Raw genomic sequence first — 115,288 nt, 5'->3', positions numbered from 1 at the left:
GATAAATACGGAGTATGTTATTTAATTTTTTTTTATTAAACGTCATTGGGAAGCGAGTGAACAAACGTTTAAGTAAGTGAATTTGCTATGATATGGTCTTTTGTGTGTGTGTGCGAATGAGCTATAAGGGCAATACAAATTACAAATGTTGGCGGGGAGATTCGAGTTTGAGGCCTATCGTAAACAAGATCCCAATCTTAACCACAAGGCTAATCACACATCATTGGTAATATTTGCTATGATATGGTGATTGCAGAAAATGTATTTTAAGCCGAAGGTTGAAAATGTCGTTCAATCACTTTTCGCCCTCTCCTGATATATTCCGTGTATACTCCCTCTGTTCCTTAATACTCACATCGTTTTGAATTTTTGCACTATTCGCATACTCCATTCGTCCCTTAATACTCGACCCGTTTTGACTTTTTGCACTATTCACATAATTCACTTTGACCCTATTTTATTTCTAGTATATAAAAACAAATGTTAGTATATAATACATGGTTGGCTTCATCTTAATATATATTTCTAAATTATTAATATTTTTATAAGTTTTTTTAATATGTAGTTAAAGATATTGGTGGTCAAAGTTGTGCATTGACAAGCATGCACAGTCAAAACAAAGCGAGTATTAAAGGACGGAGGGAGTAATAAATAAGTTCCTCTCAATAATATTGTGTTTTGAGTAAATTATTTCACATAAATTATACTCCCTCCGTATTTATTTAAGGGATACACTTGTCTTTTCCGGTCGTATTTATTTAAGAGATACACTTGTCATTTTTAGTAACTTATCAACCCCACCATCTAATTAAATAATATATCTACACCCTATCACACCCCTCAATCCCTAAAATGACATGGTACTCACTTGTTTTTCTTATTAAAATATCTACTCAACCCCACTTGTTTTATTACTTTATTTCATTTAATTTTTCTTTTTAATACACGTGCCTGGCCAAGTGTATCTCTTAACTAAATACGGAGGGAGTATTTCGTATGAAAATAATAATAATAATAAAAAAATTCACATCAACGAAATGTGGTCGATTAAAGTGGTACGATGATAGGGAACGTTACTGTGTCAAACAATATGGTGAAAGAGACCACGATGATAGAATATTTCACCCGAAACGGCAAGAAAATACCGCAAATAACGACTTACTAGCTAATTACTGCCTTAATACAGTTACACTACTACTGCTTACTCACTTACGTACTCATTTTGGCAGTAATATAAATTAAAAAATATAATTAAAGCGAAACCGAAAAAGCCAGGTTTTGCATAATTTCCAGAAAACTCCGTCCCTCTCTTTTGATCATCCCCAATTTCCAGCGAAATTCACAAACCTTCTCCTTCCTCTTACTCTGGTATGTCGAATTCACGATTTCGCTCCTTTTTTTTTTCTTTTTTCTTTCGTGTTTTCTGTTTTCAATTATTGGAATTTGAATCGTGTATGTGCTGCTTTTTGAGCTGCTGAGTAATTTGAATTTCGGAATAGTTTTCTGTTTCGAAAATTCGAGGTTTTTTTTCTGAATTTTGTTATTTTTTGATGAACTTTGTTGTTGTAGTTTGAATTCGGTGTTATTTTTTTGATGTGATGTTGAAGTCATCCTTCAATGTTATAAACTTATAATTATGCTGAATTACATGCATGCGTTTGTTGCTTTGTTGGTAACAGTTTGATTTTGAATTATTTTTATGAATTTTAGGGTTTTTATTCTATCAATTTGAATGTTTTGAGTGAAATTATGTTCGCATTCAGGTTTATTTGTCCATAGATGGTGTTTGGGACCTGAGGAGTGACTGGAATTCTACACTCGAGGTTTCTGTACATTTGAGTGGGAAATTTTTTAGAATTTATTGCATTTCTATGGATGTCAGGTTATGTAACTCCTCAATTGCTTGGCTGATGAACAATTTTTGGCAGTGTTATTATTTGATTGACGGGCGAGGTTAACTAAGAATATTTTTTTTGGGACTAATGACCTATATTGACGCCGAGCTCGGTCTGGAGAGTAGGACTATTATTAGTTGTTGAGTAAGATCAAGGTATTATTCATTTGATAGTAACTAGGTAGTGTTACCATGATTAGTAAGTGCATCTACATTAACCCGACTTCTGTATTGAGCTTGGGACTTTTTTTATTATTAATTATTGTAAGTGAATGTGTAAATTAGTCGGTGGATTAAATGTTATTAGAAGGGAGTTGTTAGTGAAACTTTCTACATTACTCAAAAACTCGCTATTTCATCTCGTGATCATATTCACATTCGACGGAGCCAGATACACCCTGGAAGATGGAGGAGAGTTCTGATCCTTTAGATATGGTATCTTAGAACCAAACTCTTTCACTTTTTATCGAGTCATAATTCAAACTTCTAATCATCACTTTGTGCGTTATATGTTATGCATTGCTAATTTTTAGCTTATCTGCTTATCCCAGGGTATCCGCGGAAGAAAAATGGGTTTGAGTGCTATTGTCTATTTATGCGATTAAGTTAATCTTATAGAAAGACCCTTGAAATGTATTTTAAGGGAAGTCTAAGTTCCTCACCATGTGAAACTTAAATGTCTCGGTTTTACAACTATAGCATTGCTTGGTGCATCTTAAGATATTACCTTCTTTTGTCAAGTCTTAAATCTACTTTAGGGTCTCTGGTGTACTTGGCTATTTTGTTGCGTAAGATACTTGTTTGCTTCTATGGTTGTTTAATACGATAATGTGAACATTGTGACAAGATCGGTGGAAACTTCTTATACACTACTTTTTAATTTAACCTGAAGGCATTTTTCTGAGTTTTAAGAGGCATTCCTAGGATTAATATCTCCAAGAACAACTTATTCCTTTGATCTTATGTAATTGTTTAAAATTAAGGGTGTGAAAGCAACCCTTTCAAAAACCAAATATACTTTCTCCTGGTGAATCTGTTGCTTTCAGTTCTCAGTGATGTCTCAAATACAGTTTCTGCTTGTATGCAGGAGATTCCAATAGCATTCTTCACAGTGGATGCGGATGCCTCCTCTGTTTTCTCATTGGTATGTCTGTTGCTGTCTTCTCTCCACACAGCTTCTGTTTTTGACTTTTAGTGGTGTTTGTGGCTGGTATACGGAGAGGGGAAATGATCTTGTATTTTCGTTAGGCAATAGTTCTGCGCTGATACCGAGTGACAGTTCGGAAGACAGAATTCATGGATTTGGAGAAACTTCAGAAGTGTTGTCTTTATCAGTTGATTTGGTTTCTTGTGAGGACCTTGAAGGTGTTGGGTCCTTCAATACTACTTGTTTGCTTAATTCAAATGTACATTTGAATTCAAGTATATATGCTTTTGGTATCGGAAACCTGGAGATACTACCTCAGGTTTTAATTGTATGCCCCATAGAAGGATGTTCCATAAGCTTTAATTTATTTGGGAACGTGAAAGTGGGACCTAATGCTGCTATTATTGCTGGCTCAGTTATTATCTCTTCCCATAGCTTGACCATTGGTCATAATTCTTCTGTAAATACTACATCACTTGGAGGAAAACCACCCCCACAAACTAGTGGCACCCCTTTTGGCTATGAAGGAGCTGGGGGAGGGCATGGAGGCCGGGGAGCTTCTTGCTTGAATGAGCAATTAGATGCTTGGGGTGGAGATGTTTACTCATGGTCCAATGTATCTAAGCCTTGGAGCTATGGGAGTAAGGGAAGTGGTCGATCTGCCCAAAATCCTTTTGGCGGGAATGGTGGAGGACGTGTAAAACTAATAGTAAAAGATGAGTTGTACTTGAACGGGTCTGTAACTGCTGAAGGTGGTGATGGGGGAGTGAGTGGGGGTGGAGGTTCTGGTGGGAGCATCAACATAACTGCTTTTAAATTGTGAGTACTTTCTTGTTCATATGATCTGATTTTTTTATTCTTATATGGCATAATTAATCTTCAACCTAGTGTCCAATGTGTTCAGAGCTATGCAACTTATGTAGACTTGAAAAATAGATGCTACTTCTCTGACACTGTTTCAGCTTTCTTGTTTGCTACTAATGGATTTGTTCTTTTGTTTATGGTTCATATAGAAGATAAAAACTACAAAATCCCCTTCCTAGTTTCTGACCTTCCTTTAATGTTAAGGTTGGAGGCTTTTAGGCATTGACTGTACCGTGAAAGGCTTTGAAATCTTCGACCTCTTCATGGCCAATCCAGATATCCAATGCCGCAGAAGGCTGCCTCATTTGTTTTACCTATTTTTTAATAAATCTAGAGGGGCACAACTTCATTTATAAGCGCACTGAAATGTCCTCGACTTGCTTCTACTCCCTTGGTCCATAGTTGGATGCAAAAGGTTCTGGCTTATATTATTAGCTGTAACTACAACGATCGAAGATATGTTACCGCCAATGTGCATTCACTGCTGGTGGAGTATGATGAAGTCAAGCTTTCCCCAAGTTTATCTGTAAATATAACTAAAAATACTCCGTAACTCCGGATATCTTGCCAGATATTTTTAAAAGGAATTTTGGCAGGTTCTTGTGGACAGATGTTGTTTTAGGAATTAAAAGGCAATAGACTCTTTCACTCTTATATTATGTATACACTATTCTACAGCTTTAGTGTTTTTTCCCCTAAAAAAATACTTATTATACTACTTTTTTGATGAATTGCTATAGTGTCTACAAAGTACTTTATAATTATACACAACCCCTTTTAGTTGTGTGGTGGTATTTTTTAAGTATCTAAACTGTTTGCGTTTAGGAAAGGTCTTGGTACTATCAGTGCTGCAGGTGGAAGAGGATGGGGAGGAGGAGGAGGCGGAAGAATATCACTTCATTGCTACAGCGTACAAGATGTCAAAGTTACCGTGCATGGTGTGTATTCTTCACTAATCTTTTTACTTGCAGAAACTGAGAGATACTTGTTAAGTGACAAATGTTTTCTTGTGTCAACTCTGTTTATGGCACACTCTAGCAGTCTAGCTGCATTAATCTTGTACCAAAAGTGTGCATTAATTACATAACTGTTTTTTTTTTAGTATATGCTTATAACCACTTTCCGTTTTGAGGTTGATTGTTTTTGTTCTACAAACTTCTACTTTATTCTGTTATTGGCAAACACCTTTAACTATCTTACATTCTTACCCCCCTTTCTATGTACTCTTTTCCACTCACTCCCTCTTACTTTATCCACCTTTTTCGTACACTTCTCCACTTTTTTACTTTATATCTCTAACTTTATCCACCTTCTTTTACACCAGCTCACCTTTCCTAAAAACAAGGGTCTACAATAAATGGGTATAACAAAAAATTGTTGGGAGTATAAGTTATCACACAGACACCTCAACTAGAAGACCGGCTCCTAAAAACCAGTCATTTCTAATGTTTAATATGAAATGCTTACTAATATGTACTGAGTATCATACATGCAATATGGATGTTTGAACGGAAACTTTGATTGAGAAGTTAGAAAATAAGTTAATTGACCTCTGCTGTGGCAGGTGGTTTAAGTATTGGTTGTCCAGAGAATGCTGGAGCAGCAGGAACTTATTTTGATGCTACTCTTCTCAGTTTAAGAGTTAGCAATGACAATCTCAGCACAGAAACTGAAACTCCTCTTCTGGATTTTTCTACCACCCCATTATGGTCTAAAGTCTTCATAGAAAACAGCGCAAAGGTATTGGTCCCACTCTTGTGGACCAGAGTTCAGGTATTACCTTTTTTTCACCCTATATACTGTTAATCAATAAGTTGGCACTAAGCATGGTATTACATTATGCATGTAGTGGCCCTCGTTCAAGTGTAATTTGCTTATGAAGGTCCAGGAAGAGAAGTATGGCTTCAAAAAAAATAAAAATACATCATCTTCTGGAAATATGTCCTCTAAAGCAAACTAATTTAATGATGCGTAAATTAGATGGGAGCCTCATTAAACTAAAATAGTTAGTCTCTCTGCAGAATTGTGCTCTTTTGGTTTCCACTTTGTCGTCATAATCGACAGTGCACATTTGCACCTTATGCTGCATATCAAAAATTCATTTCTCTCATCGAATATCCATTCCTAATAGCTATACTGTTTTTCGTGATAAACTTCAATGGGTCAAACACAAGTCCACACTGGAGGAGAGTCTTGACCACATACAAGTGCGACAGGGTTCTATCCTAAAACCAATTAGCCCACCAATCTTATATATTAGTTAATCTCCCTCTATTTCTTCAATGTGGGACAACTAGTCCAAACACTCACATGTGGATTATACTCTAACAGTTTGTAAGCTCATCGGAGGGAAAAAGGCTTAGTATTGACTATGCCTTTAACAAATGTTCCACTAGGCCCCACCGCCCCACTACTAGATGGAAATTCATAATGAATTAAACATTTCTTTGTTAAGTGGAATTTCATGCTCCCATTGATAATAAATCACTTATTTCTTATTATCTTAATTTTTTTGCTAATATCGTATAGTAAATATCTTGTTTGCATTTCGGATTTCAATACTCGATCCAACACTCAATTCCTTAATTCTTCACCCTTCCTTTATTTTTTTCTTATGCTCTTTCGGAATAGCCTCTCCATTAGTCTAAACTACTTAAGGTTACTGATACATGCATTTCATCCCCTCTAACTTCTAAGCCTCTTCAATATTGATATCTATATTAAGATTTCTTCTGGTTAAACCTTACCTTTAATCTTGTCTAATTGCCTTTGATAAGTGATGTCCTTTAAAATTCCCATGCAAATATCCGGCTTCATGGCTTCTCCTTTGAGAGAAAGGTGCATCATGACTTTGTAAAACAATTTGAGTTTGGTGATGTTATTTTAATTACAAGGTGATTTTGTAGGTTTTAAGCATTGATCGTTGCTCAATTAGTAGTTCCAATATATTGTTGTCTACTTGTGCAATTACTGAAGGCTATTTAATCTTCTTTGTTAAGCTGAGAGGACAAATAAGTGTGCTTAGTAGAAGTCGTATCAACTTTGGGTTGATGGAGCACCCTATCTCAGAGTTTGAGCTTGTTGCAGAAGAATTACTCATGAGTGACTCCCAAATACAGGTAAGGCATATTATTTCAAATTAATTCTTGTGGTGTTAAGTGTATTATATCTTAAAGGATTGTACAGAATAGTTTTCTGAGCACCTGTTGAATGAGCTGAATGCAAGGTTGCTGTTTTTTTAGAATGAGTGGGTTTGATTGCACCTTTCCTTCTTTATTGTTTGGGCTTAGTGACACATTTACTGTTTGGGAAGAGTCTAACTGATCAATTGCAAGGTGGGTAATTACAAGCTGTGCCTCATAGGCTCGTATACTCCAATCCATCTTTAAAAATTTTGAATACCAATATTGTTTTTAATGTGGTTGCCTTGACAACAAGGCCTGGCTATTTTTATAAATAATTCTCCAGCTAAATTCGATATAACAATCATATAAATGTTTCTGCTGGAAAAAACTTACACTCCTTCACCCCATTTTAATCGTCACACTTTCAATTTATGTCCGTCCCAATTAAATTGACAAACTTCTTTTTGTGGCATTAACCTAGTAATATTTTATTACCTCTTTCTTTCCACTTGCCAAAAGTTATGGCCCCATATCCTCACATTCAATTAAAAAATTATTCCAGTATCTCTCACGGTCCCGCCACACCTATTTTTCTATTTAACAATAATACATAGGCCTACAATAACTTATCGCATGAAAACCCGCGAAAAGTTTAATGCGACGATTGGGACGAAAAGAGTAGTTCTTTTTAATAAATCACCCTTTCATCATAACTTACATAATGCAAATAAAATCCAGGTCCGAGTCAGCCTGGTACTGGGCCCAAGTATTGTTTTTAACTTGACCCTGTTATATTTCAATAAAAGCAATTTCTGTATAGAGTATACTCGTATAGTGTATTACAAATGCATTTTCCTTATTGGCCAGTGACTGTATATTATTGCATGCGGTTCCATGCAAGCTTACGACACATGTCACACTCTCTTCTTTGTACGCCTTCATTTCCTTTTTCCTTGATTCGTATGTTTATTTCATCCTATATTTTCCGTAGTTCGTACAGTAGGTGCAATCTACATTCAACATAGAACATATACATCTTGTTTGATGGCTTTTTAAAAGACTATGTTGGTGGCTTTTTGGCATATATATGTTGCTTAGAATAAATGTTTTTTTTTGGCCTTTAGTTGTTATGGTAAGAGGATAATTTTTCAATGTCATAGAAAAAAGATGTTAAAAGGATTTATTTCAATGTATAGTTCATTATTTTTCTTTTATACATGAGCGAATAGGTAATTCAGTTTTTTCTCTATATCAAAAGATTCTTGTATTTGTACTTGATTTTTTTAAATAATAAGCATTGACCGCATATGTTTAAAATCCTGGTTTTACCCCTGTTGGAATTAACTTTTTAAAAAAGTATATACTTCGTATATGTCATCCAAAGCCCTGTAACATGAACCTTAGTTGTGGTTCATTGATTCTATACATAAGACCATGAATGATTCTTTAGATTGAGGGCTTGAGTTTTTACTAACTTTTTCTTCGTGGTTTAGGCAACTTAAAAATTTATAAGTGATTTGGGGGTTTATTTATTTGTCTGACTTCCTTTTTGTGTAAGGCCAACACCCTTTTTTTAGAATAACTAATAGTGATATGACGAGTATAATAGAAAGCTACCAAAGGGGTATCACACTATCACCCACTCACCCGGTCAAATAAACGAATTCCCTCGAGTTGTCATGAAGCTATGTATCTACAAAAATCTAGAAACATCAAGTACTACCCGAAGCCTAAAACTTGACTCCAGCTATCACCCCCTTGGTTTACTTTTGTTTATAATGTTTTATATAACCTACGAGTGAGGGGTGGGGGGAAAGAAGCATTACTGAAGGCTCTGAAGCACTATAATTGTTCTATTATATTTTTTCAGCTGGTCCACTTTCTTGGTACTAATTTTTTTTCAGTTGATAATATATGATATTTTCAGTCGAGTATATATTTTGTTCTATTTGGATGCTGGAGATTATGAATATCACATGTTGGCTCATTTAAGTCAATGTATCTGTACTCTAGGTGGTTGCTTACAATCTCTTAGGTTATAAGATAAGATGGCTTATTATAAGGAAAATTTTGGTCAGGTGCTTTCTTTGTCTTGAAGAAAATGTTTTTGAAAAATTAGTTTAGTACTTTAGGCTCTTATGGGAAAACTATTTATCTTAAAATCTAGATGTCAGTTGAAACAGTGCTAGCTGAACGTTGAAAGCTGTGAAGCTAGTTGAATGCGTTTAAGTGTTGAAAGCCGTTTTTCTTCTAGAGTTTTCGCTTAAATTAACTTGATAGTTTTCATTCCCATTTTTTTTCCAGAAGTGTAGGTATAAGGACTGTTTCTCCTGCCTTCATTTGATGCTTTTAGGGGATAAAGTTATTTGGCACATTATATTGGTCGGTAAATTGGTGGTGGAGTTGGGGAAGCTCTGTATCCTTATTTCTTTTATTTGTGAGAGGGAGGGGTTAATAGTTGTTCACCTTTGTTTGTGGTCCATTGTCTCCTGCTTATGGGGCTCTTTTTGCTATTTGGGTCTTCTGGGACATTTTTTTCCTTTTTAAATCTATAGTTATATTTCTTTCCGCTTTCTCCAATTCCCCTTCTACAGGTGTTACATTCGCACAGTCTAGTTCCTTGAACAGTTTTATCTTATTTCACCAATGTCTTCCATTGAAACTTCTATAGGCACTCATGTTAGACGTCACTATAGATCTAGTGCTTATTTGCAAAGAGGAGTTCGTTGTTTTATTTTTTAGCACCTTAAAACCAGGCTTGAGAAATTTTGTAATCATGTTTTAAGACTTGTCAAGACTTATTGCTGTCTTCATTTTGGCTGATTCCGAGTTTTCCTCCTGTGAGTGAAGGTCTATGGTGCTTTGCGAGTGAATGTCAAAATGTTACTAATGTGGAACTCTGAGATCCAAATTGATGGAGGCGAAGCTGTTGTCACAACTTCTGTCCTTGAAGTTAGAAATCTTGCTGTTTTGAGGGTATGCATCTGTTTATTTCTCTAATCCTATGGTTTTTGTGTTTCATTTCATCACTAGTCAGGCTAATTGCTGACTATTCCATGCAGGAACATTCTGTTATAAGTTCAAACACAAATTTGGCATTATATGGCCAAGGTCTGCTGAAGTTGACTGGTGACGGTGACTGTATCAAGAGCCAGCGGTTGTTGCTTTCGCAATTTTATAATATTACTGTAAGGGTTTATTTTTTCAGCATAGTTCGCACAAGGTTTCTCTTGTGTTGTAGACAACTTTTTCATTTCAAAATTAGTGGTGAATTCCCTATCAATCTCGTTAAGCTGATGACTTCTCTTATAGAGTATAGGGATATGTTAATATGTACAATGTCCTTAATGGCTCGCTTAGTTTATAGTCTCTGGTTGTCCTTAGCAATAGATTTGAATACGGAAAATTATATACCTTCCTCTCTTGATTTAATTTCCCATCTTACCATCTATAATTATTCTTTTTCTTTTTTCCTCAACTGCTCCACATTTGACCTCCTTATGTCAGAATACTATGTCAAAGTTGGACTAAATGGGGGTGGGGCCCTGGCCTCTCCAAAATCCCCCTTCATTGAATATATTATTTCTGGTGCTTTGTTAACACATTTAAGTATTTAACTCTGTTGATGACTTGATTCAAGCTCTTACTTCTACTTTTCTTATGTATCCCATGTAACAGCCTAAAGAAACACTTTTGGAACTGCCTTTTTTGCAAATGACTTCAGGATTTCATTTTCTGTCCTCTATTACCAGATCGAGCATAATGTTCCAATTATTATGTTAGCCTTTATATTTCTCCCTTTATTGTGCATTATCTTCTAGAAATGCATATCTCATCCCTCCTTCCTCCTTTCCGTAAAGAAATCTTTAGATTTCCTCCTGGACCTTCTATCTCATAGAATGATAAGTGTCAAAAGTAATTCAATCTGTGGCAACACAATTTCAAAATACGATAGCTGCATTAATAACCGCGATGTTGGACTTTGCAAATTTGCTGGTTTATGCATGTAACTGGGATCTTAAATATAATATATACAGGAACTTCATTTCAGTGTATTAGACTGTTGATACAATTGCCTCCAGATGAAACTCTTATATTGCATGCACGAGATTGATTGGGCCTAGTTGAAGGAAACTTTCATCTTTGTCTTCAGTTTAGTTTGTACGGCTTACTTCTGGTGTATGCCATAATCAATTCATTTGACACTAAGTCATGTTTCAAGGTTAATTATCTCGACTGCTATCATTTCTATACATATTTCACACTCTCAGTCACATTTGTATATGCTCACAATTGTATGCCATGAACACACGCAGACAAACACACACACAGTATCAAGATGTTCTTGACAATGGATGCTTCTGTTATCAAGATCTTTGTATCTTTAATTTACAGCAGTCGCTGAAAAGATAATTTTTTTGCATTACTGTCGCTATGCATTTGGCTGCATAGTGAGGACTGAAGAGGGCTATTAAGTTAGATATTGACTTGAGAAGACGTTTAGCTTTAACAGAGAATTTTTTCTTTTGGGGGTTAAAGTTAAAAGGCTGGCGATACTTCTACAAAATTCAGCTTAGTAGCACAAAAGAAATTGCAGAACCTTTTCACATTCCGAGTTTCCTTCTGTTTCAATGTTGGATGGTACCGTGTCCGTTAATTTTCCTGTGTTCAATGTTAAATCTTAAGGAAACGGATAGTTTAACCACCATACTGAACAAGAGTTTCTCTTTATCTAAAAAGAATGTGTAGACTTCTCTGGCATTGTACGATTTGTACTGTTGTTGCAATTTGATTTATTTGGTTTGAGAAAGTGCTAGAATCTTTTAGCAAGGAGCCTCTGTTTACTCTGGTTTCAGCAGATTTCTTTTCTTCCACCCTTTCCCATTATGATGTCCTTCTTTGTGTATCATGGTAGTTTAGTCACTTAGTGCAATTAAAAATTTCTACTTTATGCAACTAAAAATTAAAGAGGATCTATTAGTACCCCTATTATTATAATTGTGTTTCATTTATGATGAAGTTGTCAGTTTCAGTGTTCTATTGCTGGTGAAGGTTCATGCTGATTACTAGTTTACTAGAATACTAGTACTACAGAGATCTTACTATCATTATTACTTTCTAGCCACTAGTCTTTGCATGGTTGCATCTCATCACCAACACCTTGTAATCTTGCATGTAACTATCTGTGGGATTTGTGTACTTGCAAACTCACTGATATTTTACAAACATTTCATTTGCAGCTTGGACGCGGTTCATTACTTCAGGCACCATTGGACGATGATGCTAGTAAAACCATGTGATTGCCTAATTATTTACTTGTCTCCTATGTTACTTGGACTCTTCATATCGCCTCAAGTACCCGTGTCGGATCCTAGACACTCGGACATGGGTACGGACACTGGACACTTCATTTTGGACCAAAATCATGAACTTTTTTACAAAATAGCGGAGTCAGACACTTGTACACGTACCCGTGTCCGACATGGGTATCCGAGTCCGAGTAACATAGCTTGTCTCTGATGATTTACTACAAACTGGCAGTTAATCTAGCTCCATGGTATAGTTCTGATTGCCAATATCTGATGCAGGGTAACAAAATCTCTTTGTGAGAATCAGACATGCCCAATGGACTTGATAAATCCACCAGATGATTGCCATATTAACAGTACCACTTCCTTCTCACTCCAAGTAAGAGGAATTATACATCTGTTTCTTAGTCGTATGAGAACATCAATATGACCCGTTTTTCAATTTTGTCATGGGGAACTTGGCATTAAAAGCATCATAAGTCTTTAGATCCCTCTAGCGATCGTTTTTTCTTCTTTTTAACAATGTCAAGAAACTAGTAAATTTTACATATACTATTCGCTCCCACTTTTTTCTTCTTCCTCGTTTTCCTCTTTATAGTAACCAGGGATACTTAGGTAAATCTCCTTTTAAGTGGCTATACATTTTGTTTCCATTGTAGGTAGGGTTTGACATGTTATTTTAATATTGTACAATAAGTGATGACTATTTGACGGCTGAAAATATGGCCTCAACATGCTATCTTTTCCGGCTCTTCTTCTCTCAAATTTTTTTCCAGTTCCCCTCTAAAACTTATAAACACTCCTGCTCTTTTTTCCCGTCTCCTGTGATTCATTGGCTAACCAGAGTGCTTTTGGAGCAGAGGACGTTTTTTTTCTGCCACTGTAAATGTTACTTTTTCTTCTTCTTTGAACCTGTCTTCTGGTTTTATCAAGTAAAATTAATCGGAGTCCAAGATGAGCTGAAGTGGCTTGGTATGAGTAATGTTGGTAAGGGATTGAGAAGTTAACTGGACAGTCTAGATTTGTGCTGCTGATGTACTACTTGGAGAATTACCAAATACTAATAATGGTCCTTCTCAACAGATAGCATGTGCTAATATGTTACTTTTTAATTCAGTACAATTGACTTCTACAGTCTCTTGGAGCTGGTGATATGGGCAGGCAACATTTATCTACTACGTATTTCAATGTGTCAGATATGCCGCGTTGAAGATATTCTCGTTGATGGGCATGTAAAAGGAAGTATAATTCACTTTCATAGGGCGAGGACTATTGTTGTGAGTGCTGATGGGATGATTACTGCATCAGAGCTGGGTATTAAAGGACTTTCATCATTTTCAGTTTAGAGATCATAGTTGCTGTAATTTTTTTGAATTATTCTTGATGGAATTGCTTATAAACATCATTAAGATATCTAATTACTGATAGTTGGTGCTATTGCATGAACTTTTAGATGAATAAGGGCGGGATTTTTCGTTTATGTTCATGTGAATTGGGGAAGGATTTTTTAATTTATATACACGTTTTTCTTTGTAGCTAGACTACTACCATTCCACATTTTGTTTCTAAAAAGTGCTAGGAATGTCCTAGTAGAAAATGCATTTATTTATGAGGCGGTAAAATCAGAAATCTATTGCATCTAGCTTATCTTTAGGAACAATAAAACATGCATTTGGATATATTTTGACAAATTTCATGTTAAAGGAGTTTAAGTGTGTAACACTCTGTAAAATCTTTCGGAATCTGTTTGCCCTGGCCTCATGAACTCATTGCGTTTTGCAGGTTGTCGAAAAGGTAATGGCATGGGAAGATTCTTAAAAGGGGCTGGCAGTGGTGCCGGGCATGGAGGCAAGGGAGGTTCAGGGATGTTCAATGGAACAATAAGTGAAGGTGGGAGTAGATATGGCAACGCTAATCTTCCTTGTGAGCTAGGGAGTGGATCTGAGGGTCCAAATGAGTCGTATGGACATGTGGCTGGGGGTGGAATGATAGGTAAGCGTATTTCTTGTTACCCAGTTAGAACTTACCAATGATTTTCCTGTATTTTTTCCTATATCTACAAGAATACAGCTCATTGCTTGTTATATCCCCCTTTTCTATATTTACAGTGATTGGGGCAACCCAATGGCCATTGTTCAGGCTTGACTTGTATGGATCGTTGAGAGCTGATGGTCAAAGTCACAGTCAAAAAATAAAAAATAGAGATGGGACTTTAATTGGCGGTCTTGGTGGGGGCTCTGGTGGCACAATTCTTCTTTTTCTGCAAAAACTTGCACTTGCTGAGAAATCCAGCTTATCTGCTGCCGGAGGAAAAGGAGGTCCCCTTGGTGGTGGCGGTGGTGGTGGTGGAAGAATTCATTTTCATTGGTCTAACATAAATACTGGAGATGAATATATTCCGATTGCCGTAGTAAATGGCACCATCTACAGTGGGTATGTATAAGCTTTACATTCGATGCTACTGATTGTTTTTATTTTATTTATTTTTAGAGGAGCGAAGAATAGATAATAATGGAACTGTCAACGTCTCAATTGTAGAACACCACTCCTAGAGACTGGAGCATCTTTTGATACTCGATCCTACTATCCTAGTTAAAATGTCACTCTAACTAACAATGAATTTGAGGTCATGGGTCTCATAGGCATGCGTGCTTACTGTTTTTCTTGTTTACTCAATGCCAGTCTCTTTCTTCTACTCACTGCCCAAATTCATTCATTTTTGCACTGACATTATGAATTTATTTATCTTCATATCTATAAGTCTGTAGGATTTAGGATAGTTAATGTCGGAACTCCATTGTTGTTGATGCCTCGAGTGTTTTTGAAGATGCTGACACAGAATATCAGTCAAAGACTAACAACAATCTAAGCCTCAATCCCAATTACAGGGTCAGCTACACGAAGAATTTCCTGCCATGTCAACCACGATCTTCTCCTTCCATTCCCTTCTATCAAGTGTAAACCCCATTTCTTCATATCATTCTAGACTCATCCAAGTCATCGTCGGTCTCCCTCAGCTTCTTTTAAGATCCCCATGATCCCAGTTCTCTATTTTTCTTATCAACATGTCTCCTGATCTCCGTCTCATCACATGCCAAAACCATCTTAATTGGTTCTCTCTTATTTTTTCCTCAATATCCACAACTCCAACTTCCCTCCTAATATCTTATTTTCTAATTGTTTAAGGTACTCCCACCGATCATCTCAACATACTATCATCGCTACTCCCATCTGCCTATTATGGTATTTTAGTCCTTTTTAGTCATAGAAAAGCTTTAAAATTGTTTTCTTCTTTTACCCTTTTTTTGTTAGTATAAAATATCTATACTAATATATTAAAAAGCTTCTGTAATAAAGTATGCGTGTCACGTGTCACCCTGTTTTAGCACTAGAACCGTGCCACGTCAAAGATTTAACAAGTATCGTGACAACAAAAGTTTGTTACGGAGTAATACAAGGATTCGAACTTGTGACCAACAAGTATTGAATTGTAAATTTTACCAACTTGGCTAAATAATTTTTCTGCTTTATTACTCTATAAATATTCTTAATTTAAAAGATGAGTGATTAATTTTACTAATGTTATCACGGTGCAATAAAGAAATAACTTAGCTAATTTAATTTTGTGGTTTTTAATTCTGTTTTTTCCCATTTGCGACAATTCTCTTATACGCAATTTTTTAAAAGCCGAACATATTTATATTACTCAAAGTAGCAACCCGATGCATAGCTCGGGCAACACACTAGTTATAGACTAAATCAAGACGGCTCATCAAACTACCTACACTCTCAATTTTGTTTAAGTAGTTCACCGACTGTTGCTTTTCCAAGTTGAAACCTATGAAAACCTCTTTGCTTCAGCAGTTTTGAGGCTCAATACATTCAATCCCCTTCCCCATCACCGCCCTATGTGGAAGCCTCCCTTAGAAAACTATTTGGGTCTTTAAAATTGTTGACTGTAAATTGATTAAATTCGATTACTACGAAAGAATATGGGAATATCAGTTAATCCGACTATTGAGGAACACAAAATAGATTTCTCAAATCATATAGCAACCATTCTGGCCATATCATCATACATTTGTAAGTGTCAATGCTCTAATGAACTGGATTATGAATTATCATAAAAGCGAACTGATTGTTTTAAGATTTGTGCTCAGCAACTCCTGAAGTTTTTGTATTTTTAATCAGCATGAAGCTAATAGTTTTTACAAGTGTAAAATTAGTTATCACCAACAATACTTTAGCAACTTGTATGATGCACTTCTTTGTCGTTGAATAACTTGTCAGATTATGGTAGCAGATCCTTGATCGGTGATAGACTAAGGAAGAATATGGGTCATCATCAAGTGCAAGTATGCAACTGGCGAACTGTGTTAAAAAGTTCTATTTTCTTCATTGATTTCTGATTTTATTTCCTTTCCAGTTTGTTGTGGAGATGCATCTGGAGTTTGTTTCCATCAATAACTGAGAATCGCTCTTTTTTGGTTGAGCCATAATCTAAATTTTTTCTGTAGAACGGCAACATATGTTTTTCGTTTCAAGAGAAATAACATTTCTGTGTGGCATCCTCCATTGAAGGCTTTTGTTGGTTTGTTTAGTTCACTTGCATTTGTTCTTAAAATTTTTGAGCTTTGAAGTTAGAATAAACATTTGCTAATTTAAAATTTAGCAAAAGCTATTGATACCTTAAGTTTGCTGAATAACAACTTTCATCCCTGTTAACAGAGGAGGTGCTGGGGATAGCTCAGGTTACTATGGAGAAGAGGGTACAATCACTGGGAAAGAGTGCCCTAAGGGACTTTATGGTACATTTTGCAGTGTAAGATAGTTTTCTACCTTAAATAATTTATGCTTAGATTTAAGTCATTTAATTATTGAACCAACGCATATTTGCAGGATGAGGAAGTTGTTTATCTATAATACACAATTAGTGTGTTTGGCTGGTGATATATGGCCAAGTTCTGCTTGTGCAAAAAGTGGCTATATATCTTCTAAGGTTGAATAGTTAGTTTCACACCTTATCAGTGCATGTTTTTGGGGTTTCCTTTGGAGTCCAATGAAAAGTGGCTGGTGGATAACATGAAATTGAACCTTTTTGTGTTTTCTTGACGAGGATGATCTTGCTCTTCGTTATTACTGGTCCAAATTGCAAAGCCCTCCTTCTCAAACCCCACAATGCTCTCTTTCATACTTTTTTTCTTACATAAAACCACATGCAACACTCTCTGTCCTACTTTTTTTTACACATTCCCCACCCAGTCTTCTACCCTCCTGAATTTGTGTGTCTAGAGTTAGTGTACTAACAATAAGGATTTAAAGAATAGCAGTAATAGTAAAATATTTACAAACACACTAGATCATGAGAGTTGTATAAATGTGATTGTTTATGCTAGGCTATATGTTAACGTTTTTCTTGAAATGTGCTAGAGGCACCCTGTTGAGCAACTTTTATGTCTCTGACTCTCTGATATTATAGGAATGCCCTATTGGAACTTTTAAGGATGTTGATGGCTCTGATGAACAATTTTGTGCTCCTTGTCCTCAAGAATTACTTCCCCACCGAGCAGAATTCATCTATGTACGAGGTAGATAAATTCTTTGCAATTTCTTCTAAACTTCAGAGCCATATATTCTCTTCTTCTTTTTTCTTCCTTTTTTGGCTTTTGATTAATTTTGAAGCAACACTGCAGGTGGGGTAAATGAAGCATCATGTCCGTTCAAATGTATATCTGACAAATATAGGATGCCCCACTGCTTTACACCGCTCGAGGAGCTTATGTATCCAGTTGGTGGGCCTTGGACATTTTCTCTTCTCCTCCTAGGTTGTTTTGTAATCCTAGGTTTATTGTTAAACTTGTTGCGAATCAAAATGGTTGGATCAAGCTCTGTTTGTCATGTTACATACTCATTTGAGCAGCACAATTTTGATTACCAGTATCCCTATCTTCTCTCTCTATCAGAGGTATGTTCTTGATGTTAAAACAAATTTCATCATCAGAAGATCGAATACTTTTAATAATATTTTCATATTATCCACACTTTAACCCAGGTTAAGGGACCCAACAAAGCTGAAGATACTCAAAGTCATGTCTACAGGATGTACTTTGCGGGTCCAAACACCTTCAGGGAGCCCTGGCACCTTCCATATTCTCCTCCAGATGAAATTGTGGAGATAGTGTAAGATATTTATTTAGATTTTTTTCATATTTACCACCTTTTAAGTTTCAGGTTTTTGTATTTACCACCTTATAAAATGTAATTTCATATTTATCCCCTTAATTTTATGAAACGTTTGTATTCATCACCACTTTTTAACGGATTCCATCAAATTTTCCGTCCATGTCGGCTCCCTTAACCATTTTTATTTTTATTTCTCTCCTCTTTCATTTGGTTTTCAATTAATAAAGTTAGGTAAATAGGACCCACATTGGCGGTAAGGGGGTAAATATAAAATTACATTTTATAAGGTAGTGAATACCTGAAACTTAAAAGGTGGTTAATATCAAAATATCCATTTATTTATTATTCGGATATTTCATGAGATACCCCCGAGGTTTAAGTTTATTCACCAGGTACCCTCGTTGTTTCAGTAATCCACCAGGTACCCCTCAGGTTTCATTTTCTCGCATGACTTAACCTTGCCGTTAAGTGGCCGTTAAGTGGCCGTTAGAAACTTTTTTTCACCAGGTACCCTTGTAATTTATTTCACCAGGTACCCCTAAGGTTTCATAGATTTTCACCAGGTACCCTTATGTTTTTATGGTAATTGCACCAGATACCCCTGCTCACCAACGGCTAAAAAAACTAGCCGTTGGTGAGCCTTCTCTATTTAAAGGGGGAGCATCAGCAACTCTTCACTACAACTTTCTGTTCTTCCCATTCACCAACTCATATTTTCCCTATTTCCCAACTCACTTTCAAATGAGCTCATATTCTCAATCTCAATCTTCCTCTACAACGTATGAATCCTCATACGTTGTAGTTCCAAACAAAACATGCAACATATGTGGGAAAAAATTTGCAATAAGAAGTTCTGAAACAATGAAAAATCCTCAAAAACTATATTACAAGTGTGACTTATGTGACAACTTCAAGTGGTGCAAGGGAAGCATTGAGCAACCACTGCCAATGAGAAACAACAAAGGTAGCACAAAGGAAGGAGAAATTGAAGAGAATAGAAGCTTGAATGAAGAAATTCACCAAATGAAGAAGAAACTCAAGCAACAAAAGAAATTAATGCATGGAGCTATAAAAAATGGCATTCTAATGTTTTTTATTCTAGTATCATGTTTACCTCTTTTTCTCAGTTTAGGGGGTCTACCTGATGCTCTCTTCATGGGTGGTGGGAGGATAATAGGAAGGTCAAAAGAAGGCCATTGGGTTGGGTCAGGCATGGGGTGCATGTGCTCTGAGTAAGTTAACTTGTATGCTTGCCCTTTGAAGTAGTGAGACACAAAATCAGTAGCCTCAAGTCTTTGGTGGTAAATAACCTTAAGGCCATGTCTGCAAGGTATGCCAGATATTTGCCATACTCCACAGCCACAAGTCCTTGCACCTAACTTAATAGGGTATTTGACAGCCCCCTCTTTCACTTCATATTCCCCTCCCACAGCAGTTGTTACAGAACAAAACCTAGATTGTTGACTCCTCTCTTCTAATACCCCAGCAGCATATTCAGTCAATTGGTTTGGTCCCATTTCTATAGCCTTGCCAAATCTAGACCCAATCTTCTTCATACACCAACTCCCAGCCTCTATTAGATCCAAGCATCCAAGCAAAAACAAAATAAAGCAGCAAAACAGAAAATGTATTAATAAAAAGGACAGGGGTGGTGTAAAACATATGCAACCACAGTGTAAAAAGCAGTAAAGATAGAACATTTACCTTCCATCAGAGTGTACACTGGCATATCTCTAAAAGGCTTGGTACAAGCGTTGAAAGATTCAACAAAATTGGTGGTGTTGTGATCACAAACCACTTGTGGTTCAAACTTGTGCCTTGACCACTGCTTTGGCACTTGGGACAGATAATCAACAACCTTTGGATCAATTTTGGCAATCTTCTCCATTGCCTTGTTGTACACATATGGGTTGTATGCATTTGCAGCAACCCAGAAGGACTTATGGACTTATGGAATGCAGTTCCATACCAGCCAGTTTTTTTTAAAAAATGTAGCCGTTGGTGAGCAGGGGTATCTGGTGAAATTACCATAAAACATAAGGGTACCTGGTGAAAAACTAAGAAACCTCAGGGGTACCTGGTGAAATAAATTACGAGGGTACCTGGTGAAAAAAAGTTTCTAACGGCCACTTAACGGCAGGGTTAAGTCATGCGAGAAAATGAAACCTGAGGGGTACCTGGTGGATTACTGAAACAACGAGGGTACCTGGTGAATAAACTTAAACCTCGGGGGTATCTCATGAAAAACCCGTTTTTTATTTCTTGGTGAAATTATCACATGCATTGACCTCTGATGGCAGTTGACATGCCCAAGTGCAAACCTGTTAATAACTTAATGTGATACAGAACCTAAACTGAATGTCCTTAAGCCAGGTGGAAAGAGAAAAGTTTCCAAAACAGGGAGTTGACAATGTTATTTATTTGGTGTCTCTTTTACCGGATGATGTTTCAATACATGAGTGCTTAATTAGACAGCAATTGGTCCAAACCCACTTTTTTTTATTATTTTAATTTGGTGTTCGATTAGAGGGCTTAAGGGCATTGGAAAAGGATTGTAGGGATCAGGGAAAGATGTTTGCATGCTCATGTAACCTTACTAAATTTTTTACTTTGGGTCCCTTGTAGACCTGGTTATCGGGCGGGGCGGGTCAGGGTCGGTGCGGGTCAAAAGAGGGTCGGGTATTGAAAGGGTCATTTTTAGCGGGTCGATAATGGGCGGGTCAAAACGGGTCGCGGGTCAATAGCGGGTCATTAGTGGGCGGGTCAATAAACGAGCAATGAAAAATGAAAAACAAAAGAGCCATGTGCAAGTACAAGTAAATACGAAACTATACACGTAACTTTTTGTATCATTACTATTTTAATTTTCAAAATAATTGTAGTATAAGTTTGACCCTATAATGACCCTGTCCAATAAAGGCCCTGTCCAATAGGAGCCCTGCCCAATAAAAGCCCTATTAACTTGACCCTAACCCTATATCCATTGGACTACCCTGTCCAATAACCAGGTCTAGTCCCTTGGCATTTCATCTTCATCCTGAGTTAGTACTAATTTCTTGCATAATTAGGCTAAACTGTTAACTATTCCAAATTTTTGATGTTGTCCTCCACAGTGCAACCAAGTTTTCTCTACCATATCTTGTTTGTCAATCATCCTTCATTGCTTCTTTTGACATGTATTGATGTCATGTTTTCTATGAATTTAATTGTTATCTTGGCAGCAGTAATTTTTGTTTGTGGCAACACCTCAACAGGTTCCAGAAAGAACCTCTCTCTTATTGGCGGCAAATATTTTGTCCTCCCTAGATCCACCTGGTTGTTTAAATTAGCTTATAAGGGGAGAAAAGGAAAAGGGAACCGGGGAATTGCCCGACCTTCATAACTCTTTTTATGTTTTGTATGAAGAAATTAGAAATACACGAAGAGTGAAAGTTGTTTGAAACTAATTCGTTTATCAGATATCTGTGGGACAATTGATTGCAGCTCTCTTTCATGCTTCAAGGGGCAAAGAGTCTTCAAGTTGTTTTCCACCTGAGCAATATATTGATATAGTTCCTTAGCAAGGAAGATTTTTCAATGCACTATAAGAGGAGGCTTGGAACTTAGAAGAGCCGGAATGTTGATTGATGACTTGATGATCCTTCTGTTCTAAAAAAATTGATAAAATTGGATTGTGGTTAATTTTTCTTGCCCAAACTACTTCATCTGATAAATATCTAAACATTTACATAATCGGTGAGCTTTTTCTAATTTATGTCCAGGTACGAAGATGCCTTTAATAGATTCATTGATGAGATCAATTCTATTGCTGCGTATGATTGGTGGGAAGGCTCTGTTCACAGTATTCTTTTAGTGCTTGCTTATCCTTGTGCTTGGTCATGGAAGCAATGGCGTCGTAGGATTAAAATCCAGCGTCTTCAGGAATATGTCAAGTCTGAATATGATCACTCGTGTCTACGTTCTTGCCGAGCACGTGCATTGTACAAAGGGATGAAGGTATTCATTTTTGTTAATTTTGGAATAAATATGCTTTTCTGCAGCAATAACTTGCCTATGCCAAAATTTTCGGTTCACCATGAAGTTTCAATTTTTCATGATTTTCATAAAATGTGTATGAGAAGGTAAACAGCGAAAGGCTTCCCTATGGGTATAAATGTCTTTTGTGATTAAAATTGCTCTCTTTCTGTCTACGCCTTTCCTCATAGGGTTTGAATGTGATGCAATTATATTTGTATCATTGTAGGTTGGAGGAACACCTGATTTAATGGTTGCATATATTGATTTCTTTCTTGGTGGTGATGAAAAGCGTGTAGACATGGTGTCAACCATACAAAAGAGGTTTCCCTTGTGCATAATTTTTGGTGGGGATGGCAGTTATATGTCTCCTCATAGTCTACATAGTGATGAACTGTTGACCAATCTGATCGCCCAGGTGTGTCTCATCCTTCCGAACCCGTAAATTACATGAGATGCATCTCATAACCTTCACTGTTATTATGTATTTGTTTCAGCATGTCCCGACTTCTGTCTGGAGTCATTTGGTGGCTGGTTTAAATGCTCAGTTGAGAACAGTACGGCATGGATTCATGCGCTCAACACTTGCTCCTGTCATTTGTTGGATTAATAGCCACGCAAATCCCCAGTTGGAGTTTCATGGAGTGAGGGTTGATCTTGGTTGGTTTCATGCCACTGCTTCTGGCTATAATCAACTGGGTATTTGGGTAGTGGTTGGTGATTGTACAATCCACAACACGCCTCAATCTGTTTCGATGAAAATTAATGTTGACGAGTCTTCAAAGTAAGCTCCTTATTGCTATTTATTGAATTTGGTTAATGAATGATGATCTTTAGTGGCTAATAGTCTGATACATTCTCATGATGATTCATATACTATCCTTTTTTAATTTTCATCTTTGCTATAGTTTTGAATGGTTCTGATGTATTTGTCATGAAAACAAAAGTGTGAAGCATTGAAGCTATTTTTACTATGTATGTCTTTGAATATTCCGCTAAAACCTTCTTTCTACAAATCAATAGACCAAATCAACGAGAACTTGTTGTTTCTAGATCTCACTGAAGATATGGCCATTGACTTGTTGACTCCAGAGTACGGATTGGTGGTCCCCTTATGTAACTTTCTTAGTCATCTTTTGTTTGTGCACCTGTTCTCTGCTTTTTATGCCTTTCTATCCACGTCTTTTATCATGCATTTATCCTCCCTGAACTAATGTTTATTTTCACTATTTTTGTGCCTTCTGTGTTATTATCGTTCTCACTTTTTATCACTATTTCAACTATCTTTAATATCTCTCTTTCTTCCATATTAGTGCTACTATCTGAATTTTTTTTACTTTATACTTCCTTTACTACTCTATTAGTTTTTAGCTCAGCAAAATATTCAGTCTTTTTCTGAAACAACCTTCCCACTTTGGAAACAGCAGTTGCATTAACCAAATTCCTTCTTCCTTTCCTCCCGTTTTGTTCCCTTCAGGAGAAATGAAAGATCAGTGGAAAAGCGGTACAGGCAGCTACAACATACGCAAAGTCACCCAAGCCAGGTGTTAGCTCGAAGGAGGACTAGTGGACAAATCAATGGTACTCTTATTAATGACGACACATTGAGATCACTTGAATTCAAAAGGGACATTTTCTTTCTGTTTTCTTTGTTCCTGCGCAACACGAGGCCAGTTGGTTTCCAGGTTTGTTCATAATATATCAGTAATGTCACCATGTTGATGTTGTGTATTGGTAAAATTCTTTAACGGATCTGTAGATTCCCCCCCCCCCCCCTCTAATAATGGGGTTTCTGATATCATATCTTGTTTTTTATGTGATACAGGATACTGTGCAGCTGCTCATCTTGATCATCATTTTGGCTGATCTTTCTGTCACTTGTCTTGTGCTCGTTCACTTTTACTGGATATCTCTCGGAAATTTTCTTGCTATCTTGCTTATTCTTCCTTTATCTCTTCTATCCCCCTTTCCTGCGGGTTTGAATGCGCTATTCAGCAAAGGGTTTAGAAGGGCTTCACTAGCTCGGATGTATGCATTGTGGAATGCCACATCTCTTTCAAGCATTGTACGTAAGGGCTTAGGCCTACCTTTATTGGAACTATTGAGTATTGATTAAGGCTCCGTTCTATTGGACTTATTTAGACTGAACTTATATTATCTGAACTTATTTCATCTGCAAAAAACTTATTTTGTCTGAAATAAACTTATTTGTGTGTGATAATGTCTGAAAAAACTTAGTTTTGTCACTAGTAGAAAAAACCCCTGTTGCAGCCCCCTTGTTGCAGCGTACATGTATAAATACGCTTCAACAACCAGTCGGTCAACGCGGGTCAAACCCTTTAAAGGGTTATCGCAGCGTACATTTTAGTTGTTCGCAGCAAATGTGTTTGTTGCAGCGTACAAAATAAAAGCCCGCAGCAACAACCCGACTTTATTGCAGCGTACATGTTATTGCCCGCTGCAACAAGTCCGCGTTTCAAAATTTTTTACTTTCCTAGGTTGCAACAAACCGCGCTCAAACGAGCGGGCTCAAACGTACGTTGTTCCTTCTCTTATAGCTCCAAGCTTTTTCCCTTAAACAAATATCCAAGAAGCCGTCGAACTCAGCCCTGCGTCGCCGTCGAACTCAGCCCTGCGTCGCCGTCGAACCCAAGCGTTGCTCAGCCCTGCGTCGCTGTCTTCGCCGGTGTGTGGTGTTCTCGCCTCATCTCCCCCATCCCGTTCAATTCTCGCGCAGCCTGTCACTGAAAGATATATTCTTGGTCGGCCGGGGTTTCAGCATCTCCCCGTCGCGTCGTGGTTCCGGTGGTTGCTCGGCGTCGTGGTTCCGGTGGTTTCTGTATGGTGTGTTCAATTTCTATTTTCGTTTTTTATTTTCGTTTTCAGATTAGGGTTCAATTTTAGTTTTTGATTTTCGTTTTCAGATTAGGGTTCAATTTTAGGTTTATGATTGACAAAATCACATAGTTTTGAGTTCGATGATTTATGGGTTTCTTAGGGTTTGTTCAAATGATGTTTATGGGGATAAAGTCATAGCAACCAGTGCAGTGTTTGGCACAGAAATCTGGCCGGCTGCTGAGTATGGTAGAACCATGTATACCATCCGTCAGAGGATTGGTCCTCTCTTCATGAAAATGCAGAAGCGCTTTGGAAACCTTGATTATGCTGGTGAGTTGTCTGAGAAGGATATTATTCGCGCTGAAAGGAATTCTGGTTTTATCAGTGACCGTGTCAGAGAGATTCAAGTAAGCCAACCCAACCTCTCACCACACTACTTAGTACCTATATCATCTATTCATCTGTAAACTTATATTACAGTTTTTATTTCTTTGCAGCGCCAAAATTACCAGAGAAAGATGGAGACTAAAGAAAGTAGGGAAAAGGACCTCCGGGAAGGCCTCCAACTTTACAAGTATTTATCAATCCATTCTTCTGTTTGCTGTTACTCAGCTGTTTAATTATGTTATTTCATCTTCTTTAATTTTCTTGTTTTTTATAACATCAAAGGAGCGGAAAATACGAGGAAGCACGAGAAAAGTTTGAATCTGTTCTAGGTTCTAGGCCTACTCCAAATGAAGCTTCAGTGGCTAGTTACAATGTTTCTTGTTGCTATTCTAAGCTTAATCAGGTATTACTCGTCTCCCTCAATCCTCTTCTTCCTCAGTTATTTTCTACTTTGGTTATTATGGGATATCCAATTATGAGTACCCTGGTTGATGTGCTGACAATTATTTTTGTAACACAATCGAGCCTGAAATAATTAATACCCTGTATTCCGTGGGTTTAGTCGAGATAACAATGTAATTTGATTAGCAACTGCATTGTGTCCTGAAGATTTAGGGTTGTGAGTCACGATTAAAGAAATTAAGTTAAGATGTATGTTTGCATTAAAGGTTGTTGTTGACTTCTTAATTTATATGTAGAGAATAAGTCAATCAGACATGTATGGCATGATTAATTTTCTAAAGTTAATGTAAACTTGTTTTCTTGCAGGCTATCACTTCTACTGGGACAAAGAAGGGCGAGTTGTTTTTGGCTGATGTCAGCACTAAGTTGACAAACAAGAATATTACCACCGATGTGAAAGTTGATACCAACTCCAATGTGAGTTTGTTTATTTGTATTACTACGAATTGATTCTATGATACATTACGGTTTCATTGGTTTATAGGTTTTTATAATTGGTAATTGTGTAAAATTTGGTGACAGATAGCATTGCTTTCTATGAACATCTTGTTTTACATAATTGGAATCTATTGTAATCTGATTCCAACTTCTTTGCTGTTTCCGTCTTCCGCTCCTAGCTTTTCACCACCATTACGTTGATGAACCTGCCCCTGGCTTGAAGGCTATTTTTAGTTTCCGTGTTCCTGATCAGAGATCTGGCAAGGTACCATACAATTATCTTTCTAGTATTTTCTTACCTAAAGAGGCATGGTTCAAAATACTACGGGATAATGGTTCTAATTTGTGGAGTATAAATTATGTTAACAGGTTGAGCTTCAGTATTTGCATGAGTATGCTGGCATCAGCACAAGCCTTGGTTTGACAGCAAACCCCATTGTCAACTTTTCTGGTGTTTTTGGAAACAGTACTCTTGCTTTGGGTACTGACCTCTCATTTGACACTGCTTCTGGAAACTTCACCAAATGCAATGCTGGGCTGAGCTTTACTAATGATGATCTCATTGCATCTGTGAATGTGTAAGTAGTTTTTGTTATACTAATCAGCAGATTATCACTTTGGTATATCCATGTGCAACATTTAATTGCTGTTCAGAAATTAAAGAAAGAGAATCACTCCTATTCTCATTTAACAATTTTCATATTGGTAATTCATATTATCTCTATATGCGTGTATCCTAGAAATAAATTTGGATTCTGCTTGTCGAAAACTACTTAATAATGTTCTAATCTTTCACCTTTGGCTGTTGTTGAGTGTATCATTTGAAAGCTGGATACTGGATATACATTTCTGATACACTTGTGATTTTGTTTACTTTTGGGTACTGCAGGAACGACAAACTGGACATCTTTATACTCATTTCAATCTATTTATTCACATTTAAGGCTTATTGGGTCGTTATAGGTCATATTAAGGCTAAAATGAAGCATTTTCCCTCCCAACTTTGAACTAAAGAACCTAAGGACTCATTTTATACTTATTACATGTTTAATATGAATAGTTTTAACTTTCTAACACTCATTCCAATCTACTTATGCAAATTTAAGGCTTGTTTGGTCGTTATAGGTCATATTAGGCTAAAATGAGGCTTTTTTGCTCCCAAATATAAAATAAAGAACCTTAGGACTCATTTTAAACATATTAAATGTTTTATATGATTAGTTTTAACTTTACAAGACTTAATCCAATCTATTTATGCACATTCATGACTTCTTTGGCCGTTATAGGTCATATTTAGGCTAAAATGACATTTTCGCTCCCAACTTTGATCTAACGAACTTAAAAACTAATTTCAAACTTATTACATGATTCATATGATTATTTTTAACTTTCTAGGACTCATTCCAATCCATTTATGCACATTTAAGGCTCATTGTGTCGTTATAGGTCATATTTAGGCTAAAATGACATTTTCGCTCCCAACTTTGAACTTAAGAACCTAATGACTCATTTTAAACTTATTATATGATAAATATGCTTAGTTTTAAGTTTCTAAGACTTATTATAATCTATTTATGCACATTTAATGCTTGTTTTATCGTTATAGGTCATATTTAGGATAAAATAAGGCATTTTCGATCCCAACTTTAAAATAAAGAACCTAAGGACTTATTTTAAACATATTACATGATTAATATGCTTAGTTTTAAGTTTCTAAGACTTAATCTAACTACTTATACACATTTAAGGCTTGTTTGGTCGTTATAGGACATATTTAGGCTAAAATGACATTTTCGCTCCCAACTATGAACCAAAGAACCTAAGGACTCATTTTAAACTTACTAAATGTTTTATATGCTTATTTTTAACTTTCTAGGACTCATTCCAATCCATTTATGCACATTTAAGGCTCATTGTGTCGTTATAGGTCATATTTAGGCTAAAATGACATTTTCGCTCCCAACTATGAACCAAAGAACCTAAGGACTCATTTTAAACTTACTAAATGTTTTATATGCTTATTTTTAACTTTCTAGGACTCATTCCAATCCATTTATGCACATTTAAGGCTCATTGTGTCGTTATAGGTCATATTTAGGCTAAAATGACATTTTCGCTCCCAACTTTGAACTTAAGAACCTAATGACTCATTTTAAACTTATTATATGATAAATATGCTTAGTTTTAAGTTTCTAAGACTTATTCTAATCTACTTATACCCATTTAATGCTTGTTTGATAGTTATAGGTCATATTTAGGCTAAAATGAGGCATTTTCGCTCCTAACTTTAAAATAAAGAACCTAAGCACTCATTTTAAACTTAATACATGTTTAATATGCATAATTTTAACTTTATAAGACTCGTTCCAATCTATTTATGCACCTTTAAGGCTCATTAGGTCGTTGTAGGTCATATTTAGGCTAAAATGACATTTTCGCTCCCAACTATGAACTAAAGAACCTAAGGACTCATTTTAAACCTACTAAATGTTTTATATTCTAGTTTTAACTTTCTAGGACTTATTCCAATCCATTTATGCACATTTAAGGCTCATTGTGTCGTTATAGGTCATATTTAGGCTAAAATGACATTTTCGCTCCCAACTTTGAACTTAAGAACCTAATGACTCATTTTAAACTTATTATATGATAAATATGCTTAGTTTAAGTTTCTAAGACTTATTCTAATCTGTTTATGCACATTTAATGCTTGTTTGATAGTTATAGGTCATATTTAGGCTAAAATGAGGCATTTTCGCTCCTAACTTTAAAATAAAGAACCTAAGCACGCATTTTAAACTTAATACATGTTTAATATGCATAATTTTAACTTTATACGACAAGTTCCAATCCATTTATGCATATTTAAGGCTTATTGTGTCGTTTTAGGTCATATTTAGGCTAAAATGACATTTTCGCTCCCAACTTTGAACTTAAGAACCTAAGGACTCATTTTTAAATTATTATATGATTAATAAGCTTAGTTTTGAGTTTCTAGGACTTATTCTAATCTACTTATACCCATTTAATGCTTGTTTGATCGTTATAGGTCATATCTAGGCTAAAATAAGGCATTTTCGCTCCCAACTTTAAAATAAAGAACCTAAGGACTCATTTAAAACTTATTACATGTTTAATATGCATAATTTTAACGATCTAAGACTCGTTCCAATCTATTTATGCACCTATAGGCTCATTGGGTCGTTATAGGTCATATTTAGGCTAAAATGACATTTTCGCTCCTAACTTTGAACTAAAGAACCTAAGGACTCATTTTAGACTATTAGGACATTGTCATTAGTTTCTTGAATGTTAAAATGTGATATTTAATTTGTATTTAATCTAATGTTTAATTTAAATTTCTGTTTTTGTAAAGGTCTACACTCCGAGGATTGCGCCTTATGCGAGGAATTTGATGTGGTTCGTGAGCAATGGGCTAAGTTTTTTACCAACAAGTATTTATTATTGGCTTTAGCGCGCTTGATCGAGTTGGTTTAGTTGTTATAGAATAAATTTTATATTAAAATGTATGTTTATGTTGAAATTGGAACATATATTTAAATGTAATATGTGCACTTTGGTTTTGGGATATATAGTATACAAAACTCCAGTTGTTGTTTTTATATTTGTTTTACAGGTTGCGTTATTCTATTATTGTTTTGACAGGTTTCTATATTTGGTGCAAGGCACTCTACGTATCCCTAAACAAAATTAGAATTTTCCCCCCAAAAGTGCTTTTTTGCAGCGTACATATATGTTGTACGCTGCAACAAGGGAAAAAAATTTCGCAAAAATTCAGACTTGTTGCAGCGTACAAATAAATGTACGCTGCAAAAAGTTGAGTCTGTTGCAGCGGGCTTTTATATGTACGCTGCAACAAGTCCAAAATTTTGCCAATTTTTTGGCACTTGTTGCAGCGTACATATAAAAGCCCGCTGCAACAAATCACTTTTTGCAGCGAACTTGTACGCTGCAACAAGTTCAGACTTGTTGCAGGCCCCCCAGTTGCAGCATACGATGTACGCTGCAACAGGGGTCTAAAAGCCCGCTGCAATAAGGGTTTTTTCTACTAGTGTGTATATCTGAACTTAACTGAACTTATCAGTCTGAAATAAGTCAAAATAAGTCGAACAGAACAGAGCCTAAGTCAGGGGTTTTGTTTCTTTCAAGCTGCTGTTGACCTACCCATGTTGGTGGTTGGTCTCTGCAACTCCCGCTTATCTATAAAAGAAATGAAATCTGTGTCAGTAACCCAGTCATTTAATAGCTTACCTTGTCTCATTGATTTTACTACCCTTGTTTAATAACTTTAACATCTTCACTATTTGCAGGCTGTGGCTTTTGTATCAGGCGTCTCTTACTACACAATTCTTTCTGTCCAAGCATCGGAAGAGGAAAGTGCTGGGAATGCTAAAAGGTTGAGTTATCCAACTTTTCCTTTTTCTTTTCTGTCCATTTAACCAGCTGATTTTGCAGCATATATATTTGTCTCTCCATTCTATTTACTTCACCATTTGTTGTACTTTAGTTTCATCATTTTATATTCCGAATTTGTCTCCTTTTTGCTATTAGGGATGATGATGCATGGTGGATTTTGCCTTCAATCCTGCTGCTTTTAAAGAGCATTCAGGCTCGGTTTGTGGATTGGCACTTGGCAAACTTGGAAATTCCCGATTCTTGTTTATTTACCCCAGATCCAGACGATTTTTGGTCCCACGAGTCGTAGTTTTCGATATTACCAACTTAGAGTGAGACCTCCATGCAAGAATGCATCCAGCTTTTGTCTTGTGAATATGTCCGAGCTGTACAGTAGATCTGCAGATTTGTGCAGTTTTCCATCTGCAGCTAAAATGAAAGAAATACAAATGATTGATTCACAACATTATTCAAGGAAAATCAGTAAGTTTCAGCAGACCAAAAGTGTTACATTCTCTACCAAAAAAAAAAAAAAAGTGTTACATTCATGAGTTTCGGTATATAGCATTGCCATCTTTGCCGAGGACTTCTGAATAACGATGCTGTGAATATGGGAGAGCAGCTGGCTAGCACCGCACCACGTACCTTATCCTGATTTTTAGTCAGGTACATGTTTTTTTGTAGCAGGATTTGGGCAATCATAAATGCAGTAGCATGCAAATTGTTCAATTAGTATGTTGTAAAACTAGCTAAATGCTAGTAAATTTTCATCAATGATTTTTTTTCTCAAGTGTGCATGCAAGAAAGTTCCTTATTGAGTTATAGGCAAACCTTTGCGTATAATCTAAGCTCTATTTACATTTTTGTATGAACTAGAATGTTACAAGTCAGTGTATGAATAGTATTGATGGCATTAGTATCAGTAACTATTACGACTCTTGCAATTTTCAGCAAGCTCAAGCACCAAGAACTATCTCAGAGCCAGCTATTCCTACGTGTTTATGGAACCATTTCATTCTAGGCATTTGATGTTCAACAAAATTCAATATTGATGATTTCTAACATAGATTCATAAACTAGTCTTGTTCTGTTAAGCAATCTTTGGATGTGTTGGGGTTCTTTAGGTTTCCAGACTCGTCGGATGGAAAACTTGAGATAATGGTGCTTTAGGACTTGGAACATGAGTCACTAGCTTCATTGCTCGGGCTATGGGCCTTGCATGACTTGAGCCGTGGGTTGCGTGCCGGTGCACACCAAATGCAGTCTCATTTTGGGTACAACTTTATCCGTTGATGATGAAATAACAGTCTCTAAAACAACCCTCTTCCTTTCCTTTTCTCACTCAATTTGATCTTTATTTAGTGTAATAATAAGGAGCGATTTCCCTAGAAATAGCTCAATCAAAAACTAATTCCCAATTTGCATTGGTTTAAAAACTAATTCCCATGGTACCGTCCACGTAAGATCAGGAAAAACTTCGTATAATTTTGTAAAAAAAATCAACATAAAACCGCTAAAGGTATTAGCGGTTCATATATTAGAACCGCTAACACCAGCAACGGTTTATACTAAAGAACCGCTACCATTGTTAGCGGTTCTTTATGTTAAACCGATACCACTGTTAGCGGTTCATATTATTATGTCGTGAATTGCGTGAATAACTTGCGCTGGAAAAACATAATAATATGAACCGTTGTATTGTGATGTTTTACGTGTTTGAATTCATGAGGATGATTTTAATTAAAAGAGTTATTATTTTCAGATTTAATAAATTAATAAAGTGTCGATTTTTGATGTCCTAAAGTGATTTTTACGACTATTTATTACTAGGGTTTTAATCCTACTTTAATGAATGATTTTACGTAATTCAATGATGATTTAAATTAAGGAAATCAAACTTGATTTTCATATTTAATCTAAAGCTTTAAAATATTGATTTTAATGATTTTAAAGGCCAAAAATCAATGTTATTATACTAGGACCTTAATCGGCCAATTGAGACTATTATTAAAGTGTCAATTTTTATTATCAAAACATGGTTTTTATGATGGTTTATTGCTAGGGTTTTAATCTCAACTTAATAGGAAATTGATTTACATAATTTAATGATGATTTAAATTATGGGAATTAAACTTAATTTTTAAATTTAATACAAAGCCTTAAAGTGTTGATTTTTAATGATTTTAAAGGCTAAAAGTCAATGTTTTTGTACTAGGATTTTAATTGACCAATTGAGACTATTAATTTATTAAAGAACGATGAATTTCTAATCAAAATAAAGGTTTTAGAATATATGATAGTTGCTGGAAATTTAGTAAACATGGATAATAATTAAATTTCTTTATTTTTATTATAGGAGGTGATTTCTAGCTTTGAGTCGTGATTCGAAAAGTGACCCCCGTACTTAGGTATTCGAGGTACGTACATGACTAGGGTGACCACCTTTTCCATGAGGATTATGTGATGTTTATTAATTGTGAATCATGTGAACTTAAAGTGTTGAGAATTCATGTTTGATGTGTGAACAAGCATGTTGTGAATTATTATTGAATCTATGAATTCTATGTGGACAATCATGTTGTGATCTTTTATAATCGTTGAATTATGTCAAACATGTTGTTCAAGTTTATATGCATGTATGAGTTTTTCACATGCAAGTTTTTATGGTTATGCTATTGTACGGGATGTCTAGCATACATTGAGCCTAGTGGATATGCCGCAGTGCATTATTTATTCTACTGCCGAGTAGAATGTGTTGGAAACTTTATGTGAATTGAACTAAGGACTATTCGTGCCTTGTGCACACCCCACTTGTTAACTGAAAATGTCGGGTTATCTCAATAGCATATTGAGAAGAAACAATGGGAGTAATATCACTTGAGTCCTATGTTTGATCACAAATCCTAAAGGATTAAAATGAAGTATCATTGTTTGGTTGCTTATATTTTATGTCTTGTTGTTGTGTCTTGAGTTCACCTTGTGCATAATATATTAATTAACGTGAAATGCAACCCGAATGAGCTTCAAAACTCTTGGAACGTATATACCTTGAGTATGAACAATGGGGGAGTCTTTCCGAAAAAGACGTTGTACTCCTTGAATTATACAAGACGTTGTTTCATTCTTTCTTTTATGCTTTTATGCACTGGAAATCCGTCGGTATGGCCCGACTGTTGATAGGAGCCCGACCTTTACTTATTTTGGTGTATGGTTGGCTTCCATCACCTTTTTCTTTCCTTTTATGGATATTTTCTTTTGCCCGTTCGAAGCTAATTCTTATTAATCTATGAGTCAAGAGTCGTGTCAAGTGTCGAGTCTTATCTCCATGATTATTTGTTATTAAATGACTTTTGCATGTGGGTTATTATATTATTGAGTGAAGCATGTTAGACTAGGATTTCATTCTAGCTTGTTCGTACTCAGCTTTCGCTGACTTTGTGCTTCATGTTTCTTTCGGTCATGGTCTTTGCCTTAATGACCCTATGATGATCCATCATTGCATTTGCGTTGTTGGGGAGTAGATTTTAATAAACAGGTTTGTAGAGATAACTTGCGGGAGAAGTTATCATGGGATTGAGTTTGAGAGATTATTTTCTCTTCCTTATTATAAACTCTACATTTATTTTCTAGTCATGACTACAGTATTTATTTAAACTTTAGTTAATGGATTTTAAACTATTTAATGTTTGGTTTTTGGGCTTTAAATTTAGTGGTTCCAAGTTGTTAAACGGCAATTAACTATTTATTGTGTTTGAAAGTTAGTTAAATTCCACTGCGTAATTCTGGTAAATAGCTTTAGCCGTTATCATGGTGGCGGTAATATCTTGGTAATTCCTTTGTTTTAGGTTGGAAAATGTTTTATAAAAAGCAAGGAATTATTAGGGTGTTACAGAACACGGATCCTCCCTACCAAGTTCAGCCTCAATCACCATTGAACCAACAAGCAATTGGTTTAAAAAATACTCAATATCAACTACTACCTCCTTTCCATAATGTTCCTCACTTTTCTATTACGCGAGGTCTCCAATGAACTACTTTTGCCATTAATAATTTTAATTTGGCATTAGTAAAAAATATAAAAAATTGATATTTAGAAAATTTATATTGAAAAGAATCCAATGAGAGCCCACAAGATAATATTTTTCTCTTAATTATACTACTATTATACTACTAATTGTGGTCAAAGTTTTTAAACTTTGACCGGCCATATACATAGTAAACATGAGAAACATTATGGAACAGCGGGAGTATCACTTAATTAAATAATAAGTCAATTAAATTATCTTGAATTATGTGCCAGTCAAACCGATGCGATTATTCCGGGACGTGAGGAGAAATAAATAATAAGATCATACATAATAAGTAATACTAGTAAGTAACACGTAGTAAATAATAACTAATAAGTAATAATTAATCAATAATAATAATAATTATTATTACTAGATAATAAGTGATAAATAATACAATAAATAGTAAATAATAATACATTAATAATTAAGACGTACGGAGTACTCCGTATTGTAGTACTAATAAATATTACTTAATAATTAATAAATACTCCGTACTTCCTTTGTCCCTTTTGTTCTTTACGTAATTCATTTCGTGTGTCCCATTTTGTTCTTTACATTTCCTTTTATATTATCACAAATGAATCATTTACAGAGTATGAATTTACAAGAAATAAGTTACATGAAATCATTTACGGGGTATTAAAATAAATAGTTGATTGCATGAAACTATTTACAATTAAAAAATACTTTGTAACCTGAAACCATATATGAAGTAAAAAACAAAAAAAATTAAAATGATTATATGAAGACCCGAAACTTGAAGTAAAAACTAAAAATTATTAAATGAAGCCAAATGAGAACTAATCTATAATTATCTAAATTTATCACCAAAGTTGTAACATAAATATCTTACTAAAGTATTTACCATATACAAACAAGTACACAACTAAAAAGGTATATCCATAAATTTTGAATTACATGAAAATATACATAATTGTTGTATTTGTTTTTAGGTTGTCCGGTAATTATTTTACCGCGGATAAAGAATTACATGAAAATTTATGTAATTGTTGTATTTGTTTTTAGGTTGTCCGGTAATTATTTTATCGCGGATAACAATTTTGAGGGAAAAAGGTAATACCGGAGGTTCGCCTCTTAGGCACATGATGTGCAACAATAGGATTTTCTTTATTGTTTCTTATAAGCCTAAGAAGAGCAAAAATAACAGCTAGTTTATTGTTTATTCGGACAATAAGAAAGACACTGCAAAAGACAATATTTTTTGGCTCTAGTGTGTCGTTTAGTTTCCAATGTTTCTTTCAAATGATCAGATAATGAATAATGAATGATGAGTAATAAATAATACTTCGTAAGTAATAATTAATTAATAATAATAATAAATAAACAATAATAACTACTCCCTCTTTTCCTTAATATAATGTTCCTCAATTTTCCATTATGTGCGGTCTCCAATGCACTACTTTGACCATAAATAGTTTTAACTTCGAATTAGTAAAAAAATAAAAAATAAAATGATATTCAGAAAATTTATATTGAAACAAATCCAATGATATCCCACAAGTTAATATTTTTTCTCTTAATTATACTATTACTTACGGTAAAAGCTTGTAAAATTTACTATTACTTACGGTAAAAGTTTGTAAAATTTGACCATATGAATAATAAACATGAGAAATATTTAGGAACAAAGTGAGTAATAAGTAATAAGTAATAAGTAATAAATAATACAATAAATAATAAATAATAATAGTAAATACAGAGTAATAAATTATAAGTAATCGGAGTACCAGTAAGTAATAAGTAGTAAATAATTATACTTCGTAAGTGATAAGCAATCAATAAATTATAAATTATAATAATATTTCGTAAATAATAAGTAACAAATAATAAATAATAAGTAATAAATAATAAATAATACAATAAATAGTAGATGATGATAATAATAATAATAATAATAATAATAATAATAATAATAACCATAGCTAGAGGAGTGGGGGCCCAGATTGTCTCTCGGCTCCCCTCCAACTTCTTGTAGTTCATTTGATCTTTGTAGCTTGTTAAGCTTGTAACGTTTTATAATAATAATAATAATAATAATAATAATAATAATAATAATAATAATAATAATAATAATAATAATAATAATAATAATTAATAATTAATAATTAATAATAATTAATAATTAAATACGTAGTAATTATTAATTAATACTCCCTCCGTTCTTAAATATTAGTCCTGTTTTGACTTTTCAACTCGTTTCAACTCAATATTTAAACGTAAATATTTCAAAATACGTATATGTTAAAAAAATATAAAAATTTGATTTTGTTAAACTACACATTAAGGCGAACAAAATAAAATCTCACATTAATATGTTTTGAAGTACATATTGGAAAGAAATTAGAAAATTCTCTTCAATTGTGAATAGTGTCAAGATTCCAAATGTGACTAATATTCAAGAACAAAGGGCCTAACTAATAATAATTAATAAATACTCCCACCGTCCCTTTTTTTCTTTTCGTATTACATTTCGGGTGTCCCATTTTGTTCTTTACATTTCCTTTTATATTATTACATAAATGCCTTAATATTCTATCAGAATTTGTGCCCTAAGATTATTTTAACCAATTAAATTCATCGGGGCATTTATCTCTCATACTTTTCCATTAGTGAATTAAAAATTTTCCCATTTTTCCATGGTCATATTTTTGAAAAATTGAGAAACATTATAAATAAGCGTAATTTGCCTTGTTTAAATATAAAAATAGAGGAATCTCAATGCACAATAAATAATTGTTAAATCGCGTGCATAATACCAAACTTGCAGAACAAAAAGGGGTAGAAGGAGTAAATAATAATAATAAATAATAATAAAAATAATAATAATAATAATAATAATAATAATAAATACATAACGATGAATATTGGAATATAATAATACGGAGTGGTAACTTTTAACATTACACTAAAAAAAATAGTTATTAAAAATCCGTTGAAAACTCAGATAATATGTAGTAAAAACGTAGTTGCTACGAAAATTGAAATGGAAATAGTTACGCCGTATAATCATAAATAAAATCATAAAATAAGATTATTAAAGACGGAGATGAACACAACGTCGTTCTTTTAATTGAACTGAACTGAATGGAACTGAATAGAGTTGAACTGGACTGAATTGAACTGAATGGAGCTAAATTGAATAGAGTTGAACTGAACTGAATGGAACTGAAATTAAGTCCAAAAGAAAAGGGCCTAAAACTCCTCACGCTACAAGACGCTCCTTGGTTGGTTCAAACGCAAAACTTCAAATATTTTTATTTATATTAAGTTGGTATCACCTAAAATGTCCATTATCCCTAACAAAATAATGAACGATTTCCCTAGAAATAGCTAAAATCAAAACTAATTCCCAATTTGCATTGGTTTAAAAACTATTTTCCGTGGTACCATCTCTCTGAGTTCTCATTGCATACCTTACAAAGCGTAGCAAGTTCTTCCTCATCATCTACTACCTCTTCTATTTATAGTCATGCACATAGCTCCCCCACCTCAACGTAATTTCAGAGTACCTCGTATAATACATATGTCCGCTCCTCGCCCGCCACTACCTCCTCCTTCCGCTCCTCCTCCTCCTCGCCCACCACTACCTCCTCCTCGCCCGCCACCACCTTAACGCCTCCACCTTCTCCTCCTCCTGATCAATCTCTTCCTAGTACACTACCTCCTCCTGATCAATCTCTTCCTACTACACCACCTCCTTCTGATCAAAATACCTCCTCCTGATCAATCTCTTTCTTCTACTACTACTACTACTACTACTACTACTACTACTACTACTACTACTACTACTCATTATCATTCTCCTTTAGTTTCTCCTCCTATGTCACCATTTTTTCTCCTAGCAATTTATCACCATTTAGTTCTCCACCATAAGCATCTCCCCCAGGGGCGGATCTTCTGTCTGGCGGGCAAGGGCTTGCCCCCCCCCCCCCCCCCTCAAATCTTGGCCCAAACCAAACAGTAACAAGTAAATGAGTAAATTAGGCCCAACACATGGTATTTGGCCTCCCTGAAAACTTGACAACTGTAGCGCGTTCCAACAATACGGAGTATTTACGTCTGATTCTTTAATAAAAAGTGCTAAATTTTGGTGGGTCCCAGGCATAAAGGTGCCAGTAAAAGGGGGAGAAAGAGACAGGAACTGAGGAAAAAGAGAAGGAGCAGTAAAACTGTGAAACTAATGACTAATGAGAGTAGAAGAGAGAGAAAGAGAGTAATATATAGAGAGAGAAAGAAAAAATACTGAGTAGCCAGAACTAAATTGTGAATTTGTGCCCTTTCAAAATTTTTTTTTTTGTGAATTTGTGATATGAGTACTTCCGTAACACGAAGTGTTTCATTTAATAATATTTTACTTTAACCTACATTAACAATAATGTGTTACATGTTCATAATAGAGTTAAAATATGGTATTTGTATCGACTTGAATTTAAAAAATAGAGTTTTATTTTCCGATTCGGCCCCCCCTAAGAAAAGTGGTCAAGATCCGCCACTGATCTCCCCCAATGCAAGTCACATATCACAGACGTCCATGCACTTCTATTTTGGATTCGATTAAAGAGGTAGATGAGTCTGAGTTGAGATCGACACAACATTTGAAGAAACAACGTATTCTTAGTTGTTATATAGACACTTAGAAGTAAATTAAATGTGAACATAAATTACTTTGATGTAATTATGTGCACTTAAGTCATGTTGGAGAAAGCGCATATGGTGGCCTTTTTTTTTTTTTTGGAGTAATTACACCTGGTGTACTCTTTTGGAGAATTGTGTGGAATATCTAAAATGTGCTTCTTTTTTTTTTTTCTTTCTTACAAGTTTACAGGAATATTATTTGTGTGTATAAGAGTAATAGAATGTGCAGGACATGTAATAAGATGAACCGCTAATAGTGGTAGTGGTGTAACATATATAACCGTGACTAGTGCTGGTGGTTCTTTATGTTAAACCGCAACTGATGTTAGCGGTTCATCTTATTAAGCCGCTAACATTGTTGACGGTTTTATGCTGGATAAAAAATAAATAAAAACAAAGCGCATATCCGATCTTACGAGGACGGTACTACGGGAAGTAGTTTCTAAACCGATGCAAATTGGTCATTAGTTTTCATTTTAGCTATTTCTAGGAAAATCGTTCGAAAATAATAATATTTCATAAAAAAATGTTAGGATTATGAATCATTGCTTAACTCAAAATGTCACGCAGACATCACTTGCATTAACACTAGTATATACTCCCTCCGTCCCGGAATATACGCACCGATTTGACTTTTTGCACTATTCACATAATTCACTTTGACCCTATTTTATTTCTAGTATATGAAAACAAAAGTTAGCATATAATATATTGTTGGCTTCATCTTAACAAATATTTTCAAAATATTAATATTTAATAAATTTTTATAATATGTAGTTAAAGATATTGGTGGTCAAAATTGTGCATTGGCAAGTGTGTCGACTCGAACCGGTGCATGTATTCCGGGACGGAGGGAGTAGTACTTTGTAAAGAAATAATTTGGCAAATACTTGTACAAAAAAATACTTCAATGATCTATTTCACTTACACTTCTATTTTGAGACATGCTACATCGCTGGTGGACAGCGACAAAAAGAGTTCATACCCAGGGTAAAATGGTATTTTCGCTACATGAGTTGAAAAGTCAAACAAATTACTAAATATCGTAATATGACAGTAATTGATACAACAATGACAGTATTTAAATACAACAATTACAGTATTTATGTAAACGATGATAATACTTATATAACACTTGTATACATATTTTTATCTATTCATTTAATATGTAACACTTTTATCCATTCATTTAAGTGATCCCTTTACTTTTTCTATTTCATTACACTTGTATACATAATTTCCTTTTTTGGATGATTGTGACAGTATTTTAATACAACAATGACAGTATATATATAACAATGACAATACTTATATTACCGATGACAGTATATAACAAGTTAGCAACACTATTTAAGTGTGGGCCATCTTTTTAACTTTTTATTTTATTTTTTTATTTTTTTAAGGGTGGATATGGATTTTTTTTGTCGCTGGTGGACAGCGATGTAGCCAACCTCTTCTATTTTACCCAAACTTCTACAATGTCATCAATATTCTGACTTGCTTTTTTTGGTTTTCTTCTTCCTCCACCCAAAAATGGATGTATTACAATTGGGCCCAGTATATTAGGGCTTTTGATATGAACACATATATAATATATATCTAAAACAAAAAGCCCATTATCCTCACACTACTCTTTCTCATCTTGACCCCCTCCTTTGAAGAGAGAGAAAGAAACATCACTCAGGAAACGCACATTTTGAGAGGTAGTCACCATTTCCAATTTTCAACCCTGCGAAAACAAAAATGTACCGTCAAGCCACCACCCGGCTCCTCCGATCCGTCAAATCTCAGGCGTTTTCAACGTCGGCTGAAGTTCCGGCCACCGCACAAGGTGTCACAGATTTTCTGGAAAAATGGAAGAAAAATGTACCAAACACGGATCCTCCCGCAACCCCATCTTCTTACATGAAAACTCGTCCTTCTACACCTTCAACTATCCCTTCTAAGCTCACTATTAATCTCGCTCTTCCTTACTCCACTGCTCTTTCAACTAAAGAGGTTCGCTTTTGATTTTTTGATTTTTTTTAATTGTTATTGATTTTGATGCGTGTTTGGATGATTGTGTGATTAATGCGATCTGGGGTTGTTGGATTCAATGCTAATTTCTTGTGGGGTGGTTCTTTTTTTGGTGGATTTGAGATTTTCTTATGATCTTTTTTCATTAGGGTTTGTGTTGTTTTTTTGCTTGCAATTATTTATGAAATATTGGGAGATGTGATTTTCCACATTTTTTTGGTTGATGAATTATGAAAAGCGGACTGTGAGCTGCCCCGAATTGGTTTGTTTTATTTTGATTTGTTTGGGTTCTATCAGAAGTTATGTTTTTATGTGCGAAAGGAAAAGGATGGTTGACATTCAATTTGATTGAAGGAGAATTTTTCTTTTATTTAGGAAATGTGTAAGTGGCCTGATTCTAAAGCTAAATTGCATTTATTTTGACTAAATTGAGATTTGAGAACTTAAGTTGATTTTTTCCTTAGTTTAGTTCACTTGATTGGTGCAAGAAATTGTTCCCTGTGCCCAAAAGTTACTAGCAGAAGATCATGTCCCAAATCCGCATCGAGGTTTTTGTGCTAATGATTTTATTTATATGACGTTCTTGCTTGTTTGGAGAGAATAGCTTATTTATCTGTGAGGGTGATAGTGGAGGGTCGGTGTGGTGATATTTTAGCAGGATTTTTTCCGGTGGAGAAGATACTGTTGAAGAGTGTCACTAATGAGATGGTGTCCTATGTTGGGAAAATAACTAGAACAACTTTCTTCACTGGGGTGATTTAGTTTTCCGATTAGGTTCCGTTTGGTAGGGTGTAAAACGTTTTCATGGAAAACAATTTTGACATTTTCAATCATTTTACGCGGTTTGGTTTGACAAGGGATGGAAAATAATTTTCCATAACTCCCTCGAAGGTGGGAAAACCTTTTCCATTTGAAAGGGAGGAAACCCACTTTTCCACCTTTCCTCCTTGCCTCTCTCTCCCTTCTTCCCCTCAACCTTCACCATCTTCTTCCATTTTCTTTTAAGGAACCAAACAAAGAAAAACTAGTTTGGATTTTTTTTTATCCTTGGAAAATGTTTTCCATGGAAAATAATTTTACACCGAAAAACGTTTTACACCAAACCAAACGGAGCCTTAATATGCACTTCAGATGGAGTATGGAGTGATGATATTAGATCACACACAAACCTGAATGTTAATGTTAGCGTGAAGTATGTTGTAAGTAATGATGGGAGAAATGAAGGCGGCTGTTGTTCTGTTACTTAGGTACTTATTTTACAGTGGGTTCTTGGTCAAATCATGTGTCAATTTTAGCTTGTAAAATCTTATATATCATGCCTTCAAATCTTAGTTAGCCAAAATGTTGCGAAGCATGAAACTAGGAAACCGTTGTTGGTTAAGATCCCTTGTTCTATAGACTTTGGGCTCTATTTTGGATTTGTGTCACATGGCCTTTTCTGCAGCATTGTCTGCCGCGAAAGGGGTATGTTTTATCATTGACGATCATAGGCCGCATATGCTTGTTCTGTCATTACTTTGCCACTTGTTATATCTTCTTTATACTCCCTCCGTCCCAATTTAATCTCGCAATAGGATTTTCAAGAAGTTTTATGCGACAAGTTGTTGTTTGCTTATATTTTATTAGAATAGTAGATGTGATGAGAAATACTCTGGAATTGTAGCATTGAGTCTGTGAATTAGGGTAGTACACTTTGCATTATGCCCATTTAGTGATTCAAGATCTATAGTAAGAGGACCCCTAAAACAAATCCATACAAATAATTATCTAATTGTTGATTACTTTTTACATGGATGACGGATTCACGAATTAGAGTTTGCACATTGGTTAATACCGTCATGACACATTTTCATAAATAAAAAGTCACCTTTTAGGCTATTATTGAAGTGGAATCAAAGATTCACTGTCCTTTGACTGTTGAATTGTGAATTTGTGATGATGGATTTTAGTTAATTAAAAGTCCCTGCACTTCTTGGTGATTATAAATAAGTGATTGATGGTTATTACGTACTGAATGATGGCTCGATTGGAAATAGCCTCAGAGAGTCAGAGTTATTACATGGCTGTTAACAGTGAATGCCTTAACCCCCTACCCAGTGCAAGAGCTTTCCTTAAGGCATTGGGACTTGTGAGTAACGTTGATATTGGAGATTTTTTTTTCTTTTGAATGGACTTAATATTTCTCATAGATGATACTGATCACTTACTGAGTTACGGATGATGTGTATCATGTTATCCTCTATAATTCCAACAGATTTCAACAGTGGCAATGTCAGATTTATATTTAAAACAAGTTTCCCTCATGTCATAATTTATCAAAAATTTGCACTGGATTGTGTTGGTTTAATTATATTTTTACAGGAACAACTTCTATATCTGAAATCACTTCATTGGCATGAACATTTTCCATTTTCCGTCTTTATTAGTTTACAGAATCTATAACAAGGCTCAATTCCAGTGTGACTTCTGTTGAGCATGTTTTTGCATTTTTGACATTTGTTTACCAACTTTGGGGTTGGGAAGGGGGATTTATTCTGTTGTACCTGAGAAGTGCTTCATGGAAATTGAGGGAGTAGCACTTGCAACCATGTATCATGCTTGCCAAATGCCTCTCATTATTATCCCTCTATTAGCTCTGTTATGTTCACCTTATTTCCACTTATTTCAGGAAAAATAAGTTCAGATAAGACAAGTTCAGGAAAAATAAGTTAAAATCAAGTGAATAGAACACATCCTTACTCTATCTGAAGATGTTTTTTGCATTTTATATCATTCTGCTGTATTTGGTCTGTTTTCAGGTTGACATGATCATAGTACCTGCAACTACTGGTCAAATGGGTGTGCTTCCTGGTCACGTTGCCACAATCGCAGAATTGAAGCCCGGGATCATGTCAGTACATGAAGGCAATGATGTGACTAAATACTTCATCAGCAGTGGGTTTGCATTCATCCATGGAAATTCATATACCGATATAGTCGCTGTTGAGGCTGTACCTATTGACCAAATTGACCCTGCTGCTGTTCAGAAGGGACTTGCAGAATTCAATCAAAAGCTGAGTTCTGCATCCACTGATTTGGAGAAAGCTGAAGCCCAAATCGGAGTCGATGTTCACAGTGCTCTTAATGGTGCCCTTACTGGTTGATAATATTTTGAGCTGAAAATGATTTTTTTTTCTTCTCCATTTTGATTTTGCTCTTTCAAAGGCATGTTGAAGAATGTTTAGGATCCTTTTTTTACTGTGAAGCCCTATATGGATGTTGCTACGTTGTCCTGGAAAGGTTATAATAAATTTATGTGAAACAAGAGCCCTGCGTGCCTTTCGTGTTGCAAACTCACAGAAATGTTGTTTTTGATGCTCGGTACTATTTTTTGTTTGTGTGACCATCTTTTGGTCTATAGAAAAGTTGTGTATTATTTGACATGTATCCTAAATCGCCGAGTTATAAGCTTTGGATGTTGAAAGTATCATTCAATTGCAGCAGTATTATCAAATTAGCTTTGGATGTTGAAAGTATCATTTAATTCCTCCATGAAAGGCTTAATTTTGGTTAGTATGTAAGATCTAATTTGCGGTATGGGGTTCAATTTTAGGAGGAAATTAAATTATTAATTACAGTTTAGCAAATTGAACCTTTGGCAGCTTCACTAGCCAAGTGAGTTTTCCTGCCCTTTTGCAGTCAGAAATAGAATCAAGTGCACAGTAATCAATAGCTTCACTAGCCGTGTTCGTTTGAATTTCTTATGTTCTTATGAGAATTACGGAATTGAGGAAATAACATAATTACCAATTAATATTTGTTGTACTTGCTAAAAAACTAACACAATTTCCATGGTAGAAACTAGTGGTGTGCAAAAATAATCCTATCCAAAAATGCGATGATCCATCCGAAATATCAGATATCCGATCCGCTTTTAAAGTTTCGGGTATTTCGGATCGGTTATCTGAAAAAAACTCGGATAAACTTCTTTTCCATTTCGGATATCTGAAAAATCCTATTATCCGATCTAAAATTTTGGATATCCGATCCGATTTCAAGGTTTCGGATATTTCGATGTATCCGAAAGAAATTAATGTAAAACGTGAATAATTTTTACAGAGTAATTTTTTTTTGAATTCGGACATTACAGATTTTCGGATATCCGAAACTTTCGGATCTGAAGCATATCAAAAATTTCAGATTGGATCGGATCCGATATCCGAAATTGAACACCCCCAGTAGAAACATTAATTATGACTCATACTTTTTAGGTAAAAACAAGACAATTTGAGTACTTAAATTGTTTGATAAAGGTGTATTGGTCAAAATTAGATGATTAAATTGGAAGAGTGTCAAAGTAGGCATAATATTATGGGACGGAGAGAGTAGTTTTTTGTTGGAAGTCCTAGTGAGAATACAAAATAAAATGAGTGGGAAAAGGTGGGAATGTGAAAAGTCCCACATGGGAAAAACACCAACTTCTTTCAAAGTTTATATTTGGGAATTTTTGAGGGAAACATTTGTTTAAGAAAGCATGTGAGTGACATGGGTGGACACACAACACACGCGCACGGTGGGCTGTGGGCCATGGGCCTTGGTACTTGGCGAATGCGGTTCGCGGGCGTGGGGTGGGTTTTGTGGGCTGGGTTATTATTTTTGGTCAAAAGTGGGTTTAATTAATTCTAGCGGGCAAAAAGAATTAATCAACCACTAATCCCGTAAATGTCCCATTAACCCCCACTAAATGTCGTTTTAACTACCCATTAATTACCCAGTAAACGTGGTAACCTCCCACTACTCCACTACTAGCCGTTTATGGCAATTGCAACTCTCCTATAAATACCTCCCTTATGTTTTCCATAAAAACACATTCACAAAAACGATTTTCTTTAATCTCTCAAATAAATACTTTCTGTTCTTTCTGGGCAAGTATTCTGGTCTCCAGTCGGGGCTTGTGAGTGCACACAAACCTTGGTGTCGTGTTAACCCTGGAGGGCAACCGCAAGCGTTGTACTGCACCGGGGTAGCGCGGAATTGTCTTTTAGAGCAGTGGTACGGCCACAGGGCGACAATCATTCTAAATCGATCACCTTGCTCATCACGATATTGAGATAAGTTTATTCTAATTATATTCCAATTACATTATTGTTGCAACATTATTCTTTTATGATATTAAATCGAAAACATTTTTAACAACAATTCTGCAGCAATCAGTATGTCAAACGCAGAAATCATGCAGTGATTGATCTGCTAAGCAAGAAAACGCAGACCCCTAGCCAGTGCAATAATCATCATTTCCAACTAAACACAAGCAAATATGCACTTTTATGATAAGTTAACGATGTCAAACAAATATCCATATCCATTTTTATAATTAGTTAATAATGTCACTTGAAACTCTCAAGCATAAGCATGTTTTCTGTTTCAGTGGTTTAAATTTTCCAGGTCCAGATCTTGCAAAGTAGTGGGACGAACATAAAACAGAGACATACAGTGGAATGAACTTCATTAATCAAAAGTCCCCAAAAGAAAACTTATACGGACTACTATAATTTACAAGGTGAGCTTTAGATGAGGATAGTACAGGGCTTCTGTAAAATATACAAGATTATATATGACTCATAGCATTCAAAGGTCGTATAAAGCAGAGGGAATGATATTCGTCTTCTCTACATGTAACGCTGGTCACTGTCCAGAAGTTCTCGTCTTCATAGACAAACCACACATGAATACACTTCTCGCTGTTCTCTGCTAAAACACGAATGTCCAACCAGTTATAGTTTGCCAACGGAATAAACCATTTGGTTCTGTTACAACCTTGCACGCTGTCTCCATGGACATCCGCCTTCAAAAGCTTGTTCCAATACGTCTTCCATTCGCTTGGCGTATATTATCTGTTTTATTGAGAGAAGTGGAATTGATAGGGAACAAAATCAATGGAATTCTTCATATCAGATATCTATGTACAGAGTACTAAATAAATGCACAATATACTAAAGCAGAGTCCAGTATAGTATACCTAAAGATGGTTAGCCCGGCCCGACACGAGCATGAAGTCTGGGGCCGGGCCAGAGTCGCATTTTTTTGGAAAAAGAATGACAAGGCACAGCAGACTCGACCCGGCACGAAAAAACATGTTAAATTTTAGTAAAATTAGGCTTAGGCACGACGGCCCGTGGGCCTGGGACAACGGCACGATACATAGAGGGTTTGGCGTGGGCCGGCCCGGCCTGCAGCCATCTTTAAGTATACCAGGAAATTCCCTCCTAAACTCAATTATGTTATACTATAAAAGATAGTCTTGGAATTGATAGCAAGGGTTTTATAGAACAACAATTATTTAGCAAAAGAGTCATCTCCAGAATAACATTTATTGATTATGTACATAAAAATGCAGATCATTTTCATATATTAAACTACAAAAACAAAGCATGGTATAAGAATTCTTAATGTAAAAGGCATTAGAACTTGAAATAAACGACATTACCTCAAGATTAGAGAGAACGGCTGACGGTACTTCAACCAAATCTTTTAAATTCCTCTCAGGCAATATGACTCTCTTTATACCATACCGATGTGCTGCCAGCACCTGTTACACAGCAGATAAAGAAAACCACTTTAGAGAACCTAGCTAGTTCCTATATTAAAGATAAATCTTGTCAAACATCATGCAAAAACTTTAAACTTGAATACTGTTGTGGAACATGCTCACTTAACAGACGGCTTGAAGTTTGCTCGTTGAGCAGAAACTAAATCATATACTTATATCCTACAAATGCAATCTAATTTTCCCTACTAGATCATCAATATGCAATATTGGTACTTTGTTTATTCTGCTGTTCGTGATTAGTGTTTTTGAGTTTCACATATTTTTTACCAATGCAGCTCTCATAAACAAAGAGGAGGGCTGATGCCAACAAAGAGTGCACATATCAAAGTTAGAATGTCGAATCCAGCAGTTTGTGATACAAAGAAAAGGCACATAAGTGTGATCCAGCAGTTGGCAGGGTTACCTGATTCGTGGTTCGCTTCGGTACGGGGTAAGATTCGGGTTCGCGATTCGCGGGTTGGCTGGTTTTAGGTTCGCAAGAGAAGTTTAAAACTCTTTTTTTCCAGGATTTTAAAAACAAAATTGTTCAAGATTTTATTTTAATACTCATACATTCATACTCAGATAACATGTTATTTCCTTCCCAAATAAAAGCCCCAACATATATTTTCTTCTCTTGTCTTCCCTGACCTTCACTAGCTATAACTAGGGTTTTGGATTTGGCATGAGAGTAACAAAGATTTGGTTCGCGAACCACAACGAATTGGGTCGCTGGAGAACCCGATTCGGTACGGGCGGACCGGTTCGAGATTCGCAGGGGGTACCCACGAATCTGGTAACGTTGGTTGGCATTCAGTAACCAAGACCAATGGAGAATTGGAGACGACATGCAACGAGTAAACAAATCCCGATGACTGAAAAATATGGCACCAAGATAAAAACTACAAGTAGCATGAAACATAAGCATTGCAAACCAACCTTATCCTTAACACCACCAACAGGCAGCACAAGGCCCCTCAAAGTCATCTCCCCAGTCATAGCTGTATCAGCTCTCATTCTCTTTTGACTTAATAAGGAGACAAGTGCTGTTACTAATGTCACGCCAGCTGATGGACCATCCTTGGGAACAGCCCCAGCAGGAAAATGTATATGAATGTCCCGCCCCTCCATTAAGTTGATTTCACCAGTAGCAACCAAGTTCAGCTCCATGGCCCTCGCCCTCACCTAATAATATAATTTCAAATATTATTGTGTCAAGTTTATCAAGATTCAGGAATGATGAATCCAGAAATAAAGAGTGAAACTATATGATCTGAACCGGAGGAGAAAGAACATTTTGACCTTTATTTAGATTCAAAAAAGCTGAAAATCTAAAAAACTTGAAGAATCGTACTCTTGACATTCTACAGCATACCTAACAGTAGCAGCTAGAAATTATTATGTAATGAGAAAAATTACCCAGGTAAGAGCTATTTGTGCAGACTCCTTAATAACATCGCCAAGTTGTCCAGTTAGACGTAGTTCACCTTTCCCCGCCATTACACTAGCCTCGACAAATTGAACTTCCCCACCGAAAGCAGTCCACACCAGCCCAACAGAGACCCCGGGATTTGAAACTCGTTCTGCAGTTTCTCTGTCATCATACCTTGGTGGCTGCAATCACGAAGAAACCTTTCTGAGAAACTTTAAAAAGATTAGCATGATAAGAAGAATATTATTCCTTACTACCAAATCAAGATGCATTTAGTATCTAAAACCAACTCCTGATGTAAAACACGACACTTTTGAAGTCTCGAAGATATAAATGATGTTCATGCTCAAAACCAAAACTGAAGAAGCACCTAGAAACATCACAATCCCTTTCCCAGTCTGATGACAAGCTACAACCTGAAAAACAGGTGAATTCATAGTGCAACTCCATGGATTAGGGGACTAAATACCAGTCGTTTTCAGACCCACTTAAACCAACCTTTAGTACTCTTAATCTTGTCCTGGCAAGAGAAATCAATTTTAAACATTGCTGGTATTTCCCTCTAAGATTTAATGATTTTTGAATAGTCACATATATTGCTGTATTATGAAACCAAACAACTTGGAAAAACTAAGACACTGCACATCAACAGAAGCTCATTAACACGGTCAATCCAAGGTAAGTAATGAAAGACAAAAGAGACACTAAATACTTACTCCCAGAACGTTTTCAAGCATAGTTTCATCCACAATCAGAGGCGACATAACTTGCAATGCATTTGAAATTTCTCGATTGTCAACACCCATTGGGATAACCTCCATTTCAACTTCAGCTCCTTCAGCAAGTCTGCTTTCCTCTACTGGCGAAGTAAATTGATGGAAATCTTTACTAACAGCTGTAGCATTATCTTGCTCAGCAACTTTTACAGCTGCTGCACGAGCTAAGGCAGACAAATTCCTTTCCAAATTCCGTACACCCGCTTCTCTAGTATATCTTTGGATAATGAGTTTCACCATATCCTGCCAGAACATAGACCCTCCATGTCATAAAAGTTCATGTAAATTTCACAAAATGATTGATGTAATTTACTGATAAACCATGAACATTACACAGATGCAGAAACTATTTTATTTTCACAAGCTCGGTACTGAAAAAAGAAATTATTTTTTAAAAGTAAAAAAGATCCTTGATCACCCCCAAATCCTACATGCTCATAGGCAGCTGATAGGCTAGTATATTATGTCCCAAAGTACAGTTATGACTTCACTCTCAGTTACTGCATCATTTTGGTAGTTAATTGATTAATTCAAAATCTTCCATGCATGCATGTGCCTGTATAAAACGAAATATTATCAGAAAAGTAACTACCTCTGAAATTTGAAGAAACTCAGAACTCAATCCATGTTGGTCCATAACTCTTGGTATAAGATACTGCATAGCAATTCTAGCTTTCTCTTCAGGTGTATACCCAGGCAGCTCTATAACTTCCATCCTATCCAAAAGTGGAGGAGGGATAGGCTGCACCTTATTTGCAGTTGCCACGAAGATTACTTTGGATAGATCATATGGGACATTTAAATAACTGATAACTTTGGTCAAGGATGACATCAAGTTCAAACCTATACTCATGAGAGCAATATGAATTGCTAATGTAGAACATTCCAACTGCATATGATGGCATGCTGTTTTAGTTATCATGCATAGGCATGTTAGATCCAATAGAACGCAGTAGTCTGCGGCCAAAGGATCCCAAATCTAAGTAAAGCCTCAGAGGGGTATTTCAAACGAAAGAATAAAGTCTTGCTCCTGTTCAATTTAAAATAAAAGGGGAAACGGAAGGACTGGTAATAAGAATAAAACAAAATCACACTATCAATACACCCCTTCCGACCTTTCCAGTCTCCTCCAACCCCCACCCCCTGGCCTGAGACATGGCCCAATATATTAATGATAAAATTAGAAAAATCAACCCCCCCCCCCCCCCACCACCACCACTAAGGGTGTTAAGGAGTCGAGTCTGCTCGCGAACTACTCAATGCTCGGCTCGACAAAGCTCGGCTAGAGATCTTAACGAGCTTAGCCTGCGCTATCAATGGCTCGGCTCGAAAGCTCGTGAACAAGCTCGAGTTCTTTCTAATACATGTATTTTTTTTAAATACTTTTTTTGCATAAATTAATTTTTAACAGATAATTATTTTAAACATATAAAAATGGAAATTTTGATAAACATGATTCTTAATTAAACATTTGATGATCAACCTCGAAAAAATTAAGCATTTGATGATTAACCTCGAAATAGCCTATCGAGCCTCAACCAAGACTATCGGGCTTCGAGCCGAACCAAGTTCGATTTTAATGTTTTGAGCTCAATTTCCCAGGCTCAACGAGCTTCGAGCTCGAGCCTGTAAAGCCTCGGTCTCGGCTCATTAACACCCCTAATGTCGACCACCATTATACATTGATTTTGTGATAACGAGAAACTAAACCCCCCCACCTCCCAACGACAAAATTATACAACAAAAATACCCATATTAAGAGCTTATACCCTCTCTAGTTTCCCTTCTTTCAAATAAGTTGACTGAACAAGTGAATATAGGCAATAACATGGGTAACCATCTAAAAGTACAATACTAGAAAGTTAGGACCAACTATAACAAGATACTATTTTAGAACAACTTCGGAAATATAAGTATATAACAAGTAGGAAAGGATACTGGTCGTTGAAAGTTTTGTTCTGTTCGGGATCAAGGACTTCTAGCAATGCTGAAGCAGGATCCCCACGGACATCAGAGCCAGTCTTGTCAATCTCGTCTAACAGCATTACAGGATTGGAGACGCCCACTCTCTGGAAACCCATAAAAGAACAGATTAAAAACATAAAATGCAAGCAAACCATAAAGGATAAAAGCAGCACGTCGGTGTGACTTTTGAGAATGGAAAAAGGAAGTTGCAAGAAAAGTAGCAACCCTATAATCCAAATGAAACTAACATAAAGGGGACAGCAATGTTTTTTTCCCCCAGAAGAACTAACATGAGTTACCCAGCAACAAATATGAGAAGATGATGGACAATGCTGCAGTTATATGAGATTTATCAATTTCCTGACACGATTCCCAATTTACCATACATCATAAGGCTTCACCAAGGTCAGCTTCAACTCAGAGTATCACAAAATAGTTGTACAGAAATCTATTTGAAAGTAAACAGCTGGAATGCAATTCCACATCCATACAGAAAATTAGCAGTATATACTGTGATAGAAAGCAATGATGTTTGTTGACGGATCTCAACTGAAGAAACTAAATTTTTCAGTCCATCAGCATCAAACAAAAAAGTTCAGTCCATCGGCATCAAACAAAATTCGTTTCTTATTCTAGAGAACACTGTTAAGCAAAGAAGAAATAGGTGTTTATATACAAATTATTCAATGATACAATTATACAAGATGTCATACGTTAGACAATACAGGAAAATATGCATGAAAACACTGCATGGGGACACCCTCACCAAATAGCAGAAAAGATGTTTAAGATTTATCTAACAGAAATATTTTACTCAACCCCTGTCCACCAGCATCGTTTATGATTCCAGATAGGACAGAAGGCCATAAAATATATCAACATAAATATTCAAATTAAGACAAATTACATCTGAAACAGAATAGCTGTATAGAAAATATATTTAGTCATGAGTATTCTACAAACTCCAAATAAATAACTGAAAGTATCTACCTTTATTCCATCAATGAGACGACCTGGCATGCTTCCAATGTATGTCCTCCTATGCCCTCGGATATCAGCTTCATCCTTCACACCACCAAGTGATATACGTATGAATTTTCTGCCTAAAGCAGCCGAAATGGATGCGGCCAAGGATGTTTTCCCGACACCTGGTGGGCCAACAAAGCACAAAATAGGACCTCTTGCATCTGGTTTAAGCTGGAATGCACACAAATCCTACAGTTATACTGCTGTTACCACTACTAAATAAGCTGAGAGAAAAAGATAGATAATTTACCTTGCGGACAGCCAAATATTCGATGATACGTTGCTTGACCTTGACCAATCCATAATGGTCACTATCCAGACGCTCCTTGGCTGCTCTAAGATCTAATTTTTGCTCTTCAGTAGCATTCTGCCAAGGGAGATCAGCAAGAAGCTCCAAGTAGACACGTGAACTGCTATACCCAGGTTGCTGAGGCTGCATCTTCTTAAGTCTCCTGAATTAAGAATTTCAGTTAAACTTATGAGAAAGCTGCAACTTAATACAACTTAATCCACATCATTCATGGACAACTTGATTTAAGAAATACATGGCCAGAGCTAAGTTTTATAAACTTCTAGCACTGTAGCAAGATTTCAACAGGGATAGTTGGCTCTTGCTGATAAAAGGAAAGCAAGATTTAGGGACTTCAATGCAAAAATCAAGCAAAAAAGGGGGGTAAAAAACTAAAGATTCACATACAAGTTAATGGGCATCAGATCATACCTTAACTCCCTCTGTGCATGCTTCCAAATATTTGCAGGCATTCCAGCACTTTGCATTTTCCTTTCAAGAACAGCAACATCATCCTCATCATCATCATTGTCTCCAAGCTCTTCTTTTATAGCTCTCATCTAGGTAAAAAATTTATGCAAGAACACAGAGCAATGTGCATAAATTTCAGTTGCATAAAAGGTGGCATGAAAAATGAGGCCAGATGCCCAGATGTAATTTCAAAAAGAATATTCATGAAAATCAGATTCACAGATTGTGAAGTGCTCGAGTTTATCAAAGGTGAACTCATAATTTGGGGGTCAAGAATAACAAAAGGCTACTGGTAAATAAATCATTATGGACCCTACCCCATGCAAGGTCAAGGAAGGCCAAGGTGTACAAATTCTAACACCTTACTAATTAAATCTAAAAAATGAAACAGGAAGGACAGAAAAACATCTTTCACAAATACACTGTAGGTACATGAATACATGTCACTGTATCAGTAGTCAATTGGATACTTCCAAAAAGAAGTTTCTTCCCCTTTATTTGAAGCAACGACTGTCATGTCCATTTCCGATGGAGCCAAAGATTCATTTGTTCTTTTGGCTGTGGGATGTAATGGACTAAATCAAAATGGCTCTTAAAACCTTTTCGCTTCCTTTCCATGAAGTAGAAGATGGTCTTCCCGTTGTCGTCCCGTTATCGCTTTTGGGTCAATTGGAAACAACCTCTCTGCAATTGCAAGGGTAAGGTTGCGTACACCCGACCCCCCCTTACCCCGCTTCTTGCGGGAGCCTCTTTGAGGCAATGGGGTAATGATAATGATGATTTGAAGCAACGACTGTAATGTTCCTGTCAAAGCACCCTTATGGCCAAATCCAACAACAAATTTGAGGTACAAAAGTACTAAGATAACTTTATTTTACCCTTGCTACAGAAAAATAATTTAGTACATCTTTTGGGAATCCCAATAAGCTGGAGAATTTCCCCTTTTTGATTCACAGATGAAAGGAATAATATAAAATCTATATGTATTGCATTCACCTGAGATCTGATTCTCACTACTGGATCTCCAGTAGAGGAACGGAAAATACCTGCTGCCTCAGAAGGAATTCTCTCTGCGATTTTGACAACTGTCCCTCGACTTTTTGTGTAATCTTCTCAGCTACACGAATTGACTAGAAAGACAATTCCGTTCCAAGAAAAAGGTGATAAGCACATGGATAGAATATTGTATGATTTGATGACACAGACCATAGTAGGATGTACCTGCAAATGTCTGTCAACCAATTCTGTTGCTTTTGAAAGCCTAACTTTAAGATCAATGGAGTCCAACATACATAGCTGTTCTTCGAAACTTATTTCAAAGCTTGCAACAAATATATCTGCCAGTTTGTGTACAGGGACAGTCTCCAAAAGAACTTTTGTCCTCCCACCAGTCTTTTGTTTCTGCCATCAAGAAATTGTAAGTTAGCGCCTTATCGGACAAATTTTACGACATATATAGTAAGACAACAAACTTCTCCATGCTCTCATTTATTCCAAATAAAATCACTTCTGTCTTCAAAATCATCAAAAAATATGAAGCCTTAAATGCTGAGTTTGAACAGCCAAAAAATATCATTACCCTATAGAACTTAAAGTCTCACCTGCTCAAGAACAGAGATGAGCTCCACGGCAGTCACTTTGAACTGGCGAGCTAATGAGACAAAATCAGGGTCCTGCTGTGCTTGCTCCATATCTGAACAGGATTATAAACATATAATTCAACATCCATGATCCATCATAGACAAGATAGTAAAACCAGACCTCTACATGTAAAATTTTAAAAATATTCAGGTAGAAGTCTATGTTGTGAGACATAAGAAAATGCAAATGTTAAGAAGTTGGTAACAGCTACATCTGGGGATCATTGCAATTATTCTATTCTTTTCTTTTTCTCTCTTTATGTTTCTAGGTGTCTCACGTCAATTAAAGTTATCCATATGCACTGCTAGCACAATTGTAATTCCAAATACTGGACCAGTATAGAGCTTATAAAGTTATAAGTCCTTAGAAACAGTACAAAACTTTTCAGTTCCCCCCAAAAAAAAGAATTACTCTTGTAATTTTTGTCAAGAAATAAGTACTACTCCAAATGGGAATGCTCATGTACAAGAAATATCCTCTTAAATCTACCCAATACATAATGTATTCAAGCTTCTCCAGCACATACTGCTTTTCTTCACATTCTTCGATCTGGATTAGTGAAGAATAAGTAGCAAAGAAGAAAACTACCAACAATCTCAACCATAATGGTTGTGCTTAGAAATAAGATTTTCCTTAAAGATACCTTAACCAATACTTTGAAACAGAGACATATATCCAGTAGTTGGGATGTAGGAAGAAAAATATGCACAGGCTGACCATAGATGTTATGTCTCCAATGCACATAGATTTAAGCCAAAACTGCAGTTTGACAGCCATCATCTTTGCTAGGCATGCTGCAATAAAAAAAATTGTATAGTTCCTAAACATAAAAGCACTCCTAATCATCATATCTCCCATTTGGTATGTTTGCGTAATTGCTTGCACTAGTTAGGCCCTATATTGCAGACTATTTCTCCATGAAAGGACAATTATCAGCAAGGAGACAAAGGGAGCTGAAGGCTTAAATATAAACCTTAAAACTTCCCAACACTCCAAAAGACACCAACACTAGGACTAAAAAAATCCCAGGATATGAAAAATATGCAAACTTGCTTAAGGCAATAAACATGTAGATGATTCACCTGCTTTTGTGATGTCAAGAGGAGAAATTCTTGCAGTATAATAATTGCCTCTGCTATTGAGTTCCATCACTCTAAAGCGGCACAAGCCTTCAAGGACTACAGTGTAAGTAACCCTCCCACTTGGTTTCTCCACCCCTCTTGAAAGGTGTAAGGCTCGAGCAGCCACTCCCCTACAGATACCACACATCCACCAGTATCAATTACTCATAGATGTGAATCATAGGCATTCATAGAAAGCTAAAAGGGGTAATCTCAGAAAACTCATCTCTAGAGAATGTGTATCCTTTCTAGAGGGATAGCCACCCAAAAAAAACATCCACACGGAAGCAATGACTGGAATTGAAGCACTTTCGGAATAGGTAATACAAAACCCCTAACAGTTAACAGTCTTAACACCCAAGGCAAGGAAAGTCAATATTCACGAAGCAAGAAAAAGAACAGTCAATGAGATAAAGCCTACCATGGACAGAATAAAAATTAGACATGTCTGTTCTCCCACTGCCATCAAGAAAGTGCTATTTGAGAACCGAAGATTAATACACATAGCACCTTGAGGAGGTCCAGTTTACAAAGTAGGCCATGGTCGGAGCACCAAACAACCGGAACCATTCCTAAACTAAGTCATTTCAGGGATACAAGCAGAATTTAAGTATACCTGGTGTGCCAATGAACAGCCTCTTGTTGACTTTTCCCATCTGCCTTTCGAGAATCCGACAACCCAGGCTGACTTTTCACATTGCGTTCCCCAGAATCTGTCCCTCCACCTTAATAATAAAGATCAATGTAACATACATAATACACAGTAGAGAAACTCCAAAAAAAATTGACAAACATTTAACAACCAAATACCTGGATACAACACAGGTGCTACTGATGCAGATTCCGATGCATCGCGGACAGGAACAATGCCAATTAGCCCTTTCTCTTCCCTCTGCCATAATTCTTGCTCCACCAATTTTACACTATAACAAGAAACAACAATAAAAGGAAAACATTATATCAATAAGTTCCTACAATTAGCCACTAGCAAGGAGAGAACTCTGATACAATCTGACATGTAGGCTCACACAACATGGTACACACTGCACATTCATGAAATCAACTTTAAAATCAATTCATCTAAGCTTCTGTCCTTTCCCCTAAACAATCTCTTTGTATCCACAGTCCCACACCCTAACATTGTGATTTTATCAATGAAATTTTGTTCCAGTCGATTGATCGCATTTGCAATCTTAGCTAAGTATATCATCAGTAACTAAACTCAGAATTAAGATGTCCCTATTGTGGTGTCCTACAGTTATCATAAGCCACCTATAAACCCAAATTTCATTTTCCAAACAAAAATCTCCAAGCAAAAGCCTCCGAATTCGAGTAACTCATAATTTCATTCTACATGCCAAAAACACTCCAAACATTGTGCTTTTAATCTTTTATAATGAAATGCTATTCCAATCGGATGATCGCATTCGCAATTGCTGCTAAGTACATCGCCATTAACTAAACTAAGTTCCGGTAAAATCACCCTCATCACAAACTTCATACCAAAACATTGTGCTTTCATCAATTAATTTCTGTTCCAATCGAAATTATCACAATCGCAATTGCTAAGCTTATCGCCAGTAACTAAACCAAGTTCTGGTAAAATCAAAGCTATACTTAAATAAACTTCCCTATCCTATAGTTTTTATACAGCTAGAATTATTGCTGACTCCAATTAAACGGCAGATAACAGTCAACTATTACACAAAGTCAAAATTCAATAATCAGCAAAATTCCAGAAATCTATGAACAATTCAGCAGCCAATCAAACTAAAACAGTAATTAATTCAATTATTTAAGAGAAACAAAAAAGAAAGACCTGCTAGGAGAAGTGCAGCGAATACGAATAATAGCACCAGGCAACAACACTTTGTTCCTGAAAGCGAGGATTCCGAGCCGACTTGGCAACTCCACTGCTTCCGCCATGGCAGCTTCGATTGAGGAAAGGTTTGTATGATCTATTGATGTGTGTTATTGTTTCGATTTTTGGGGAAGAAGACGATGAACAACGAACGAATCCCACCCGCCCTGTTCCTCGTGTATTTTGTCTGTCTATCAGGTTTATCCTTTTCCTGATATTTTTCTACGCACTGTTTTAATAGTCGTTGGTGCTGAATTTTATGGACCCAAACGTTTTCCATGGGTTAGCATTTTTTTTTATGGACCAAACGTTTTCCATGGGTTAGCAGCATAATCATTGGTACAAAACTACAAACGTTTTCTTTGGGGCACTAAATCCTGCCCTAATTATACTCAGGTATGTTTGTTAATGACTCAATTACCCTTATACTCTGTAATTACTCCACTTCCCCAACTTCAATACTAACACTTATAAAGCAATAGTGCATTTACGTGCATGTCCCTCATTTCCTTCTTTGTTTTATTTTGTCTTATTCTTAACAATAGAGCATTTACGGTTTCACCCTTCAATTGCTATACAAAATGTATTGTTTTCTTTGGGTATAATTTCCTATATATTGTACCTTCAAACTATCAATTAAACGCATATAATTTCTATTTCCTGTTACATGTAAATCCAACATCTAACTTTAACATATCATTTATAGCATTTACCATAAATTGTAAGTTCATAGCTTTTAAGTAACATTTTTACAAAAATAATTTTATATAAACTAGCTATTAATAAAACTACGGAGTATCAATTATTATTTTTTTTTAATTTAGTTTAAGAAACAAAAAAATTAAACAACAATAAATAACATAGAGTTTTGCTAAAGTTTGGTGGTATGTTTACTAGAAATGCAAAAGTTTTTAGAAATAAAACAAGATCAGTCTCATAAATTAGTCGTTTAATCATTAACCCCATAAAAACGTGGTCCAACACCGAAGAGCAAGATTCTTCTTCCTCTTGTCCTAAAAAAAGTGTTAGTCATGCAAGCAAGTGGAGTGGAACCGGCCTCCTTCCGATTTCTTCAAATTAAATTTCGATAGTGCCAAAAGAGGAAGTTCTACTACAAGTTTGGGGTTTATTATTCGCGATGACAAAAGATCGTTGTTAGTGGCGGGAGCCAAGGCTCTTCACCCGAAGGAGTCCATCCTATTTGTTGAAGCTTCAATACTTCGGGAAGGAATCAAATTAAAGTTCGGTGGTGATGGGGTGCAACAATCCCACTATTGAAGGGGATAATTTGTTGGTGATCAATTCAATGAACACGATTTGGTAGGTCCCGTGGGAGGTTAATGGGCTCGTTGAGGATGCTAGTCGGGATTTATCAAATTTGGATTCATTTTCGGTCATTCATTATTACCGGGAAGCCAATCAAGCGACGGATTTCTTGACGGCAAAAGGAAGCTCTTTTCCAATTATGTCGGTATGGTTTTTATCTTTTGATCATTCTCTCTCCCTCGTCATCCGAAAGGATGAGTTAGGTTTGCCCCCTCAAAGGGGTTAACCTGATTTTCCCCCACATATTTATCTATTAGCCAACCTATTCATTCGCTTCATCTGCATATGACACATGTATAAAATGCACGTGTAGGTTAAGTGGGTGATGGATGGATGCGTGTAAAGTTGATTAATAAATGAAAAGAACATAAGTCTGCACTATGATGGTAACTCAAACGGTGAAAGTATTTGTTAGTTTTGCTTAACAAAAGAAAAAGTAGCTCCTGTGATTATTACCTGAGGTTCTTTCGGACGACTCATACATTTAAGCATTACGATTCCCCAACGCATATTTCTTGCCGGTAGCCGGCATAGTTGCCGGAAACTGCCCCTCGCTGTCGGATTATTTTTGGGTTTAGTAAACCCTTTTTCCAGTGGGCTAGCCAAAAGCCCACCTGTTTTCCTTTTTATTTTTTTATTTTTTTTTAAGTAAATAAGTGTCGACGATTAAGTAAAGCAGCATCTCCTCCATTTTCATCGTCTTAAAACCTAACTACTCTCCCCCCGACAACCAAACCAGCATCAGCGCCTCCTTCTCTGCTGCTGCTATTCTCGGTAATTATCTACGAGTATTTGTGTCGATTTTTCTGTTGATTTTATTTGTATTGTTATTGATTCAAAATGTAATTTTCTAATATGTTAAGACTGTGTTCTGTTAATTTAGGGGGTTTTGTTGGTTAGGGTTTTTCATTTTAATTGATAATTTAAGCATGATTTGAACTTTTTAACAAGTGCAATTGCTTAGATTTAAGAGTGTTGAATTGATTGGCGTGTTTTCAGACAATAGGTTTGATTGAGTAATTTAACTGTATGTTCTAATTTGATTGAATTGTTTATTGTGTTTTGCAACATAAATTTGATTTAGAGATCCGAACTTGCAGCTTCTGCATCAATGGCTGTCACATTTTACGATCTGAGCACTGATGCTGGTTTGAAAAAGCTCGATGAGTACCTCCTTAGCAGGAGTTACATCACTGGGTGAGCCTGAATTTTGATTTAATTGCGTATTTTTTAAAAATTGTAATTACATATTTTTCTGTAGTGTGATTGTGGTATTTTTCTGTATAATGTGATATGCTAGTTACCAAGCCTCCAAGGATGATCTCGCCGTGTATTCTTCCGTCTCAAAGAAATCTTTGGATGCATATGTGAATGTATCCAGGTGGTACAAACACATCGATGCGCTGTTGAGGATCTCGTAAGATTACAATTTCTAGCTTTGAGCTTAAGTTTCATGTGATTGAGCTATTGTTTTTGAATTCTACGGATTTCTTTTGTTCAAGTTGGTTGAATATTGTCTTGTTGTTTTTCGATTAGTGGCGTGTCCGCTGAGGGATCAGGTGTTACAGTTGAGGGTTATGCTCCCGCTTCTGAAGTCGCTACTCCCCCTGCTGCTGACTCTAAGGTAATAATCTCAAGTTGTGTTATCGGGTTCTTCTAAGTGCATGCTTGGTATGAATCTAGAAAAGGAAACAGATTGGAAACATTTAAGAAGAGAAATGGTAATGTTAAGTGTTATCATTATTTGTCCTTTGGTATACCTAAGGAAAGCAATCCCTTGCATCAAATTAGGGATTAAGGAGGGTGTCATTTTGTTACCACAAGGTTAGGAGAGGTAATGAATTGGTGGTAAAGGTTAACCTTTGGAAATAGAGTGTGTTACCCATTTCTATACCAAACAATAGGTAATGAAATTAGTTAATTGATTCCATTTCTAACACTTAGAAAAGTGTTATACCAAACATGCTCTAATTGGTTATTCTGAGAATTTTCTGCATTGTGCTTTTCTGCTATCTGATTTGAGTGATTGAAATATTTTCAGGCTTCAGCTGCCGATGATGAAGATGAAGATGACGACGATGTTGATCTCTTTGGTGAAGAAACTGAAGAGGAGAAGAAGGCTGCTGAAGAACGTTCTGCAGCTACCAAGGCATCCATTAAAAAGAAAGAGTGTGAGTATAAAATTCTGTCTTAGAATCTTACTTAAATGCTAAGGCTCCGTTTTATTCGACTTATTTTGTCTGAACTTTTATTATTTGAACTTAATTGAACTGATTTTATCCGAGAAAAACTTAAGTTTTCTAAAATAAATTTATTTGTGAGTAAAAATGTCTAAAAAGAACTTATTCATTTTTGAACTTATATTATTTGAACTTGTATTATTTGAACTTAACTGAACTTAAACTTATTTTGTCAGAAATAAGTTAACAAAACCGAGCCTAAGTTTATACTTCTTTCTTTTGAATGGATGTATTTGGTTTGAGTTTGGAGAAATTGTACCCGAAACTTGAAAATTACTCACACATGAGTACATGACATGACACACAATCCTATATAACTGATTGGCATATGAGCTCTCATACTTTCATGTTGAAAACAAACATATTTGCTTTGTGGCATTGTTCTAATATGTTTGTTTTCTCTTTTGTTTGATTTCATTTTGAAACAGCCGGCAAGTCATCAATCTTGTTGGATGTGAAGCCATGGGATGATGAAACTGACATGAAGAAGCTTGAGGAAGCCGTCAGGAGTGTCCAGAAGGAGGGATTGCTATGGGGATCATGTATGTTTACCTTGTGTTTACAACTAACTATGTTCATTAGATTTTGTTTCGATTTCCTTTTTAATTTATTGAATTTGGTTTTTTGTTTGTCAGCCAAACTCGTGCCAGTCGGGTTTGGTATCAAGAAATTGACAATCATGATGACAATCGTGGATGACTTAGTCTCCGTTGATGATTTGATCGAGGATCATTTGACAGCTGAGCCGATCAACGAGCATGTGCAGAGTTGTGATATTGTTGCCTTCAACAAGATTTGAGAGGGATGGGTGTGCTTGCTGCATCTCCAATCTGAATTTTATCATGTTACTAATATGATTTTGTTTGAGGTCTAATTTGTTAGAAAAACTGGCTTTGTGCCCATGTTGAGTTGCTTGTTTCAAGACACTTGAGAAGTAGCATGATCAATGTTTTTTTATTGATTTGTCTTTTTGTTTTTGAAATTTGTTTATGCTGCCCATTGTGGGTAGGTTGCATTGTTTTGGAGTTAAGTTGGCAAAAGCTTACCCAACTCGAACCTAATCCAATAATAAAAGGCATGGGTCGACCCAACCCAACCCAACCCAACCCATTTAAATGTGTTGGGTTATGTTGAAATTTTCAACTCGGAAGTAACCCGTCTAACTCATTTAATTGAGTTGTGTCTATCCTTTCGACCTATCTCGGACCTGGTTTGGGCCTGCCTTTACAAAAGTACAAATTGAAAAGATAAAGAAAAAAAAAATGGATTTGTTTCCTTCTAGACCCTTAATCATTCTTTGTACCTACTTCTCAAACTCTTTAAGATCCACAAATTCGCCACTCTAATAGTGGTCTACCGAGTAATAAACGTGGTCTAAAAAACTAAACATATAAAAGGGTCACCTTCAGGTTGACTCGATTATTTCCAAGTTGAGATGAGAATCTCAAGGCGTTAAAAAAATTAGGTCCGGTGAAGGTTAGAAAAATCTCTAACCGTTTATAATTAGGTCTACCTGATTCTGATTGATCCGACCCATGACCATTTTTGCGTAAAGTTATTTGTTCACTTCCTTTTTTTAAACTAAACTTGAAATTAGAGCAGAAAAGTGTTGAATTATATTGGATCATTGGTAAAACAAACTCAATATGACACGAAGTATTTTTTTACCTCTACTTTGTGTGTTAAAGGGGGGTAACAATAACTTTCATGTAATCTCACCTTACTCCGATGGTGTTTACAGTTGATATCATTAGGTAGTGGAGTAGCAATTTACATAACGGACTAATCCTTGGAAGACGAAATTACTAACAAGTAAAATGTCGTGGCACAACCTTTCATGTCTAGGTCTGATGGTAATTTTGTTATCTTATCAACAACCTTAGTAGCTAATCAATCTCTAGCTTGATTTCCATCTAAATAGCAATAATTGTTGGGTCACTATTTGTCCATGTCCACAAGACATTAAGTCAATGCCAGTCAACATATGCAAAGGATAAGAATAAAAAGGGAGATCAATACTAAAGAAGAAACACGTGTCAAAATCGTCTAAAGTCAAAGATAATCAGACTAAATGAGAAGAATATCATCCAAAATTAGGATATCCAAGAAATACTTAATCAATCAAAGAAAACTTCCATAAGCTACAAGCTATAAGAAAAGACAAGAAGAATATTTGTCAAAGAGATCGAACGGCGCATGGAAACCCTAGATCTAAGATATAAATAGAATAACACACATTGCATTCTACATTCATTAAATATACACTTTGTAACCTCTTAATTGGGATTACAATAATATACAAGCATTCTTCATTCCCGACGAGCATTTCTCATCAGTATTGCAGAGTTCACGAGCTCAATTGAGTTTCTCTTGATCTCTCGCTATTTAATTGTTTGCTTAATTATTAGTTATATTTCAATATCACCCCTTATTTTATTTACGCTTTTGATCTAAGAGTTGTGTTATTTGAGTTCGCAACTTATTGATCAAGCCTCTCACACCTAGAAAATAGCATAGATTCATTCTAAGAATTTGCCTAAAACAAAGCCATAGTTTTTTTCAACAAAAAACATTTCTAATGAGATGGCAAAGGGTTTTTAGTTTACCAAATCCAAAAAAAAGGGAATGCCTTGAAAATTGTTGATGGAGATTTGGGAGGAGTAGTCGCGGGGTGGTCTACAATGTAATTACTTTTACGCATAATACACCCAGTTCACCAAAACTTAGCTCCGATTACATCTAGATCAAATCCGAGTGACACACTTTATTCATGGTGGGTGGGTCTCCGAACAATAATTACTGCATATAGTGAGACTCGAACCCGAGACTTCCCTTAAACGACATCAAACGGTTTTCACTTAAGCCACTCTAAAGAAATTACTTTAATTGGCACTATATGTTTCATTTGTTGTGCTCATAATCTCTTTAGTAAACAAATAATAATAATAATAATTGCACTTGCAATTAAGCGCCTGATAAGGCTGATATATTTGGTTATTGGAATCATGCACATTGAAACTAATCAAATTCAATTGAAAGGCGACCTAGCTTGTTTGTGATACTCTTCTTTGATGAAAAATGGGCAATTTGTAAATGTTGAGCTTGTGAATTTATAATATTCTTATATGGCTAGATTGGGTTTGATGTTGCTTGGGACGTACCATGGTGATACACGACCAAACCGGGTTGTTAGTAGTTGGATGATCTCATATTAGATGGTGCATACTCGACTTGAGCTAGGTCGTGAGTTGACCCAACCATGTATGTTACTTAAGAATGACACAATTCGTGGTCTTGACTCTTGAGTACAGTTTTAAATTGTTTCAAAATTTATGTAGTATTTGTCCTTCAAAAGAAAAAAAAAATGTAATATTTGGGAAGTAAGTTTGGATAATGAGTTGGGTTGTAATCATGACAAATTTGAATCACAAATTCTTATTTACATAGGTTGTACGATAAATATTGTACACAAAAGTTAAAGTTAACGTAAAATGCTTAAAAGTTACCCTTACATATGTAAAAGTTATCTATTTTTAGTGATAAAATTTTTCATTTTAATAAAAAGGATTTCTTCAAAATTACTAATAATAATCATTTAACCTTTTAAAAGGTTTATCTATCAATTTTTTTTAATAATATAAAAGTTAGAGAAAACTTGGTAAAAGTTAGAGAAAACTGGGTAAAAGTTATGTTGGTGTACAATAGACACCAATAAATTTATTTTACACCTTGTGCATGCAAGAACTTTTGAATTTGAATCAACTTAAAATCGAGTTTGATCATATTATAGCCAAATTTCAATCCGGTACCGTTCACCCTTAAAAAAGACGAACAAAAGGTCTTGCGCGCACAAGGTGTACAATAAATTTATCGTACACCAAAGTAACTTTTACCTAATTTTTTGTAACTTTTACTATGTTTTGGTTAACTTTTATATTATGAATTTTTTTTGATAAATTAACTTTTTAAAAGATTAAAAGATTAATTTTTATACATTATTAATAATTTTGAAGAAATTTTATTATTAAAATAAGAAAAGTTTAAAAATATAAAATAGATAACTTTTACATATATAAGGGTAACTTTTATGTATTTTGAGTCAACTTTTACTTCGGTGTACACCCCTTGTAAATAAGAATTTGTGAAAGCCGAATACGTTAGTCTCATGTTGCGACGAGTTAGACACGGATGACCCATCGGCCGAACCGATTCGGATCGGTTATAGTTTACCCGGCCTAGTGGCTTAGAATTTTCTCATAAAACAACTCAGAAAAGGAAGAGAAAAAAATGGAAAAGAAAAGAAGATGGTTGAGGACCAAGAGGCGCTGAGAATTTGAACTCTTTGTCAAAAATCGGAGGGAGAAGCAACTTCCAACTTGCAATTCAGTTCCCTCCATAATCAATCTCCCTCAATCTTTCCAAATTCACGCCTCCAATTCGCTAGGGTTTCAGAATCCTTCTCCTCTTCTCACAATTCTGCAATTTGATTTTTTATCGTTTTCTGTTTGATTTTTGAAATTTAATCTGTTCCGATAATCGGAAATCTAAGCAACAATGGCGGCGACAGCTACTTCATCTCCAGTTCTTAGCAACAATGGCTCTGAAACGAGTGCTAACACCGGCATCTCCACTCCCCCTCCGCCGTCTGCGACACCTCCGGCCGCCGTAAAAAGTCCTGGTCTTCCGACGATTATGTTGCAGAGGCCTGAACCGCCGAAGAATCTCCGGGGGCTCAATAAACCTAAGTGTATCAAGTGTGGTAATGTCGCTAGGTCTAGGTGAGTTTCTCTCTCTTATTTTTCTAAATTTATTTACTTTAGAGCTGTTGAATTTGTTCTTTGATTTATTCGGGGTAGATTTTTGATCCTGTTGGTACTAATTCTTCAATTTTTATAATTTGATGTGTTCGCTGCTGATTCACTGATTAATAAGCTACTTTTACCAATTTTACACATTAGAAATTCGTTAGATTTGGTTTAGAGTAGATTAATGATATACTGTGACGGTTTCATATGTTAGAATGTGGTTTGTATTTTGTATTGTTATATTCATGTTATTAAAGTACATGTAATATTGCACTGATATGCTAATTGACTTCATATGCTGGATACATTACTACTTTAGAGGGAGTATATGACATGAACTCATGGTTATTTGGATAGTTTGCTAGTTCATACGAAATTCATACTCAGTATCTGATAATCTGATGCTTAAATTGCAATGTTGTTTTTGGATAAATTGTTCCTGGATATTGTTTCATTTTGTCCTATGGAATATATTTTTTGCCCAATGCGAAAATTGGGCAACTGAAAGGATATGAAGGCAAGTGTTCTTGATATCATTTGGGGTAAAATTAACAAGCATAACATATCATAGCTTCTCATCAAGCGGGGTAGAGACCATAGGGTAGTGTTTGGATACAAAACCAAATGACTCGTTTTAAATCCGGGAATTCAAATACTGACATTCAATTCCAAATTCTTTGTTTGGGAAATATGATAATTTTAAATTTGTCATTTCAAATTAAACATGTTGTTTGGAAATAATGAAATTTTCAATTTCAGAATTTGATCCAAACTGATTATTTACCAGTGATCCAATTGAGCAACTATGACACCTATTGTAGGAATTGTCAAATTTTGCTCGATATTTTGCTCAATTACCATATCAAATTGCATTTTCTTGTTTTAACTTATACATCTGGAAATTGGTTTCTCTTGTTTTCAACTTAAAACATATAGAACTTCACTTTGAATCCCATCTCTCCTAATTATGGAAGAAGACTTCCATCGCTCGGTCTTCTCTTCTTCTCTAAAAACATTGATATTTTCACTTGATTAGATTGGCCGATCTTGAGAATTTGCAATGGTGACCTTTGAGACTAAGAAAGTGATCGACTTTGCAATTGAATAACTAAACAACCCAGTTGCTCGACGACTGAGATGATTGACGACGGTGGGATTCCACGGAGAGGTATTAGACGGTTATGAGGCGATCGGTGGTCGGGAGGCGCAGGAGGTTATAGAGGTGGATGAAGGAGACAGTGATTGCAAGAGAAGAGAGAGAGCGTGGTGGGAGAACTGGTGGTTGAGGTGGTGGAGAGCCGGTGGTTGGAGTTACGTAGGAGAGAGAAAGTTAGGTCAATCTGTTGAAGAGAGAAAGAGAGGGGTGAGAGAAAGAGCAGTAGCCGACTAGCCGTTCAATACAAGGAATTGAAATGACTACACTTGAGGTTGCCTTTCAAATTCATTAAATTGAACCCATTTCTTATAAAGGCTTGGATTTGAGACAATTCCAATTCCAAATTCCAAGAGCTCCCAAATAGGTTAATTGGACCAAATCCAGAATTTCAAATGAAATTCAAGTTCCAAAACAGACCATAGAGGTACTTGGCTACTTTTGAAAGCTTCTTTGTTTATGGTCTACGTTCAAGCATGCAAGTTCCTTAATGGCCTGTTTGGATAGAGGGAATTCATTTCAAATTCTGGATTTTGCCCAAATCTTTTGTTTGGGAAACCAAATAATTTGGGAATTTGGACCAAATCCTTGACATTAACAAATTGGGCTTCAAAATAGGAATTTCAAATTCCAGCTCAATTCCTGGCATTTCAAATTCTAAATGAGCCGTCATTTATTTCTTAATTACTTAACCTCCTCCTCCTCCCTCTCTCTCTCTCATCTCCAAAACACAGACTATTAGGATTTGCAGTTCAATTTCAATGCTCAACTATAACTTGAATCTCTCTTTCTTGAATATCTTCTCTCTTTTTGATTTCATGCTTTCATGGCTATGGATTCTTATAGTAAAAGTTCAATCTTCAACCATAATTGCTGCAAATAAAATGAACAAGATGAATGATATCTCAATTTAATTAAAAGTTTAACGAAAATTGGATGAAAAAGCTGGAACTTGGAAATTCAAGTTCGAAATGGTGGGTGGAGGTGGAGGTAGAGGTGGCGGCCGGACTTGGTGGGACTTGGTGGGCAGAGGTAATGTCTAGATTCGCCGAAGTGGTGAATGGAGGGTGGACGGAGGTACATGATTGAAGCATACCTCTCGAAATATCTGCAACCTTTTTTTAGTATTAGTAATTCTAGAATTAAAATTCCTAAATTTGCCAAACATCATTATTTATCCAAAAGGAAAGAGCTTTTGGTTATTGTACCTAGTAATGAAAGGTTTGGAGATGGTTGTTTTGCACAGACATGGCTACAATGCGTGCAATGCCTTTGGGTTGAAGTTAGCATGTTTTTCTCAGGTTTTCTGAAAGGAAGAATGGTGCCTTCTAAAAATGGGCATGTTTTACTTTTAATACATAGAATTTGATATGGAACTTTTTCATGCTATTTTTTTTAGGGCAAATGTTTGGTTAGTGCAAATGCTCAAATGAGCAGGTGAACTGTGACAACTGTCAACAGTTCAGCAAAAGCAGATCATTAGGAGGTTTAGGCTCTGTTCCGTTCACCTTGTTTCTACTTATTTCAGGAAAAATAAGTTTAGATAAGTTCAGTTAAGCTCAGATAAGATAAGTTTGGGAAAAATAAGGGTCACCCAAGTACAATTTATAACTAAAATCAGTTTTGATAAGTTTTAATTAGTTCATATAAGTTTAGTTAAATTCATATAAGATAAGTTCAAGAAAAAGAAGTGAAAATGAGGTGAATAGAACGCACCCTTACTCCCTTAGTGGGGTTGGCTTGGGTGTATGGTGGGTGTTGTGTTGGAGCCTAATCTGTGATGTTCTTTTTTTAGTCTTTTCTTATTATTTCAACAGCATTATTCACCTCTAGTGAATACCAAAAATCGCCTGATTGCATTACTTAAGCTCCCTGGGTGGGTGCAGCCATGTAGGCCTTGTCCCAATCCTTTTATGCAATGGTACTCCATCGAATGTGGGATTCGCAATCTTGGGATCTCACATCAGATTTGGACATTGGGATTTGGGACCCATATCAAGAGCTAAATTTCACATCAGTAGTATTTTTTATTTATTTAATGCCAATATTTCTTGTGAATTTCTGGCATGAATGACGGCTGAGATGAGTTTGGATGGTGTGATCAGGAGGTCCTGTTAAGGTGAAGGGTGATCCCCCTCCAGCCTTTTAGTCACTGTCTTTTGCTCCGAACAATATGCCGTATGAGATTTCATATGACATTTGGACCTTCAAGACCTTTATTAAGAGTTGATTTAGAAAAATTGGCTTGCCTTCGGGTCTGTTTATGTATCCTATTGTCACTTACCTTATTGAAATTTGGGGGGAGGTTATGTCGCGCGGGGGGGGGGGGGGTGAGGTCGTGTGCAACATATCTCATTAAGGTGGTGTGCCATACTGCCATCGAATGAGGGTGGAGTCATATTGGCTGTGTGCCATCTGTTCACACTCTGGATATTAGTTGGCTGTCGGTTGCTCCACATTCTCCTTATGTCACGAGTTATTTTATCAGCCTAAATGACCTGTAAACAAGTGATTGGAGAATCTTAAGATGGTCAAAAGTATTCTTCGGTGCTTGAATTCTTGACTGGACAGTTTTGTACTTTTGTTGTATTGCCCTATTGTTATCGCTTTTTTTTTGTTAGGATCAATGTCTTTCCATTTTTTTTTTCCCGGGGCTTTGAACCTGGATATACCATCATAAGGGGGTGTACTGGTGTTTGGTTCACTTCCTGTTTCTATGGGATATAATTAAACCTATAACCTGGATTACCCCTTAAATCCAATACCCAAAACCAAATGTTTGGTCGTAAAATGTTAAATACCTATATTCCCGCTCAATATATATATTATCTTTCTCCTCCTCCCCTCTTCTTTTAATCTCAACAACCCTACCCTTCATCACTTCTTTTCTTCGGTTCTTCCCTTCATCTCCCCTTTAATTTCAACTTTCTTTCTCCTTCTACTGCCTCTTTCCTAACCCTTTTTACTGGTGCAATGTAATCACCCCCCCTACCATATCATATCTCGCTTTTCTTAACATTGGAACTTTGGTTGTAAAATGTAAAAATGACCGTCCAAGACTCTAAGGTCTATATCGAACATGCTAATGGTGGTTGTTGCAGCAGCGTTGGGAAGGGTGTGGAGAGTGACGATGTTAAGGGGAGGGAATTGTGGAGGCAATGGTGATTGTGGTAATGGTTGGGGTTATTTCATTGGTTTATATGGTACTATGGTGGAAGGGTCAGTGGTGGCTGATATGGTGATGAATGAGGAGAGAAGGGGCAAATCTGATTAATTTTCTGTTTCATAGTGGGGGTTTGAGGGAACCAATGCCTTGGGGGTTTGGAGGGTGAATCCTTCAGGTTGAAATTTTGGCTTTTTTCTGGGTCAAACATGAGGCATGTGTTTGGATGAGGTTGCAAATCCTTTTTCCATATCTAAAATCATTACCCCCCCCCAAATCTACTAAATTTTGGTTTAAGGAGTACTTTTTCGAGTGTATCATGGGGTAAAAGAAAAGGAAGTCCAAAAAATGATGAAGGTTCCCAAATATATTTTGAAGTTGATGACTGGCGAATAGTTGTCAAAAGCAGTTTAATACTGTGATTTCTTCTCTCCCCTATTGAAACTAATTATACTTGTGCAAGTCCTTATTTGGTTCTGCTAGAAGACCCTGTGTGCTACAGGATCTTCTGATTTTTTTATACAAATTATTAGTGTGATTGAGGTGTCCTTACCAGTCTCTGATTGTAATCTGCGTGCTTGCATAATTTGTGAATTTGTGTCTTCTGTTGATTTGATTAGTATTAAGTGATCCAGGTGTCCTTACCAGTCTTGCAAAAGTTGCTGCTCTAAAGCCCAGAATCCTTGTCATATACATGGTATGCTTTCTCTTTTCTTCAACATAGTTACAACTTACAAGTCTTAATTCCATACGAGGAGACTATGTGAATATTGGGGATAGGGAGTGCCTTCCTGTTATAGACAATTGTGTGACTGGAAAATTATTGTTGTTTGCTCAAATGATTTAATTCAATGGGCTCCATAACTCGAGCTCGGTTTGTTTCGGATTTGTAACGGATAAAGTATAAAACAATAGTAGATTGATTTCAGATTCCTCATTCACGTTTATGCACAGAAATTTCAAATTTGTCTATTTAGTCATCATTTGTGTGTTCTTATTGCAGTTTTGAAACCAAATTCTACCCTAGCGGATAGGGGAGCTTCTACGAACTCCACAGTACCTGAGCTGCAGCCTAATGAAGCGGCAACCCCCGGGTATAGCCAGTTTTTTAGTTATAGAGATTTTATGCAAAATGGATCAAAATTTTAGGTGTTAGGTTGAGATGGAGATGTTGGCATATGGCCATATGTTCAGGGACTAGCTGTAGCATTACTTGGGACTTTCTTGTCTTATCAACTACGTCGTATATTATTGTTTAGAAGCGAGGCATATATTCAAGGATGGAGGGACTGTTTGTCTGCTATTCTTTTGCATTTAACTGTTATTTTATCTGCATTTGGTTGATCTCAGGCCTCAGTCAAAAGCAGCTTCACTTCGACAACTTTCTAGCACTTTCTCGCAGTTCAACAGCGTGAATGTTTCAGTTCGGTCGAGGAAGCCACTAACTAGAAAGGTGCATCTTTTTGTTAATCCATGTTCATGTGATTGTACATTACATGTGTATATTCTAGGGCTGACAATCCCCGACTTGACCCGATCACCCGACTTGAACCCAGCCTGAAGTTACTGAGAGAAACCCAAACCCTACATGAACCAAACCCGAATGACCTGAAATCGACCCGATTTGACCCATTTATCATATGTTGTAGTAATATTAAGTTTTACAATATTTCTGATATTTTTTGACACAACCCGAACTCAACCCGAAACCAAACCTGACCCATTGACCCGAATTGCCACCCTACTATATTCTGAGTTCTGACATGAGGAAATTTCAGGAGGCGCTGACTATTAATGAATGGAGGTTTGCCAAGTTGAAAGAATACAAGGAGGCAAACGTTGAAGCAGAAAATGAAGCTTTTGATCGATACATGCAGAATATCAGTTTACTTGAAGAGGTATTCAATGTTAATAATTCTGAGATGCCAGAATCAGATGAGAATGGTTCACTGGTGTCAACTTCTGGTGAAAGAATGGAGATAATTTCAGAAACTAAGGTAATGCTAAGATCCAATCCTATAAGAACTGATGCATTTAGGAAGAGGATTCGAGAAACAATTGATCAGGGATTAATAAAGCTACAGAAGACTAATTCAATTGATGAACCTAGCAACAACTTAGACAACAATGAAGATGATCCAGTTCCGAAAGAAGATAAAAGTTTGTGGTCTGAATTGAACTTCAAGCTAAACAAAGCTCGAAATGAGGAGGATTTAATGGTTTGTATGCAGAAAAAGTCCAAAATTACAGGTCAAGAGAAACTAAGTTCGGGAAATAAAACGGAGAACACTGATTTGGATTCGGCACTAGAATCTGCTGTTTCCCTGAAACTGGTGAGAACTTCTGAAATTGATCAGGATGTTTTGACTCGAATGGATTCGCGTTTTTCGTCACTAGAAGAAATAGAAGATTTATAGGTTTTTGAAATCTCCTTTTTTCTCAGTGTAAGGGTTGTGATTTTGTGAATTATGTAAGAGTTGGTGTAGTCTTGTTATGATTAATCATAAGAGTACTAATTAGTAATTACTGATAAAGATCACTAACCAAGAATTTGGATGTCCACAATTTTGGCCATCATACCCTATCAAGCAACCCATATATGTTTCGAGTTGCTTTTGGAGAATTATGGTTTTCAACCTTTACAATGGAGTTAACGGAAAGTGTGAAAATGCTATCAGAATTAGCAAGAGAGCTTACTGCGATGTGTTTTTTTTTTGGAAAATTTGTTAATTACACTTTAGGTTGTTAAAAGTTGTCAATTACTACCTATCTAACAATTGATGTCTATTGCTACCTCCCTCCGTCAATCCTGTAATTTGTCTCTCCTTGCCATTCACGACTCTCTTATGGCAAGTGCAATGGAAGAGACGTTGGCAAGTGCAATTTGTCTATTGCTACTGAAAGGTAATGTTAACTGTCAAAGTATTGGGTAACTAATATAATTGTTCGGGAAAAATTGAGGTTGATATTGTAAAATAAAATAAAAGATAGAATGTTGTTTAAAAATTTATTATAAATTTGTCAAACGATACTCGCTGCCTCAGACGCCACCAATTTTAACATTTAACAAAAGCTACCAAACCGCTACCTCTACCGCTAACTAAATCGAACACTTACCAATTTTACGAGTAGCGTATTGATTAGGTCAAAACGCTACCCACTACCTCAAACGCTACCGCTGAACACACCCTTCCTCCATTATCTAATGATATTCCAGTTTCCACTTTTCACGTTTGATAATGCAAAATTTATATCAATTTATCACTAATTTTACAATAGTAAAAATTCTAAACTTTTAATATTATAAAATACTCATTGAAATAGATCAAACAAGACCCACACAAATTCAAATACCTCTCAACTCGTACCGATTCAAATTCTAACATTCATGTCTTTGGTATGCAATCACATCCGTTTGAGAATTTGAAGCAAAAAAAAAAAAAACATCCGTTTGAGAATATAGAAACACGTACCTATAGGCTATAATGATGTGATTTAAAACAATGGTCAAAATCTAGATTATCAACATGGTAACAAAAAAATTCAATTCATAATTTCTAGATTTGATAAAATAATAACACATCGTCCTTCTAATTTGAACTTTGATTCTTAGAAAGAAAAATAACTAACAGCAAAAAAAAAACAAAAAAGCAAATAATCAAGACTAGCTTGTCTAAGGCAATGAAAATGGAGAAACAAGAGTCTCCACATAATCCAACATGTAACTAACATCCTCTACTCTTCCTAGTTGCATTCGACGAAGTGAATTTTGATTCAGGTCGAAAAGAAAGAGCTCGTTAAAATTGGTGGTATGATCTTCATAAAACAAAGATGATTTTACCAAAATACCCCTATTAGATGTGAATCCCAGAAGGAAAGAATAAAATTGACAGTAAGGCGAGTCAGGCGACGACTCCAAGTCGAGGCTAAACAATTTCTTCCAAGAATCCAACTTATTATATTTCTCTAACTTCCACACGTCCATCACCCACCGCCTATTATTATTACGAGAGTAATAAATATTACTCATGCAAATACTCAAGTTCGAGTTCGAGTCTTGAAGGATTCCAATCGATAATTCAGTATTAAACTTCATACTAGCGTAATTATGATAATTAAAACTAATCCGAGCGACCTCGAAAGTTTCTTGCACCAAATCATATCTCACCATGAATTTTCTTCCGTAATTGTCTAACAAGCAATGCAATGTCTCGTTCATTACAACCACATTATTTCCCCAATGCACACTACCAAAGGATTCAATATCACTAGTGTCTAATTCTCTCCATTTATCATCCCTAATTGAGTATAAATAGACTCTTCGGTTTACTGGTACCCAAATCACGTAGTCATTCATAGAGGGAACGGATCCGAACCACGAAGCGCCTCCGCTACGGATCCGGAGAAAAGTGTCCGATTTATGGTACGGAAAATAAATTTCCTTGGTTTCTTTGGTGAGAGGATTACGGAGGTAGAAACATTTTTCGAATTCTGAATACGTGCATATAAGACCGTTACATGATCCAATAAGCTCACTACACATGTACCTTTTTCCACCGTCGTGGAAAGAAAGGTTTACTTGCAGCACCGTAGGGTTTAGGCTATCGCTTTTACTGAGGGATAAAGAGTTAACTGGCATATAATATGAATTGTATAACAAGGTTACAGGTTGAGGTTTTGAATTACGTGTGTGGGATTTTTTGAAATCTTGTCTGGAGATCAGGGAATTCCATGATTTAGATACTAACTTGAATCTTAACAATGATTTTGCCGGTAGTCGAAGCAAGATTTCAAGTGTTAGCTCGTGAGGTAAGTGCCCATCAAATTTATCATATTTTGCACTTTCGCGATCGTTGATGTCTGCCTTGATGACCACCATATTTGTTTTTAGGGCTAGCTTCACACTTTCACGTATAATATAGGATGCTTTGATAGATGTATGGCTTTATGTAAATACGAATTTCGTATTAAAGCTTAGCTTTGATATTACTTATATACTCCCTCCGTCCCGGAATACTTGACCTGTTTTCCTTATCGGGTCGTCCCTTAATACTTGACCTGTTTCTAAAAATGGAAATATTATAACAATATTATATTATTTCTCACTCCACCCCTATTAACCCACCTACCCCCTACTCCATACAAAAAATAATTAAAAATTCAACCCCTACTCTCCCCCAACCCCACCCCTTTACAAATTTTCCACTTACTACATTAAAATAATACCCCACTATCAACTACTACCTATTAAATTAAATAAGTCAATTCAAGTCCCTTAAACTCTGTGCCGGTCAAACCGGGTCGAGTATTCCGGGACGGAGGGAGTACGTAGTAAGTCATACCGTAAGTCTATCCGTTTAGAATTAGGATAGACTAGATTCCTAAACTAATTCAAATTCCTCAAGATAATATTCAACAAAATTTAACATAAGTATAATAATATACTACCTCTGTTTCAAAAAAAATCTTTACAGTTACTTTTCGCACGAACTCCAATGTAATATTTGACTACTAATATATCCAATTTTCCAGGTAAAAAAATTATAAAAATTTGATATTCTGAAAATACATCCCGAGATCAATCTAACAAGATCAAAGAACTTTTTGAAACGGAATTAGTACAAGTTTACTTTGAAAATAAAAAACTAATTAAAATTAGAAATTAAAAAACTCTTGGATTATTACAAAAATACAAATTCACAGCTGAAATCGAGTAATAATCCTTCCTCCCCCTCTCTCAAATCTCACCTGCGCTCTGTGGTCATCGCTGCCCATTTGCCACCAGATCAACGACAGACGGCGGTACCGCTGGGGCACCACCTTCGTACACCGGATCTTCATCGGACTACTCACTTCCGGCGTTCCCTGCAGCCAGTCAGCCACCGCAAGCCATTCCGCGCAAGATTGCAGGGCGTAGGTAATGCAATAACCGTTTTTTCTTTCATTTTCGTCAAAAGTTTGTGCACAATTTGGTAAATTTAAATAAACAAGTTAATATTAAACTTAATTTTTGAAGTGTTTGGTTGAATTGCTGAGTAAATTCGAAGTAAGTTTCTTGTTAATTGAAAGCTTAAACATGAGATTAAGTTTTAATTTCAAGAAATAGTTCAGAATGATACATGATCAGATGATAGATTGAGTTAATTGAGTGAAAAAGTATATCAAGTTAGGTTTTATGTGTTTAATTGTTGAATTAGTATGTTCGTAACTTGATTGGTTGAGTTTGTGGGAAATTATACTTTATTGACATTGTTGTGGATTGTTGCCTTTGAGGATTGTTGCTGGGAGTTAGGATTGTTGTGGAATTAGGTTTATGATTGTTATGACATACGAAGTATTTATTTTTTCATAATGGATGATTGTTTTGGTCCAAGGCTCGAGGCCTGTCTTCCTAATTTCTACAGTGAAAGAAGTTATACATCACATTCGATGCTAATTGCTAAGCAATGTTTATGTGTGGTTTTTTACAATATTTTCATACCACCATTTTCAAAATACTGGATCCGCCATTGTTGTAGTAACTTTAGTCTTTCAGTTCTCCGGCCAACAACTAGTGACTACAGTTCTACTGATGATCATTTGTTGCTACTTTGATCATGGTAAAATTGTCAAGAAGTACCTCATTCAGCACCCAATTTGTGAACTAGTACCTGAACTGGTTTTTTATGGTCAGTAATACTAATACCTTAGCTTGATCTAAGTCATTAAAACTAGTACCTTGTGGCTAATTTCATGCGAATAAGTTGATAATCTTAGCTTCCACCTTTAACCGCCATTTTTCTCTCTGATCTCCACTTCATTTCAGCCTTGGCAGCCCCCTTCCCCGAAAGGGCATGCGCAAAAAACAAGGGTTAATTATTAGAGTGGAATGTTTTACAAGCACAAACAATTGAAAGGCTATAATATTTCATGTATTCCAATTTTCTTTAAATCTTGAGAAAATAAGGAGTAAAAAAAAGAGTATGGAAAGAGAGAAATACTAGAGTTAGGATGAGGGTGGTTGGGTTGTGATCAAGAATGAAGGAGAAGAAGGAATCAGAAGGGAGGAGAAGGGGAGGATGATTGTTTTTATTTTTTTTGGAATAAGGGTGTGGGAGTGACACACTAAAATCAGGAGGAATAAAAGGGATTGACGAAAATCATCCTCAAGGTACTAGTTTTAGTTAAAGTTAAGGTATTACTTGACGAAAAATAATAGTTCACAAATTGAATCCTAAATAAGGTTTTTTGTGACAATTTTTCCTTTCTTTATTCTGCGCTGTTAATCTGGTGCTGTTTATTTTTTGTTGATTTTATTTTTGGTTCGTGCTTTGGTGTTTTTCCGACTATGAACTCGCTAACAACTCCAATAAAAATCAGTAGATGAATATATGACATACTCGTAAATCATTTTGGCTTTATAACATATGTTAGTTAGTTATAGATATACTCATATCAATATATCATATTGTATGGGTCGTATTGCTGCATTAAGTTTTTGGGCAGTTGCCATTTCTGTTCCACTGGTGTGCTGCTTAGCTTCATGCTTTTGTGCTGTATGTTTCTTGGAGGGGCTTATAGGGGCATTTTTGGGCATTTGAAGCTTTTTATTGTCTATAAAATACGAAGGAATGTGAAAGGAGTTCATACTTATATCATCTTTGGGTTTCACTGGATTTTTTCCTTGCAGGTAATTACACTGGATGCCTCGTTATCTTTGATGATGTGAAGACTGATGCTATCTATGAAGAAACACTGGAAACTGTCTCTAATGTTGCTAAGGTTGTAGACAGTCTTTTCAACAGGTCTGCAAAGATTATGGTCTGAGGGTGCAATATATTAGGGCCTTAAAATGTGCCTGTTTTGGTGACATGAAAAATTATTGTTTTCGGACAGTCGACCGGCCAAATAGCTGGAAAACGAAGAAAGTAGCCAAAAGTGAGGCCATGTGCCTTGCACATGATGGTCAACAGCCAGAAAACGGAAGTCAATGCCGAAAAGTGGTCTCAGATTGTCTCTCGCAAATAATTTAAGTTTAAGGTGGTCTGACTTCACCAAAAATTTTATATAAGGTACTTTCTCGTAAATTTTAAATTATAAAAGATTATTTTTGGCAAATTTTAAACTAATATTTGGCAGATTAGTTTATGAGCTATGAGCCTATGACTCAAGCGAGCCACTGTCCCAGTGGTCTAGGCAGTGAGCATTGAGCATCTCCAATAGTAATGTGCAACCAATTTTTCTTAGCAAATACTGAGGGAGTACAACAGTGAAATAAGATTTGGACAAGTCGATGGAACTGACTGGATTTGTATACATTATTGATATAGAAATAGAAGTATATATATTTATAAGATCACTTGATCATGGTATTTTGGTTGAGGGATAAGATACACTTGGATCCGATCAGACATTAACGATTACCCCACCTGAAACGGCAAATATTTTTTGTAATATGAGATCCACGCTGGTGAGACAGATAAATAGACATATAATTTCAAGGATTTTTTTTGTATTTACTACCTTAAAAATATACCACTTTTATATTTATTACCTTATGAAAATTTTATTTTAAATTACTACCTTAATGTTCCATTTTTTTTGTATTTACTACTCCGTATCACTTTACAATTTTCTCATTTTAAAATTAAGATATCTCTTTCGTTTCTTAATCATTTTAAGTGATACAAAACCCATTCTTCTTTTTTATGTGTAAGGATTTCACAGGGGTCTTGCTTTCATCATTTTGTAAAAGGTAAAACGAGTTAAATATTATTTGTAAAATTTTAAAATATTTAGGAATTATGAAACGAATTTTTTTAAATGTCGTTCTCAATGAAATTCCTATTGAAAAATTTTGAATCACCATAAACGATTAAGAAACGAAAGATATATCTTAATTAATATTAAAATGAGAAAATTGTAAATTTGTAGCAAATAATAAAAATTTGGAAGTTTAAGGTATAGTAGTAATTTAAAATAAAAATTTCATAAGGTGGTAAATACAAAAGTGATGTATTTTTAAGGTAGTAAATACCAAAATTACCTAATTTAAAGGAACAGAATAATGAACTTATTTTTAAAAAAAAATACCATTAGGATGGAGGACTTGGCCAGTGAAGTAGGATGAACACTCATTACTTGCGAGGAAAACATAAGAAGGTGCAACTTCAAATGGTTGTCCTGCTCTATCCATTGGTGTCTCAGAACCCAAAGTTACAATCTTTTCCACAGGAAGTGAATTAGCTACTTGTATAGGAGTCCAAATAGGACCTGGTGCAACCCCATTTACTCGTATTCCTCTCTTGATGAATTGAAGGCTCAAGCTTCTGGTGAAGGTGACAATGGCTCCTTTGCTAGCACTGTAGTCAACACGATTTGCTTCTCCTTTGTATGCCTGAACTGAGGCTGTGTTTATTATGCTGCTACCTTCTTTCATGTGCTTAACTGCATGTCTGCAACAAGGGAATTAATTCAGTAACAACCTGTTTTTACCCCCACTTTAACAAATAAGAATGTATCTAAATTTCGCTAAAATGATATACCAAGTACTCCCTCCGTTTTTAAATATGTATCACTTTTTTTTTTAAAGTGACGTTCCTTATATATGTCCACTTTTTATTTTTGAACATACATTTTTCACACTTTTCCATACATTTTTTCACTTTTCTATAAATCATGATTATTTTTTCTTACCTATTCCCACTTTTCAATCTCCACATCCACTTTTATTTGTACTTTATCAATAAACAATTATCTACTTTATCTTTTCCCAAAAAAACACTCTCGATCATTGTTTTCTTACACACTTCTCATTCTTATTAATTACAGCGCATTCCTCCATAAGTGACACATACTCTCTCCGTCCCCGTATACTCGAAACACTTTTCTTACAAGGCCGTCCTGGATTACTTGCACGTTAATTAATATTATATCAAGTTCTCACTTACCCAAGGACCCACCTACATCCCTACTCTCTAAAAAAACATTAAAAGTAGTCTCATGCACCCCCCCACCCCTTCTACCCATTTAAAAGTTAGACACACATCCCACTATCATCTATATTAAAAAATACTCAAATACCAACTACCCTCTAATTAAATAATAAGCCAATTACAATGCATTAAATTTTGTAACGGTCAAACCGTTTCGAGTATTTCGGAATAGAAAGAGTATTTAGGAACGGAGGGAGTATTAAACTAAAGAGGAGAAGGAAAATGAATTATAAATGATGGTTTACAAAAACATAAAAAATGGTCTTTAGTACAAAAACATCTAAATGGCTGCACACATGGCATATAGGCTCGGCCATTAATATAATAACTAGTGTGTTGTCTGGGACTCTGGGCGATGCATCGTTTGCTATATTGGATATTAAAATTTTAGAATTTTGTTAAACTTAATATTTGACCAAAGTACTTGTATTCTATAGAATGGAAAGCATCCGTAAAGATTGCAACTACACAGACACGCTACGTCATTTATCATGACAAGTAATTTTTCAATCATATCATTTTCAATCATGACAAGTAAATTTTCAATGCGTCAATTTAGTAAATACCCTATTAGATATATATGCAGTTATGTAGGATAATTCTATAATTGATGCTTATGAGACTTATGACATCATGTTTTTTCATGGTTGTTATAATGCTTTAATTTTTTTTTTTTCCAAAATAGTCCTTATAAATTAAAAAGTCACGTAAAAATTTAGTTCTTTTATACTTCATGTTATCATTTATTTATAAATTAATGTGAAGAAATAAACCACAATTGGTGGTTGGTTAAGATGGTAAAGAGAGTTCTCATCCACACCTAAGGTCTGGTGTTAACTTTTTTTTAAGTTGATAAGTTTCAAAAAGTGACATAAAAAAATGGTAAAAGCCAAAGTATATATATATATATATATATATATATATATATATATATACTACTATGCATTTCTTTGGTAATCTTGCTATAGGTATGGGAAATCATGCATGTTCATATGTACTCATACTTTGCCAAGAAAAAGTAGGCGAAGATGTTGATTTCAAATGTCTTTCTTAGTTGTTGTTCTGTGACATCTTCAATATTCTCGTTATAATATGCTACCCCTGCATTATTCACTAGGACATCGATGCCTCCAAAGTGGCTAACCACCTTATCAACCACCTCTTTGCATTTCTCTTCACCTTGTAAATCAGCAGGAATGGCAATTGGTTCACTTGCATTGCTTTCTTTTGCTGCTTTTCTTATCAAAGTCAAGGCATCTTCTGCATCTCTATCTTCTACCCCTTTAACATCATAAGTGAAAGCCACAGTTGCACCCTCGAGGGCAAAATAGTAACAAACTGCTCTTCCTATTCCTGAATCACCTCCTGTTACTAATGCCACCTTTCCCACCATTCACAACAATTCACAATTTACAAATCATTTAGGCCCTGTTTGGTTCATTATTAGTAAAGGAAAGGAATGGGAGAGAAAAGAAAGGAAAAGAAAGCACTACAAGAATTTGCATCTTTAATGACAACATTATAACGAGGGGTCCAATTCCCTTCGCAAAACCTTTTGCGATGGGTATAACAACCGAACAAGACGGGAACAACCGTCCCAAATGTCTTTTACAATGGCTTAACGACGAGATTTTCCGTTAATGACGGCCCCCTTTTATGACGAGTTTGCGACAAGAAATTTCGTCATTAATCAACGATTATTGGCCTTTAGCCATTGAATTTCCCGTCGTTAATGGTACAATTTCCTGTAGTAAGGGAAGATATTTTAATTTCCTGTGTTCGGTTTAAGGGAAGGAAATGAGGGGAAGAGAAAGGAAACGTAAATGACAGCTTTTAATTTTCCCTTTCCTCTCAAATTCCTCCAATTTTAGGAGGAAATGAAACTGAAATTTTTATAATGGATATTTCCTCTTATTTCATTTCTTTTCCCATTAAATTCTATGTCACTCATCTAACCAAACATAGGAACATAAAAAAATCATTTTGTTTAGATAAGGAGTACGTTTAACAAAGATCAAATTACAACCTATACTAAGATTAAATAAAATACAAAGAGGAACCAATCCCTATTGGTCCTAGTGTTTATACTAAGAAGATCAACATAAGGGTGGTCTTGGTCCTAGTGTTTGTACTACCCTCGAAGGTGGTGTTTTGGGTCCTAGGATGGAGGAATAGTTGTTGTGGAAGGAGTGTTTAGTATTCGCGAGTTTTGGTTGTTTCATTTAGGTTTGTGAGGAAATGTTTTTTCTTCACATTCAATATTCCATATCCAAAAACAGCTCGTTAATTAAATTTTTGGGGGGTTTATAGCATGTTCAATACGTAGAGTTTCTCTCTGTCAAAAGGAAACTTTGAGTACTCATTCTTGAGAGTACCGAGTCGCTGATGGTGGTCGGGTCAGTTTGTTTGTAATTTTATGCTCACAAAGTCGTTTCAACCATGTCGTGATTTTACCTATCTTCTGTCTCTTTCTCCATCGTTTAAGTTCCACACGTTTAAGTGAGTTCTTCTTAGTGTTGATCATTTCCCAAGGTATAACCCAAAGTGGTGTGTATTGTAATAGCTTGAACTCATAATTATATATGAGTTAGCCGTTGTCACAAAAATAATAATTCTATAATGGCATACTTCATCAATCTTTATTTCCTTTCATGTGGTATTTACCAAATTGTTAACTTTGGTTTATAAAATCCTTATAGAAAAAGGACGACTTTTGAATCACTTTAGGTGATTCCGAAATGAAAGAAATATCATAATTTGAAATGAGAAAACCGTAAACGATAGTGTTTCTAACACAAAAACATACTTCATTCTACAAAGGGATAATGTTAATTCTAGCACTGGCGAAGACGGGGTTTCTTCGGTAACAAGGAGCAAGGACTTCACTCCGTTTGTTGTTGTTGGTGGTTCAACAAAGGATAATCCAATTACCATCGTTGAAGTTGAAGAAGGTGAAATCAACAACAATTAGCGTCCTCTTAAGTCCTTATTGTGGAGTACAATCTTTTGGTGTTTATAGTGTGTCCCGAGAGTTGGATTGTATAGGGCTAGGTTTTGCTTATGATATTTTGCGGGTTTTTGGATGCTAGGCGGTATGGGCTTTATCGGTTTTTTTGCTCCCTAGTTTATTGGAGCTGTTATTGTACCGAACTTTGGTCCAAGGCCTTTCTAATGTAATCGTCCGCTTTGTGTTAAAAAAAACACAAAAACATATTTTAAGGGAGAAGAAAACAATAAACAAAAGGTCTTGCGCGCATAAGGTGTACAATAAATTTATTGTACACCAAGATAACTTTTATGCAGTTTTTTGTAACTTTAACCTATTTTTCTGTAACTTTTATATTATAAAATTAAAAAGTTGATAGATAAATATTTTAAAGGGTTAAATGATTAATTTATACATTATTAGTGATTTGAAGAAATAATTTTTATTCAAATGAAAAAATTTATCATTCAAAAATAGATAACTTTTACATATATAAATGTAACTTTTAAGCATTTTTAGTCAACTTTTACTCCGGTGTACAATATATATTGTACACCCATTATAAATAAGAATTTGTGAACAATACAAGTTTCATAAGGTAGTATTTTTAAGGTACTACGTAGTTGTTAACAAAAAAAAATCTTAATTTTACTTACGAATAATAAATTGTACTAAATATTTGAATTATGCATTGACAAGCGTATAAATAGAAGTACTGCATCTAGAAAAAATCGAGAAAAAATATACTTACAAGAAGCTTGTCGGAGGGTTTATATATAGGATTGACGGAAATAGGGAGTGGATGCATCAAATATTGTTTGCCTGGTTGAGTTTTCTGGGTTTGTGGAGGGAATTTCTGATCCTCGCTTGCCATTGTCGATTTGTAGTTGATTTTCTAAGAGAGGCTCAACTTAAATTAAACTAACCAACAAACTAGTATTTTTACTTCAAATTAAATGAACTAGAATCAAACATATATATATATATATATATATATATATATATATCCTAACACTTATAAAGCCTTGAACTTCTCTTACTATTCACCCAATAGTGCAATTACCTATATATCACTAATTTTCTTATAAGTTTTTCTTTTGTCTTATTCTTACCAATAGTGTAATGTCTATTTTCACCCTTCTTTTTGTCTTTGCTTTTTATGAGATGCTCCCCCTTCCATTTCAACCTAAGCATGTTACTAATGTTTCATGTGGAATACTACAATAACAATTTCGAAGAGCTTAATATTGCATGTGGAATGTTAAAAATATCAATGAAACCTCTTGTAAGCGTATTTATAATCACATATTATCAATTACGAGTAAATCGAGGTTAGCTTTGTTTTTCTAGAGTTCACCATAAATTTGTAAATGTCCTTTTACGAAACAATTTATTTATACCTTGGGGGATTGTGCGCGCTAGCGCACGGTCCAATAACTAGTATAGATAGATAGATAGATAGATAGATAGATGGATAGAAATTCTAAAATATATGAAAAACATGTTGAATCACGCCAACTGCCGGGCAAGATGAATAGATGTTTAACATGCATGTCATAGTCCTTGCAAATTGATTTGATTGAAAACTTAAGGAGTAGTTAAGGACGATAAGTCGATAATTATCGAATGATCTTTATAAAACGGAGGTTTAATATTATACGTGAGTATAAGAAATGTGTCACAAATTCAATGACGATAGACGTATAGTAGACTGAAAATTTGACGTGTACGTAAAATATTACAGAATACTTATTTCTGCATAGATATTCTAAGTGTAAAATGAATGGCGAACTCGTTCGAGTGAGAGATCGATGTCCTGTTCTTGGGCAGTTGGGCGACTCGTGAATTTAAATAAACAAGTTAATACTAAACTTAATTTAAATACACAAGTTAATTCGAACTTAATTTCATAAATCTAAATAAACAAGTAAATATTAAACTTAATTTTTTTAGTGTTTGGTTGAATTGCTGAGTAAATTCGAAATAAATTTCTTGTTAATTGAAGCTAAAACATGAGATTATGTTTTTAATTTCAAGAAATAGTTCAGAATGTTACAACCTCGGCTGAAAGAGTGATAGCCAGACATGCAGAGGTGCTAGTATTAGGATAAGTACAATAATTTTACGTCTCATTTGATAACCACGCGGTAATTAGTGTTGGCAAAATGGGCAATGAAAGTGAACTTAAGTGGAATTTGGTTAGGAAAGTAATATTGTAATTTCCACATTATATTCTTGTGCTCTGAATTGGTTTGTATTGTCTCCATTTCCTATAAATCTTTACAGTTATTATTTGCATAAATATTAAGACAAAAATTAAAAAAATTAGTTGAATATAATAAAATATGGATAATGTAAGATAAACTTGTAAAAATGTGGGTGAGTGTAAGAACTTTTTTTTATTAAAGTAAGAGAAAGTGAGTGGGAAATTGTAAATATTGTGGGGTAAGAAAGATAAGGTAGTAAATTTTCATATCCAGAAATAGAATAAACAATGTTAAGAGTATGATCCACGTGTGAGTTGGGACCAGTTGTCCCACATGGAATAAATAAAGAGAGATTGACTAACATATAAGATTGGTGGGCTACTCCACTTAGCAACAATGGGTTTTAGGATGAAAACCCGTCAGACTTATATGTGGTCAATCTCTTGTCATGTACGGGCTCGTGTATGGCCCGATAAATTTATCATGGTATAAGAACTGACGTTTCTGGCCCATTATCAACATTACACCTAAGAAGTGAGGGCCTAGTGAATTGAAGAATGCATGACAGAGATGATTTGAATTTATGTTTGGAGCAAGAAGCTCAACATAATTGATTGCCCCAAGTAGGGGCCTTTTGACCTCATGTGAGTTGATATTAGTTGTCCCACGTGGAAAAAATAGAGAGAGATTGGCTAAAATATACTCGTAAGATTTGTGGGCTACTCCACTTAGCATCAATTGGTTTTATGATTGAAACCCGCCAGGTTTATATGTGGTCAATCTCTTTTCATGTACGTGCTCGTGTATGGCCGATGAATTTATCATGGCATCAGAGCCAGTCCCACGACTTGGACCTTGTTAATTAGACGTACTCTCTCTCTTGTTAAAACAAGTCTTCCCAAACAACACATGTGAGTGTCCCATACTGATAAAAATGAGAGAGTTAATCATTTAATAAAGAACATTATAAAACGGACTAAAGTGTAAAGATCATTTTGAAACAGAGGTAGTATTAATTTTACCATTCCGTTTGATGCAAAGGAATTGAACAGTTAATTTAAAGACGAAGGGAAGGCCATTAAGTCATGAACTGAAAATGTTGACAACCTAGCTAGTTAGTTCCAAAGGGTTAAATCAGCATAGAAAAGCAAAGACATACATCCACATTCCACAACCACAATTAGCTGCTTCCAAATTTTATGAATTTTACGAAGCAATTTTACAAGATACTCTCACTTTTTCAATTTAATGGTTACACATTACATTTTTCACGTTTGTCAATGTAAATGATTGAACATTAATATCTCTATTTTTGTATTCATAAATTATATAGAAAAGAAACTGATATTTTGAAGTACATATTGAAACGAATCAAACAAAATCACACATGATTATATTATTCTTTATGTATTTAAATCACAAATGATAATCAATGAACCAATGAACCAATGACGTCTTGGCTTACAGGTTAAGATTGAGGATATGTGTACGATAAGTCTCAGTTTCTAATTCCCCTGCCCCAATTTGTAGTTGATATTGCTTTTACGGCTCATTCGCACAAAGAAAATTCAATGAAATTTATGATTAGTGTCCAAAATTAATATGAAACGAGAAGAGTAGAGCGTAGGGGAAATATGAGTTATGTTTGTTCTAGTATAGTGTGTATTGTATAGGCTCGTCTTTATTATCTTATATAGCTCATCACCGATTTATTTCACCAATCATCGATCTCCTAGTGTTTTTCTTTTTCTTGGTTACCTTAAAAATATGTCTTATTAGTTTCACAACGTAAGTCTTATTTTTTTAAGAAAAGGCTATATGTACCCTTAGGGTATGAAATCCTTGGTTGTGATTGGTCTAAAATTTCGATTTCAAATACCATTTGATAATTTAGATTTAAATTTTAATCCCATGTGAGATTGATTATGTGAAAACAATCAATAAGAGCCCAGATTATGTTATTATTTGGTACCATGAAGTACATGTAACGGCTTCCTATATATTTTTTATGGTGCTTAATTAGGTGAGTGATCACAAGTTAATATCATTGAGTATATGTCGTCTACGTATAGCAGAATTAAGTGAGAAAGCAGCTTGGGTGTCGGGGATGTTTACTTATTTGTTGGTATTTCATTTTGTTGTCAACATTGTATTTGTTGGTACTTGATCACCAACCCCAATATTTATTCAATATATGAGTTGTAGCCAGCCTTATATATGAGCCTAATAGGTGCATAATTTGCGACGTCTACAAAGACATATTTTTCATAATCGCATAATTTATCGACTTACATTTTTTGGTGATGATAAAGGTCGCAAGTTGCGATAATTTTAGTTGTCACAATCTTACATGTCGTAATTCAATTGGTACATATAGGCGCCACGTAGACTATGCGTCATCACATATTTTTACTATCAATTCAATATTTTACTAAGAAAATATGTAAATAAATTAGTCGATATAAAGAAGAAAACAAATTAGAATATTAAGATTTTCCTATCTTTTTTGAAACATGTATAATAGATTATATACGTTAAATATTTTAGTTTCCAATTTAAATCATGACACATAAGCATATCATGTCATCATTGTGACATGGCTTAAATGTCGCATGTTGCGACCTTTATCATTTTCGTAAAGGGACTTTCATTAACCAAACAAATTGTACGAAAATGTTGTATCGGAGTATGTTTGATTCTATTTGTTAGATTTAGACCTCCTTTATAAATGTCTTATAACCTTTTATCAATGAATTAAATTTAGTTTTTTTTGATAAAAAAATCCCTCAAATTCTCATCCCATCTATAACAATAACAATAACAAAAAAAAAAAAAAAATCCATTTTGCTTAGTGGGGGGAATATTAGATGCTTGATAGTGAAATGGATGATACCCAAATATAACAAATAATAAGTTGTGGACTATTCTACTTTGCCAAACAAGGAACACTATTGTTTGTTTTAACCTCTTGCTGTTAAATAGAGATGCCCTAGGAAAAAGGGAACCTATATTTAGTAGTTCAAAAAATTGGTCTTATCAATCAAAAAATGAGCTCTAATTATTCAGAAGAAAATGACTTTGAACCAACCATTGTTGTTTGTGTTGTCATGCCTTATGACTCCACCTAGTAGTAATAGCCAACTAGCTAAGTGTCCAAGTGCAATGATTTCATGTCATTTTTGACAAACAAATAGTGGTGTTTTTCATCACCATTAACTTATGCAATATGCTCTCAATAATAGACTTATGTCTGTTTAAGAAAAGACGATAGAGATTATGCGAAAGCTTGATTTATACTCCATATTTTATTTATAAAAGAGCTTTAAATAAGGAATACAATACAAATATGGAGTAATACAATTACTAGAGTTACATAATTGGTAATAATCATGAGAACTATACTAATGCTAAATGGTAATTTCAAAGAATAGAACATTATAAACAACACAACAAAGCTAAAGTTAGTGTTAAACGCTTTTTTACATTTGCAAATACATTGGATATTGACGAACACTACCAATAATTAATGGCTTTGGAGTATGCAATGGTGGTTTCGAAAATGTGTCCACTCATAAACTATTAATGGCAACGTAGTTATTCTAATTGATAGAATATCATATATAGTACTACTCCGTACGTACTTATGCTATATGATAAAGTTTATTTATGACATTCTTTTAACTAGGGTAACTATGTTATGGCCAGTCTGGCCTAAATCAGCCCAAAAATATAAGTGCAAAATCAAAATTTGGCCAATTTTGTGTGGCTCTATGCACGTACTCCCTCTGTCCCTATTTGTTTGTGCCATGAGCAAAATGTGCTTTATTAAGACTTTGGCTAATATGTTAGAAGGAGATGGGGGTAGCATTGTCTTTTATCTTTAAGTGTATGTAAGTAGGGCAAAATGATGAGGACATTTTACTATACTTCCTCCGTTCCAGGAAATATCGCACCATTTTGTTTTTTACACTATTCACACTACGACTTTGGCCATTTTTATAATTCGTACGTAGGAAAATTATAGTCAAGTGGGGTAATGTTAGATTCGTATTGATATATATTTTTTAAATATTAATTTTTTATAATTTTTACTTGCACACGATTTGAGATATTAAGAGTCAAAGTAATGGGTTAAAAGAGTAAAAGTCAACCATAATGCGATATTTTCGAAACGGATGAAGTATAAGAAAATTAAACAATATTGAACGGATAAACTAGAATAGAATACGGGGTAAGCAAATAGGGACCGCGGGAGTATATATGATGGAACAATATCATCAGTTAATGTCATCTCGATTTTTCGGGGCAAAAATGCATAGCCCACATTATCCCTTCGTCAATGCCAAGAAGCCCAAAGATTTTTCAGCCCAGTTCAATTGAATAGCATTGAACACATACTCATTCTCACTGGCCCAAGTATTCAATTGATCATACTAACGTTTTGGCCTAAGTAGGACCGTTGTTTTTAAAATTCAATAAAACCCTTTTATTCCGAATGAGTCACAAGGGCGTGGATGAGAATCGATCTCAGGATCACCTGGTATCGGGATGGAAGCTCTAACCAACTAAGCTATTCATCACTCCCATAAACCCTTATAGGTTATAGCAACTCCAACGATTGGTGTAGTTGTTTTAAGGATCTGCTTGCAATTTACGCTATTTTTAGCGGTGTGTTAAAGAATAATTGTGTGAGTTGGGATAAATTGTGCCACATAAAAAAGAAACGAGGGAAGATGATTAACCTAAAGATTGGTAGACTACTACACGTCTCTACCTATTATCAATTGTACTACCTCTGTCTCTATTTGTTTCCTCGTTTGTCATTTTATTCCGTCTTTAAAATATTGTCCCTTTACTATAAAAGTACATGAAACCACAACTTTACTCTCACATAAAATACATTTATCCCACCACTTTTGTCTTTTCTCAATTCCACACACCCATTTTTTAATAAAAGCACGTTTGCTTCATGGGGCAAGCAATAAGAGATAAAGAGCGTATTAGGTAAGAAAAATGGATCTTACTGAACCAACAACTATCACATACTAATCATCCTAACTACGTAGGTCTATGCTTGAGCCACTCCCAAGCATTTCGCAATTAATAGTGCTCGACAATGTAACCTCCAAACAACTCCACCAACTTGTGTTGGTTGATGCTTTGACGACTTGGTGATTGAGTCTAATAAATAAAATGATACAATACAAAAGATGAATTACCAAAACTACACGCCTATTAATTTTTCTAACAAATTAAATCAAATGGTCCTTTCGATAGAGGCAGTTCAAGAATACAAATGTAGGTACCATAAAAGTCCATACATGCATACTTGTTCATGTCACATTATATTCCAATATCTCAATTGATGGCATCCAAGAAATAAAATTAATTAAAATATTAAAAATAAGGCATGATCCATAATCAATCCATACAAACAAAAATGCCAACCCATAATATATAAGCATATATAGATGATGATGATGATGATGATGGCTTAGTTTGATTCGCAAACTATTGCAACCTCTTTTTGCTCTCCTTATTGCTAAGGCTTTACATGGTCCCATGCATGATAAAGAGAGAAGGATGGTCACATGCATGTTTCTTACGTATATTATTACGACTGTTATTATATACGGAGTATTATTAATTACCAGGTAATTAATAATTATAGTTAATAGTTATTACAGACATTTATTTGGCCGAGAGAGAATAAGTAAAAATGGAGTAAAACGAAAAGTGTAAAATATCATTTTAAAACGGATGTAGTAATTATCATCGACAAATATTTGACAAAGTTATATAATTAAGATGATAATCTTGTTAAACACTTAAACCTACTCCACAAGCATAGATTAAGTGGTTGTGCTGGTAGGGCGTAAGGTTTGAATTTCTATGATTAATTGCATTAACCACATACTGACTTATAATTGGGTGTATTGGTATAGACCGTATAACTAAATATTCTCCACATAATCAAAAGCTCTTGCACGTACAAAGTGCACCCGTGATAACTTATATTCAGATTTTTGTAACTTTTAATATTTGTTTATTAACTTTTATATAATGATAAAATAATTGATTGTTAAACATTTTAAAAGGTTAATTAGATATCTTTTTACTTTTTTAGTGGTTTTGAATTAATATTTTTTTATTAAAATGAAAAAATTACTACTAAAAAATGATAACTTTTACATATATCAGGGTAATTTTTAAGCATTCTGAGTTGATTTTTACTTTGATTTACAATATTTATTGTATGCCACTTGTAAGTAAGAAATATGTGGTCTCCGTCCATTTGTTAACTACCATTAAAGTGCTCGCAAGTGTCACTTACATAATTCAAAGTTGAACGGGATGAAAGAGTATATATACTGCCTGCATTTTTCAAAGTATATATAAAAACTTATACTTCATACGACGGTCATATTTATAAGATCAACTTCTTAGTTCTTACCAAACGAAAATGATAAAGGTCGTAACACGCGACCTTTAAGCCGTGTCACAATGATGACATGGCATGCTTATGTGTCATGATTTAAATAGTTATGTTTGATAATTATAAACAATCAAATTGTTGTATTTTTTAATTAAATATGTTACACTTTGTTATTGCCTGGTTATATGTATAATGATGACATTAATGGTTTTATGCATACGACAGCTTTATTGGAGACCTACTCGGTGAATAATCGGTGATATTCACATTTTGAATGTGACTTTTTCTCTCATTTGATAGTTTTTTTAAATGAGAGTGTGAAAGGAATAAAAAAAAGGCACATTTTTCCTATTTTGAGGTAAATATGGATCTTCTCATTATGTCTTTTTATAAAGCAAAATTTGTATTCTAATATATATATATATATGATGTTTACAATCTCACCTCATCCATTCAAAGTGGAGTTCCATATTGAATTCCTCCTATCTTCCTGATTGATTTTTGAATTTAATAATTCAACGTTATTCTATGAATATAAGAGATAAAATATCAAGTCATACGTAATTATGAGTTGAATTTATTTGGTTAATTATTAACATGAATATATTAATATATACGGAGTAGTTAACTAATTTTTGGAGAATATTTGGCGATCACTGTCTCTATTTTCAAAAAACTTATTTTTTAAATATTTTTTTTACTTAAAGAGAATTAACGATATTAATTATCAAAGTTGTACGTGCATTGATATACTTAAAATTGACCAACGTTGCGAGTAAAAATGAACGCAAGACGTACTCCCTCCGTCCCGGAATACACGCACCGGTTTGACTTTTTGCACTATTCGCATAATTTACTTTGACCCCTATTTTATTTCTAGTATATGAAAACAAAAGTTAGCATATAATATATTGTTGGCTTCATATTAACATATATTTTCAAAATATTAATATTTCATAAGTTTTTATAATATGTAGTTAAAGATATTGGTGGTCAAAGTTGTGCATTGGCAAGCGTGTCAACTCAAACCGGTGCGTGTATTCCGAGACGGAGGGAGTACTTGTTAGTGCAGAGGACGTGCTAGCTACTTAGAGACCAACCAAAGCATCCACGTTCATGTCTAAATTAAATGAGACACCCTCGGCCCTCCTAGCGTCCTTCACGTACCCTAGCTAGTGACTAGTGACTAGTGTCCTAGTTTTCTTGGAATGTTACTACCTACATTCTTCGGCACGCATGTATGAGGGCGGAGAGCTCATTTCAGAAATGTGTTTTCGAACACATATTCGAGAGTTAGGTAGTAATTTCACCATTAAACTTTTGAGTGCCATATTTGAGAAATGAACACAATTTTTAACCTTATGAGTACCATTTTTGAACTTCTGAGCAATATTTTGAACTTCTTAGTACCATTTTTGGTCTAATATATTTGTGTCAAAACATATATGAGATTGAAATATAGTTCCTCCGCAGCATATTTATTATTTACTTGCATGCCAACTTTATCGTCGATCGATCAACATCTTCGGTCATGTCTCGCCTTTGAGAAACTTACTAATCGCCCGCCCATGAATCCACTTTTCAGGGCCGGTGAAGAGGTTGTGTATCCAGACCAACTGCATATGGCCTCCGAAAAATATTTAAGACGGCCCTACCACCTTCCGCAATTGATTATTTGACCTAATTAAGCTAACCCTAGTAATTAAGCTCCATCAACTCATGTAATCTATCGCTTGAGCTTCCTTTTTGTAATTTTTGAGTTGGTCAATCTCACGTGGCTCACACATGAGACAATCTCACATGGCTCACACATAATAATATAACTGGTTGGGGTGATGATAAAGGTCGCAAGTTGCGACAATATTTATTTGTCGCAATCTTAAGTGTCGCAGTTTAATTGGTACATATAGGCGCCACATATGCTATGCGTCATCATAATATTTTTACTATCAATGCAATATTTTTATTATGAAAATATGTAAATAAGTTAGTCGATATAAAAAAAGAAGCAAATTAGAATATTAAAATTTTCCTACCTTTTTATGAAACATGTATAATACTTCCTCCGTTCTTATTTATTTGACACAATTGCATTTATGACACTATTTACACAAGCTCATTTGACTTCATTTTGTGATTTATACTCGTGAAAAAACATAGTCGTGTCATCATTGTGACACGGCTTAAAGGGCGCTTGAGTAAAATATTTTAATTTCCAATTTAAATCATGACACATAAGCATGTCATGTCATCATTGTGACACGACTTAAAGGGCGCATGTTGCGACCTTTATCATTTTCGAACTGGTTGTATCTTGCCATTATCGTCCAAGTATTTGTGTATTTGGGTTCTTTGGCTTATTTGACCTTAGCGGGTCAAGAAACATAACACCAGTTGCTCTTAAGTGTATAAAGTTACCTCTAAATGTTTGATAAACTTTTCTTTTCAATAAAAATTATTCATTTAAAACCGGCCACTTATAACGTATAAAGATAACTATATAACTCTTTTAAAAAATTATCCATCAAAAATTATTTTATAATGTAAAAAGTTAATCTAAACATGTTAAAAGTTAACAAAACCTAACTAAAAATTATTTTGATGATAATAAATTTCGTGTACACCAGATAAGCGATAGACCTATTAAAATAATTATAAGAGTGCAATCATCTAGGCAAATTGCAAAGGGAAATTGAAATTGCCCCCTTTAAATAGCTAGCTATCACATGATTAACATCTCACCCAACTATTGATTACAAAATTGGTTATTAGTACATCATATTTTTGTTGGTTTATTAGATGGAAATATAATGATGTTTTTGAAACCTTGATTCTATTGAATCTTAGCTTGAAAGAATGATTTTTTTGTCTTGTTATAATTTAGTTCACACTCCCTTATAATGTCTAGGATTACTCATGTCGATAATGTTATTTTATTATATGTAGTACGTGGAGGATCCAAAAAAAGAACTAAAACAAAGATCGATACTACCAAAATTAGTAGCGGCTTATTTTGACAAATTTATTCGAGTGCGCAATTTGCAAAAGGTTAAAGAAGTATAGACGAAAACCATGAAAAGGGAATTGAAATAATGAATGAATTGAAAAGTGATAAATTCAAGAAACATAGTGAATAACTTGATTAGGGAACGGGAATAGAATAAAGCCAGGGGAAAATCTTCGTGTTAAATACGGGTATGGGCCGTATCCAAAGATGGTCGTGGGCCGAGTCGGGTCGGGCTTCGTGCCGAGCCCATATGCTGTGGGCCTAGTTGGGCCCAATCTAGGCCGCGTTGTATCGTGTCGGGTTGGCCCGTCGTGCCTAAGACTAATTTTACAAAATTTAACGTGCTTTGTCGTGTCTTGTCGTGCTTTTTTCAAAAAATAAAGGCCCAGGCCCGGCCCACGAATGCGTGCTCGTACATGGCCGGCCCAGGCTTTTTTCGTGCCGGGTCGGCCCGTCCTGGCCCACAACCATCTTTAGCCGTATCTGTCATCATAAGAGATAGTCTAATTTACAAGTTCAAAGTAGGTTTCACCTTAAAATCATAGTTAATAAAAGGAGTAGCCACTAATTAGGAATTGCATACGAAACAAGTTCACGTCGAAAGAGATCATAATACATATACACGTACGTAGTACAATTATAAGCTAGTAGAATTTCATTTTCAAATACCTATTGATTATAGATCGATGGAATAGTCTAACAATCTTACTCTATCTACACGAAGTATTAGTTATTGTCTTCTTTTTTTGCAAAGTAGGATAGTTAGTTCCAAGTTTCCAACTCATACATAAACTAACTCGATCTATTAAATGATTGGCATGCACGTTAATTCGTTAATTCACCATGATCAACGTAGGGGGTGGTTTAAAGTATCATATGGTAAAATGCAATACCTCGTTTTTTTTTTATTGATCTACTTGCTTTGATTGTATATTGTCACTACAAAAAATTGTACCATTAACGACGGGAAATCCGTCGCTAAAGGACAATAATCATTGATTAATGACAGGATTTCCTGTCGCGAAAGGGGGCCGTCGTTAATGGAAAATCCCGTCGTTAACCCGTCATAAAAAACATTTGTGACGGTTGTTCTCGTCTTTGTTTGGTTGTTAGTCCCGTCGCAAAAGGCTTTTGCGACGGAATTTTTGACCCGTTGTAATTAGGTTGTCGTTAAAGATACAAATTAATGTAGTGTGATCTACACACATTGTTGACCATCAATATCTTTAAATTTATATTTATAAAAATAAATTATTAAATCACTCATTGTAAATTTGAAACGAAGCAAGCAAGACCTTTGACCAATGCATGTGTGTTTTTTCGTGCGTATATATTACAAATAAATTAGTAGATTCTCTCAAATTCTAAATAGTTACAAGATTTCAAACATGAAGAAATTAACAATGCATGGAGTATCATTACCTATAGACTGGTGCGTTCTTTTCACCTGATTTTTACTTATTTTTTCAAAACTTATCAAAAATTATTTTAGTTATAAATTGTATTTAGACATCGTAACACTTTTTTGCGGAACTTGTCTTATATGAACTTTTTTTTTCTTGAAGTGGAAATTAAATAAGGTGATTAATTTTGAATTTCTGAAAAACCTCAAAATATCAAGTCTTCTCTCTTATCCTTGAACGCCAGAAATTACACCTAAAAATTGTTGAAGTTTGCTGAATTTACAGAAATTAAATGCAAAAATTGCAGTATGCATGATTGTGGTGAATTGAATAAGCAACGTAGGATTAAAAAGAGGTCTGTTAATCTGGTTGTTTGTTTGTTTGTTTTGATGACGTGGATGGTGGTGGGTACAGTACATGCAGGTGCAGTTTAATTATAGTGGTACCTGAGCTCATGATCCGTTAGATAAGGGACCACCGTTGATTATCAAAACTATTTTTTTTAGGTATTTGAGTTTTTTATGTATTTATTGCGTTTGTTTATCGTACTCCCTTAGTCCCTTTTGTGGTTTCTCCTTCAATGTTTTCTGATATTTTATAGATTTTCCAATTGGAGGTTTTTTTTTCTTTTGGATTTTTTATATTTTGAGTTGGATTATTTTTTATTAATATGAAAGCTGTAATAAACTCAATTTAGCTAGGGTTTTTTTTTTTTTTTTTTTTTTTGTTTGAAGAATAGTTGTTTGGTTATTCGATTTTTTCGCCAACTCTAGCCTTTTTATTGTTTTTTGATTTTGATATGTGGTACACTGGTACAATAATTAACGTCAACTTTAAATTTCATAAAAAATCTATATCTCTAAATAATCAATACAAATATTTTGGTAAAATAAGCTAAAATATTTGAATCAATTAACCAAATCACTTGTCAAATGAGTTCTTAGCTTGTTATGTACTATGTAATATGTACTCCATACATAATATATACATGTAGGTGTTGGTGGGAGTCTAAGTTGTCATCAATTTCTTGACTGGGTTTCTACTTGTGATTTTTTTTTGTTAATTTTAATGCAATAATAATTTAAGGACTATATATTTAACTCGCTTTTGAAAAGGAATCAATAACTTCCGGGGGTAGTTAAAGGTACGAAGTATATACAAGAAATAATTCTTTGCAAACATTTTTGGTTTTGACATGAAGAATACGTGTTATTCATCTGATTTTCACTTACTTTTTCTAAACTTATCTGATCGAGTTTACATGAAATGCTAGAATAATTTTGAACTTAGTTTTGTTATAGGAAGTAACTTTTACTTGAGTAACTCTTAGTATGAACTTATCATAAGTAGATATAACGTGAAGAAAATAAGGCCTAAGATATATTGTGCCGGATTGATATCAACTTATCAAGGGTTATTATATTTTCACCTTTTCATTTAAAAAAAATCAAAGAGAAATGCTTTAATTTATCTCTGATTTTCCACAAAATGTTGCTAAGTTTAGGGCTTTTTCAATCTTAAATTTTAAGGGCCCCCTATATGAATTTTTCTAGCTTTTAATATTTTAATCAGATAAAAATTGTTTGAAATAACATAAAAAGCTAGAGTTTATTAAGTTGCTTTTTTAGAAATAGACAACTCAAAAACAGGATGCATTTAGTCAATTAATTTATTAAAATGCAGTTACATTGTTGGATCGACATCAAAAAAAACAATAATTACAGAAAGATGCAACTAAGGAATTTAAGAGGGTTTTGTTTGTTGCCCAACTCGATCTAATCGCATGCATACCATCGTATGATGATCGAATTTGACAAAATATGTATTCCATCTTATTTATTGTCAATTCAAATTTATCTATCTAGCACTATATATGGTCATCATAGGGTGCGTTACGTTACATTAGTCACTTTTTTTGAATTGTCCTAATATGAAGTATAGTATTTCTTCAAAATCATATTTCGCATTAAAGACAAAATTAATTATATCAACAAAAAACGAAAAATGATAATAGGTGACCATGAGAAGGCGAAAACAAAATAAAAGAGAGGCTAACTATATATAACTAGTTTGTGGGCCCGTTTGATGAACGGGCTGGTTATATGTTGGTAGTGTAATGGAGTTTAGAAGTTATGTTGTTTTTAAGCAGGTGTTTAAACCAAATGACAATAATAAAACTTTACAACCTATGAAGTCTTGTATTTTTAATCATTACATTTTTCTACTTATGTTCATCTCCCTTGAAAAAATAGGTCCACTTTAAATCACCTATTACTGCCAATAACATAGCTTTTGTACAAAAATCAAACAAAATTGTTACATTGTACGACTATAATCATGATATTCAATTAAGGAAAAGGCTTAACAAATTCTAACTATTGAACTATATTGACAAAACTTTTCTTATAAGAGAACTAAAACGAATTGTAATTCCCCTAACAACAAAAATATACAAATAAAACCCATTTAAAAGTCTCAAAATGTTGATGACGATTTACCTATCTTTAATCATTTGCATGGAAACCATACATTATAAGATTCTCCTTCTTTGCAAAATGAATTGCAACTAATTAAGCAAGAAAAATAAACAACATACTTTTAATATGCTTAAGAAAATCACGAACAACGCGCTTAGAGAGAGAGAAAGGGGGGGGGGGGGGGGGGGGGGATGGTACTACAACTTGAATTGCATGCATAAAAGTAAAAAAATCGAAATGTTGAATTAAAACACCCTATGATCTCCTACCATTTCAAAAAGGATCAATAAAAAATTATATTAGTAGGAGATAAAATTTGAATGAATGCCACAGAAGAATGAGAGAAGATTTGAGGATTGAATTAAATTGACATTGAAAATAATTAAGGTTGGAGAGTTAATGAGAAGATGAAGAACCAGGAAGGTTGTTTTGGCATAATCAAGTTGAGTATTGATTCTAATTTTTGGTACTCCCTCCGTCTCATTACTATAGACCTGTTTTTATTTTGAGCGTCCCGAAAAGTCAAGAACAATGTGCTTAGAGAGGGGGGGGGGGGAGAGGTGGTACTACAGCTTGAATTGCATGCATGAAAAAAAACAATCGAAATGTTAAATTAAAACACCATATAATCTCTTACCGTTTTAAAACGGACCAGTCAAAAAGTCTATTAGTGGGAGGTTAAATTTTGAATGAATGCTACAGGAGAAAGGTAGAAGATTTGGTGATTGAATTGAATTGACATTGAAAATAATTAAGGCCGAAGAGTTAATGGGAAGTTGAAGAATGGGGAAGATGAAGTAGGGAACGGTTGTTTAGGAATATTAAAGTTTAATATTGATCCTAACTTTTGGTACTCCCTACGTCCCATTTGCAAATAGTGAAATAGTAATTGTACATGTGATTTTGAAATGGAGTTAGTAGTAGTAGTGTAGATGGAAATAAATAAATTGTCACGGGGCAGTAAATTAAATAGAAGTATAGATGGTAACAAAAAAAAGTGCGTCTGCCGGGAGTCGAACCCGGGTCTATTGCTTGGAAGGCAATTATCCTAACCGTTGGACTACAGACGCTTTGATGTGCAAGAAAGCAAGATGTACGTACAAATATATTTCGTTTACTTAATAACTAAAATTGTACCCCTTAACGTTTGCAAAATACTTAAATTATTGTTTTAGGCATGAGTAGGTAATACAAGTTGGTTGCTAATGCTAATGAATGTGATTACACAAAAACTAAAAGTACATCCTAATACTAAGGAAGATAACAAAGAGGAGGGTGTGTAGGGGAAAAGCGAGCCAAATGTGAAGTAACAAAAGAGGTTAATTAAGTTGTAATAAAAATGAAAGTGTTGCCATTTTTAATGTTCCAACGATAAATGTACTTATCATTCCTCTGTTATGCTTGTAGAAAATAAAAAACACTTGTTTATTTCAGAGTACGTACGAAATACAAAGTTATATCAAATGTTAATGTCTAAAGTCTCAATATCATTTCTTATTTGTACTTCGTATTAAGTTTAAACTAGCTTCTGAGTCCGTTCAATAAACGAGTAATTATAAAGTGGTCGTTAAGCGGTATTTTAAAGTGCTAATTTTGTTGAGAGATTGTGATTTCAGTGGGTTGAAAGTTGAAAACATATACAAATTAGATGGTGAATTAATATCGAGTGTTAAGGAGGGAGATGGGATGAAAGAAGTTATATGAATTAAATGTTGAATTGATTTTAAATGAAGAAGATGAATTGTGGTGTTAAAGCTATAAAATAATTTGTTAAACAAACAACAAAAGGAAAAATTAAAAAAATAAATTAATAGAGAAAAGATGGGATGACACATGTTATCTAAATAAACTATGGTCTTCCTTTTTAAATACTAGGTATTGATTAATTCCTTCAATTCACTTTTCCCTCAAAATAAAATAAAATCCTTAACTTAGGTTTGGTTAAAAGAATTATATCCCTTTTTAATAAGGGTGATTATTGCGCCCAAAATAATAATAAAAAAAAACTCATACAAGAGTAGAGATTGAACACATATAAGCATGCCAATATATATATATATATATATATATATATATATATATATATATATATATATATATATATATATATATATATATATATTTATATATGACTGGTTAATTTAATCCTAAAACTAATTAGTAAGATCTGAAGTTGTCCATCAATCATATATATTAGTCAATCTCATTTTTATAATCCCAACTCACATGTATATTAGACTTCTCAATAATTCAATAAATAACGCATTGTGGCTCAACGGCTTCAAATTCACAATTTGATCGAGTTCAAATCATACTACATTACTACGTACGGTGTTGTTTGTACGTACTGTAGGTCAGCCACAGGCAGGAGCTAACCCACAAGTTTATACACTAATGAGTACGGACTACGGAGTAATGACTCAAAAAACAGGAATTGTTTAAACTCTGTAAGTAGGGGTGGACACGAGCCGAATCGAGTCGAACTCTAATAGGCTTGGCTTTGTTTGGTTATTTTTTCCCGAGTTCGAACTCGAGCTCGAACTAACCTCGAGCTTTAAAATCTTTATCGAGCCAAGCTTGATAAGAATTCTTCGAGTTCGAGCTGAGTTTCGAGTTTGTTCGAGTCTTGATTCGATAAACTGATAAACCATATTTTACCAACAGGTACTATAACATTACTAATAATTTTCTTAATCTAACATTATATTAGTATTTTACTTGGACAAGTTATGTAAAATATTATCCCTTATTTGACATTTAATTGATAGTTTGGATAATGGAATTAAACGATATATAAAAATCTCATATATATCATTATTATTCTTAAAATAACGAGCTTGCGAGCTTTCGAGTCGAACACCATTGAGTTTGAGTTTGGTTTGTTTATCATCGAACCATAAATAAGCTCAAGCTTGGTTCATTTACAAATGAATCGAGAGCTCGAGCCGAACTCTTATCGAATCGATTCCGAACTGTTCGTGTCCACCCCTATCTGTAAGTAATACGGAGTACCAAATTACCCACAATTATATACGGAGTATGTACTACGTACGATGTATTTGTAACTATTAATACATACGGAGTACATGATTTTTTTTTTTTAATAGGTAAGAAGAAGGGACCCTAACTGAACCAGCACCTAGCACAGGTGAACCAGCCCAGCTCCGCAGGTCATAGCTTGAGCCACTCCCAAGCATTTCGCAGTTGATGGGGCTCGAACTTGTGACCTCCAAGTCACAAGGTGAGTTCCCCACCAACTCCACCAACATAAGTTGGTATACGGAGTACATGATATGTTAACATTCTTTCTACTATACTCTGTATTATACGTACACAATGGTATTCTTCATGCAAGTTGCAACGATGCAAGTGGAGGTGGCAGTTGGGTCGGGTTCCGTCCAACCCTCACAGACCAGCTCGGCTAGTGGGTTGAACCGGTTCAGCCCGCTCAAAGCCCGACCATGACACAACACAACCACTGGTGGATGGGGATGGGCTTGTGTCCAAAATTTAATTCATGACCCATCTACTCATGTAATTAACCCACGACCCAACCCTAGATGGGTCGACCTTAGTTAGCCCACGCACTACCCAACCGAACTTGCATATATACCAGGTCCGGTTTTGGGTTTTAGTCCCACCACACAGATCACTTCGATCTAGCTAACTCAGCTCAACCCGACACAACCCGGCCCACTGGCCACCTTTAGATGTTAGTATGCAACTCATAAATCATAATAGGACTTTTGTGGGTTTGTCATTGAGAGTTTGTGACAGTAAATAAGCAAAATTGTCAAAAAGTACCTTGTTTTTTAGGTCACTTTGTAAGCTAGTACCTTATTAATTTGATTTTTTCAAAAAGTACCTTAACTTAACAAGTTTGTATTAAAAATGATACATTTGGCCAATATTCCGGCCAAAGAGTCAAGATTTCGTTCATTTTACGAAATATTACATGTATTTTTTGACAATTTTCCCCGGTAAATATTACTTGTACTTGTGATATTTGTTGGAGGAAAGATGATTATAATACTTTAAAGTGTTTAATGTGCCAAGATTTTTAAGCTTAAAATAATTAGTCCAAGGGGTTGGTTTAGACTATACCACACCAAACAAAAACATCCATTTCACCATAATTCCACCTTATCATTCATTTTTCTAACTGAATCTCCATCCTCCTAACCATTATCGTGCTACTTGTTTGTGCAATCTGTTGTAATCATCTTGACATTTTTTGGGAAAATTGATTTTGACACTCCTATTTGTAAATAGGACATAGAAAACTACACTCTCACATGGAAGTATCAAAATTTTGTAGTACAAAAATCATTTCCCTATTTTTGCTTATACATTGATTTGAATTTCTATTTACATAATTTTGATCATTTTGAATTTGTGTACAGAAAGACACGGATTAAAAAGCACCAAGCAAGATTTGACCTACTTGTAAGATTCCTCACAAATTTGAGGTTGTGGTATCAAACCGCATCAAATGGCACCATATGATGGCAGTTCCCTTATCGTTTCCCCCACTCTTAAAGAACCTTACCTGCTTAATTAGTCGGTAAAGATGGTCGTGGACCAGGTCGGGTCGGGCTTCGGGCCGAGCCCACGCCAGGCGAACTCTACATCGTGTCGGGCTGGGTCCGGCTTAAAAGTTTAAAACATGGCCAAGACCCACGGGTTATCAGTTCGGACAAGATGGATCATCGGGTCGGGCCGGACCACGACCATCTTTATTAATCGGTTTGATTAATCCGTATAAGGTTCCGGCCCAAAATTAAAAGGACAATTTCCTTACCTACCAAAAAAGTACACACATAAGCAAACATGTTTTTTTCAAAAAACTTGGAACATATGCAATAAATGAGGCCCAAAATCAAGTTAAAGAGGGGCCCATGTCCATTAGATAGGGTCAAAAGGTGTGACCACAATGAATTTAGGGGAGGTTGGCTGAGATTTGTTAGAAGTTCATGCAGTTGCTGAATGCTGGACTATTCTTCTGGTAAGAGTAAGACTTTGATTCTTTCACTGCATAATACAACAAAGACCCACCAATACCTCTCACACTCTCATCTTCTTCCACCCTTTAATTCTTACCCTTATTTTAAGGTGTCTCTCTTTATTTATTTATTTTTGTTAAAATATGTCTTGAATCAATACGCCTCTTACAAAAGATCTAACGGAATACTGTATTTCATACGCTTTTTTCGAAATTAATAAATCTTTCTTCTTCAATTTTGTACATGCAGGCTAACATATAGTTAGTTGAACGCGTAAATTTGTCTTTTCTGTACCGTTCTCCTTCCTTGATCTTTCTTGCATCTGTTAAAAAACATATATACTTCCTCCGTTCCGTATATATCGCACCATTTTGTTTTTACACTATTCACACTACGACTTTGGCCATTTTTTGTGATTCATACGTAAGAAAATTGTAATGTTTGGTCATGTTAGATTTGTATCAATATATATTTTCTAAATATCATTTTTTTTATTAATTTTTAATCACACACGATTTGAAGTATTAAGAGTCAAAGTAATGTGTTAACGGAGTAAAAGTCAACCATGATGCGATATTAATGAAATGAAAAAAGTATATTTTTAATCTATATAGAAGTAATATATGTCTCCAATCAATACGCTATACACGTCTTACAAAAAATCTACTCCGTAATGTCATTCTCCGTACTGTATTTCATATGCTTTTCTTGAAATTTATAAAACCTTCTTCCTTTATCTTTGCATGCATGTAAGCTGACTATATAACGCATTGTTAGTGAATCGCATAAATCTGTCTTTCCAATATCGTTCTTCTTCCTTGATCTTTCTTGCATCCGTTTAAAACACATATTTTTAAAAATCTATATGGAAGTAATTTGTTTGATTAATTATTTATTGCATTTCCTAGGCTATAGATGCAAACTTGTTGTGAGTGACATTACATCATGAGTGGGAAAAGGGTGTGGGAGAAAGAGAGAGGTAGCATATGCTATGACAATCTAACAACATGTATGATGCTTCACACCTTCTTGAATAATAATACCCTTCCCATCTTTCCTTGCTTCCATATGCTGACACCCAAACACACCATAAAGGCATAAATAATTCTTTCAACCTTACTATTTCTTCCCATCATTTTAAATTACTTTTGGGGTCCATCTCAAATTTTAATTTCTTTTTCTTGGAAATATTCGATCTGTTATAATTTAATGGAAATTACCACAACATCCAAAATCACTTTGCCTTGAAAATATAGTCAAACGGTTGAGAGTAAAAACACTATGTATATTTTTATCTTAGGTTATACTACTTCCGTTTCATAAAGTTCTTTATACTTTTAAAAACGTGTTTGAAAATTAAAACTTTATAATTTCTCACTATTATATTTATAAAAAATTATAATGAGATATCTTGTTAGATTCTTCTTAAAATGTACTACCTCCGTTTCAGAAAGTTTTTTACGCTTTGGAAAATGTGTCCAAATTATAAAAACTTTGACCGTGAATTCTCACCATTATATACATCAAAACGTTACATGTAAGATCTTGTTAGATTGGTCTTGAGATGTAAAAGGTTGGGGGTTCAATCCCCACTAGGGGCACTTTGAGGGAGGGTTCCCCTTATCACTCCCCCCACTCTCAAAGTGTCTAGCCTGCTAACCCGGGTGGGGTTCCGACCCGGTAGGTCTATTCATCTTACCTTGCAACAAAAAAAAAAAAATCTTGTTAGATTGGTTTTGGGATGTATTTTCATAATATCAAATTTTTATAATTTTTACACATACGAAATTGGATATATTAGTAGTTAAATATTACATTGGAGTCTGTGCAAATAGTAACTGTAAAGATTTTTTGAAACGGAGGTAGTATTTTATAAATATCAACTTTTTATAATTTTTTGTTATACAAAATTGGATATGTTAACGGTCAAACATTATACAGGAATCCGTGCAAATAGTAAGTGAAGATCTGTTTAAAACGGAGGTAGTATAACAAGCGACAACCCTTCCGATTAGAGTTACGTTATTAAAAAAAACCGGACCGGATTTGTAAAAAAAAAAAAAAAAAAAAAGTAAATAGCGAATAATAATACTCCGTATCTTTCTTTTCTCGCATGTGTGAGCAACTAAACATGATATGCATGAAAGAAGGACGAACATGTTATTCAAGAGTACAATGTACACTTATTGAGGAAACACTTATAATTAAGAGTATAATTAATATATAATGACATTTTTTAGATCCCTTTAATTTTCACTTCTTTTTACACTTAATTAGCCTTACTTTGCCCTGATTCTATAAAAAGAAGGAAAAAAAAACACTAGTAATTAAGCTAAGGAAATCATATTATACAGGCAGCCTATTATATAAGTACATAGTAGTATGTGTATGTCAGTGAAATGGGATTATCCATGCTCCAAATTAATTTAATGTCAACTAAAAAACAATCAATTTATGACAGTTAGGTATTATTAAGAATTGATACATTATTGGCTTAAATACACTACAAGAAATTGTACCATTAACGACGGGAATCCCGTCGTTAAAGGCCAATAATCGTTGATTAATGACGGGATTTCCTGTTGTGAACCCGTAATAAAAGGGGGCCGTCGTTAATGAAAAATCTCGTCGTTAACCCGTCGTAAAAGACACTTGCGACGGTTGTTCCTGTCATTGTTTGGTTGTTAGCCCCGTCGCAAAAGGCTTTTGCTACGTAATTTTTGACCCGTCTTTATTAGGTTGTCATTAAAGATACAAATTCTTGTAGTGATATAGCATTTGTAAATTTGCACGCAGTACACTTATATACGTGGTATATGTTACTCTACGTCTACAATCAGCTCGAGTATGTCTTATGTCAGACGATTTAACTAAGTATTATCTCTCAGACTAGTTCGATTTTTACCTTCACTGGATCCTTTTTTATTGTTTTGAATTTTTTGATAAACCGTCTGTTATAAGAATTTGTCAACCAGCTCAAGCTCAAATAATGAGAACCATCCCTTTGCTTGAAAGATGATTGTTTGGAAAAACATGATGCTTACTTCGCATAAAGGCAACCCAAGTATAGGTAAGATGGTCCATGCTAGCTAATCCAAGAATAAAAATATATACTATATCTATGATAAGAAGATCATATCACCCACATTTTTACTCTAGAAAAAGAAAGATAGTACCCTTTTACTTTCAACCCGTAAGTTGAAATATTGGTGCAAAAAGTTCAGTGTACGTGAACTAAAATGCAAACACATAAAATAAATATGGAGTATCTCAAAAGCATTTCAATTTCAATGAACAATCTTCCTTTTCTATAGACACCTCTTAAAGCCAACTTGTTTTCACTTTGGATGGACATCACCAACACATCATGTATCTACTTTTTAGGTAGAGACATTTTACTCGGTAAAAAAAGACCCTATTGAATCAGCACATATCTCAGTTAGCAAGTCCAGTTATTCACGAAATTTGAGTTACTCCCAATCATAACACATTTGATACTAATTGTTTGTTGGTTCAGTGATTATTGGGGCTGAACTTGGTAGGGAGAACCCATGTTCGATCCCCGCAACAACAATTAGGAGGGGATTGAAACTTATTCACCCAAAACTCGCCCCGAATCCGGATTAGCCATAAGGGTGAATCGGGTGCTAACACCAAAAAAAAAACATTTGATGGGGCTCGAGCTGCCCGACCTAGCTTGTAACATCCAAGTAACAATGTGATTTACCCACCAACTTGTACTAGTGCAAATTCACCATGTACGAAATATTAGACTAGTAGTTCTTAGTTATATCGTATTTTAATTCTATCATTTTTCTTTTGGACGGCATTTTATAATGGAAACTAAAGTTTCTCCAAGATACATAGTTAGATAATGTTTTGGACGAACAACCCAATAATGAACATCATGGATAAGACTAGTGCTAATGAAAGGTTTAATCAATGAATGTTGTTGTGTAGGTAATAGCTCACTAAGTAATATTGTTTTAATTTGTTGACAAATTCCTTAGCACATCCTTGATTCGATCTCCATATATAGTGTTTATGCTAATATAAGATAAGATTAGTATGGTATATATTATTTGTTCAATTAGCTTAAACTTTACTAATCAAATGACATCAACAGAGGATTAGTGATTGCCTCACTTATAATTTCCACCTCTACTTTAATTTGTTTTGTCTACATTCTAAATTCTAAATAAATAATTAAATAAACGTGTCCCAAATTTTGGTTGTTTATTCCTTTTCTTTGGATGAAAATATGGAGAAAAAAGTGAAGTGGGTCCCATGAAGAAGTCAAAACCTAATAAAGCATCAAGTAATTCTCTTCTTTATTCTACTATGAAAAATGGGGAGTAATTACCTTACTAACTTCAATACATGAACTTGTATTTCTAATAACAACCTAATTACGACGGATTAAAAATTATGTCGTAAAAGCCTTTTATGACAAAGCTAACAATCAAATAAAAACGGGAATAACCGTCCCCAAATGTCTTTTACGACGGGTTTACGACATAATTTTTCATTAACGAGGCCCCCTTTTATGACGGGTTTGCAACAGGAAATCCCGTTAATAATCAACAATTATTGGCCTTTAGCGACGGAAAATCCCGTCGTTAATGGTACAATTTTTTAAAGTAATTCGGCCTCAGAGTAAAGGTTCAGACTCATAACCTCAAAATTATTGAATTTCAATAGGAATTCTTTGGAGATGGTATTTCCTTTTTAATTCTTCCCCATTTCCAATGAGAATGATTTATAAAACTAGCTAGAAATATATGTGCAAGGTACCCGTTCAATATGATCTTATTTTACCTTCCAAAAAATAAACGAGTGAACATTAGTTGAGTTGTAGTGCATTATTTTGTGGGTGGGCCTGTAAAAGTGATAATTTAACCGACTAAAAAGAAGATGGGAAAATTAATTAAAAGACATGTAAAAAGTAAATAAATACACATTAGTGTATTCACGTTTTGTTAGTTGCTTTCTGGTAGTGGGTGTGCATGTATATATGCAAAGAAGGTGGAGTTGTGGAAGAAAGATTCATATGAGTTCCGAAGACAAACTAAAGAAGTTACAATTTCCTCTATCGGATTATTTTTCTACATTATTAGTTTTAGGGTTGAAAGTAGTATAAACAAAACTAGGGATTATATATAATAAGCTAAAAATAAAAATATTAAACTAAATTAAATACTTTTCCTGTTTCACAAAAATTACAACACTTTGAATAACTCGTTTGTCAAAATACAACTTCGACCATAAATAGCATTATCTTTGCTTAACTCAAACAACTAACGTCTAACAGCTGACAACTGCCGCTTAGGCCTACAAAGTACAAACAAGCTAGAGTGAAGAGCCGCCAGTTAGTATTGTCGATAAATTAAGTTATTTTGATAGGTTCAATGTGTCGAAAGCCAAACCGCCACCTCAACCTCCACCTCCACCTCCACGGCACTATCTATGTAACATCATTATATACATCAACATTGAATTCAACATATATCAATCCTTTGCTTAATCCGTCTACTTCCCTCTTATTAATTGACAAGATTGAAATAATATTAATATAATGCATACACATCCACTAATTAATTAACTTGAAGTGGTTGTAACTTAAGATTGGTCATAGTTGAGCAAACTTAGAAAAATACAACTTCTTCTCCCTATGAAAGAGAAAGTATAGCATTAGTTGATATCACGTACAAAACAAACAAACAAACAATCAAATTCATCATTTGTTAATTAATTTGAGAATTAGCTAGGCAACCTCTCATTACCACCTTACATGGTTCAATTCTATCATATTCATATAGCTAATTTTTAAGTAATTAATAACCACTTATTCACCAACATATATGATGATTTTCATTAGTTTGATTTTTGTTTTTGTTTGTTTATCATTTTATGATAAGTATTTAATTCAAGAAAGATTTGGGAACTTCACCGAATTATATGATGAGATAGCCCTACAAAAAAAACAAAACAAAAAAGATATATGGATACCATCCACGCACTCTACTTTTAAAAGTTCATTATAAATAGTCTAAGTCTTAGTTATTTTATCTTAGAAATTTTACTTAATTTTCGAGATAATCAAACTAATTGGCATGGTCAATCACACCTTATTTTAAGTAGAACAAACTTCCCATTCGGTGTTCAATCGGTATCTCAACCAATGTCCAACTTCAATTCTACCTAAATTGTTACATATAGGTGGCATGAGTAATCAAATAAGAGCGGCAAGAAGAAATGAAACACGGGAAAATTCATTTACTCTTCTTAGTATATAACGACACATAGATTTTAAATAAGGTTGAAACGCCCATACCTACTCAAACACAAATCGTCGTTCTATGAAATTTGATTTCATTATAGTACTAGCCAATAGCTATATGCCTTACTTTTTTAAATGTATGAGACTGTACGCTGCTTAATTAGATGTTGCGTAAGTTATTTTCAATGTGAGCATAGCATAAAATAGATTATACTCGGGAAGAAAAAAGTTCCATAATTAATTGACTGGAAATTTGACATAAATTAATCAAATTAAAAAATTTATAGGGTATATAAAGTCTACATAAATTGTACGAATAGTAGTAATAGGAAAATGTTCAAAGTCTGTGCATGGCAGATGTGGTAATAACAAAAAGTAGAGAAATTCAATTCAAAAAATAAAATTAATTTATGTATAATAAAATAATTATATATAATAAAATTAATAAAATAGCGTTCAATTATTCCTATGGAAACACGGTTGGGTTGACCTGCCTCTATTTTGTATTGACTCCACATCATTATTTTTATATAAATAATTACCATAATTAAAGTTAGATACTTAGATGCAACTATGCAAGGATTTATGTAATTTAATTAATAAATTACAAAAATAAAATCAATTGTCAAGAAAAGAGATTAAAAGCTGGCTCAACCCACCATATTCAATAGATGGGCCAACTCACAACACACCAGCCGGCAGCCGATAAGTTCCTCGTCTTTTGATTCATCTTGTTAAAAGTTACTTCGTATAATATTACTACACTACTATTGTTGCATCTTAATTCACTTGTTTATTTATTTTTATGTAAAGTAAATTCATTATATATAATAAAATTAATACGCTATCTACAAACACTATAAGAAATTGTACCATTAACGACGGGAAATCCTATCGCTAAAAGGCAATAATCGTTGATTTATAACGGGATTTACTGTAGCGAATCCGTCATAAAAGGGGGCCGTCGTTAATGGAAAATCACGTCGTTAACCCGTCGTAAAAGACATTTACGACGGTTGTTCCAGTCTTTATTTGGTTGTTAACCCCGTCGCAAAAGACTTTTATGACGGGATTTTTGACTCATCGTATATAAATAGGTTGTCGTTAAAGATACAAATTCTTATAGTGAAAGTAAACCGACTTTAACAAATACAGAGTACATAGGAAATTGAATTAGACAAATGTTTCCTTCGACTACGATCGTCAAGGAGATCGATCTTGCGATGTGAGTCATGTGACGTATCTTTCGCACATATTACTGAAATACATGCACAGCGTTTTCGGAGGTTAATCTTACGATTTGTTATAGTAGCCGTGAGAAAGATTTTCATCTAAAAGTATTTGTAAAATTAATACTATGTACGTGGTACATGTTAATTACTTACTCCAATTCAACAGTTATATTTTACGATTAAAATTTTAATATTTTGGATACATATTTCAAGTGTAAAAAACTTCATGGAGGTAGTATATGTTTCTAATTTACGAAATGTAGGTGGATGACATGAAATAACATGTGTCGAATTGCAAAAGAAAAGCGTCACATGACATGATAATCTTTCTCATAAACTATTTGAACATACCGTGAATATGTAAGTTGCATTATACTCGATTTATTTATGTTTCCCAAAACATAACATATTTTTCTGAAATAAGAGTAAATACGATAAACAGAACAAAGTCTAATGATTCTTACTACTCCATGTTGAAATTGACATGATCTTGTTGAAGAAGCTACAATTTTACATTAAAGTTAAAATAAAGCATGATACAATTGATGAGTGCATAAATAATGAGACGAAGTAAAGAATAGAATAGAGGGAGCTAGTCTTCTTTTGACAATCCCAACATTGTGTGTACGTTAAATAGACAATCAAGAAAGACAAGTAATTAAAAGTGAGAGAGAACTTCTAGGTCTTGCATTACGAGTAATACTTTACCATTTTCATTCTTTAATTTTTTTCAAAGCAAGTTTTGTTGATCATTTTATATTTTAATTTAATTAATGTTTTCATCGAGATCGAGTGTGACATTATAAATAAAGTCGAGAACATGATATGAGACATCTTTTTCAGATACACTCATTGAATTAATTCTAAGAGGACATAATTCAACATCACAAAGATCGATTCAATGCATCATGGTGTGCGTACTTTCATTAGGTTAAACATCCAATTTTACATGACTCCAATTTTACCATTAAAATGGTAATCTTTATATTAGGTTTCATTTTATTCAACTTATTTTGTTTGAAATTATAAAATCTGAAATTATTTTTTAAAATAAAATTTATTTTATCTGAAATAAGTCAAAATATGTTGAACATTACAGAGTTTAGCATCCTTGATTGACTTTATTGTGTCAACGTTGTTATGATCTTCGGTTGTCCATTCACTTGGTTTTCAATTATCTAAACTTCTCAACTCCTAATTACTCCTTCCGTTCCTTAATCCTCGACCTGCTTTGACTTTTTGCACTATTCACATAATTCACTTTGACCCTATTTTATTTCTACTGTATGAAAATAAATGTTAGTATATAATATATTGTTGGCTTCATCTTAATATATATTTTCAAAATATTAAATTTTTTATAAGTTTTTATAATAGGTAATTAAAGAAATTGGTGGTCAAAGTTGTGCATTGGCAAACGTGTCCGGTCAAAACAGGTCGAGTATTAAGGGACGGAGGGAAATTTAAATTTTCGTTTAATACAAAGTACATCAAGTCTTCTGCGCATCTGATGTACAATATATTTATTTTAATATTTTTTGATTAATTTTATATTACTGTATAAAGTATTTTTTATGGATAACTTTTTAAGAGTTATATGATTACCTTTATATTATGGTGATTTTAGAGGGATTATTTTTAACAAAAATAAAATAAAATATCACTTAAAAAATAAAATAATTTTTTTTACATTACATCACGTTAATTATTGAGCATTTCGAGATAACTTATCCGTCTTACAATATTTATTGTATATTGAGTGTATGATAAGGATTTTTATCAAATCATCACTAGCTCCTATGACATGATAAGTTGTTATGAAAATTAAATAAAATAGGTTGGTGGTATATACATGTAAAATCAAAATGAGTATGAAAACGATATGAAAAAAAAAGATATGCATGGTGACCCATCAAAAACAAATGAGTAGTGATGCCGTGCAGGGCTTTTTTAGGTTGAATTGGGAGGTGGGAAGGCCCGAAGCTGCTGCTGTAATGGTGGGTCATCCAACCAAGACAAATTGCATGAATTCCATCCCATTTTTCTAGCCTTTGCCTCCCCTCTTTTAACCTATTTTCTCCCATCATTTTTTTATTTTATTTTTTGAAAAATTAACTTCTTTTTCAATGCAATAACCAATATCCATATCAGGTTGGTTAGATAATGACTTGAATCGGTCAAACCCCTTATTGCAACGCCTCAATACGGGGATCTTGCTGCCCGGTCAGCGAATCGGGGTCCAGGGGCGACGCCCCTAGTTGCCCCTGAACTTTACGGTATATGTTATTCTGAACTAGGGTTATCTGTTTTGGGCCTATTTTCTGGGCTTTTCCACATCTGTTTAAAGAGTACTATATAAACTTTTTTAGGTCATAACCTAGTTGTATTATGTAATCTGTACTCCTCAAGATCAATAAAACTTTCTTCCCCTATGCATATGGACGTAGCTAACACATTGTTAGTGAACCACGTTAAATATCTGCGTTCTTTAATTACGTTATTTAATCTTTCTTTGCATCCGTTATAACAAGGTTAAACATTTTTTCAGTTGATGGAGCTCGACCATGTGATCTCCAAGTCTCAATGCGAGTTTTCCACAAAATCCATAAACTTCTGTTGGTTTACCT

The 115,288-nt window shown here is 34.8% G+C and overlaps 7 protein-coding genes, 1 long non-coding RNA gene, 1 other non-coding gene and 1 pseudogene across 16 annotated transcripts; 6 read left to right on the top strand and 4 right to left on the bottom strand.

Moving 5' to 3' along the window:
* The first annotated feature begins 1,213 nt into the window (after positions 1-1,213).
* Positions 1,214-32,014, top strand: LOC110781675 (uncharacterized). 3 transcript variants are annotated; one of them, XM_021985769.2, is made up of 23 exons: positions 1,214-1,368; positions 2,982-3,860; positions 4,731-4,843; positions 5,470-5,678; positions 6,905-7,024; positions 9,881-10,006; positions 10,093-10,218; positions 12,271-12,326; positions 12,619-12,718; positions 13,536-13,653; positions 14,122-14,331; positions 14,448-14,772; positions 17,068-17,161; positions 17,819-17,927; positions 18,033-18,304; positions 18,392-18,519; positions 22,284-22,518; positions 22,766-22,954; positions 23,034-23,320; positions 24,014-24,221; positions 24,362-24,601; positions 30,993-31,078; positions 31,234-32,014. In XM_021985769.2, exons 2-23 carry the CDS (start codon positions 3,010-3,012, stop codon positions 31,385-31,387), a joined length of 4,356 nt encoding a protein of 1,451 aa, XP_021841461.1. In that variant the 5' UTR covers positions 1,214-1,368; positions 2,982-3,009; the 3' UTR covers positions 31,388-32,014. The 3 variants fall into 3 exon arrangements, with proteins under 3 accessions (XP_021841461.1, XP_056686998.1, XP_021841465.1); XM_056831020.1 differs by lacking the exon at positions 1,214-1,368 and adding an exon at positions 1,869-2,050; XM_021985773.2 differs by lacking the exon at positions 1,214-1,368 and adding an exon at positions 2,123-2,329.
* On the top strand, positions 24,873-30,252 carry LOC130462551 (mitochondrial outer membrane protein porin of 36 kDa-like; annotated as a pseudogene).
* A 9,413-nt stretch (positions 32,015-41,427) lies between the features above and the next one.
* On the top strand, positions 41,428-45,274 carry LOC110781702 (ATP synthase subunit delta', mitochondrial). Its single transcript, XM_021985776.2, has 2 exons — positions 41,428-41,801; positions 44,618-45,274. Exons 1-2 carry the CDS (start codon positions 41,547-41,549, stop codon positions 44,960-44,962), a joined length of 600 nt encoding a protein of 199 aa, XP_021841468.1. The 5' UTR covers positions 41,428-41,546; the 3' UTR covers positions 44,963-45,274.
* Positions 45,275-47,142: 1,868 nt separating this feature from the next.
* LOC110781714 (lon protease homolog 2, peroxisomal-like) lies at positions 47,143-59,147 on the bottom strand. The gene is made up of 17 exons (NM_001426337.1): positions 58,928-59,147; positions 57,919-58,031; positions 57,725-57,833; positions 57,070-57,239; positions 55,948-56,039; positions 55,568-55,747; positions 55,393-55,476; positions 54,308-54,435; positions 53,837-54,038; positions 53,551-53,757; positions 52,534-52,664; positions 51,188-51,401; positions 50,536-50,838; positions 49,807-50,001; positions 49,327-49,572; positions 48,286-48,387; positions 47,143-47,692 (listed from the first exon to the last, which is right to left on the bottom strand). Exons 1-17 carry the CDS (start codon positions 59,032-59,034, stop codon positions 47,609-47,611), a joined length of 2,667 nt encoding a protein of 888 aa, NP_001413266.1. The 5' UTR covers positions 59,035-59,147; the 3' UTR covers positions 47,143-47,608.
* Positions 59,148-60,818: 1,671 nt separating this feature from the next.
* Positions 60,819-63,492, top strand: LOC110781727 (elongation factor 1-delta-like). 2 transcript variants are annotated; one of them, XM_021985785.2, is made up of 7 exons: positions 60,819-61,069; positions 61,396-61,492; positions 61,596-61,712; positions 61,832-61,919; positions 62,337-62,466; positions 62,964-63,077; positions 63,171-63,492. In XM_021985785.2, the coding sequence occupies exons 2-7, from the start codon at positions 61,407-61,409 to the stop codon at positions 63,332-63,334; spliced, it is 699 nt and encodes a 232-aa protein (XP_021841477.1). In that variant the 5' UTR covers positions 60,819-61,069; positions 61,396-61,406; the 3' UTR covers positions 63,335-63,492. The 2 variants fall into 2 exon arrangements, with proteins under 2 accessions (XP_021841477.1, XP_021841478.1); XM_021985786.2 differs by having other exon boundaries at positions 60,911-61,069; positions 61,380-61,492.
* Positions 63,493-66,411: 2,919 nt separating this feature from the next.
* Positions 66,412-74,279, top strand: LOC110781737 (uncharacterized). The gene is made up of 5 exons (XM_021985787.2): positions 66,412-67,313; positions 72,292-72,353; positions 72,660-72,750; positions 73,007-73,109; positions 73,435-74,279. Exons 1-5 carry the CDS (start codon positions 67,090-67,092, stop codon positions 74,071-74,073), a joined length of 1,119 nt encoding a protein of 372 aa, XP_021841479.1. The 5' UTR covers positions 66,412-67,089; the 3' UTR covers positions 74,074-74,279.
* Positions 74,280-75,081: 802 nt separating this feature from the next.
* On the bottom strand, positions 75,082-76,894 carry LOC130464107 (F-box/kelch-repeat protein At3g23880-like). Its single transcript, XM_056833514.1, has one exon. It carries the CDS (start codon positions 76,533-76,535, stop codon positions 75,330-75,332), a length of 1,206 nt encoding a protein of 401 aa, XP_056689492.1. The 5' UTR covers positions 76,536-76,894; the 3' UTR covers positions 75,082-75,329.
* A 371-nt stretch (positions 76,895-77,265) lies between these two features.
* Positions 77,266-84,842, top strand: LOC110781739 (uncharacterized). Of its 4 annotated transcripts, none has more exons than XR_002531827.2 (3): positions 77,344-77,573; positions 79,326-79,707; positions 84,451-84,842. It is a non-coding gene; the product is annotated as an uncharacterized lncRNA (long non-coding RNA). The 4 variants fall into 4 exon arrangements; XR_002531826.2 differs by lacking the exon at positions 84,451-84,842 and adding an exon at positions 80,870-81,287; XR_002531825.2 differs by lacking the exon at positions 84,451-84,842 and adding an exon at positions 80,735-81,287.
* Positions 79,859-85,587, bottom strand: LOC110781738 (NADPH-dependent aldehyde reductase 1, chloroplastic-like). Of its 2 annotated transcripts, none has more exons than XM_056832561.1 (4): positions 85,368-85,587; positions 82,635-83,011; positions 80,729-81,090; positions 79,859-80,064 (listed from the first exon to the last, which is right to left on the bottom strand). In XM_056832561.1, exons 1-4 carry the CDS (start codon positions 85,488-85,490, stop codon positions 80,042-80,044), a joined length of 885 nt encoding a protein of 294 aa, XP_056688539.1. In that variant the 5' UTR covers positions 85,491-85,587; the 3' UTR covers positions 79,859-80,041. The 2 variants fall into 2 exon arrangements, with proteins under 2 accessions (XP_056688539.1, XP_056688540.1); XM_056832562.1 differs by having other exon boundaries at positions 82,635-83,058; positions 85,368-85,508.
* A 15,557-nt stretch (positions 85,588-101,144) lies between these two features.
* On the bottom strand, positions 101,145-101,216 carry TRNAG-UCC (transfer RNA glycine (anticodon UCC)). Its single transcript has one exon. It is a non-coding gene; the product is annotated as a tRNA-Gly (tRNA).
* Between the last annotated feature and the right edge of the window lie 14,072 nt (positions 101,217-115,288).

This window comes from Spinacia oleracea, chromosome 6 (genome assembly GCF_020520425.1).
Source record: "Spinacia oleracea cultivar Varoflay chromosome 6, BTI_SOV_V1, whole genome shotgun sequence".
NCBI classification, from domain to species: Eukaryota; Viridiplantae; Streptophyta; class Magnoliopsida; order Caryophyllales; family Amaranthaceae; genus Spinacia; species Spinacia oleracea.
Note: the sequence above shows the minus strand (reverse complement) of the source record. Positions and strands in the feature narration are given on the sequence as shown.

What these genes read in the sequence shown, in the direction of transcription:
- LOC110781675 (XM_021985769.2), top strand. Translation starts at nt 3,010, where the DNA reads ATGCGGATGCCTCCTCTGTTTTCTCATTGGTATGTCTGTTGCTGTCTT. An exon ending in TGAGTGACTCCCAAATACAG is followed by an intron (nt 7,025 to 9,880) that starts GTAAGGCATATT and finishes CTGTGAGTGAAG; the next exon opens with GTCTATGGTGCTTTGCGAGT. An exon ending in ATCTTCTCTCTCTATCAGAG is followed by an intron (nt 18,305 to 18,391) that starts GTATGTTCTTGA and finishes ACTTTAACCCAG; the next exon opens with GTTAAGGGACCCAACAAAGC.
- LOC110781702 (XM_021985776.2), top strand. Translation starts at nt 41,547, where the DNA reads ATGTACCGTCAAGCCACCACCCGGCTCCTCCGATCCGTCAAATCTCAG. An exon ending in CTGCTCTTTCAACTAAAGAG is followed by an intron (nt 41,802 to 44,617) that starts GTTCGCTTTTGA and finishes GTCTGTTTTCAG; the next exon opens with GTTGACATGATCATAGTACC.
- LOC110781714 (NM_001426337.1), bottom strand. Translation starts at nt 59,034, where the DNA reads ATGGCGGAAGCAGTGGAGTTGCCAAGTCGGCTCGGAATCCTCGCTTTC. An exon ending in TGCTTGAAAACGTTCTGGGA is followed by an intron (nt 50,002 to 50,535) that starts GTAAGTATTTAG and finishes TCGTGATTGCAG; the next exon opens with CCACCAAGGTATGATGACAG. An exon ending in TTGGTGGTGTTAAGGATAAG is followed by an intron (nt 48,388 to 49,326) that starts GTTGGTTTGCAA and finishes GCTGTGTAACAG; the next exon opens with GTGCTGGCAGCACATCGGTA.
- LOC110781727 (XM_021985785.2), top strand. Translation starts at nt 61,407, where the DNA reads ATGGCTGTCACATTTTACGATCTGAGCACTGATGCTGGTTTGAAAAAG. An exon ending in ATCCATTAAAAAGAAAGAGT is followed by an intron (nt 62,467 to 62,963) that starts GTGAGTATAAAA and finishes ATTTTGAAACAG; the next exon opens with CCGGCAAGTCATCAATCTTG. An exon ending in GGGATTGCTATGGGGATCAT is followed by an intron (nt 63,078 to 63,170) that starts GTATGTTTACCT and finishes TTTGTTTGTCAG; the next exon opens with CCAAACTCGTGCCAGTCGGG.
- LOC110781737 (XM_021985787.2), top strand. Translation starts at nt 67,090, where the DNA reads ATGGCGGCGACAGCTACTTCATCTCCAGTTCTTAGCAACAATGGCTCT. An exon ending in GGTAATGTCGCTAGGTCTAG is followed by an intron (nt 67,314 to 72,291) that starts GTGAGTTTCTCT and finishes TAAGTGATCCAG; the next exon opens with GTGTCCTTACCAGTCTTGCA. An exon ending in AATGAAGCGGCAACCCCCGG is followed by an intron (nt 72,751 to 73,006) that starts GTATAGCCAGTT and finishes GGTTGATCTCAG; the next exon opens with GCCTCAGTCAAAAGCAGCTT.
- LOC130464107 (XM_056833514.1), bottom strand. Translation starts at nt 76,535, where the DNA reads ATGGTGGTCATCAAGGCAGACATCAACGATCGCGAAAGTGCAAAATAT.
- LOC110781738 (XM_056832561.1), bottom strand. Translation starts at nt 85,490, where the DNA reads ATGGCAAGCGAGGATCAGAAATTCCCTCCACAAACCCAGAAAACTCAA. An exon ending in AACCCTCCGACAAGCTTCTT is followed by an intron (nt 83,012 to 85,367) that starts GTAAGTATATTT and finishes ATGGTGGGAAAG; the next exon opens with GTGGCATTAGTAACAGGAGG. An exon ending in CCAAGTCCTCCATCCTAATG is followed by an intron (nt 80,065 to 80,728) that starts GTATTTTTTTTT and finishes TTGCCGTTTCAG; the next exon opens with GTGGGGTAATCGTTAATGTC.